At 44.8% G+C, this 144,179-nt stretch overlaps 1 protein-coding gene across 4 annotated transcripts; it reads left to right on the top strand.

Annotated features, from left to right (window-relative positions):
• Positions 1 to 41,217: 41,217 nt before the first annotated feature.
• ZNF608 (zinc finger protein 608) lies at positions 41,218 to 143,176 on the top strand. 4 transcript variants are annotated; one of them, XM_056124223.1, is made up of 10 exons: positions 41,218 to 41,489; positions 42,628 to 43,714; positions 85,770 to 86,025; positions 131,713 to 131,800; positions 132,291 to 134,736; positions 136,423 to 136,840; positions 137,394 to 137,566; positions 139,514 to 139,667; positions 141,531 to 141,612; positions 142,199 to 143,176. In XM_056124223.1, the coding sequence occupies exons 2-10, from the start codon at positions 42,716 to 42,718 to the stop codon at positions 142,203 to 142,205; spliced, it is 4,623 nt and encodes a 1,540-aa protein (XP_055980198.1). In that variant the 5' UTR covers positions 41,218 to 41,489; positions 42,628 to 42,715; the 3' UTR covers positions 142,206 to 143,176. The 4 variants fall into 4 exon arrangements, with proteins under 4 accessions (XP_055980198.1, XP_055980197.1, XP_055980199.1 ...); XM_056124222.1 differs by having other exon boundaries at positions 42,490 to 43,714; XM_056124224.1 differs by lacking the exon at positions 142,199 to 143,176 and having other exon boundaries at positions 42,490 to 43,714; positions 141,531 to 141,616.
• The last annotated feature ends 1,003 nt before the right edge of the window (positions 143,177 to 144,179 follow it).

The raw sequence follows: 144,179 nt of genomic DNA, 5'->3' as shown, positions 1-144,179 counted from the left end.
GACTGATGAGAGATGGATGGAGACTTGGGATGACAAGGTTTGTGTGCTTGCTAGTGTTCAGTTACTTCCCCACCAGACCTTGCCAGGGTGGGTCAGAGGAATAACATTAGATAAAAGGGTAGGGCAATTACTTTGCATGTGGCTGACCCAGGTTCTATCCCAGGCTTCAAATATGCTCCCCACCAAGCCCAGCCAAGGGCGATCCCTGAACATACAGGGTGTGCCTTCCCCTCCCCCAAAAAAATTAAGAGCAAGGAAAGGAATGGACTTCATTTCAATCACATGGATCCCACGGTTATAAATGCCTTTCGGTGCAATAAAAAAATCTTAACCCCAAATGGGAGTAAATTGTCAATTTACATATGCTTTCCACAAATTTTCTGTGTTCAGGGGCCAGGTTCATGCTGTGCCAGGGATGGCATGACCTGGGCAAGGCCCGTGTCCTACTATATGTACCACATCCCCAGCCCAATTCATAGACACTTTTTAAAAATCAAGTCAACCCTCATGGGGTCAGAGAGATAGTATTGGGGTTAAGTCTCTTGCCTTGCCTGCAGTCGACCCTCGTCAATCTGGACACCACCCCACCCTGAATATTTCAAGAGTGATTCCTGTTTACAGAACCAGGAGTTAGCTATGAACACCACCAAATGTGGCCCAACCCCCTTCCCCCCCAAAGCAATCAACCCTTAAAAAGAAGCCCCTGCATAGGAGAGCGTCATTGCCTGAGAAGAAATCAGTCCTGTACCACAGCCAGGTCTAGGACTTTCCTTCGCCCTCACTGGACTTCCAGATTCTTCACAGAAGGACTACATGGAGACCTAGGGGTGCCCTTGGTGTCGCCATAACACCCATCCTGGCAGCTCTCTGTGCCAACCTTGACCTCCCTCTCATAGTCCCCAGCGTCTTTCTCAGTATCCCCCATCAAAGTGATTCCTACATGGATCCCGATCATCTCATTCGAAGTGACCACTGTCACGAAAAGTCCGCCAGGGTTGGCCAAGAGAAATACCACCTCAGCCCTCAGCTGAGCCTTCAGAACCCTCCTTGAGATTCAAATTCCCCTGCCCCACTCTTTTTCCACTTCTGCATTCTGGGATCCAGTTAACCAAGAAGAGGGGGACAGTTCAGCTTTCACAATGAGGTTTTAGTCCATAAACCAGTGTCCCATTTCATAGAGAAAGAAGAGTTTGTTTGCAAAATCGCGCCAGGAATTCCTCCCACTCCTTGACGCATGCTTTCTCCACCTCCCCCCACCCCCTCGGGAGACTTGGCTTTTCTTGCAGCCAAGAAGTAGTATTTGTTTCTCTCCTGCTTAAAATGCGGGCTTGGCTTGCTCTGGCCAAGGGAGACATTGCACATGTGAGCTGAGGTTTGAGAAGTGCTTGCCCCCCAGCGTCTGCTGTTCTTTGGCACGGCTGCTTACCCCAGAGCTCCCTGCACGCGCAAGCCCACGCTGACTTGGGGAGATGGGAGTGGGCTGGGGTGGGAGGGGGGTGTGGTGATGGATTGAGTGGGGAAGAAGAGAAGTGCCCCACACACATTCCAGGGTGATTCTGTCTTAGTGCGGGCTGCCCCTTTCCAACTTCTACGTGAATTTATCTGCATGTCTGAATCCAAGGGAAGCAACTGAAGAACCGCCCAACAGCCTCATCAGTGTGGGCGGAGCCATTAGGAAATGAAATGTTTTGTTTATTTATTCATTGTGGGTGGGGGGTGTGATGCATACCTAGTGGTGCCCCAAGGCTGTTCCTGGCTCCATGCTCGGGGATCACTCCTTACAGTGCTCAGGGAACCATGAGGTGCTGGGTATAAACGAGGGCCTCTTGCATGTAAAGCATGCACTCAGTCTATTGAGTCATCCAGCTGGGATGGGGTGGGGGTTGCGTTGAACCATACCCAGTGATACTCAGAGCTTGCTCAGGGGGTCCCTCCTGGTGGTGCTCATGGACCGAAGGCACGTGCCTAGACCCCCATACTATCTGATTCCTATTTTTTTAATTTTGGGGAGCCCTCTCAAGCAGAAGTCAGAGGGCCTGCGACAGACTTGGCCATTCAGTGCAGACAGTTCAGTGCTGGGACTGAGGGTGCGATACTGCTTGGTACCCCAGGTGCCAGGACCACAAGGGCCACCCCAGTGCGCAGGAGCTTCATCTCACAGTGCTCAGGGAGCCTTACGGTATAGTGCCAGAGTTCAGATTTAAGTCCCTTGCGCCCGTGACAGCTGAGCTATGTTCCTGGCTTGAAATGGTTATCGTTTCAATCCTGCCAGATTTGAAGTTGCTTTGTTACGGGGTGGAAATAAATACTTGCTTGAGGGAAGTCCAGAAACGAGCTCATAATCTCACTGGAAGGCCAGGGCTGGAGCTGGATCCCAACCCAGGGCTGCTACCAGGGCTTCTGTCCTCTTGCCAGCACTCACACTGCTTCCCCCCAAGGGCCCCGCAGAGCCATTGGCAGGATGACACTGTGAGCCAAAGATGCATGATTACACACAGCCATAATCCTGGAACCCTGTTCTCAAAAGAACTGGGGAAGAGGCTGACGGATTTCTTGTGAAACTAAGCAATGGCCCTAACCAAAACAATAGATAGGTCTGTCCTAGATTGGGAAGGGGGGGAAAAAAAACAATAATAATAGAATTCTTACCCATTCATTTCTGCCAGAAATACCTTTGTCAGAAGGCTTTTCCCATAATTGTTTTTTTCCCCTGCTGCTTCCATGGACCCTTGGGGGCAGGATTGGGGGATCCATGGAGAGACAGTGGTTGGTTATGTGGAAGGGCAGGAAAGAACTGGAAGTTTCTAGAGTAATGATATGTTTCCTGAAAATCACAGGAAATTTTGCATCAAGCAAAATGATTTATTTATTTATTTAGTTAGTTAGTTTTTGTAGTGTCCGAGATTGAACTCAGAGCCTTGCTCATACAAGGCAAATGCTCTACCACTGAGCCACATGCATGGGCCCTGCATTTATTTATTAATTAATTGGCTGGAGTAGGAGCACACCTGGTGGTGCTCAGGGATCACTCCTAGCTCTCTGTTTAGGGGATGATATGTGGTACAGGGATTTGAACCAGGGTCAGCTACATGCAAGGCAAATGCTTTAACTAGAGTTGGCTGCATGCCAGGGAAGGGCTTTAACCAGGGTTGGCTGCATGCCAGGCAATTCCTCTCTTTCTGATCCTGAACTATTTGTTCTATCAGCACAAAATAAAACCTAACCAGAAGTCTCTGTTACTCAGGAAACTTTAAAGCCATTTCTAAGCTACAAAGAGGCTTAATCCTCAACCTTTCACTGCTTTAGGATATCTGGGCTATGCAGAGAACATTATTGGGGAAAAGGCAGAAGCATCGGCCAAGTACAGGAGAGTTAAGTCCTGGCTAGGAAGCCACACCCTCCCGTAGCTCTGGGTCTTTGAAAGGAACATAACAGAATTGTATCAAATAATACCACATCCACGAAGGGTTCAGTACATTTGCCTACACCTCTCTGAGTCTTCAAAAAAAAAAGTGTAGCTTCCTGATTATGTTCTAATTAAAAAATAGGTTTGCATGCAGTTTTTGGAATAGTAGAAATTAAACTTAAAGGGAAAAAAAAAGATTTCCTTCTGTTTCCCATTCCCTTGGTTGTTGTGACTGACATTGTAATGACAGGGATTGCGTGCACACCTGATCATGGCACCCAACTGGGCTTGCACACCAGAACACAGTGACTGTATACTTGGATACAGTGCTCACAGAGTTTTGCATTCCTTTAGCTGTGACATTTGCACCCCTGCTCTCCGGGACTGTGCACTTTTTGTTTTTGTTTGGGGGTCATATCTGATGATGCTCAAGACTTATTCCTGGTTCTGTGCTCAGACTTTACTCCTGATGGCGCTCAGGGGGTCACATGGGGTTCCAGAGATCAAACCTGGGTTGACCATGTGCAAGGCAAAAGCGCCTTACCTGCTCCCGCCCCAGGATTTGTGCTAAAAGAAGTAAGACACAAAAGGCCAGATGTGTGGTTTTTCTAAATGTAAAGTATCTAGGTGCATTAATTCATAGACACAAATCTGTCTCGTTTAGTTTGGAGTCATGGTTTTCTATCTTTTTTTAATTTTAGGCACTGTGGTTTACAATACTATTCATGATAAGGTTTCATGCATAACACAAAGCATGACACCCTCCCCTAAAGTATCCCCTTCTCTTTACCACTGTCCCAGTTGCCCCTGCCCTTCTTACCCCTCCCCTGTGCTAAATTGCCTACTGAAAAACCATTTCTGTTGCCTTTGGGCATTTGTTACTTCCTGGCTGTTTCTTTATATCCCACATATGGAAGAGATCATTCTGACTAAATTCAATCAGCACGATATTCTCCAGATCCATCCATCCAGCAACGAATTGAACGATTTCGTCTCTTCTTAGAACTGAGTCATATTCCATTGTGCATATGTGCCATAGCTTCTTTATCTAATCATCTGTTCTTGGACATTGGGGTGTTTCCAGACTTTGACTATTGGAACAGTGCTGCAGTGAACACAGGAGTGCAAATATCTTTTCTGAAGAGAGATTTTGGGTAAGATGCCAAGATGTGGAATTGCTGAGTCATCTAGAGGCTCAATTCCTAGTGTTTTGTGTCGCTCTTGTTTGCCCAAAAGGCTGGACCAGTTGACAATCCCAGCAGCAGCAAATAAGGTCTCTTTTCCCCCACATCCACATCAGTAATGCTTGTTTTTGCTCTTTGTGATACATGCTATTCTCACCGATGTGAGATGATTCCGCATTTTGATTTGATTGTTTTGATTTGCATTTCCCTGTTGATAAGAGCATGTTTCCCCCATATATCTCTTGGCCATCTGTATGTCTTCTTTAAGGAAGTATCTCTTCATCTCTCCCTCCCATTTCATATTTTGATGGGATTGGGATTTTTTTTCTTGTAAAGTTTTGCCAATGCTTTATATATCTTGGATGTTAACCCTTTATCAGATGAGTGGTAGGAAATATACTCTCCCAGTCTGTGGGATGTCTTTTAATTACGGTCCTCATTTCTTTTGTTTTGCAGAAGCTCCTTTGTTTGATGTAGGTTTGTTTATCTTTGCTTCTTTTTGCTTGATCAGTGGTATTGAGTCATTAAAGATACTTCTTGCTTCAATGTCATGGCATATTCTACCTATGTTATCTTCAAAATAATTTATAGATTTAGGTATGATATTGAGATCTTTAATCCATTTTGAGTTGATTTTTTGTTTTGTTTTGGGTCATACCTGGTAGTGTTCAGGGTTTTTCTGGCTCTGCTCTCAGGGATCACTCCTGGTAGGGCTTGGGGGACGATATGGAGTACTGTGTGCAAGGCAAGTGTCTTCTCTACTGTATTATCTCTGCAGCTTCTTTTTTTGTAGGGGTTGGGGAGAAGGTTGGCTCTTGGGCTACACTTAGTGGTGCTCAGAGCTTAATCCTGACTCTGAGCTCAAGAATCTCTCCTGGCAGAGCCTGGGAACCATATGGGGTGCCAGGAATCAAAATCAGGTTGACTATGTGCTAGACAAACATCCTATACACTCTACTATCTCTCCTACCCCTGATTTTACTTTTGTGCATAGTGTTAGATGAGGCCTGCATCTTTCTTAAACTGTGACTGACCAATTTTCCCATCACCGTTTGTCGAAGATTTCCTTGCTCCGCTTCATACTTTTTTTCCCTCCCATACTGAAGATTAATTATCCACATAACTGAGGATCTGTTTCTAGACTTTCAATTCTGTTCATTGATCTGATGGTCTGTCCCTATTCCTGTACCGCTCAGTTTTACCACTGTGGCTTTTTAGTAGTTTGAAGTTGAGGGAAGAGAAGATTCCCATCTTCTTTTTTCCCTAGGATTGCTTTGGCTATTCAGGGGTGGGAGAGGGGTTATTATTCCATATGAATTTTAAGAGTGTTTGATCTATGTCTTTAAGAAATGGCATGGGTGGGGGTATGGTGCCGCCAGCAGGTCAATCTGTACCTGTGAGGCGAGTGCATCAGCAGCCTGACGGCGCCTTCAGACTTCCAGATACCCCAAAATTGCTGCTGTGCCTTTGGCCAGACCCCAAAAACTTGGGGCAAAGTTTACCAAGAAAGTAAACGGCCAAAAGTTACGTATGTGGGAAACACACCCACAAACCACCTCCGGCTCAGCTATATAATTGGAAGCATGGCCTCTCTGGTTTCTGATTGAACTGCTTAATGGCCATGATCCCAGAGACTCAGAAACAAATCTCAAAATCCAGCAGCTTTTGGCAGAAATGCATCTGGTCCCTGCAGTAGGTTATCGGTGCTGGGCCAACCCAGGTGGGAATAGGTTTTGTGCCTTGGCCTGTTCCCCCTGCGGCCCGGTGGACACCATCCTCCAGAGGCCACTGGACAGTCAGGTTTGGGCCCGCAGTGATGAGACACACAGGGCCTCACGCGATGGGGGTGGAGCCAGTCAGGTCTGGGCCCGAACTGACAAAACTTGTTGGGCCTCAGGGGATGGGGGTGGAGCTGGGCCTGTCCTCCCCGTCCCAATGAGACCCCAAGTCATCACCCACGAATGGCCTCTCTGGTTCCTGATCAAGCTTCTCAACGGACATGATCCCAGAGACTCAGGAGAAAATCTCTAAACCCAGTGGCTTTTGGCAGAAATACCTCCAGATTTAAGTTAAAATTTCAGAATTTCAAAATCACATGGCCCTACTGCAGCCACACGACATCATGTTATTCATAACCAGCAATAGAACACAAATTGTCTACTGTTGCCTTTTCAGCAGATCTGAGTATTGAAGTAAAATCTCAAATAATAATGGTGGGTCTGGTGTCGAAATATTGAATGCGATCAAAGTAGAGAGAGAGTAATGTGGAAATCATCTGCCCCACAGGTAGGGGGAGGGTGTGGGATAGGGGTATACTGGGGTTTTGGGTGGTGGAGAATGGGCACTGGTGAAGGTATGGGTGTTTCATTGTATGACCGAGACTTAGACCCGAAAGCTTTGTAACTGCTCTCATGGTGATTCAATAAATAAAATTATAAAAAATGAAAAAAAATGTAAGGTGGAGTTCATGCACAATTAAATCAGCTAATCAGTGGCTGAATAAATAGCAGTACTCCTACATTAAAAAAAAATGCCATGGGTATTTTTTGTAAGGATGCATTGAATCTAATGTGTTGGGTAAAATTGTCATTTTGACAGTGTTGATTTTTTCATCCATGAATAGGGGATAATGTTCTGTTTTCTTGTGTCCTCTTTTAATTCTTTTAGTATGATTTATAGTTTTGAGAAGTCTTATGCCTCTTTTATTTAACTGATTCCCAATTACTTGATTTTTCTGAGGCACAGTTGTGAATGGACTTTTATTAATCTCTTTTTCTTCCATTCATTATTTGCAAATAAAAAATCTTTGGATTTCTTTATTTTGTAGCCTGCCACTTTACCATAAAAATCTGTTATTTCTAGGCATTATTTTTTGTAGCCTTTAGGGTTTCCTAAGTATAGTAACATGTCTTCAGCAAATAGTGAGAGCTTGACTTCATCTTTTCTGATCTAGATGCTCTTAATATCTTTCTTGCCCAAATGCTATGGCAAGGACTTCCAGTACTGTATTGAATAGTAGTGGTGTAGTGGGCCACCTTGTCTTGTGCCTAATCTTAGAGTGAAAACTGTCCTTTTTCCACCATGGAGTACTATATAGCAGTGATTTGCAACCAACTGCTGCCTGTCCACAGGTACTCAGATTGAAAGATCCCTGATCTGCCTCATTGCCCTGCCCAGGTGGAGGGTGGTTACACCTCTCCTCCCCCCAGTGCTTCTCTTTTATTTCTCTTCTAGCCATCCCAATCCAGAGCAGACTCTGACCATTGTACCTGAATCTTTTCATTTCTCTCCCTTGCCTCTGCCAGCGCCTGAGTCTAAGCTGGCAGCATCTCGTACCTGTTATCTTTTACCGCAGAAACCTGCTAAATAGTCAGATTTTCCTCCATGCAGGCCCCCTTTAATGGATCTCCTGAGCCAATGATCACCACTGCTGATCTCCAGCCTTCTAGTCACTTCCCAGCACCATCAGTAACGTCCAGGTTTCTGACCATGACCTGCCAGCCTCTACAACAGGGCTCCTAAGCATCTTACTTGACCCTCTTGCTTCCTTTTCCTTCCTCGACTTATCTCTGTTTCTGCTACATAAAGAAGCCCAGGCCTCCATGCATGTCACTCTGTCCCATATTTGGCCAGGTGTTAAGTCTAGACTCACTTAATATCACCTCTTAGAGAAACTTTCATCAGCCCCTCCAGCTAGGGCACCATATCCTAGCAACTTGATGTGGTGTGTGTGTGTGTGTGTGTGTGTGTGTGTGTGTGTGTCTGTTTGAGTTTGTTTGCCTAGGTCCTTTTCTTCAACTCCACCCCCATACACTCTCTGTCCAGCTACATAGTCCAGCAGGCTCATCCTCACACCCTCACACACTCCCACACTGCCTGATGTGCTCCGTGCTAAATAGATGTTCCTTAGAATCAAGAGGGAAGGAGTGGGTGGGAACACAGTTTTCTCTGTTGAGTTGAGACACATGAAGCAGAGCACTTGCCACCTGAGAGGGACTTCTCTCAGGGGTATCGACTGCATTCACTAACTTCAAAAGCCATTGCCACCCCCTGCTCAATAGGTTGCCACCCTAGAGAACAAACCTCCTGACCTATGAAACACTTACTTTCCAGTCTTCTCCCAGCTCCACCAGTTTGGTTGATATGTCTGTGTGGAGTTCAGGATATTTTTGTATAAATGGGGTCAGACAAAGGAGAAACTGTTTTCTCTAGCCCCTTTCGTTTAACATAATATAGTTGAAGTTCACCCACATTGTGACCTATATACTAGTGCTTCACCTTAGAAGAACTGGGTGTTCCATTGTGTCTGTATAGGGAAATATATGTCTCATGACATCAGAAACTGTTCATTTATCTTTTCACAGACATGTGGGTTATTTCCACTTTCTTTTATTTAGGTTTTTGGGCCAGAGCTGTTGTTGCTCAGGGATAATCCTAGCTCTGCACTCAGGGATTACTCCTGGTGAAGCTTAGGGGGCCATAAGCGGTGCCAGGGTAATCAAACCCAGGTTGACCATATGCAAGGCAAGTGCCCTACCCACAGAAACATCTATCAGGCCTGTTTCCACTTCTTAACTATAGAATAGTGTTCCTCTAAATATCTGTGTATAGGGGCTGGAGCAATAGTACAGAGGGTAGGGCATTTGCCTTGCACGTGGTCGACCTGGTTTGATTCCTAGCAGCCCATATGGTCACCCAAGCACCACCAGGAGTAATTCCTGAGTGCAGAGCCAGGAGTAACCCCTGAGCATTGCTGGGTGTGACCCAAAAAGAAAAAAAATCTGTGTACATTAAAACAAAAAAGTTTTGTCTGTTTTTTTTTTGTTGTTGTTAGTTTTCTTTTGAGGTCACACCTTGTCCTGTACCCCTCGCAGTACTCCTGGGCTTCCTCCAGACTCTGTATTCAGAAATGACTCCTGGCAGTGCTCAGAGGACCGTATAGGGTGCTGAGGGTGGAACCTGGGTCAGCTGCATGCCAGGAAAGTTTCCTACCCGTGTTATACTATGATTCCAGCCCCCACCCATTTGTTTTCAGCGGACCACAGAACCCACTTGGGATTTCAGGGGTCGACGCTTCATTCTGATCTTGCCTCTTTCAGGTTTTCTTCCTATTACACATGCTTCAGGATTTTTCAGAGTCACAGGAGAAGCTTTATGCTCTCTCAGCTTCATCCACATAGAATCCATAATCAAATTGTTCACTCTTTCGAGTCATATAGATGGTCCCAAACTTACGAAGGCTGGAGACAGAGCGAGGCCAGGAGTGACAAGAAAAGATTAAGGAGGAAAGTGGTAGGTGTGGTTCAAAAGATGAGTTTTAAAAACATGCACATCAGAAGCTAATCAGTCTGCTTCTCTGGGGACAAACTTTGTGTTTTTCTCAGAAATGTTAGTAACTGCCAATGGCTTCCGAACTGGCGCCCCAGAATCTCTGGGTGGTACGGTCAGCACCATCGCCAGTGTTAGAAAGTTTTAATCCTCAATTAGATATATATTAAGCTATTAAAAATAATTGCATTTTAATGATTTGAATCTATGAAAATATGTAAATTAGTAATGGCTTATTAAACTTTATAGTTTTGGGTTATTGTACAAAAAAGATCCGTACATAGAAAATGTTCCTGGGGTGGGGGGGGGGGGGAGGAATGGGGATTTGGAAAGACTTTCCTGACTTTCATTACATCATTCCTCAAGGAGGAGGACAACAATGAAAGTGTCTGTACAGTTAATAATTTTCTGAGATAAATCTATTAGCTCTTACGAATAGAATCTTGTCTCCGTGAAAGCTAAAGTACAAACAGCTGCATAGGTCCCGGCACTTCATCTCGCTCCCAGGTACTCCTGTCTGTGCTTTGGAAAGTGCGACTCAGTGCAAAACATAAATTTGGATGAGAGATCCTCCTCCCCGCGCCCTCTGAAAGCCTGTAGTTATGGCAGCTACTTAAATATGATTTCCATAGCTACACTGGCATCTGGCCACAGTTGAAATGCATATCAACAAGCGTGGTGTGAAAATGGGAAAGGAGAGGTGGGAGAAAAGAGAGGAGGCAGAGGACACTAATTTTCCTTCTCAGAGTAGGAGGTATAATGTCTTTATAAAGTAACAATTAGAAGAAAAACAATTACTGGAACCTTATCTGGACCATGCAGCTGTACTTCCTCCTTTCGCATTAGCAGTGTTTCTAAGGTTATGACAAACCATGGAAATTGCAGTCTTTAGAGGAGTTTTATTCCTTTTCCTATGATTTGATTGAAACAGACAGCTACATTTTGTGTATATATAATTAGGCAGTAAAATAGGCTTTGAAGGCAGGTTTCCGTTTAGTATGTGAGTCACACGTACAACCGCGTTTCATTCAGCAGCCAAAGACTGATCTTTTTAATGCCTCAACTCACTCAACATGTTTCCCGAATGCTACAGCTTGCACCGAGAGAGGGGTAAAAGGGGAGTTTTTAAATTTTTTTTTAAATCAGACTTCTAGCCTGTCTTTCTTTTTCATCACCTTCTTTCCAAAGGGAAAAACCATCTGAAAACCCGTTGAGGAAGTCTTTAGTGATCCAATTTAGGACAAACTGATTTTTATCATCATTTTCCAGCTTGTCGCAGGGGGGTTGGGGGGGGTGCCTGTGAATAGTACACCCGCTCTTGGCGTATCTAATCCCTCTCATAAAAGGCCATTGTCGTCCTAAAACTGAGACCAATGGCTTTTTCAGTCTCCACCTCGCAGCTCGCCAAAGGAATGGCACTGGTCTCCTCATCATGTTTTTCTTTTCAGAAGCATAGTGTCCCCCTTTAACAAGGCTTTTAAAAAAGGGGGCTGGGGGGGAGGAGGAAAAGGGGAGAGAGAGTCCAATCCATTTTTGCAGTGCTAGTTCCCCAATATGGCACTGATTTCCCTGCCCACCCCCACTGAACTGAACTTAGGAAAAGCATGTGTGATGCAGTCTGTTTTTACGAAAGAGATTCTCGGCTCTGAGATTTCAATTGCAACGAGAACATCCCTGAGTGTATTATGATGATTTTTTTTAATGTAATAGAAATCAGCCCTATCAACTGTGCCTCCTCATTCCTTATCTGATTAAAAAGCAGTGGCCTCTTTTTCTCTCTCCTTTCATCTTGCTGCACATCCTCTCAGCCTCTCCTGCCTCATTCTGGCAAGCCCAGAGAGGGAGAGAAATAATATCAAGAGACTTGGCTGACTTCTGCAAGTGATAGTTTGTGTTTGGAGAATGCCTTTTGCGCTACAAAGACCTCAAAGGGCTTTAAGAAAATGATCGCAGCAATGGGGTGCAGCTCAAACATAAAGGGCACAGACAGGCCATAGTCATGTAAATCGAAATTTCTAGAGTGATTAGTACCCTGGTAACCGTGAGCAATGAGCTAGGTTCTCTTGTCTGAGATGTGAAATTTGATGTCCATTCAGAAATTTCCATTTTCTATTCAACCCTCTACCCTCTACCCTTTCCATCCCTGCCCCCCCCCCCCCGCCCTCACGAGACACACACACACACAAACACACACACACACACACACACACACACACACACAGGATAAACCACTCAGTATTCAATTTACCTCCTGGGATGATCCCCTGGAGTTTTACTCCCCCACAAATGAAGGGCTGTACATGACAGGCAGGTGTATATATTTCTTCAATTGGCCTAATCTAATAAAGCTGGAATGATTTATATGTGCAAAAATGTTGCCATGTTAAATAATTCAGAATGAAACAGCCTTTTCCATGTGGCGCTGCAAATAGATGTCAATCTGCATTTGATAGGGCCTGTGTTCCTTGGGGACTCGCATTACTACTAGCTCAGAGAGAAGATCGAGGAGGTGGCCAGAGCTGGTCTCCTCATTGAGAGTCTTGATGTTTTTGACCCAAATCCAGCGAAATCTTTCTAAGCAGATCATCCTTATTGGTTTTGTCTTTGTGAGTGGGAAGGATGTTGTGGGGGGAGAGATAGGGAGGCAGAAGAGGGGGCTGGGGGAGGGGGGAGGAAGATGGGCAGCAGAGTGAGTGAGTCCTGGGTCAGATATTTCAGTCACTCCTGCACCTGGACATTCTGTCCTTCCTGTATGATGAGGCGGACGTCTTGTGTCCATGGCTGGGGCCCCATGTGGGAATCATTCTCTTTCTCTCTTTTTCTGTTTTGCTGACTCCCTTATGCCTCCCCTAGTTCCACCTCACAGTCTGGATCCTGACCCCAATTTCCCGTCCTCACACTGGGGACCTGAGAAGATTTTCTTTCCTGAAAATATTATCTTTAGTCAACCGAATTTACACTGTGACTTATCTCAAAGTCATACACTTCATACTCTTCTCTCACCACAGAGCCTTTGTGGGGGCTGTCACTTTGTGGTTTATTTGTTTGGGGGGGACGGTTGCCCCATACCTGGCGATGTTCAGGGCTTACTCCTGGCTCTGTGCCCAGGGATCACTCCTGGTAGTGCTCAGGGGACCATATGGGGTGCCAGGGATCCAACTGTGACAGCCCTGTGACAGCCCTGTGCAAGGCAAGTGACCTCCCTGCTGTTCCCTCGAGCTCCTCTGGTTTCTTATTTTGAAACCAAAGATTATGCTCCCATTAGAAAAGGAAGACTCAGAATTCCTCCTGTCCCCACCACCTTCTCTCCTTGGCCTTTTCTGTGTTCTCCCAAGCAACTCCAACTATCTGAAATTTTCATAATGATTTGCTTGCTTACATGTATACTCTTGACTTCCTGAAACACATGCTCCACAACAATGCCTGTAGCTAGCGCCTGGCACAGGGCGGGCACAATGTGTACATGCAACAGACATTTGCTGAAAGAATGAATCCTGGGAACAGAGTGTATGTTCAGAAATCCCACCTAAACAGATACATTCGCCTTTGGTGGATTTTCGACAATACCGTAGTAAAAATCTGGAAATAACATAGAAATGGCCTATGATAACAATGATTATTTAACTTTAAAAAAATTCTAAAGCCTCCTACCCCTTTTCCTTTCATGATCTCTGTTGTTGCCCTGACAGGCACGCATGCTAGGCGAGGGGTTCACCTTTGACAAACATACTGGGTGGGGGGTGGAGGTGAGAGGTGTCACACCCTTGGCTGCAGTGGCCATGGAGGGTTGCCTGCCCTTTGTGGTGGTATTGGTATGCTGTGCTCTGTGGGATCCCACTCCAGTGTAGTGCCCCTGCGGGTCCTGCTTGCAGAGCTCCCAGGAACTGCCTGGGTGCTCACACCCTGTTCTGCGGATGTCCTGCCTCCTGACCTGCCAGTCATCTTCCCCAGGTGGCTGCAGGACCAATGGAAATTGCTTATGGCAACCTGGATTCCAGCCAGCAGAACCAGCAGCGTTGGACTCGGCATGCATGGCAGCACTAGGGCTCAACCCGGTGGTGACCCCAGGCTTATAAGGCCAATATCCTTAAGCCACTGGGCTGTCCCCGGGCCCTTCCCTGATTATTTTGGCTGTTGTTTGGTGTAAACATTGACTGGATCATAAGCCAGAGTCTAATGACTCTCTTACGCTCACTCACTCTTATTTACCCTAAAATAAGAAGTCATAGGGATCATCCATAATAACCAGAATCATGGCCTTGCCGCATAGCTCTCTGGGAGTTTCATTTAGTCCCTCAAACCAGTCACCTCAGACTTCTCCATCCTGCCCCCGTCTAAAACCTCCAGGTGTGATACAGCCACCACCGTAAGCCAGTCTCCCGCCTGGACTTGCAAAATGGTTTTGTAAATTACAGGACCTTTGTGAAAATGGAGAGGGGAAAAATACTGAAATCTCAGGAACAGAGTAATGATTCCAGAGATAGTTTGCGACATCAGAATTTTAGGGAAAAAAATCTGTCATCCTCTTTAGATGTATTGTTTTAGGTAAAATATGTGCAAAGTGAGTCTCAAGTTTTCAGTGAAAAATTAAGAAAGTTGGATCAGAATATTCTCTAAGGTCTTTTTTAGCTAAAATTATTCACCTCTCATGGCTGGAGCAATAGTATAGTGGATAAGGTACTTGCCTTGCATGTGACTAACCTGGGTTCAACTCCCAGCACCCCATATGTTCCCTCATGCCCACCAGGACTAATTCTTGAGTGTTGAGCCAGGATTAAGCCCTGAGCACAGCTAGGTAGAGATAAAAATTAAACAAATAAAAATATTCATCTCTTGTTATATAATACTTTTTTTTAACTGCCAAACCTGTTTAAATTGCAAAAAAGTTTCTATTCTAGCAAAACATTTCACCTATCAGTTCATAAAATGTTACACTAATGTGCAATATGAAATTGCTATTATGACTTTCTTTCAACATCTCCTAAGCTACATCTTAAACTTCTTCCACCCGCATTCCCTTTCGACATGAGAAATGGCACATGGGCAGCACTGCTAGAAATACCACACAGTCGAGATGTGGTTGATTTTGAATTGATTTTCAGTAATTGTGCATTCAGAAACATTTTTATTGCTTCTAACTTTGTGTTGTTGTTTTTGCAAACCCTGCCTTCAGTTATGTGCCTCTATGTGGGGCTGTGACCTACAGCTTAAGAATTCCGGCACTAGACAACAAAGAAAATAAAAACACATTGCATTAGCTCATGGCTCTCTATTTTAAAAGCACATTCCCACACATTAACTCCTGTGACCCTCACAACATACTAATAATCTAAGTAGAGCAAACCTTATCATCCCAGTTTATAATGAGAAAAAGTAGGCCACAGCAAAAGCCCTGAGTGGTTTTGCCCTCGGCACCACAGCTGATTAGTCACATCTAGGCCAAGAACCCAAGATTCTGATTCTGCATCCGGGACTCTCTCCACGCACTTGCCCCCATTCTTCGCCTGCTAACTTGTCCCCTAAGTGTAAATCACAAAACCTTCCTGGGCAGCAAAAGAGTGATCCTGTCCATGATCCACTAGACATCACTCTGGGCAGAACTGGCCAAGCAATTAAATTACAAATATAGATATATATATGTATATATATTATATAGTGTGTGTATACATAAATATATATACACACATGCACACATGCACACACAAACACATATATTGTTGCAAGTACATATACATGTCAAAAGTTGATTTGGCATTTTCACTTTTTAATTTTAGATATGATATATTGCTAGAAATTATTAAAATCCTGGCTATGGAATTGGGAACGTAGCTCAGTGGTAGAGCATTTGCCCTGCATGTGCGAGACTCTGGGTTTATTTCCCAGAAAAAGAGATGGAGGAAGAGAGGGTGGGAGGGGGAAAAAAGAGAGGAAGGGAGGGAGAGGGAGAGACAGACAGCATGACAGAAAGTCTTTGCTATGCTTGGCTTTATTGCCCTATTTGTACTTCAGTAGAGGTTCTGGTGTGGAAATCCTCCAGTGATCACTTTGAAAACAAAACAAAACAACCCAAGGGGACTGGGAGATAGCCCAAAGGGCCTTGGTTTGATCCCCAGCTCTGCATGGCCCCCTGAGCACCACTGAAAGTGTCCTGAACACAGAGCTGAGAGGAGCCCTAGCACTGGTTGTGCCCAAACCACCCTCACCCCCAAGAATAAATAAAATTGCTCACCGTTTGAACTGTGACGCTCCTTCTGTTTACCACCTGGAATGAACAGTTAGGCCAGGTGTTTACTCTTCTGACTTGCACTCACCTTCTCCATTTTATTACTAATATCAAGGGCATTGATAGGAATCTCTTTCCACTTTCGGAAGCCTCACTCTTTCCAAATGTTGCCCCCTCTCCAATCTTCCCTCGCCCACCTCTTTCACACTTGTGAATCCGTGTGTCCTTACTCGTCCTTCCACTTCCCTTGATTTGCAAACTTTGTAAAATAAGATTTCGTTGGCCTGTTGCTCAATCTTGTGCACGTTCAGTCATGCTTCAGCCCTGTGAAAGAACCCCAGAAGTAGTCTGAAGTACCATCTGCCTTCACTTAAAGTCTTGAAAGACAAGGTACATTGAAAAAAACATTAAAGGGGGAAAAAATGGCAACCTATGGAAATTTAGTTCATGGGATGCACAGTACAAAATACAATGAAGCCAGAGAAGTGAACACTTCCTTGGCTTAAAAGCCCTGGGTGTGTTCCATTTCATTTTTTCTGTTGTTACACTTGATGCCATTGTTGCAGTGTCGATGTTCACATACTTGTTGTAGTGATCACTGTAGATCTCATTGCCCAACTGTGGTCCAAAAGGGGTCACATACTTTTTGGTGGCACCAGCTAGCACAGCAAGCCTCAGTGCCATGATTGCTGTTGGGAACAATGACAGTGGTAAAACTCGCAGACTTGCGTCTATAGGGCCAGTGCTTTACCACTGAGCCATATCCCTGGGGCTCGAGACTGACTTTCAAACCTGGAGATATGTACATGATTCATATTGTGGAAGTCATCCAAAAAGTGGATTGCAAGTTCAGTCCTATGGCACAGATTGTAGAAAGGTAGCATGTGCCATCAATGAGAGAAGACTCATCAGATTCAAACTTGGTCTCTTTCTACCTATGCTAATAGTAGCTATCATTTGAATGTCTATTTTGGGTGAGGTATTTTATACACATTTTTTTTTCAGAACTGGAGATGGACCCCAGGGTCTCAGACATGCAAGGCAATTGGTCTGCCACACAACTGCATTTTCCTGCCCACCACAAAACTTCAATTAGCTCTCCAGACAAACTTACTCTCAAGTGCATGAAAGATTACTAAGAGTTTAAGAACGATTTGACCAATGTTTAAATACTAGAGAATTGTCCCTATTTTGTGTACTGGAAAGTCAAGGCTCTGGGGAGTTATATAAGTTGCACCAGATCACTTGTTCACAAAGAATAAAACTGGGGTTTCAACAGTTCTCACTTTCATGAGACTGGACCTACCTAGCAGGTAGGTCACTTGCTCACACACAGCAGACCAGGTTCTATTCCCTGGCATCCAATTTGGTCTCCTGAGCACCACCAGGAATAATTCCTGAACTGCAGAGCCAGAAGTAACCCCCAAGCATCACCAGGTATGATCCCAAAACCAATATATATATATATATATATATATATATATATATACATATATATATATACATACATACATATATATATAATCATTTTTAGGTGACAATGATATTTCTTTGGATTTGCAGATAGGTTAAGTGAAAATATTCTGGGTCAAGATTTAATGCAATTCCTGGTACTGGTACATAGAGAGTCCTTAAATTTTGGGCCAGAACACTTCTCAGAAGAAAATGGACAGGGCTGAAGGAGGAACAACAAAGAAAGGAGCATCACAACTATTTTTGGGTTTCCAACAGTTTCAGGTAATGCATTCAGAGTTTCTAGAACTTCAAATGAATCACCTAAAGCAAATATTTGGTGAGGTGTTTTCTTTCCTACTCAACCACAACCACTTGGACTTAGCTTTATCTAATAATGTTTATCCTCTCATAAGAGAGACGGTGACTGTTTTCTGGGAAAGATAGTTTTCATTTTTGGAATTTAATAGTTAATGTAATGTTTTGACAGTGATGTAAAATGTTACAGGACCCTCTGGAGTCAGATCATACCATAGTCCCTCCTGGAGGTGAGTCCTACAAGAAGCATCTCTGGATGTTCAGATGCTGTGAACAAAGGATATGCGGGGAGGGGTGGGGCAGCTTCTCAGAGAGCTGGACAGGCACCTAAGGGCAAGGCCAGACCTGAGCCTGACCCTCCTTCCCCTCTGCCGGCCACATCTCCTCACCTTCTTGTCATGACCTCAGGTGAGGCACAGGGCACTCTCATTCTCCCAAGTCTCTCTTTTGTACTTTAATTATATTATTATTGTTATTGAGGCACCACAATTTATTAGTGCTATTGTTTGTGCTTTTGGTATACAAAGTTACAGCAGCACACACCTTCCACCAGAATTCCCCCAAACTCTCCACGGCTGGTCCTGGGTCACTAGTCTGCTCTCTGCCCCCTCCCATTTCAGTTCTATTGTCAGAGTCTCAGGGGTTAATTATTTAATTGTTGGCTTAATTGTCATTGGATATTTCTGTTCCCTGGCTTGTTTTCTTTATGTCTGATATAGGAGTGAGATCATCTGGCCTTTGTCCTTCTCACACTTCAGCTGAGCATGCCACCCTTCAGTCCCAGCAACATTAGGGCAAAATTTCATGCTTCGTGATAGCCAAGTACCATTCCATTGTATATATTGATGCAATGTGTTCATCCCCTCAGCTGTCGTTAAACATTTGGGTTGTTCCCAGATCTTTCTATTGTAAATAAGGCTGCAGTGAGCTTAGGTTTTTGCTTCTGTGTTTCAGAATTCGTGTTTGTGTTCTTGGGGGAATTCCTGAATTATGTGGAAGTTCAAGTCTTAATTTTCTGAGAAGTCTCCACACTGCTGTCCGTAGAGGCTGAACCACATGACATTTCTCACCCTGAATGAATGAGGGTTTCTTTTTACTCACGTTCCCATCAGCCACTTCTGTTTTTTCCAATCTCAGTGTATGCCTTTCTCACAGGTGTGAGATGATATCTCGTTATAATTTTGATTTATATTTCCCGGATAATGATGATGAAACATTGTTTATTTGCTTGTTGGCCATGTGTAAGTCATTGAAGGAATGTCTGCTTAGTGTCCTCCCCTTATTTTTGTCCTAGTTTTGGTGCCAAACCGAGTTGTGCTCAGGGCTTACTCCTGGCTCTGTGCTCAAGGGACCATATGGACTGCTCGGGATCAAGCCCGTGTTGGCCAAGTGCAAAAGAAGCACTCTAGCCCCTGTACCATCTCCCTGTTTCCCACCATCTCTCGGCCCCGCCCCACTTCCCCACTTGGGAGATGGTTTTGTGTCTGTGTGTGTGTGTGTGTGTGTGTGTGTGCGCGCGCGCGCGATGAGTCCTTTATATATCTTAGCATTTTGTTAAATGTATAAAATTTTTCTCTCAGATTCAATAGGGTCTTTTTATTTTGACTATAGTTTCTCAGTACAGTAACATTTTAATTTCATATTTATTTTTGCTTTCATTTTCTTTCCTCTCCTCTCCCATCCCCTCCCTCCCACCTCTCCTCTCTTCTCCACTCCCCTCCTATCTCTCCTTCTCTCCCCTTCCCGTTGCCTCCCCCTTTCTCTCTTTCTCTCTTTCTCTCTCTCTCCCCCTCTCCCCCATCTCTCTCTTTCCTTGCATGTGCCTAACCAGTAGTATGCCACTATTTATTTAACCAGTAGTATGCCACTATTTATTGAAGAGCTGTCTTTCCTCCACTTGAAGCTTCTAGATCCTTTGTTAAAAAGTAAACATTCGACTTTCTCCATCCTTGGAGAAGACTGCGTTCTCTCTTGAGCGCATTACTCTGTCTCTCTTACTCTCCACTCTTCTGATTATCCCTTCCTCTTCCCCTCAAAAAACCCTCCAAATAAAATGTTTTCTTCAAAAAAAAAAAGTAAACACTCTATACATCAAAGGGTTTACTTATGGGCTCTCAGTTATGTACTATTGGTCAAAGAGTACAATTTTATTTCAGTACTACAACTGTACTGATTTCGATAGCTCTTTGATATAGTTCAAAGAATCCCATCTATTTTTTCCTCTTTGTATTGCTGTAGCTATTTATTTAGGGAGTTTTATTTAATTTACATACTAATTCCAGTAGTATTCCTTCTATGTCTTCAAAGGATAACAGTGAATTTTGATAGTGATTGCATTGAATCGATAGAATGCTTTGGATAGGATGGAAATTTTAACAATATGAATTCTTCCAATCCATTAACATGGAATATTTTCCATTTCCTTGTGTTTACAATTTCTTTCAATAGTGATTTATAAGTTGTTGTTTTTGTCTTTGGGTCTCACCTGCTGGTGTTTAGTGAGAGGGAGACGGTATATCTGGCTTAGGGCTTGGTGTGGGATGGGGGTCACTCTTGGCAGTCACAGGGTACCTTGGCAGGAATTGATCCTGAGAATTCCTGCATGCACATCATGTACTGCTGTACATTAAACTATCTTCTGAGTCCATGATATAGATTTTGGTGTATAGTCTTTTACACCCTTTGTTGATTCCTACATATGTCATGTTTTTGATACAATGATGGACGGACTTGTTGGGGCTGGAGAGAATCTTCTTTCTCTTTCAGTTGTTTATTTGAATGTAAAAATGCCACCGTTTTGAGACTGTAAGATAGTACAGCAGGTAGGACACTTGCCTTGCATGCAGCAGACCTGAGTTCAATCCTCGGCATCCTTTTTGGTCACCTCAGCTGCACCAGGAGTAATTCTTGACTGCATAGCCAGGATTAAGCCCTGAGCATTTCCAGGTGTGGCCCCAAAAACAAAAAGAAACAAAAATTTAAATTATTTTTTTCTTATATGATTCTGGGAGGAGAAGAGTGCAGTCTCCTGCCCCCGCGCCTGGCTATTCCTCACCGGGGCCCCTTGGAGGGGAGCGGGTTGAGCTTTCCTCCCCGCCCTGACCAGGGCCCCGGCAGCCGAAGACCTCCAGGACCAGCCACCACCATGTGAGACTACTCTCCGCACACCTGAAGGTACCGGCAGAGGGACAAAGCCACGTGGGTTCCGGGGCCAGAGATCTCCAAGCCTACTCAGATTGGAGTCGAGCATCCTCCACCCAGATCCTCCAAATTCCAGTAGGCGGGGTTCACACCCACCAACTGGCCCCCTGGCGCCGTGTAATCCCATCAGCGGCCAAGGTTCTGAGACTATAAAAACCAGCTTTCAGAACCGTGTTGCGGCCGCGCGACATCTTATTATGACATCTCATTCCTACTTTGACAAACTGGCAGGCTACCGAATGTAGCCTGCCCACACGGCAGAGTCTGGCAAACTCCCTGTGGCGTACCCAATATGCCAAATACCAGTAACAATGATGGGTCTCATTCTCCTAAAGAGCCTTGAATATAACCTCAGGGCCAGGATGAAGGAGACGTTACTGGGGCCTGCTCGAGGCAATCAACGAATAACAGGATGATTTGTGATTTTGTGTGATATGATTCTGGGGACTGCATTCAGGTTTCATGTACGCAAGGCATGTGCTTTACTACAAGCCATATCTCCCACTATCAATGAATCGGTGTTTCTGGATTTTGTAACCTACTACTTACTGTATTCACCATTAAAAAAAAATATTTTGGGAGGTTGGTGTCATAGCTGGCAGCACTGAGGGGCCATTGCTAACTCTGTGCTCTGTGACCTCTGCAGGTGCTCTGGGATCATGTGTTTTATAGAGGATTCGAAGGAATGTGAGGCAAGCACCTTAACCCCTGTACTAACTCTCCAGATCTCTTTCTATAAGCTATTCGGTGGAGTCTTTAGGGCAGAGATTCTCAGAATTAGCTTCCTGCCGTGGTTTACCTTCTTTAAGTGAACAAACAGAAAGAAATTTCCCCTGCCAAATTTGCACCTCTCAAAATTCGGCAAACAGGGCCAGTGAGTCATGTGGGAGTCTGGGGTTCTGTCCCCAGTCCCACATGGTCTCCCCAGCACCAGTGGAGTTGGCCCACCCTGCCCCTCAATCATACAGTTGAATACTGCCACTATTGCTAGTGAGAGCAACCCAGGACAATTCTGTCCCTGGGCCTTTTGGAAGCAGGTGGACTGGGCAAACTGGATGGCACAGGAAAGCCAGTGGAGCCAGCACCACTTACAGCAAAGCTCTGCCAGGGATGCTGGATGGAACACCATGCAGAGAAGTGGCTCAGAAAAGACACTGAGATCCAGTCCTGGCCGGGGGGGTGACAAGGGTCACTGCTGGCCTCTGGGGGTAGACAGTTGCTGTTTCAGCAATGGCAGAAGTGTTTGCTGCAAGAGCCTGTTGGTGGGGAAGTCACCCAGGCCCCAAGAGCCTGCCAAGTAACTCTGTTGCAAGCAGAATGCAAAGCCCTTTCCTTTTGCAATCTCCTGGGTGCCCTTTAATAGCAAAACTTAGCATCAGGAGGGCTGGCAAAGAAAAGCACTTACAGGGCTCAGATTCACTTTGACAGAGCAGGCCAAAAGGGCAAATGAAGAGCTGAGTATGGAAAAAAATGAGAAAGTTGTCGTTATTATGATGAACTGTGTCCATTAGAGATTTCACCTTCTCCTACACTTGAGCTTCTCATATGAAATTCTAGAAGGGACTCCTTGTAGAAACTCATTCACAAGTTGAATGTTTCATTTTTTAATTATGTATTTTTAAATTAATGTTATTTTGTTTGCTTTTGTTGGGAGTCTTCCTGTAGTGTTGGGATCCATGTGGTGCCAGGGATCAAACCCAGGGTCTTGTGCATGGCAGGCATGAATTCAGGCCCTTTGAGCCATCTCCCCAGCCCCCAAAGGTGAATGTTTTAAACAATGGTCCTATGCTTACATATGAAACTCAATATTCTCCAACTATAACATCAAAGTTAAAACCATTTTGTAGAGCACTAAATGACTAAACTTTATAACCAAATGATTATTAAAATTGTAGTAGTGATTGTAGGTAGGCTCAAACTCTCCCTAAGATTTTAGGATTATTGCAAAATGAGATTATGGTGATGGGTACAAATTCTTAACTAAAATTCACTGAATTATATGCTGAAAATGGGTATCATAGGTCTAAACTATGGTACCTAAATTGTATTTCAGTATTTTAAAGGGAAAATCAGACACAATTATACCACAATTTTGGCAGGGGGTGGGAGGGGGCAGGGCAGGGTTGCAAGGGTTTGGACCACAGCTGATGCTGTTTGGGGACCACATCTGGCTCTGTGTTCAGAGTCATTCAGTGCCAGAGATCAATCCCTGGGCTCCTGCATGCAAAGCATGTGCTTAGCTCATTGAGCTCTCTCTCCTGTCCACATTTTACTTTATTTTTATGAATACTTTTTTTGGCGTAGGCTCAGGGTCCTTCCCCAGTGGCGCTCAGCAGTGCCAGCAGGCGTTGAACCAGCGCCTCCCCCATGTGAAGCAGGTGCCCAGCATTTTCAGTTCTTTCCCCTGCCCCCTGTGCCATACTTTTCAAAGGGAAAACTAGGCATATATTTAAAGACCTGACAAATGCTCGGCAACCTATTTTTTCATTATTTATTCACTGAACAGTTTTAATGCAGTTATCACGCATTGTACACGTTCAGCACCTGTAGTCGCTCCTTCATGTAATATTTCCCCAGAGGTTTAATATTTTATGATTTCCATCAATCTCTTCAGATTCTCCGGAGAATGGTGGACTGGTCCCAATTAGTCTTTCCATGTGAATACCACTGAATGTTTTTAAGGATATTTATATATTCATATAGTTTGATTCTTCAAATAGCAAAGTGATATCACCCAAGGAGCTTCGTTCTTCATTCAGTTCTGTTTAAACAAATTTTATGAGGTAGCTGCTAAGTGTATAATTTTTCCCCCTTTTCTTCTGGAAATAGTCTCGCTGTGTTAGTTTTGTTAGGGGGGTCGTTGTCATCTATGATTCTGATAACTCAGGCCCTGGGATTAGAAACCATGAGCCCCATTGTCCTGGATATTGACATTAAACCTCAGCTAAGAGACAGAGAGAGGTGCTGGAGAGATAGCACAGTAGGCAGGGGTGTATGCCTTCTTCATCGCTGACCCAGGTTCGATCCCCGACACTCCATATAATTCCCCTCGTCTGCTAGGAATGAACCCTGAGCATAGAGTCAGAAGGAAGCCCTGAGTACCATTGGGTGTGCTCCCCAACAAACCAAAATGGGGGGAGAGAAAGAGAGTGGGGAAAGGGAGGGGGGAGAGAGAGAGAAAGAGAGAGAGAGAGAGAAGGCCCTGAACACCACCAAATATTACCCCCCCCCACCCAATGAAGGTTAAACAAATTAACCCTTAAATTTCTTTTTTTTAACCGTTTTTATTTAGGCACCAGGATTTACAATATTGTTCCATCATTCAGACATAATCATTTCAACACCATACCCATCAGTGGAGTGGCACTCCCCTACACTGTACACGCTTCCCAAGGAATTCTCTCAGCCACCCTGCCCATCTAAAACTCTTTTGTATTATCAATTCTAGAACTATTTGTAGAATAGCTGGTGCTTAAAAAATATTTGTAAAAAAAAAATGCACTGCACTGTACTGCACTGTCCTCCCGTTGTTCATCGATTTGTTCGAGCGGGCCCAGTAATGTCTCCATTGTGAGACTTGTTGTTACTGTGTTTGGCATATCGAATACATCACGGGTAGCTTGCCAGGCTTTGCTGTGCGGGTGAGATACTCTCGGTAGCTTGCTTGCTGGGATCTCGGAGACGGCCAGAGAAATCGAACCCAGCTCGGCCAGGCTGGCTGCTCGCAAGGCAAACGATCTACCGCTGTACTATGGCTCCAGCCCAAAATAAATCAAACTGGTTTTTTTTTTTTTTTTGGCAGTGGCAAAAATACGTGCGCGCTCACGTGTGTGTGTGTGTGTGTGTGTGTGTGTGTGTGTGGTGATGGGTGGGAGGCGGGGGACACACCAGCAGTGCTCCAGGGCTGTTCCATCCTTGGGGTTTAAGGGTCAATCCTGGTGGTGCTGGGGCGCTGTGCAATTGTCAGAGATGGATCCCAGGGTTCCCACATGCAAAGCCTGTGCTCCAGCCTTTTGAGCCTTTCCCCAGCCCTAAACAGGTTTTCACGTGAGCAGCATATGTTCGAGGCAGAGGCAGGTCCTGCCCACCACTCCATGACCACATTCTCTGTCCTTGACTTTTGCCTTGATCCAGGGAGATGTAAAGTTGGGTCCTAAAGCCCCAGAGTTCCTTATCTTTGTCAAACTAAATCCTTTTAAGGTATGGTTAGGCTGATGTAGAAGATGAGTAGCAGTAGCAGTCAGTTTTAATATCCTAAGTCAAGTTTCTATCTTTGTGTTGCCTGTGTGTGTGTGTGTTAGTTTTGGGTTTTTTCCCCCCGCAGGTGTGGGAGTGGAGGGCTATACCAGCTATGCTCAGGATTTACTCCTGGCTCTCAGGGATCAGTCCTGGTGGGCTTGGAGGACCATACGTCATCCTGGGGATCAACCTGGTCTACTTGCATGTGTCAGGTAAGCAAAACCCCTTTACCTGCTGTACTGTTTTTCTGGCCCATAAGTCAAGTTTCTTTCCTCTTAACTCATCAACTTTCTGGAAATTTACGGAATATATTACTAGGAGCTTTTAAGGGTCAGAGAGATTGGTACAGGGGTTAAGGTGCTTGCCTTATGTATAACCCTCCCCACTTCAATTTTGACACCACATATGGTCACTTGACCACCACCAGGAATGCTCAGGGATCACCAGGAGTAAGCTCTGAGTTATGCCAGGTGTGGCCCAGTATCCCGAACCCCCAAGATCCCTGGTCTCTATTCCATGAGTTGTTTTACATTTTTCACATCGAATTCCAATACTGTTCTGGGATTCATCCACTCTTTATACAGTGGGAGGGGCAGTCACGTTGTCCGTACCCCACCCCACTCTCCACTTCCTCCTTCCACCTTGAGTTTCCTGTGCTGGAATCACACGGTCACAACTGAATGGGTTCTTTCCCTCTTCCTCCTTTCTCAGCTTAGGATCCTTGTTCTTCAACAAACCTCAAATCTCTTCTTCTCTCTACTAAATCTCATCTTTCAACATTTACAAAAATTGGCAGCTATTTCATGTGGAAAAATGCAGTATGATGTTACTGACCATCATGGATAGAAATGGTTGCTCACTCTCTTCTTCTCAGAGGTCCTTCACCCCCATTTTGTTTTCATGTGTCTCTGTTCACTCAAACAATTTTATTTTCTGCTCCAAACTTAGATACTGGTGTTTCCCAAGGATCCATTATTATTATCATCATCATTATTATTATTGCCAGGAGGCTGGGACCCCACCTGACAGTGTTCTGGGGCTACTCCTGGCTTGACAAGTTGCTCCCGGCTATACTTGGGGAAGGGTTATGCAATATCAGGAATCAAATCCATGATTCTTTGCCGACAAAGCCCTTTGAACTCTCCAGCTCAGGGATCCTCCTTTTTTGACCCTATCTTTTAATTGACTAGCTTTTGTCTTGGTTGACATGTTTTCATTCATTAAGACTTATGTTTCAGCCGAAGCCATAGTAGCGAAGGTAATGCATTTGCCTTGCACACAGCTAACTAGAGTTTGATCCCCAATACCCGGTATTATTCCCAAGCCCTATCAAAGGTGATCCCTGAGTAATGAGCCAGGAGTAAACCCTGAGCACTTCAGGTGTGGCCCCAGAACAAACAAAGAGGCTTATCTTTCATAGGTTTTCCTTTATAAAGAACTCTCCTTGCTCTGATTAGTTTATTTAATTTGGCTATAAACTATTCTAGTAGAATTTTACTTTCTAACTTGAGAGTTTCAAAGTTCAGAGGTAGCTAATTACATGTTTATTGTTCCCGTTTGTTCTCTGAGGCTACTTCAGTATATCTCAACATACTTTAAGCTGCTCATCATCCACTGCATTTAGGGGGACTCCTTTCTACTATAATTTACATAGAGGAATTCAATAGAAGCATTAATTTAACAGACATTTTTTTGAGCATTATAATTTCTAAGAACTCAGCCAGGCCTATGCTATTTACTATCTACTGGACCTTTTCCAACTACCTTTTCTTTGAGGCTTTCTCTGTATCAGAGAATGTAGATTAACTTTTAAGAGATACAAGAGTTCTCTCTATAGTCCTACTGGAGCTAGGCCATTCATTGCTTCATGACAAACTCAGATTACCTTTCACAAGGTTTTGATAAAGGCAGTCTCCAGCCTATCGATGTGGGAGGCTTTTTGGATAGAACATGATGCAAGTCTGCCTCAGCAGAGAGCCAGAGCACAAAGCTTGGTGCATGAGCTAAACGTCCATTTCCGGCCTTCCCTCGCCACGTCTTGTTTGGTCTGGAGTCTTGATACCTTGGGTACTCCAAGTATTCACCTTCCTTCCAGCCTGACTCGCAGCCCTGCTTTCCAGAATCTCTGTGACTCAGCTAAACTTCGAGGACCCTGCTGTTTCTCTCTCCTCCACACCTCTGCCTTTTCTTTCTGCCTCTTCTCATAAGTTCATAGAGTCCCCTTTGGCATCACCTTCCCTCCTTTTCCATCCCAATGGTCTCTTTAAATCTCTCAATTTAACCTACTTTTCCTCTAGTACTGTATGGATTCCTCAGATAGAATAGCTTTTCCTCTTTACCAAAGTTAGTACTTTCTTGGACTCATTATCAACAAATCAAAAAATTGTTTGGAACTTGGCAAGCAGCTTATCTCAGTTAGGTAACTCAAAGCCTTTCGGGAGCAAAGATGATTTCTTATTCCTCTTTGTATCTGCTGTGAACCTTGTACAAGAGTCCCCCTTATCTGTGGTTTCCCTGTTTGCAGTTTCAGTTACCCTTGGTTGACTCTTGTCTGAAGACTTGACTTGGAAAATTCCAGAAAACAAACAACTCGTATGTTTTAAGTTGCAAGCCATTCTGAGGAGCATGATGCAATCTTGCGCTGTCCCTCTCCATCTCCCCCAGGATGTGAATCATCCCTTTGTCCTATGAATCCACACTATGTGTTGTAGTCCAACGCTGTGTCACAAAGGCTCTGTCATCCCGCTTGCTTCATCTCACCATGTAACCATGTAGTCCTTGTCTCATCATCACCTCATCATAAGAAGGGGGAGTGCAGGACAGTAAGATATTTGGAGAAAGGCATGTTCACCTAGCATGTATTACATAATGTTGTTGTAATCATTCTATTTTAGTAGTAGTTGTTAATCTCTTATTGTGCTAATACAGACATTACAATTTTCATAGATATGCGTAGGAAAATGCATAAATATGTTTGGGGTTTAGAACTGTTTGCATTTAGGGTTATCTACTGGAGATCTCAGAATGAAGTCCTTAATTTTTTTAGGGGGGGGTACAATTGTGTAATAGAGTTTTGCTGAATGACTGCCTAAAACATAAGCACAGGAAATAACTTAGTATTTGTAAAATGTGTAGTTTAGTGTTAGTTTGTTCAATGAAAGTTTGGTAGGCCATATATTTGGATTTGAGAAGATTAGTGTTATAATTAATGAAAATTGTGCCCATAATTTAATAATAGTCTTAAAGATTCTTTCCTCTTTTATCACTAGACTTTCAGTAATGTGGAAGCGAGGACAGAAGCAGTACTTTCTTTTTATATTTTATTCCTTTTTCTAATTAAATATCATTTCTCTCACAGTGATAGTTAAATCTCATCATATTAAAGATTTATCCATTTTCTGCTGTAACAGTTTTATCAGTGACTTCTTGTGTTATAATCTCATTATTTCACAAATTATATCCTATTTGTTAAGAATAGTAACTGTTACCATGATTTTTATCTTCCTCACTGCTCTTTTAAATCTCAAAGTCATAGCCTTCTTTACGAAGTGATTAAACATTTTTTTCTTCATTTATGTAATTCCATTCAGTATTGCTTATATTACATAATGATTTTCACTGTATGTTGCTATTTTGTTTAAAAATTGCAGTATTGTGTCTGAACTGTTGATTTTGTATCTAGGCCTTTTTTCTGAATAAAAGAAAAAAGGCACTGAAGAAATCTAAATTATCAACTATTTCTTTCTTCTCCCTGTTATGAAGTGCTAAATCTTTATTCCATAATTTCTATCGACTATATTTCTGTGTGATGTTTTTAGCTCCTTCACTGATAGTTTATAAGAAAATTGTTATATGTTCAATGGAGTCTGAAACACAGGTTGAAAATAGAGACATTAATAAAAATAGACTGTAAAAGGGGTAGAGATATGCTCCAGTGGTAGAGCACATGCCTTGGGTTCTATCCCTAGCACCACTGGGTGGGCATCAGCAACAGTAGCAATTAATTCAAGGGATTGGAGCAACAGTTCATCAGGTAAGGTGTTTGCCTTGCATGTGTCCATGCAGGTTTGATCTCTGGCACCCCATGTGGTCAAGCTCCACCCAAGTTCTACCTGGAGTGATCTTTGAGCACAGAATCAGAAATAAGGTTTGAATACCAAATGTGGCTCCAAGACAGACAAATGTCCAAAAAACAATTTAAAGGGAAGCTAAATAAAAAGAATTACTGAATTCTTAGGAATTCCTGAAGTCCGAGGAATCCTTTCCTCCACCCCATTTTCTACAGTAGAAAATTCCAATAATCTCTGTGTTACATAAAGAAGAATATTATTTCCCCAGTTAGTATTCCATCACAGTTCTGAGCAATTGTAAGTTATCTATAACTTCACTCTGCCAACCAGTATGGTAATTATTTTGAATATTAAATTTTTCAATTAAGTAATAACATTATTGCTCAGGCCCCAACAATCCATTTTTTTTTAAAGTAGAATTTATTGGTTGATTATTCTTGATTTTTATATTTAGTTTATTTTTTGGAGCTGTGACTCAAACTCTGGGAAAATTTAGGACAGGATCTTTTTTTACCAAATATGATCAAATAATCCACTGTATATTATATCACCCTGCATGGCAGAGCCGTGCAAGCTCCCCGTAGTGTATTTGATATGCCAAAAACAGTAACAACAAGTCTCACAATGGAGACATTACTGGTGCCCGCTCGAGCCAATCCATGAACAACGGGAGGACAGTGCTACAGTGCTACAGTGCTACGATATTATTGGTGTTACTTCATTCCAAGTCTTAAGTACGACAATTTTTGCTTGAGATAGTATTCATCTCTGGTGGAAAAATTACCACAGTAAATTCCAACTCTGAAAAGCAGTTAACATTCATTCAAAAAGAGAAATCTTCAGTCACCTGCTAAGTTTTTGGCGTTCAACTGAATAAATGGAGTTATCTAAGCATTTTGGGGTGACAGTTTAGTGTTGTGGTTAAGCATTCACACTAGAATTAGACCTCTGTTAGGCTCTGATGCCACCAAGATTTCATTGGGATACTTGAACAAATTACTTCTCCTTTCTGAGACTGAGCTTAGCTGATACAAATAGTGTTTATCTCATGGGGACTGCAATGTTGAGTTCACTGAACTAATTCATTTGACCAATTAAGGAGAATTACTAGACCATGATAAGTCACACATATATATTTCCCATTACTATCTACTTTCTTGAAATACAAATCTTAAGGGAGAGTTTGTATTCTCCAGACACTAATGGATCTTTAGAGTAACAATGTAAAAAATTTTAAAATACTTCTTAAAAAGTCATATATGCAATATCTTAATTATGAAGAAAAGTGTAGTGTTTCCTTTGCACGTTAAAGTGTATTTTTCATTATTAATTGAAATTTGTTTTAGTGTTCTGAATCTCCTAAATCTTGGAGAAAAACAAAGTTGGAATCTGATGTTTAGGTCATAAAATTAAGACATGTTAAAACAATTTATTCATTTACTTTTTGTTGGATTCTTCTAAAATCCAAGCTAATATAAATAGAAAATCTTAACATATGTTTGAAAGAAATGTCCCTGTACATTAAATTATATTCGCAATACCCCCTCTATGTAATTTTCTATCCCAATTATGTTTTTCCAGTTGTTTAAAAACAAAAGCAAAAAAAAAAAACCACAGGATGATTTTAAGAATCTTCAAAAGAAGAAAGAAGAGAAGAGGAAGAGAGGAGGGAAGGAGAGAGAAGGGAGAGAGAAGGGAGAGAGAAGGGAGAAGGGGGAGAGAGAGAGAGAGAGAGAGAGAGAGAGAGAGAGAGAGAGAGAGAGAGAATTAAAATCTTTTGGAAGGAAGGGGTTGACCGAGAGAAGTCTGAAGTCTGGCATGAGGTCCTGTTGTGCTGTAGAACTTCAACATAGAGTCTAGGAATTAGCCAATCAGGAGGCGAACCACATTTCCATCATGATGACAGGCTGATGGACTGAGGCTCAGCTGAGAGAGAAGGAAGGAAGGAAGGAAGGAAGGAAGGAAGGAAGGAAGGAAGGAAGGAAGGAAGGAAGGAAGGAAGGAAGGAAGGAAGGAGAAAGAAAGAAGGAAGGAAGGAAAGAAGGAAAGAAAGAAAGAAAGAAAGAAAGAAAGAGAGAGAGAGAGAGAGAAGGAAGGAAGGAAAGAAAGAAAGAAAGAAAGAAAGAAAGAAAGAAAGAAAGAAAGAAAGAAAGAAAGAAAGAAAGAAAGAAAGAAAGGAAAAGAAAATTACAATCTTTTGGAAGGAAGGGGTTGACTTAGAGCAGTCTGGCGTGAGGTCCTGTTGTGCTGTAGAGCTTTAACACAGAGCCCAGGAATTTGCCAATCAGGAGGCGGAGAACCCCATTTCCATGATGATGATAGGCTGGTGGACTGAGGCTCCAGCTGAGCAGTGAGAAGATGGGGAGGAAATGCTCAGCTGAGAAAATAGCAAAACAACTTTCTGGCTTTCTGTTGTTTATTGCATATTCCCCAAATGATTGTAGTGATTCATCCTTTAGGAAAGCTTGTTTTGAAAACAAAAGAGGCACAGTTGTTCACAACAAAGTGATATTCAGCAACTAAAGGGAGCGGACTATAATGGTCCTCTTACTTTTCTTTAAAATAAACTTTAGTTTCCTGATTTTTCCTAGCCAAATATGTTAAGGTTTCCTTGGAGACTCATAAGTATTTGATTTAAATTACAAATTAGACAGTGGTTACCATCCCTGATAACCATCTTTGCTTTATTAATCTGTTGATTTTGTGAAATATGCACATATACAAGTTGTTTGGAAAGCGTGCTGGAAAATCCTTAACTTCTAGCGCCAAGAGTATATGAAATCCTTTTACATTTAAGGCAGTTCTAGAGCTGTGAAGGTGGTTCAGTGTTAGAACACTTGCCTAAACAAGGTGAGGTTTGATCCTTGGCACAAAAATATTTAAAAGGAAGGAAGATCCTGCTATTCTCCAGGGAGAAATTACATTTGGGCCCCTCCCTCACACTCCCCTACTTCACCCCCCCTCCCCCCCGCCCCACACACTTAGAGTCACAGACATGTGAAAGCTAGTTAGACATTTATTGATGAATTTGCCATTGCTTTCCCACATTTTTGTACTTAGATAAAAGTCCTTTATCATTGATTCATAGGGATTTTTTTCAGTGACAAAAGGGTACCAGAGAAAGGAAGTCTAGGAAGAAAGACAGGAGAATACAAGTGCTGTGCCCTGCTTCCTTTGACCCTTTTCTATCCCACAGAAGTGTGTTCCGTGCTGTATTTCATGTTATTAAACATTCAAATAGAGCAGTGACAACATTGTAACTATACAGTTTAAATTCCAGTTCAGTGGCAGCATTTTACCCATACATTTTAAGTTCTAGTTTGAAAATCATTCTTTCCACAGGCCATCTTTCTGGAAATGAGAATTATTCTATAATGCAGATTAAGCAGAAGTACTTTGCAGTCTCTTCCAGTGACCATTCCTTGGCTAGCTAACAGAGCAGCCATTCAGAAGCAATTTTCTTCAGGCTGAAAGTATGTGCTGACCATAGCAGATCACTTCCCATAATAACCCTTCCCCCACCCCACACTAAACACAATCTGTCTCCTACTCACTGTAATAACGTGCAAATGACTGTAATTTCGCAGACAAGAAACAGCCCAAAGTGAAACGTGTCTAAACAGAGGTCGATTTGAAAAATCAGGGCTATTACCTAAATCTGTAAAATACATATTGTAATAAAACCAGCAACAGCAATCTCCAATAAGTAGTTTTTTTTTCTTTTCTTTCTTTCTTTTTTTTTTTTTAAGTAGCTTGTGTTTTGATCTTCTTTATGCACCCAAATCTCCACTGGCATAAAAGAAAAATCCTTTTCCAGAAATGGTTTCATTACATGCAATATAAATTGCCTTGCTTTGCTAACTGATCTGCAACTCTTCCTTGGGCACCGGTTCAGATAGAGTGGAGCACACCACACCACAAGAACTGGGGCCAAGCAGAGGTAAGATTTCAGACACTTAACACTGACCCACATTGCAATTCTCTCAATGTGAGGACTAGATACACAAATGGAGTTTTGTAGTATTTTGCCCGGTTTTCTAGACTTGCAACGCATACAAGGGAAAAATATACAAGCTGCTTTTTCTAATGAATTTAAGATTAAACAGGGAGAAGGAATGGAAAAATACTTCCAAGCCTAGGGAGAAGCAGCTCCTCCTTTTTCTATTTATTATTAAACTCAGGGTAGTCTTAAGTCAGACCATGAAAATTCTGCTTTTTATCCTTTCCCTGGGTTTAAGGTAACCTAACTGGTGTCACAAACACTTTTTAAGAACGTTCTTCTTCTTCCCTTGGATGTAAGGTCCTCTAGATTTAAGTGGAAGATAAGCTAAGGGGACACAGAAGTGACCTGAAAAGTTAGACGGCGTGTGTCAATGTCCACATTAAAAAAACATGCATTGGAAATGTTCACAAGTCTTCAGTGGTGTGCTTCACACCATTTTTATTTATTTATTTATTTATTTTTGTTTGTTTGTTTCAGGCCACCCCAGTAATGTTGGGGAAGCTACTACCATCTGTTAACTACCACCAGGACCCTGTGGTGCAGGGAACTGAATCAGATTCACTGCATGCAAGGCTGGGGTTTTTATCCCTATAGTATTTCTCTGGCCCAAGTCTTTCTTCCTAAACTCCTTGTATACTATGGGAACTGCATCGTTTCTGTTTGTAAGTGTCCTCTGCCCACTGAATATTTCAGCATATTGCTAAAAAAGGTCAACTGTTTGCTCTGAAACACCACCTCTTTTTGGTGAGTTGTCTAGAGATGCATATTGTTAAAAACAACAACAAAAACAAAAACAGAGAGACTTAGTACGGATGTGTGGAAAGGCAGAGAATTGTCCCTGGAAGGTCGTTAATAGCTAGGAAGTAAGACTCTTAGCCACTGAGAAACAGAAGTGCTGCCCTTTGATGTTTGTATTTAATAAATCACCCATTCTGCAGTCCCTAGAAACCCAGGGCACGTCACCTGCCCGCTACCCAGAGGCAGAAGTGTACATCAGCAATTCCAGGCAGATAAGAATCTTTCTCTTGCTGCTTGAGTAGCCAGAAAGATTTGCATTATGTTTAAATCAAATTCCTTGCCCTCTCCTCACCCCCATACCTTTCAGTCCAGGTCAATTTTTTTATTTTAATTTTTTTTATATAATTTTGCTTTCCACTGCGTCTTCTTCCTCCCCGTCCCCCTTTTTCCACCTCCCTCTCCCCACCTTTTGGTCTGGAGTTGATTTCGGCTCTCACGTTGGCTTAGATGTGGCAACACTAGGACCCAGAATAGACTTCCTCCTAAATAAACAAAAAACCTAGAAATGATTTGTGCTTTTTGTTGCTCCTGACTCTGTGCTCAGGGATCATTCCTGGCAGGGCTCAAGGGACCATAAAGTGCACTTGGGATCAACCAGAGCTGTGTAGAAGGTAAGCACCTTATCCTGCTCTACTGTCTCTTGAAACCCCGATTTGTCATTCTTAGTAATAGGCCACAAATCAGAGGACATAAGTACCTAAGGCCACCTTGGTTTTTTTGTCCATGTTCATAGTCCCTGGAGTCTCCTCAGAACTTATCTTTCTGCTCTTGAAAGGGACCAAAACTCTTGCTAGGATTTTCTAATAATTTTGTAACCTGTAGTATTTGCTGGAGCCATAGCACAGCAGGTAAGGTATTTGCCTCGCAGGCAGCCAGCCTGGGTTTGATTCCTCCATCCCTTTCGGAGAGCCCGACAAGCTACCAAGAGTATCCCACCCGCATGGCAGAGCCTGGCAAGCTCCCTGTGGTGTATTCCGTATGCTGAGAACAGTAACAAGTCTCACAATGGAGACGTTACTGGTGCCTGCTCGAGCAAATCGATGAACAGCGGGAGGACAGTGCTACAGTGCTACAGTAGTATTTGCAAAGGGCAGAGCTGCTATTTGAGGTCTGTTGTAGGATGCCATTTTTGTTTTGGGTTTGGGGCCACACTCAGCTGTGCTCACGTTTCACTCCTGGCTCAGCACTCAGGAATCACTCCTGGAGGGCTCAGATGACAGGGATCCAAGCTGGGTCAGCTACAGATAAGTCAAGTGTCTTACCCATTATACTATCTTTTTGGCCCCTCACTTTTTTCTTTGTATACCATCCTTGTCGTTCTCCCAAACCACCATTCTTCCTGGGCTCATTTCCACATTTCTCTTCCCCCTTACCACATCCAATGAGCCTGAAAATATAAGATTTCAAAGTGGGCACAGTATTTGATATGTATGAGTATTAGTGACCATGTGCATATGGGTATTAGGACAAGGCTAGAGTGTTCCCGTTAGACAGATGAGAAAAAAATTTTCTTCTTCTCTGAAATGTAGGAGCTCCTAGTTTTGTGAGCTGAGCAGCTCTTACTTTTCCATGGTGTAGTTATCAATTACTTGATTTTTAAATTTTTAAAAATAATTTTGAGATGTCCTTTGATCTGTCCTTTTAACAAAACATTTTTTGCAAAGCCAGGATAACAATTCCTGTGTATCCAAGACTGGAAGAACTAGGAACATAGATGATGGGGGTAGGGTATAAATGGAGTATGCAGATGTTGGAATGGCAGGAAAATACTTGATCAAAACATTTGGTTAGGTTTGGGTTACATTTGTCATTGAGTTCAGCATTAGCTTTTATCTTTGACCAGTGGAATTCATCAAAAAAGGTTTAAGATTTAGGATTGGTTGCTGAAGTTAAGCATAGACGACTAGATTATTCAAGTATTAAGAATCTGATCTTTGGTTTTAGTTATGGACTTCATGGCTTAGATCCGGTGACTTGCCTTAACCAAGGGAGACTGGACGAGAGCTTCCATCCTTCTCCAACTTCAGTCAGTCTGATCTCTGATGCCTTTTGAAGTCCCATTTTTAAAGAGGTCATTGCTGGCTTTTCCAAATAGATAGAGATTATGCACTTCAGAAAACCTGAAATGCAGAAACTACTCTGCGGGTATGCGAAGTGCCCAAGAGTGATCTGGTCCTTTGAGGAAGCATTAGAAAAATCACCATATGGTGGTATTTTGTTATGCATGCTAGTAGACTCTGCACATTGAAAAGTAGAAAATAAATGTCAGTGCCAAACTGGAGGGTAAGTGATTCTCATATCTAATTGGCAATAATAATAAAATAATCTATTTCATTTTTTAATGGACAGTTTGATCTGAGTACACGCTGATGTTGGGAGATCGAAGGACTATTGCAGAATGCATTCTGCCAGTTTTTATAGCTCAGGAAAGGGTGGAAATGGCTGCTTTTGTTTGTGGCAGCAAATCCAGTTCTCCTAAGGTAGTGAACTAACTAATTGGCAATTCTTTTAAATGAACGAATATATCGAAAGCTCAAACATTAGTCAATAGTCATTACTTAGAACATGTGACATCAATATTTTTATTGATTCACAAAGGCATCAATGAATATTTAGGTCATAACGTACTTTCTGGTAGCATTCATTCACTTTATATGTCCATTTGACTCAGACACATTAAGTAAGACATATTAAGTTGCAGTTCTGTGGAGATTGCAATCCCAGTAGTATTGGCTCCTTAAAACACACCCTCACCATTTCAATTAAAATTAGAGCAACCTTTTGTCTTGTAAGCTTTCTGTATTATAAATTCCTTTAAGTAATAGGAAAGGATGGTGAAAATTAAAGTTTTCCAAAGATTTAAAAATATGTTTATGTATTTAATACATATATACCTTATGTACACTAGCTTAAGTTTTTTTTTTTTTTGCCTTTTTGGGTCGCACCTGGTGATGCACAGGGGTTACTCCTGGATCATGCACTCAGGAATTACTCGTGGTGGTGCTCAGGGGACCATATGGGATGCTGGGAATCGAACCCCAGTTGGCCACGTGCAAGAAAAACGCCCTACCAGCTGTACTATCACTCCAGCCCCTTAAGTTTATTAGCTATTATAGTACAAAGCTTAACTTCTATTTCATGTTAACCTCTTATCCTGTGACCTCAGAGTCCCATTAACTTTACTTGGTGGTTGGTATTTGTACTACTGTAAATTCTAAAATATTCTGTAGTCTTCAGGGATTGTGAAGTATAAATTTCAAAACACTTTGACAGTCCTACTCCCCAAGAAAGGGTTAAGAATTTCGGGGGGTGGAAATAAAGAATTTGGGGGAAGGTGAAAATTGACAATATGTTAGCTTAAATATGCCAATGGAGATTGTTTATGGGGTTAATCTTTCCAAGTATATTTATCTACCACAAATCGATTTAAAAAGGGGGGAAGGGTTGCTGACCGAAGGTGTTAATCTGGTCGATTGAGACTTTATTTTACTTCTCATTTTCCCCAAAGCTGCCTAGCACCAGGTAGGAAGATTTGTTACTGATTCCAGGAAGGTAGGCACCGGGTCCCCTTAGCGTTTGTTCAGTAGTTTGCCGGCGTTCACACTTCAGTACTCCCTAAATCTGAAGACTGGAAACAAAAGGGTTACTTATTTCCCCACCACCGCCTTTACCCCCAGATCGATTTTTCTTATTTAATCAGCGAGTAAAAAGAGAGAGACATACGGGGAGGGAGGAGGAGAAGGGGTGTGTTTGGGGGGGAGGGGGTTGGAAGTAGGGCAAAGTGGTGGGGGAGGGTTGAGAGCCAGAGGCTGCAATACTGAAAATCAGTCTTGGGAGTTCGCGCTGCCGCGTCCTTGCCACACGGAAAGCGAAGCCAGAAAAAGGCTCCCAGGCATTTCCACCCCGCCAGCCTCCCCTTTTCTCCTCGTGCCGCGCTAGTGCCTCATTTGGCTTCCTCTGCCACCGAGCGATCACATACATTATTTCCCCCAAGATAACACAATCAAACGTGTATTTACCGACATCCTCTCCTCGCAGCTTGTTTGAGATTGGTTTTAATAAATAAGGGTTTTATGTGAATGGTGTCGTAATTGAAACGGGCACGCTTTTTTCCCCCTCCCTTCTCCTCTCCCCAGCTTACTGCAGGAGGTTCCTCACCCCCCCACCCCCCAATCTGGTTGGAAAATAAAACGCTTTGTCTCCACCACCACCCCCCACCGCACCCCCACTCGCTCCCAGTGTGTGTTTTATACGTGTGTATATCTCAACCCCCACAGTAGCCCAGAGAAAGCAGCTAGCCAATCAGAGCGCCGAGTTTCATAAAAGCTGCTCTCTGATTGGCCCGGTGCGAAAGGGCAATGGGAACAAAGAAAAGTCCCTTTCAGGTATAGAGGCTGAGAGCTCCTTTTGCTCCACTCCCCCTGAGTGTGTGTAGTGTTTCAGTCCTGATTTCAGTGTTACAGAACAAGCTTCTTGTGTGTGTGCACCAGGGGGATTTTTCTTTATCTTTTTTTTTCTCCTTAATTTTTTTCTTTTACTAAAAAAAAAAACACACAGGACGGTCTGTGACATTTGAAGGTTCATCTTCTTTAATAATAAATTTGTTGAAGAGCTTGTAATTTCCAAAATAAAGCGGCTGCAACCAAACACATTCAATGCAGTTAGAAGGAAAAGGTCAACTCGATCCAATACAGACCGTAAGTACGGTTGCGTGGTGTGTCTCTCTATAGCACTTAACGGGGACTTCATGCAGGGGAATGTGCGAGTTTGATGCATTGAAATGAGGAACTAGTTACAGGCTTTGCCTTTTGCATTGAGAACAACAACCCAAGAAGGGTGACTTAAGTCAGTGGAGGGTGAAGCATTTCGAACTTCACACAAATTAAGCTTGACTGGGCAGTCGGGGGAACTTAGAGTAAATTACCTTTGGGTCTCTACCCCAAAGAGAATAAAAGTGACACAGTTACATATCCTGGGCTGTAGTGTCCATTCTCTAGCTCACCCCACTCCTTCCCTCTCTCCTTGCTGGGCAGAGACCCGGTTTCCAAACCTAGCTTGGAAAAAAAATATGTGGGGCAAGGACAGAACAAGCCGATTTCTGTCTCCTTGTCACATCCTAGTGCCCAATAATTTAATATTAAATAAGGAAATAGTCACCCATTACATGTAATGGTTATAATTACCATTTTCCATCTCCTTAAAAAAATAGCAAGCAGCAAAACACCATTAAGAGGGGCAGCCCCACCCAACCCAAACAAACCCACAAATACTAACAATGGTGTGTTTATTACAAGACCTGGCTTGGGAGCTAACAAAATGTTTTTCTTTGTTTAAGACATGGGGTGAGGGCCCCCTAAAATCCAAGCAAGCTCTGAGGTGCTCTCCGCGCCCCCCCTCCCCCGCTTTGGCTTCCCTGGCCCCTTGGGAGGGCCGACAAATTGGAGATAAGTTGAGGAAAGGTTTATAAGGTGTTTCTTTAAAACATCTGCTTGGCTCTCGAGCTCATTACATTTCACTCCTTGCGAACTTCCGAGATCCTAGATCCATGAGAAATGTTTCACATTCATAACTTGTAGCTGCGCCCACTGCAGGGGGCGGTGGGAAGGCGGCGGCGGCGGGGTGGGGTGGGGTGGGGGTGGGTGTTGGAGCAGAGTGGGCAGGGGGAGGGAGAGACCTTCAGCTTTTTTTTTTTAAAGACCAGATCAGTATTTTCTTGATACGCTTGTCACCATTTTTGTTCTCACGACAACCAATTGAGCCCTTGATCCTCACGTGACGCGAAAAGCTTGCACTGTAACAAAATCGCTCCTTTTAGATGGTTGGTCCTTGCTAACTCGCCCATCCCCCACCCCACCCCCGGCCCCGACATTTCCAGCAAAGCGACTCTCCACTTCCAATCCATCAACAATTCATTACTGCTTTTAGCTTCCAAACGCCAGCTAATTAAAAATACGAAGCCAAGCTCCCGGGCCATCTGACTAAACACAGGAGGGAGGAGGAGCGGGCGGCGGGGGCGAGGGGGAGGGGGCGTGCAGGAAGGTGGGCGCAAGAGCAGGAGAGAAAAATAAATAAAAGGGCGACGCACCGTTTGCTGCGACTTATAAATGGGGAAAAACTGTCCGAGCGTGGGGGCGGGGGAGGGGAATTCCCCCCCCAACTCTAATGATCGAATTACCGCATGACTGATTGGCTTGAGCGACAGCGGATTTCCCCTACACCCCCCACCCCCACCCCGCCACCTCGGGGACCCTTACGAGGAACTCGGTTCCTTTTTCTTAAAATACAACATAAAACAGGAAAGCAGCACATTCTTCAAGGTTTCGGAGACGGAGCCCGTTTCAAGCGCCGTTATTTTCCCCCAGCCCAGCGCCCCCCGCCCCGAGCGAAGGCTGTTAGAACGGGTCCCCCGGCCCGCTGAATCATCTGCTCCCCTCCCCCTCCGCACCTTTCTTCCTCGGCCGGGGCTCGGCTCCGGGTCCCACCCTTTCTTCCTACCCCGCTCCAGCCCCGGCGCCCCCTCCCCTCCTCCTCCTCCCCTCCCCCACCGCCCTCCTCCTCCCCACCTCCCCTCCCCTCCTCCCCGCTCCTGCCCCCTCCTTTCCTCTTAAGTTAGTTCAAGAAATCAAATCTGTCAGGACGGGCGGAAAAATGCCACTTCCCGACTAACAGGCGGAATCCAGCCCAGATTTTCAGTCCTTTCTTCTTCTTCTTTCTTCCCTTTCACTAATTTATCCCGATGTTAGCACATTCTGTCTTGTTACTAGCGGACGCCTGTAGGTTTGCTACATGGGATCATTACTTACTGATCACACGGTGACTCTGAAGTCTGGGACTGAAGGCGGAATGAGAAGTTGGGAAAACTTTTTTCTCTAGACTCGCTCGCTCTCCTCGCTCTTAATTTTTTTTTTTTTTTACTTTTTGATTTTTTTTTTTTAAAGATTACTCTTCTCGATGCTGGTTCAGAGGAAAAAAACCCTTTGGTGCTTGTGTTGTGAATGTGAAACATTATCTTCCAGCTGTACAGTGACACATTTTTTTAAGGAAAAAGGACTCCTGATCCGTTTGCCAAAAAAGAAGGGTGGGGGTGGGGTGGCGAGGTGGAATAATGTTATCGAGTGATTATTCTGGCTGAGATGTGTTATTTGGTTTCTTCCTTCTTGATCATTTGGTGTTTAAGTAAAATGAGGCACAGGCTTGTTTGCCGAGTGGAGTGGGAAAGGCATTTTGATTTGCTGGCCTAATTTTAAAAAATGATAAAGGATTAAAGGTAAGCAATGTCTGTGTGTGTATGTATATTTATTTATTTTTCTTGACAACTGTTAAAAGGGGCTGATCCCTTTAAAAACCGTTTTAACTGATCTTTGTCAAACACACACTCATTTGCGGTCATTGAGGCCACGTTGGCGCAGATCACTTAAGTGTATGTCTTAATCAGTTTCCCTCCAGTCAGTAGCAGCATAGCAGATTGAGCAAGTCTGACATCGAAATACTGGAGAATTGTTTAGATGTGATTTTTTCCCCTCAAAAGGCAGCTAATTTAACCTTGTATATCACACTGTCTTTTCTATTGAGATAGGCTCTTGAAAGGCATGTGTATGTGTATTTAAAGAAATTGTATACTAACTTGGGAAAGAGAAGAATGAATGTGTGTGGAAGAAGGGGGTGTTGTAGGTTGCTTCCCCCCACCCCTGTTCCTTACTGGGAACAAAAACCAGATTGCCCAGACAATTTGTAAAAAGAAGTAGTAAAATTAGAAATAAGGATAATTTAGCAGCATCATTCTGAAACTAGCTTCAGAGAACTTCCAGGGTCTGACGGTTTAAATTGCAGGAGCTAGGTCGAGATTCCAGCGGCATTTCCTCCCTCCTGAGGGTCAGTCGAGTCTGTTTTCTGGGCTTGACACACATGGATGTGCTGGTGGGGGGTGGGGGGTGGGATCTTAAAACTACTTAAAAAAAAAGACAAAACCTTATTGGGCTGAATTCAGATCCTTAAGATATTTTAATGCCTTTTACAAAGTGTTTGTCCTGGAGGTGTTGATAAAGGGATTTTCTGTTCTAGTGGTTTTAAGATGCTTCCAGTCATGGGTATGTGTTGGGGGCTCGGTTATTGTCCTTTAAACCTGATTCTGAACTGTGGAGACAATACATGAGCACCTCACTCTCCAGTCCTTCCCTGTAACCCCTTTACCGACTCCCCAGTATTAATCGTTTTTTTGTTCTGGCAACACCCAGACAAGAAATATTCGACTTTTCCCTCCTTCACAGGAAAAGGTGGACCTGGACTGAAAGGGTGTAATAACCTCCCTGGACACAAGTGCTGGGGCCGAAAAAAAAAACAAACAAAACAAAACAAAAACCAGAAGAGGAAGATTCGAAGATTTTTTTTTTCTTTTCTTTTCAAAGAGGAAAAACCCAGCGGAGCTAAACGAATGTCCCCTCATCTCCAAAGGAAAGTTCATCGGATTCTTATTCTAGAGTGCTCATCTTCAGGATGTCAGTGAATATTTCCACGGCAGGAAAAGGTGTGGATCCAAATACGGTTGATACTTATGACAGTGGCGATGATTGGGAAATCGGGGTTGGGAATTTAATCATCGATCTGGACGCTGATTTGGAGAAGGACAGACAGAAATTTGAGATGAATAATTCCACCAGCAGCAGCGGCGGCGGCGGCGGCGGCAGCACGGGCAGCGGCGGCGGCGGCGGCGGCGGCGGCGGCGGCAGCAACTCCTCGAAGGATTGTGGCGGGCTGGCCTCCAGCGGGGCCGGGGCCCCCGCCGCCCTGGCCGAGGGCCTCAAATTCGCTCCCGTGCAGCCCTCTGCTCCCCAGGGGAACGCGCACAAAGAGAGCAGCAAATCAAAAGTGAAAAGGAGTAAAACTTCCAAGGATGCTAATAAATCTCTGCCTTCCACCGCCTTGTATGGGATTCCCGAGATCAGCGGCACGGGCAAGAGGCAGGAAGTCCAAGGGCGCCCTGGAGAGGCAACTGGCATGAATTCAGCGCTGGGTCAAAGTGTGAGCGGCGGCGGCGGCGGCGGCGGCGCCCCGAACTGCCACGGCGCCGGCCCGGGCCCCTCCGCCGCCGCCGCTGCCGTGGCCGCGGCGGCGGGGGCGGCCTCCGGGGGGAAAGGCAAGGAGGAGAAGGCAGGGAAAAGCCAGAGCAGCCGCGGCGCCAAGCGGGACAAGGACGCGGGCAAGGCCAGGAAGGACAAGCACGAGCTGCTGCAGGGCCACCAGAACGGCAGCGGCGGCGGCCCGGCGCCCCCCGGGGGCCACCTCTACGGCTTCGGGGCCAAGAGCGGTGGAGGGGCCGCGAGCCCCTTCCACTGCGGGGGCGCGGCGAGCGGCGCGGCGGCGGCGGCGGCGGCGGCCGGGGAAGTTAGCAAAAGTGCCCCCGACGCGGGGCTCCTGGGAAACTCGGTGCTGGGAAAGAAGGAAGAGGAGGAGGAGGAGAGCCACAGGCGAATCAAGAAACTGAAAACCGAGAAGGTAGGATCAAGTCGCCTTCCTCGATCTCCCACTTTTCCTCTGTGTGCACCCCGGGGGAGGGTGTGTGTGTGTGTGTGTGCGGGCGCGTGCGCGCGCGCGTGTGTGTGCGGGCCCGCGTGGGTGTGTGGGTGTGTGTGGGTGTGTTGCCCCGTGTGCCTTCACGCTTCCTCCTCCTGCCTTTCTCTGGTTCTTTGTACGCTCTGTAGCCTGGGTGATTAGTATTTGGTGTGTAGTGGGTGTGTTTGCCGGGGGGGGGGGGGGGTTGTCTCATTCTCGGGGAGCACTGGTGAACTCTTGCTTCGCTGCGGCTGCGACTGCTGCTTTTGTGGGGCTGGTCTTGGAGGGCGGGGGGGGGCGCGGGGGAGGGCGGAGGGGACAGGTGGGAGGGCCAGAGAGCTCCAGGTACCTTGTGCCCTGCCAAGGGCTCCCGTAGACAGCTCTGAGCCGGGCGCCTTTACCTGCAGAGCCTGCCCGTGCACCCTACTTGTCCGGTGGCCTGGATTCCCCCCGCCCCCTCTCCCCCGCCAGGAGAATGTCTCCTGTTTTAATTTACACGTCCTGGTATTTCTGGCAGTGCGTCCTCAGCAGGGCTCACATGCCCTCCCTGGAGAGCTATGTCGAGGATTCTAATTTACACTCCATCCTCAACTCCTCCGCTATTTTTGCTACTTTCTCTAAAATAGTTCTGTCAAAGGCTATCTGCCTTGGCTGGCTTCCTGTTACGGGGCCTGACATCAATACCCGCTCAACCCCTTGGGTTGGTGGTTTCATAACTATTTGGAAAGAGAGCAATGGAATGGCTGGGGGGAGGGGCTGCCCTGCCCCCGCCCCCTCGCTCTCCCCCCCACCTCCCCGCCCCCCCCCCTTTGGAAACTGGAGCTTTAACAGGGTTCTGGCTTGCTTTAGGGGACCTGAAAGGTTAGTAAGAAAAGTGAGATTTGGATCGTGTAGATTGGTGTTCCCGAGAGGAAAACGGGCCCGGACTTAGAATTCGTGTCACCTTTGAGCCAGGAGGGCTGGTTGATGTTGGCGATTTGGACCTTTCCTCCCATCTTGGCCATTGTCTGAGAGTCTTGTTTAACAACATTGCCTTGTGGGGGCTCCGTGTTGGAACCCTGTGACTGATTGGCCTGGGGTGGGGGTGGGGGGTGCATTTGAGTGACGTTCCTGGACTGGAAGGGGCTCTGCCCGCGGGGCAGCTTGGGAGTGGTGGGGGGGTAGAGGGATGATTCTCTGCAGTTAGTCTATAGCTTCATTTTGGGTGTACCTTGCAGAAATGCAGCTTTATATCATGTGGTTTGTGGGGCATAGTTGTTTGTAAATAAAGCTCAGGAGATGTTAGGATTTTTGCTGTTTTCTGTCACATGTTCTTGGGTAACTGTATTGTGTGTGTGTCCCCAAGTATTCATTGCTCACTTTTTTAAACCCTTGTACTTTTTAAACCCTTGGATTTTGATTTTTGTGTGTTCAGTATTGAAGAACAAGTTCAGAAGCAAAGTTTCGATTTTCAAATTTTAGGTGGTATAAAGGTACATTGAAGTGTTTGTCATGCATAAATCTCGAAGTGTTTTTTGTTCATTTCCCCTTGGCCAGGCAGCATTTCACATGGTTGAATTTCAGTGGGCTTTTCCAAAAATCCCAGTTTAAATATGTAGTTCCACCTAATTTCTGCTAAAAGGCATTCTAAAATCTTCTTATTACTGAGTACAGTAGGGCCTTTACTTCTATGCCAATAGTCTTCAAATTGCAGTTCTAATCTGCTCTAACTATCTAGATGAATTGCCCTAATCCGGTGCTCACAATGGCTGTGGTTAAGGAGTCAGAGCCATTTGATTGGATTCACTGCTGCCTGGAATGTGGGAGGTACTGCCCTTTTGCATTCTCCTTAGCCTTTTAATCTTCCAGCCAAATGTTCACATTCAACAATTTTGTTTAGCTGGCAATCGGAACATTTCAGAATCTCAAAGGCTGCTGTCATGGCAACTGAGATTAGAGTGCGGTGTCGTTTCTCCAGTTTTGTGTTCTTTTCACTTTCCAGTCACAGAGGAAACTGGCTGGAGAAGGGAAGAATGAAATGATTCACATACATGCAGTGCAGCTTCAGGCCGAGGGTTCTAAATGTAATCATTGGAATTACATGAATGTAGAGCAAACAGGCCCAGTGGGTGTTGGTGGAGGAGGGGAGGTAGCAAAGCTTTTGGAGGCTTGGAGTCACCCGCCCAATCCTGCCACTCAGGGCCACTGCGGTTGGCTCTGAAGGGCCCGATTGCTGTAAGGTTGGCTCTGTTCTCTAGCTGGGTTGGGGTTCCTCACAGTTACCCCCTAAAGCTTTCCTCTCCACCACCCACCCCACCCCAAAGGTAGTTTTCATCCACCAGCACAGAGGTGGGATCAGTGGACAGAATGTGGCACCTGGGGAGGAAAACTTGAAATCCACAAATTCGTGGTTGTGTGAAATTAAACTTGGATTTGGAAAATACTTAATGACAAGGGGCTCCTTATGGAGAAGCTAAAAGATTCAGTAGTTCGCCTGACAAAATATTTCAACAGAAAGGCATCTTGGAGGAAGGCTTTTTCTTTCCTTTTTCCTTCTCGTACCATGTTTTATTATCTTCTGCTTTGCCTGATTATCTGGGTTTGTGAAGAGTAAGTGCCTTAAAAGTGAAGATGATTAATTTTCAGCCATCAAATGTGGCACAGGAGGGGGCCAACTGTGAAGACCCATGGGGGGGGGGGAGAGAGAGAGAGAGAGAGAGAGAGAGAGAGAGAGAGAGAGAATGTGTATGTGTGTGTGTGCGCGCGAGAGAGTGTGCACTTGTGCACATGGGGGTGCACTTTTTTCTTTTTTGGTTGGAAGGTTCACAGGAGATTCATAAGACTTGCTGTCACCGGTTAATTTTCACAGCATGCCTAAATGTCTATTTTTGGTCTGTTTATTCTGTTTCCTTACTACACAAAGTCATGTAAAACATGATAAATTGGACCCTATGAAACCTAATTAAATCAATGAGTGTTCTACTCCTTTATGTGGAAACCACAAGTATGTTGTAAAAGTCGCCACTCCCTTAATACGTGAACAAAATCAAAACATGCCATAATTCTAAGACGTTTGAGCTATATTTCTATAGCCCATTTTGTGGTTAAGCCACCAGTGACATGTCTGAATAAGTAGGTTTGATGGGTTGGCTTTTGGTTGGGAAAACCTGCTCTCCCACCTTCCCCCTCCTTTCTTTGGAAGCACATAGCAGCCTGCACTGGAGGCTCTTCATGTGTCCTGTTTAGCTTTCACAGTTGGAAGGAACTTCACAGACAACAGGCGTTTGGTTGTCTATATAGAGGATGTGGACTGATTTGATCCCCGGAAAATTAAAAAATACACAGAAAATTCTTTAAAGTGGCCGAAACTTAAATAAACATGAAAGGCACGGGGGTAGGGGAGGGGGAGGGGGGCACGGCAGCAGGCGTTGATGATTGAGTCTTAGGCTCCTGGGTATTCAGCACTAATTCAGCTGAAAGGTGGTGTCTTCAGACCTCTCTGAGAAGGATATCATTCGTTTCATTTGATTCTCTCGTAGATGCCTTTTTACTCTTCACTAGGGAATTCTGGCTTATCTAAGTGTGTGAGCTATTTCAGAACATATTTTGTTTGATGAATGAGTCTCGTGGACCATGTGCCCCCTACAAATTCTGCTTAGAGAGTGCAGTTTATCTGCTGTGAAATAAAAGGGCAGAGAGGTCAGTGGCTATAATTAAAGGACAAAGTCCATTGTTGTTCGACAGCAAACTGTTTTTGAAAGCTACATAAGGGATTTAGCTGTTGAAAACCTTAGTAGCTAAAGGCACCTCGCAATGCGCATGGACCAGGCCTCTCCTTTTCTGTTGCCTCTCTCCATAGGTGCCAGGGGTTTTTCGAGGTGACTGCGAGGAGCAGCTATCCTTTCCCTCACAAGTTTCCTGTGAGAGGCACTGAGCTTGGAGCACTTTGTTTGAGCATGCACATCCCCGAGTATTTAAAGCCTGGATTTGATGGAGAGATGACTAAACACCCACAACCAATTAAGATTGTGTTTAAGGAGATAAATGTTTTGCAACTTTTAATAACTTTGCAGATAGTCTGTAAAAAAAAAAAAAGAGTGGAGGAAAAGGAATTGATAGTCCAAATGTCATGAGGTTAAGAATGCTCTTCAAGTGAAATTACTTGGCTGCAAGATGGTTTTAATTAGAGTGTTATAAAGACTTATTTTTCCTAAGCAGCATTTTATAGTTCGTAAATGAAATGTATGCGGAAAGTGCTAAGCAGAAATCTCCCTAACCACAGAGGTGTTCAATAACCAGACTCAAACAACATGGAAAGTACCATCTGTTCTTCGTTTTCAGCATGAAAAACAAGGATTGAATGGCTGAGATTTGCTCCAATTTCAGACTGTGTCTGTGTGCGTTTTTTTTAAATTTAAAAAAAGTTCACCTGGTACTTCATAGAAACTCGAAATTGCAGTAATATGAGCAACACTGTGAAAACACATGTTCCGACATTTATTTTAACCAGTTCCACTTTCATTTAAAAGATTTCCAGAAGCCCAGCCATTGAACACTCTATAATGGTTATTCAGTTCCTGCAGGCGATCACAATGAGGGGTCAGTTCTTCAAAGATCTAACTATTTAGTCAGTACCTGAATTATTCTGTCAATTTCCCCCCTGGAGGCGAGGGGGCAAAGGCTCTCTCTGGTCAGCCTTTATCGGTTAATCTAATTGTATGTGATAGCGTTCTGGACTGGTGTTGACTCTACAGAGACCTTGCTTTCCTTCACAGCCCAGGCCTGTCCCAGATTGTTGCTCTGGAGGAAAATGTCTTTGAAGGATGCTAACTTTTTGAGTCCTTGACTTTCAGACAACTGGGATTTTTCTGGTTCTGGTTTTAGTAAGAGCCTTGGGTAAAACATTATCCTGCCTTTGTTTGAGGTCTTTTATTGAAGCTAATGACTGGGCTTGTGCCTCCCTGAGATAAATGACATTATCTCTGAGTGGGCTGACAGGAAACAGACATGTTAATGGCGAAGCTGCGGGGAGGATCTGCTCGGGTTTTGACAAAAGAGTTGGGAAGGGACCCCTGGTCGTGGTCATTAACACATAATGCATTCTTGCTCTTCCTAAGAGGCCCTTGATAATTGGAATGCTATTTTATCCACTAGCTCTTAAATCATAAATCTGCCCTTACTTCCTTTTGAATTCTAAAAGGAGCAAAGCAGTCGTGATTTTTGTTGTTGTTTTGGCTAACAAGTGCTTGATCTGCTTTTATTTATTTGTTTAGTTAAAATTTGAACACTGGCAATTTGGGGCTGCATGGAAATAACTTCTGGGAATGCTGGGAAGTGGAGCAATTTTTGTCCGATGGGATCTTGGCTTGGGTCTTTCATCATTGCTCAGTCACCCTCTGCTTTAATAAGATGAAACAAGTGGGTCCAAATGTAAAAAGCAATCGTTTTTACACTAGAGGGTGTCTTGTGGGAGAGGGATAACATCTATATTTTATAAAGTGGGATAAAGATTTTGTTGAGTGATTTGAATGTGATGAAACCTGCCTTTTGAAGTGTATGTTTAAAAAGTCATGGATGTAATTGAGTCTCAATGCAGTTTCAACTCTGTGCTTCTTGAACGGAGATAATTGCCACGTTGAACACACTCTAAAGGTGTAGAAGAGGTGGAAGGATCGTGTTATTCTATTCTTTAATATTAAGCACTGGAAGCTTTTCAGAGTAATTACTGTAGCACAACATAGTTTTGATTGCCAGTGCTCTGAACTTGCCAGGGATCTGAACATCAAGGGTTTTGCTTGAATACTCAACAGTTTACTGCTAAATCACTTTGCAGAGCATTCTTGTCTAACCTGAAACTCAGAACTGAAGGAAATACTGGGTTCTTCTCACAGTATGTAGTGGATATTATCTTTCTTCACTAGGATTTTGGTCAATAAGTAATAATAGCTCCTTAATGATAACATTTCAGGTTATAGTGAAGGAGAAGCGAAGATCTCCCTTAAGCCCTGATCTGAATTATGTAGGGGCCAGACTATTGCCCTATTGCTGGTATTCAGAGACTCTGTGTGTGTGTGTGTGTGTGTGTGTGTGTGTGTGTGTGAGAGAGAGAGAGAGAGAGAGAGAGAGAGAGAGAGAGAGAGAGAGAGAGAGAGAGAGAGAGAAGGCTGTAGTTGGGCATGAATTGGGAGCATTTAGTTAGTACTTTATTCTTTCTTAAAAACAGAGTCATGGTTGATTTTAAGTTCCACTGTGCTGTAGAGTAAATGGGTTCCTCTGTGTCCAATTTTCTCTCCCAGCTGAAGTTTCACTAGTGCCGGCTTGCTCTCAGTTGCGAGTTCTTTTTAATCTGAGCTAAAGGTTTTGGCAATTGGAACAAAGCCTTTGCCTCTGAATGAAAGGTTGTTAAACTATTCATAGTAGGTGGACCAGCAGTTGGGCTGTTTTGTAATGTTATTTTGAAGGCTCAAAGGATATTCAAGAGAGTGAGTGGCACTTTGTCCCTGCAGCTGAATTTTGCATAGCTGCTAAATTTGGGGTAGAAATACCTGTGAAAAAAATGAATGAAAAGAGGTGTTTTGTTTTGCTTTGTTTTTGGACCACACCTGGTGGTGTTCAGGGCCGACTCCTGGCAGACTCAGGAAACATAAAGGGATAAGGGGATCGAACCTCTGTTGGTCAAATGCGAGGAAAACTCCTTATCTACCTACTCTACTCTCTATTTGGCCCCTGAGGTGATGTTTTTTTCTTCTTCTTTTATTGCCAGAAAAATGGAAGCAAATACTTAGGCGATTTCATGGTTCTTGGACCTTGACATTTGCAGCCATCTCTGATGCTCCTCCCCTACAATACGTGCATTTCAGGAGAAGTTAAATTAGAAAGAAAAGAAAAAAATTTAAATAGATCTGATCTGTAAGAGCATCCAATGCGAAGGTGTTTGAGTTAGAACCAATGAATTTGAAGTGATGAGTAGGTGCTGCTGGGTTTTAAGAGCTACCCTCTCCTCCCTACCTCCTTGTTATTCATTGTGACTATTGGCCAACCATTGAGCTTCTGGCCTCTTGGCAAATCCCTCATTGTCAGCAAGCACCTTAAAGAAAAAAGTGCCTTCAGGGAATTTAAAGCTTATTCCAGTAATGCCACATGACTGCTGTGTTTAGTTTAAAAATATATTGATTATATTTTGTGTTGTACATAATGATTTTCGAAAGCAGATATTTAGGTTGTGGAATTGGCTTATTATGTTAACCAGAGAGCAGATGGCATGGTGCCACAGACGTATAATTTTACTTAAAGGGACTTTTAAGGTTTTGATGTGTTTTCTTTTCCTCTTATTTCCCTGATGGCTTCTTTTTATTGAAGGGTAACTTAAGGAGACCTGGTAGCAATTTTACTGCCTTCCCCTGACAGTTTGAAATAATAGCTTGGTCTTTGGTTGCACTGATCTACCAGTCAGCTTGATTCTGGTTTTTGTCATGTGGCAGTGAATTAAAAAAAAAAGTATGTTTTAAGAAGTGGACTCTTATATGCTTCAATTAGTTATAGACAACAAAGTTCCAATTGGTCACACTTTCGTCAACTCCTCGAAGTCACTGTTCCTCCTTTTGATTAAAGAAGAGTCAGGGTTTGGTTGGGGCTTGTCTGACCCTCTGGCTGTTTTGAAACATCCCCTTTTGTATTTCAAATTAGTCACAATAGGTCTCCTCGACCCAGGCTAAATTGTTCCCACTGAAGTGATTAGCAAACTTTACCTGGTGTTTGGTTGCTCACTCTGCATGGAAGTTTTTGTGTTTAGATTTTACAGCTCTACCCCTTCACTCAACATCATCAGGATGAGTCGGAAGGCATCTATCTCCCTTTTCTTTTCTTTTCTTTCCTTTCCTTTCCTTTCCTTTCCTTTCCTTTCCTTTCCTTTCCTTTCCTTTTCTTTTCTTTTCTTTTTTCTTTTCTTTTCTCTTCTCTTCTCCGTTTTGTGTTGCAAAGCGTGCTGGGCCAGAACTGAATGCTCTTGGATTCTTTCCCCTCCTTGGCTGATTTTCTGGATGGCTCCTGTTAAAAGCAACAGTAATAATGTTTGAATTGGAAGGGTTGAAGCCTTGGGTTTTCATTCTTCATGGAAAACTGTTTATTTGTGTGTGGTTCACCACAGTACATGGATAATGCTATCAGATCGGTGCTTTATTATGGGCTCGGGACCGGGGCCCTGATCAGCCTTGGTGTGGTGTGTTTCATTTCTTTTCCTTCTTGACCATTTTTTCGGGGGCGGCGGTGATAGAAATGAAGTATTGAAATTAGAAGTGAATCTTTGTAGCCAATAGGAAAACGGGAACAACAATTATTCCAACTGGTCCTTTGAGTCTGTTCAGAAGCACTTGTGATTTAAGAACCTCCCCCCAAAGTGAAATATACAAGAACCCCCCAGCCGCCCACCTTTCCAGAGGAGCTCGGTGGAAGATGAGCCCCAATGCCGGCTGGGCCAGGTGTATTGTTTCCCATCTTAAGTAACTGATTGAAAAGCGATTCACATTCCCAAACCTTGAAACTGCTTTGAAGGTGGAATTTGAGTTAAGTAACATTGTTTGCTGCTGCTCCCCAAAGGGAACAACCTGATTTTAAAGCCGAGCAATTGAGCTTTTCCGCATCAAACTCCATTTGGCCAATTGTCTACATTTACATTCCTCGCCCAAATCCTTCACCAGCCTTTCCCATGATGCCGCAGCAGCAGATGCCAGACACCGAACGAGAAATGGAGCAGCTGTTCCCATTACCCCATTGCTCCGTAATCCTCCACAATCTGCTGTTTTTTTCTTTTCCCTCCCCCACCCCCACTTTAAAAATAAAGCCACCTTTTCTCCCTCTGACTTTTGCATGCCCTAGTTTATCAGTCTGCAGGGTTTTTATCTTATCTGGGCCCGGGGTTTGTGGTGAAGGGCGGCTTATTGTTCCTGGCGGGAGCAGATGGAGGGCCCAGGGTCCTGGGGGCGAGGTGCGGAGCCGCGCGCTCCTGGAGGGGCTGCAGGGGCGCGCACAGCAGCCGCGGGGACGCGCCCTTCTCCCAGCCCTCCCCCCCCGCCCCCCGCCCCCCACACCCGTTTATAGCCCTGAGCGCTGTAAATCTGTCAGCCCTTCACAACGCCTTCACCTCTTTCTTCATTTGCTCCAGCTCCTAGTTTGACAACGTTCCCCTGAGGCGGAATTCTAATCTGCTTCCAATTAGTTGCAAAATGTGACTGAAATTTCCACATTATGACTGCTGTTTTACTTGCACGCACACATCTAGAAACAAATTAATGCTCTTGAATATTTATTTTTTGAGCCCTTGGATTTACTTTAAGAGGAAGAGTTTCCAACTGTTGGGAATGACTTCCAGGATTCCCATCCCCCGCCTCCCTCTTCAAAGTCTCCAACTATTTGTTTTTTAGAGCTTACAAGAATGAAGGGGGAGGGTTCCCCTTTCGCTCCCATCTAGTAAATTGAAGCCCTTTCCATCTTTTGGGAATAAATCAGTTTTTCCCATCTTTTCAAGATTTCTTGTAATGCATTGCATACGTTTAACACAATTATGTTTTGTGACATTTCTGCAAAAGAAGCTTATTGAGGGTGTTTACCCAACTTTCAAAAAAGGGGTCCCCGCGAAGTGTTTAAATAGAACATAAGTGCACACAAAGCTCTTCTGAGATCTAGCTCACCCCAACAGAGAAAGACTTGTTACACCCTTTAAATTCTATTCATTTGTTCTTCAAAAGGGGGGAAGGGGGACTGAGTGATTGTAACAACCGGGGTTAGGGTTGCATTCAAGATGTCACTTGTGCGCATTAATGTTGCACCTGCAGTTGGTGTCTGGGCCCCAGCAGACCCTCTGGGGCTGTTACTATGTGGGGTTGCAGTGGGCCTGGTCTGTGGTCTTGTGGCCTTTCTAACCGGCAGTTGGAAGAATGGCTTTGGGAGGGGGGGGGGGGCTCTACTTGAAAGGAACACCATTACCTCTGCACCACTTCCTCCTTTTCAGCATTGTTTTCACTAAGGTATTGATCCACCCTGCTATATGTAAATACCAGACTTGTGTCCCTGTCTGTTGAGAAGGGCAATTTGAGCTTCGTTTTATCTCTTGCTGCAAACTAATTTCTCACGTATTGTAATATTTTAGTACCTACATGGTGGATCTCTACTTGCAAAAAAAGAAGCCGTCCCTCTTGAGTTAAGGAATATAAACAGCCAAATTTACTGGTGCATTTTATGGTAGAGTTCAGTTCTTAGTATCTTGGCAGATTGATATCAACAGTAATAATGGGCTTTAAAGAGGTGTGAAGAATTTTATTGATGGTAAAATGGTTATGTTGATCACATTACTTTGTATTAGTTTCTGTTTCTGAATAACACCTTCACACATAAATGTGAAACATCAATTGTTTTTTCTCCTAACATTATGGTTACATATAAATCATAGAAGACATTGATTTTCCAGTGCCCTTTTCTTTTATAAAAGTGTTTTCTGTCCCTGTAACCTGAAGGAACAGCATTTCACCTTCTTTAAAACAAGATTGATTTTACATGAATATTTATTTATAGAATTTAAGCTAACGAATCTCATTGAACTTTTAACCATGCCAGAATTCCACAAAAGTAGAATGCTTTTTTTGAATTGTATCCTTTCTTTTCACTACATGACTTGTAGCCGAAAAGGGAGCTGGACTGAAACCTTGAACATTTGAAAAGAGGGCTGTGGGTGGAGGTAGGGGGGTAGGACATTGGGGGATGGGGGGGTGGGGGGGGTCTTTCAAATTGCAAAGGTTTTTTTTTTTTAAGGAAGAAATAGTGGCCTCAGAGTGAAAGCTCACAATAGCCGTGATTGTGTGAGCCCCTCAAGTCCTGGGGCTCACTAATTACCCTTTAATGAGGTCAGCCCCCCTACTTTTTCCCTGTCTGGGGAGGAAAAGCCCCCAAGACTGCTGGAGTTCAAGTGGATCTCGCTCTATTTGCAACTTCACAGAACTGCTCTGAGGGCCTCCAGGGTGCTTAATTGGGGCTGGGCATTTTTGTTTGGGGGGGGGGGGGGAAGACTACACACAGCTCCCTTTGTGCTCGGAGAAGCCCCTGTGCATCTTGGAAGCATTACATGCTTTTGTTGATGGTGCATAGTTTTATAAACTCCAAATGAGCTTATTGCCTTTTAACCATTGGGAGCACTAAATAATGGAAGAACCTAGAAGTCTTTGGGTTGGGTAGCCGCCAGGCTTTAACTAAAGTGGGGGAGCATTTGGGTGGGTGGGTGGGGGAATGAATGAATGGTTTAATTGTCTGCACAAACCATTTGTTTACAGATTCAGATTGATTTGGTCACCAAATCCTATGGACCAGGAGGAGAAAGAGTAAGTCTGTAAGGTATCAGGAATTGAATGCCCAGTATTATGTTTTGTGATGTGCTCAGCTGTTCCTCCCCCTCCTCCCCCTTCCCCTCCCTGCCTCCAGGAGGTGAAAGAAGAATTGTTTAATGGTGAGAATTGCCTGTGACCAAATCTGCTTTCTTGAAGCTGTAAAGAGGGGGGAGAAAACTGGGAGGCAACTCCCCCCACCCCAGTTTTTTTTTTTTTTTGGCATCTAGTCTGGAAATGAAAATCATCAGGTTCTTTTTAACTGAGAAAGAGACAATAGTGGTGGCTACATTTTCCTGTTTGTGCAGGAATATTGGGGGGCGGGGGAGACGACGGACTGGGGGGGTGGGAGTGGGAGGGGGGTTAGTGGAGGTGAAAGGAGAGTGATCAATAGCAAGGTGTGTGGAAACGGGGTGGTTGGAAGAACGTTTGTAAAAAGGACCCCCAGCCGGTGCATTCTATGAATAACACGGACCATTTACCACCCCCACCCCCCCAATTCATTAGCCAGTGGCCACAGTATTGAATGGAGAGGAACTCTTAAGCAGAGTGAAGCCTGATAGCGATTTGGGAAGTTGGAGGGAATTGGAGCTGTTGGTTGACAGCCAAAATTGCAGGGTGGATGTCATCGTCATTGTCTTTTTCTGGTCTTTGATTATATTTAACAATCAAAGACCAGAAATCATGGCATTTGTTTGCTTTGCAGTTGTAGTTTGTCCTTAGAATCTTTTCTTTCCAAATAAATAGGCTTAAAGAAATCTCTGGTGAAAGTGTTTTCTCCAAGCATCATACCTAATGCTCCCCAACTCCTGATTCTATTTTTACCGTAATTTAGGGAGTGAACACCCTTATCTGAAAGTACTTTCTTGTGTATAAACTATCATCCTGATGATAACTTAGAATACTTTTAAATATTGTTTCTACTTGCCTTTGTATTGTTTGGTCAGGCCTTTTGCTGGTAACACTGAAATAATTAGTTATTTGATATTTAGTAACTCAGAACTAGGTTTTAATTTTAGTTTTTGGGTCACACCCAACTGCGCTCAGGGCTCATAGCTGACTGTGCTCAGGGAGCGCTTCTGGTTGGGCTGGGGGGACCATATTCTGGTGCTGGGGGTCGAATCCTGGTCAACCTTGTGCAAGGCATTCACCCGAGCCATTGTACTGTCTCCTCCGCCCCATTCTAACCTATGCTAACTTGAGGACAGACCTTGTTTTGTGGGCGTCATATTTAACATGACTATTTTGGTATTTTGATGCTTTCGGGGTGGCTTTATTTTTCCGAGCTCAAGTCATGACGCTTCATTTTGCAGATTTGAGAGATGTGAGCAATGGGAGGTTTAGAACAGTCTTGTAAGGAGGGAGAGCTTCTTAGCTCAAGGTCTAACCACTTTCACTTTTGTTAAATTTAGGGTTTATTTTTGGTTTTTGTTTTTAAACCTTTTGGGCCATACCCAGCTATGCTTAGAATTTATTCCTGGCTTTGTGCTCAGGAATCACTCCTGGTCGGCTGGAGGTGTGGAGGGAACCATGTGGGTGTGGGAGATTGAACCCAGGTAGGCCAGGTGTAAGGCCAGGTGCAGCCTTAACTGCTGCACTTTTGCTCCACCCCAAACATAGTATTTTTTTTTTTAATGTCCTGTTGGTTCAGTTCAGTCCATGATCATGTGAACATAAAGACTGGGGATTCTAGCTCTCTTCCAGGACCTCATGCAGTATCATCAGGGATCCCCAGCCTGGTTTCCTGTCTCCCACCGACCCTGGATCTCTTTTCTTTGGTATACTGCTTAAGTGAATGCTTTTGGGGTCCCATAAATACTGTGAAAGAAAAGATGCTAACCTGCTCACAGCACAGTCTAATGCTCTTATCTTACTTCATATTCCAGTCTTATCCGTGACCATTTTCTTTGAAAGGCCAGCACTAGGAATCCAGGGGCCTGCTGCTAGCGTAGGTACATTATTTCCTTGTGAAAACCAGTAATTCCTTCTTCCCCGGAGTTAGTCGTGGAATAGATAATTCTGTCCAGTTGTAAATTGATAGAAGTTCTGTAGTAACAGCAGCTATTTGCTGGTGATTGGACCACCACATAATCACTTGTGCTTGATGGAATCCCTGTCCGCTAAGTACATTGAATCTTAGACATCTTAAATCTGCCCAGCATCCCCCCTTTTCCCCCGGCACTCGTCTTGTGAAATCTGAAGTGATTTGAAAGCCTTTTCCTACTAGAAAAACTCTAGAAAATGCCTAGTGTATCCAAATCTCATTGTTTTACTGGTGTACACAGATTTCTTCAAATTATCTTCAGTGAGCTGCTTGTGGGAACTGACAATAGCTGAAAGTTGAATGATGGGGAAAAGATAGGTGCCGGTTTATTTTTTGCGAGATAAATTATACGTTCTGAAAGTTACTATTTTTAAATATCCGGGGTTTGCGGGGCGGGGGGGGGGGGGGTGCAGCCTGAAAGGCTTTTGAAGAATTTTGTCTTGGACTTTTTGTAACTTTGGAATCTCCAAAGTCATACAGACCGCCCTTGTGTCTGTTCTGTGCAGTGAGGTCTAGCTGCTTCGCATTATTGAGCCTGAATGTGCGTGCATAATTGGAGAGATTATTGGAGAGAGTGTGTTTGACTGTGGTAGATGTGGTTTAAATCCTAGCACTGAGCATAGCATTTACTTTCTCAGCTTACCCACAAAATCTGTGACTAATTTAGTGAATGTGAAGATTTTTAGCCCAGATGGTTAGGTTTAATTGTAAAAACTGGAAAGATTTCAAAGTACCCTTTGGGGGGCAGAGATGGTGGGGGAGTGCCGGAAACAAGAAGACAGAATAAAAAGTAACTTTAAATTGCCAAATATAGCAGGCATGTATACTCTGTATTTATAAACACATCCATAAAGCAGGGAAAAACAAAGACTTTCCTCCTGCCGGGCAGTGAGACCAGGTGAATCACCCAGAGAAGGGTTTTGTTTCTTATGATTTCATCAGTTTGGTTTCAAGTCCTTCCTAATTGTGTGTGCTTGGTCTCTCCTGGGCGCAAAGTAGGTTTCCTGCTGAGTGCTTTTCCGGGGACACTGTTTTCCTGTCACCTGTTTTCTCTTTCTGGGTCCAGGATGTTGGCAGTTACCTCTCAGACCATAGGGAGATGCCCCCTGCTCAGGCCTTAGCAGGTACCCCACCCCAACCAGTAAAGTTTTGTCCCCTCATTTTGAGGCCTGGACCAAGTTTCTCTTCAGAAATGAAAGTTTTAGAAAAATACCCTCCCCCCTCTTCCCCCCTCAGCATACATCTGATGCACTCCCAGCTCTAAGCCTAGTTTTAGTTCCTCTTCCTCCTTCCCTCCTTCTCCTCCTCCCCCTCCTCCTCTTTCCCTTCCTCCTTTTCACCAAACCTCCTATCCTGGGAAGATAAAGGGATGAAGGGGGAAGGTTGAGTTTGGGTCCGATCCCAGGCTGGTGCTTGGGTCAGGGGTGACCCCTGACTCTTGGGAGATCACTGAGTGCTTGGGAGCTGATATGTAGTGCTGAGGATTTGAACCAGAGTTGATGGGATGCAAGGCAATCATTTAACCCGTGAACCATTTCTCTGACTTCCAAATTGGGGTACCACTGAGCTATATCTTGGTCCATGCAATGGCCTAGATAGAGGTTGGTTGGTTGGCCAGTAAGCTCTCTGGTGAATGCCTGTTCTTTGAAGCTGTATGTGTGGGCAGAAAGATGAAAGAGGAGGATAATGTATCCAGGATGGGTGCTCAGACCACATAGCCACTGATAAGGTCTCTTTTCTCTTTCAGGAAGTGGAAAAATGACTAGGGTTTATGGTGTGACGGTCCCTCAAGCAGATGGTGTGTGTATTTCTTAGGAGTAGAGAAATGCCCAGAGGCTTAGACAAGTAAATGTTTTAGCATATTTCTTAGTATTAATTTAGTATTAAGTGTATTATTTAGCAAATACACATTGTTTGGATATTTGATTTCTGAGCCCTCAAGCATTTGAAAATGGTTTGGGGGTTGGGGTGATAGTTCAGAGGGGTGGAATATGTGACTTATGTGTACAAGGTATCTGATTTCTGGCACCATCTGGTCCAGAGCACTACTGGGGAGGCCCCTATAACAATAAATAAAATGGCACAAGGAACAAACTTGGTTGCCCTTTTTTTTGGGAGGGGGTCACACCTTGGCGATGCACAGGGGTTACTCCTGGCTCTGCACTCAGGAATTACTCTTGGTAGTGCTCAGGGATGCTGGGACTCAGACCCGGGTTGGTCGTGTGCAAGGCTGTTACCCACTGTACTATTTCTCCAGCCCTGAAACTTGGTTGTCTTTCACACTAAGGAAGATAAGCACTAGCTTGTTAGAAGTGTAATATTTCCAGTTACGAAAAACCTGTGCCCTCTGGGCAGAACCAAGGAGAGGTGCTTTCTGAGCAGGAGTCAGTGTAGATCTTTGAGGCTCATTGGTAGTGTTGGAAGGAGAACAGAATAAAAAGTCAGATACCCCAAAGTCAAAGGTCATCTCTGCTTTGATTGATCCCTTTGGCTAAATTGTTTCATTCTTTTTGGGGTGGGGTAAGGTGGGGGGATGGTTTGTGCCACACCTGGTGGTGTTCAGGGTGTACTCCTAGTTCTGCACTCAGGGGTCACTCCTGGTGGGCTGGAGGACCATATGTGGTGTCAGGAATCTAACCCAGGCGGACCCTGTGCAGGGCAAGCACCCTACCCTTTGTACTGTCACTCTGTTCCCTGTTTTATTATTTTCTGATAGGGCATGTAGCTTGGAAGTAGAGCACTTGTATTGCATGAGTGAGACCCCAGCTTCTACTAGGGTCACCTTCCGTACTCTCCCAAAATAGAAAGAAAAAAGTCTTTTCTAAAATCTCTAATAGGTCCTTTTCCAAGTAGGATCTTAATTTTTCCCCACTTTTCAAAAGCTTTGCTCTCCAATAACAATGCAGTGAATGGTTGAGGTGATTTTAGGCTGGGGCCACTGCCTCATGGGGAGTAGATTAGACTTGCAGTGGTCCCAGGGATAGAGGTTCAGCTGGAGGGCATTCCTGGTGATGTAATCCATGTATAGGGGCTGCCCTCTTTTCATTCCTCATAGTTAATGTTTATAAAACTGGTTTGGGGAATCATATAGGGCTTAAGGCATTGGCCTTCCTTCTATGCTGTTGACCCTAGTTTTGATGCCTGGGCATCGCTAGGTATGACCCCCAGCCACAAAAAAAAAAAAAAAAACCCAGCCTCCCACCTCAAGGTGTATATTTGGGACCAGAGGATTAGTGTGTAGATTAAGGCTCTTTTCTTGCATCCCACTGACCTCAGCACCACATACAATCTTCTAAGAACTGCCAGGGGTCACGTCTGAGCAGAGCTGGGAATAGTCCCTAACACCCCCATATGGTCACGAAACTTAACCCTCCTACTTTTCTACTCTCCCCAGAATAGACTGGTTTTAGAGAGAATCTCTTTTGTAGATTATTAAGATATTTGAAACTGGACTGGAGAGAGTGTTTAGGAGGGAAGGCAAGTTGCCCAGCTTGCATTCTACCCTGGGTTTGTCCCCTAAGCACCACTGAGTGTGACCCCCATCCTGCCACCAAAAATAGTTATTTTAAGCCGGCAGTAAATGTGTAGATGAGATTAAAGCAGTTTGTGTGCTTTTCAAAAATTTTGGTTTTATTCTGATTTTACAGTGAGCTTTTTTGGGGGCGGGATGGGGTAGGGGCTTTCTGCCAACCAGGCCTGTGGTCCATCGTGAAGGACTGAGGGTGTGGGGCTACTCAGGCCCTGCAGTGCTTTGGGGACCCTGTGGTGCTGGGAAATCAAATCTGGGCCTTTACTAAGTCCATCCTAAATCTCTGACCCGAAAGTGGGATTTTCCTGTATTTGGCTCTGGGAATGAGTTCCCATGTGAATCTGATAGGCAGTTGGGATCATGAAGATTGACATTGCTGCAAATGACACTGTTACTGTTAGACTTCAGAGTGGTATGGTATGCATTTCTTTTTTTCATATTAGCTAATATGCATGTCTATGTATTTGTGTGTGTGTATGTGTATGTGTTGTGTTGTCCACTCCTAATGTAGCATTGTAGCACTATAGCACTGTTCTCCCATTGTTCATCGATTTGCTCGAGCGGGCACCAGTAATGTCTCACAACAAATTGTGAGATTTGTTGTTACTGCTTTTGGCATATTGAATATGTCACAGATAGCTTGCCAGGCTTTGCTGTGCGGGTGAGATATTCTTGTCAGGCTCTCCGAGAGGGGCAGAAGAATCAAACCCGGGTTGGCTGCGTGCAAGGCAAACACCCAAAAAGAAAAAAAAAAAACCACCCCAAAAAAACCCCAAAGATTCTTCCTCCAGGATGCCTTCCCAGATAACCAGTCCCAGCGCTGGTCTCTCTGCACCCCGGCCTCCAATAAGTGCTTCCCCTCTGAGGATTTCCTCATGATTATTATTAAACACTGAAAGGTCAGGGGTGTGGTCACTCACCAATCTTCTCATTCTACCACTGCCACTTCCCTACACCCACACAGGTTCAGGTCATGGTTCCTATTATTTCCTCTGAAGTCTTGACTCTAGGAAAGAGGAGAGGGTTTTATCTAGCTTCTCAGCTCACCAGAGAGTGTTCCTTCTGGAAATCCTGACATTGTAGAGAAGAGATTTTGTGAAAATAAATGACTTAAAAAATTTGCTTACTGGTTAAGAACCTCTTCTGCAGACATGTCTTTATAATCTGTTGTGAAGAACTGGGCAGAAAGGACTGGAGCCTGAGCACAAGGCTTAGAGAGCGGTATCTAGTGTAAACTTGAGGCAGGGGAGAGAGGATGGATTCAGTGATAGATGCTCACTTGAAGGGGCACCACAGTCTGGGCTCCTGGGCTGGTTGCGTGGGTGCTTGTTCTTTCTGGATACGCTGCTTTGTCTCTTGTGGCTGACTACCTGCTTCTCAGTACACCCAGAACTTGCATGGAATGCATTCGAGGGAGTATTGTGCTCTGTCGGTAGAGTTACTGCAGAGGGGGACTTGTCTGGATGGGTCTCAGGACTCATTCATTCCTTGACCCATTCCTTCACTCAGCAAATCGGCTTTGAATGCCCCTCATCTTCCCAGCATCGCCGAAGGCCAGTACTTAGTCTTTGCGTGCATAAAGCTTATATTCTAATTTATTTTCTGAGCAAATGTATTTCAGATGATTTTAGTGCTTTAAGTGAGAATCAGCTGGAAGAGGTCATGAGGGAGGAGATCCTCATCAATAGCAAGGGAGGAGTCCTATTTAACCCTAGAGGAGAGAAATTTCTAGATCTCAGCAACAGCCTGTGTACAAGTTCTGGAGAAGGGATTGTGTTGTGTTTGAGGAGATAGACGGGCAGCACTCAATGACGGGGAAAGGCCTAGGGAATGAAGGAGAGCACGAGGAAGCTCCTTGGAGGCCATGGAGAATCCAGGAACACTCAGAGATAGGGGGACATTATTGGGGGTGGGGAGGGGAGTGTGGGGTGTGGGGGGCTGAGCAGAGGAGGGGCAGGTAGCTAGCTATCTGTGTGGGAAATTATCCAAAGCTGAACTTCAAAGCTGAACTTCTGGCTCCCTTTAAGTCTTTCAATTCATTCTAGTTTCTCAGTGTGTGGAAGTTGTTTTCTTCAACTGACTGATTTAGGTATAAGATCTTGAATATTAATGTTTTATTTGACCAAGGTGTTTTTTTTTTTAATCTTGAATGCCTCTTCGCTTTGGAGAGCTTTGAGAAACTACATTTGTTTGTTGGAGGGGGTGTGCATTGCCGGATGGAACCCCAGGACTCACACATGCAGGATAAATGTACTGTTGAGCTACATCCTTGGCCTTGGTGCAGTTATTAAAATGCTTTGCTTTGGGGCCACCCCTGGTGGTGCTCAGGGGTCACCGCTGGCAGTGTGCAGGGACCAGGTATGGTGCTAGGGATTGAGCTGGGGTTGGTCATGTTCAAGTCAAGCACCTTAACCCTCTCCTACCTCTCTGCTCCCTACAGTACTTTTTCATGGACTTAACTTTTCAATTCAAAAAGCATTTCGTGAGTCTAGAATCAAGCCGCACCAAACTATTACCTAATTGAAACTAGGTTTTACTTCCCCTTAGCCTGGCTCCCACTGTGCCCAGCTACATGTGAACAGTTCTGTGTCTTTGTTGAAATAGTCTCCATATGTTCAAGCATATATATTTATGTTTCTTGTCTCCTTATACTGATCAGAGCAGATTACAGAAACACATCTGCATCTTGTTCTTTCTCTATAATTATATATCTTGTATGCATTTTTTGTTTGATTTATTTTAGGTTCACACCCAGAGGTGCTTAGGGGTTACACCTGACTTGGTGCTTGGGATCGAACTTGGGCCTCCTGTATGCAGAGACCATTCTCCTGCTCTTGAGCCATCTCTCAGGCCTTGGTGTTGGGTTATTCCCCACCACCCCAGTTCCAAAATGCTCTAGTGAACATCATCAGTTCAGAATTCATTGTCTTCCACTTAATTGCTTTAATTTGCATTCCCTTCAACAATGGAAGGTGAAATGCTTCTATTTCTGTCATTTTTGTAGTGCCATAATATGTATTTTTTACTTTGATCTGGTGTGGCATTATTTTACCTTTTCATGTTTCCAAACCATTGCATCATTTAATTTCCCTTCATATTTATAACCTCATTCTCTGAATTGTTGGTCATTTCTTATTTTTAAGTGTGCTTCAGTGTATAACAACTTTTTTTTAATGTTTTGCAAATGATTTTTCCTGTTCTTAGAAGTTCTCATCCTCTCTATCCCCACTTATCTTCATTTGTCTCTCTGTTATGTTTTTTTTTATTTCCTGTGCAAATATTTTAAATGATGTGGTCAGGTTTCTGATTTATTTCCTTTTATGGCATCTGGGTTTTGCATTGGTGTTGAGGATATTTTTCTCAAAGATTATCTGTTTTTGGGCCACCCGAGGCAGTGCTCAGATCTTGCTACTGGCTCTGTGCTCTCAGGAATCACTACTGGTGGGACTTGGGGGACCATACGGGGTGCTGTGAATGGAACCTGGTTTAGCTGCAGGCAAAGCAGATGCCCTAACTGTATTATCTGGCCCCTTCAAGATTAAAAAAAAATTTTTTTTTTCACTTTTTGATGGTAGTTTGCTGTCTTATCGCTGGAAGAAATGATTTTCATCTTACTGGCTTTTGGGGGCTTATGTCTTCAATATAATTTTGGATCCATTATCCAAAATACTCAAGTCTTTAAAATATTGTTTCTTAAATTATAGCTGTCTGAATCACTGATGTGTACTGATTTTATTCTTTTCTTCAAATAACCAGTATCAAATCCACTCTCCCAGGTTTGACTCAAATTTTTTTTTTTTGGGTTATGCTCGGCAATGCACCGGGGTTACTTCTGGCTCATGCACTCAGGAATTACTTCTGGTGGTGCTCAGGGGACCCTATGGGATGCTGGGAATCGAACCCGTGTTGCCCTCGTGCAAGACAAATGCCCTACCCACTGTGCTATCCCTCCAGGCCCTCTTGATGTAGGTTTACTGTTGGTGTTTTTTTTTTCTTTTTTTCTTTTGGCTTTTTGGGTTTTGGGGTCACACCCAGTCATACTCAAGGGTTACTTCTGACTCTGTGCTCAGGAATTACTCCTGGCAGTGCTTGGGGGACCACGTGGGATGGATCAAACTTGGGTCTGCGCTGTGCAAGGCAATCGCCCTATGTGCTGTACCATCGCTCCAGCCCGTATGTTGAATTTGGTGGGGTGGGTTGTGGGGTTTGAAAGGGGGCTACACCCAGAGCTGCTCAGAGATCACTCTGGCAGTGTTCCCAGGATTGGCAAAGCAAGTGCCCTCCTGCCTGTACTGTCTCTCCCCGCTGCCTCTCCAGGTGTTCTGTTTATTTTTGGAGCAGGATAGTAAGTAATCCTCGGAGTGCATGTAGAGAAAGCTTCAGAGAGTTTATTTGAAGTTACCTTTTTGTTTTTTTTCCTCTCCATGGCAGATGTTAGGAATGATGATGATTATCCTGCTGTTTCATTTTGAAGGTTCTTACGGAAAACTCACCCTGGCATTGTTTTAAATGTGGGCTGTATTTTTACAGTGGTTAATTATGGAGTGTACTTGGTCAAATGGGAGGTAGAGCCGGAAAGACTAATGATTTGCAGTTGGGCCGTAGGAATGTTTGCAGCCAGGTAAATACCCCTAGAGTCCTGATGCTGAACCACCTCTGCTTAGCGAGCTGCGTGCATGGCAGTGCTGAGACCTGGCTTTGCTTCGTTTGCCATTTTGGTTTAATTGCCTTGGAGGCCAGAGGAGGTGTTCGGGGAGGGTCTGAAGCCAGCAAGTGTGAATGTTACTGCTGTGGGTCTGATCTATGGAAGTCATCTCTCTGGTCAGCTGGGTTTCTGAAAATTGCTGTCATGCCCTCTTGGTCAGCAGAGTGTGGCCAATACATTCTGTTGATGTTGGCCACGTGCAGCTGAAGGTGTTCGCTCCCTAGTTCCTGCCTGGGTCCTGATTGTGCAGCAGGCGTTTTGGATCTGGGAATGTTATGGCAGGATATGTTTTGGCATATGACCCTTAGCAGAAAAAGGCTTCCAGGCCTTTGTTTCTTTTTGGACTGAGTTTGAGGAAAGAATGGGATTCCTACTTACTGCACTGGAGACAAGTATATTGGCCCTGTCCCCCGTACGCGATTCCACCTTTCCCCACGGTCTATCTTATTTCTGTCACCCAGCACTGGCCCTGTGCTTGGCTTGGGGAGATGCTGAGTAAATATTTGCTCAGAAAATACTGTTTTGTTTTTTTCTTTCTTTTCCCAGTCGGGTTGTAGAGAGGACAGGCTCTTGAGGCTGGTGTCTGCCAGAACCCATCACATATTTTATTATATGTAGAGATTACAGGGTGAAGAACAATTATTGGGAATTACGTGGATTTTCATAGTGCTTGCATTGAGCAACTTTTAAAAGTCATCTGTTTAACTGGTTATATTGTACCTGCTTTTCTGTGTCTGATAAGGTATATGTGTTGAATTTTGAAGACTGGAGATAAAGCTGCTTTACCTAGAAGGGAAATGCTCTGTCAGAATACCAGACTGCATAGCTTCCTGTTTACTGGTGATTTTGTCTGATGATTTTTTTTTTTTGGTCAGAAAACTGCTCTAAAATGTAAGGCTACTCTTTGTTTTGTTTTGGGGCCAGGCCCAATGGTGCTGGGATTCGAACTGAGTGAGCAGAATTCAGGGCAAGCACCTTAACTTCTGTACTGTCTCTCCAGCCCCAAATGGAAGTCTTAAAAAAATAAGTCATTATTCAAGTTAAGAGAGAAATGTCAAGTTCTATCCGGGGTGATCATGAAATGATTGGAACCAAGTTAACACACTGATTTCTCAAAAAGTAAATGGGAAGGAGGGTGGGTGGGAAATGCTCATTTAAGGAGTTTAGAATATAACAATATCTAAGGAATATAGGGATGATTCAGGCCTCTTTTACTTGGGTGAAATTTGTGTAAGAAGTCGGAGTACAGCTTATTCTGACAACTTGTGTGTATAGTAATGACTTACATTCATAATTTAATTTACAGCAATGAACTGTGTGGTTTGATTTCTACCTTGAAGTTGCCCATTAAATTCAACATGTTATTAAAATACATTTTTTCAAGAAAGTATACTTGGTAATGCACATTTACTAGTTTGAAACTGTGTTTATGGTGGAAGGCTTTCTTCCCTTGAATGAGTTGTTGTGGTTTTGAATGGCTAGGGCATAGCATGGGTGCAATTCTTCTAGTGTCTCTGCTAAATGGGTGTACATTTCTGTCATTATTTATTTGTTTTTTTGCTGGAAACAAATCCCATCATTTGTAATTTTAAGAAGGTGCAGCTAGAGCAAAACTTATAAAAACATTTTCAATGTAAGTTTCCAAGATGAATGATTTACTCAGAAGGCTTTTAGGGCTGTTTCCTTTATAATAGCAAACTACAATCAAGAATTACTCACTGTGTACAGTGCCTGAGCATCTAGCTGATTGAGTTGTTGTTTGTTGAAGCCAGTGACACCTTCAGTCAGCTGTCACCAGTGTCTGGACTGGCAGTTAGAAAACCACTGCCTTAAGTATGTCTATTTCTAAAGCCATATCCCATAGAGTTTTCTTTTAGCCTGGGTCAGCAGAGACCATGTATTGCTCCCACTTTTGTGTGGTAGAGGTTGAGAGCTCGCTAATGCCTTCCTTTTAGCCAATGAGTGTGCCCTGTAATGAAAAAGTTGAGCTTGTGCCTTTGACTTTCCCACCAAGTCTATTTTAGTTTATAATTTTATTGAGCATCTATGCACTTTGCAGTGTGTGTAGAAAGAGAACCAGTAACCTATGCACAAGCACATAAACCTTTGCTTCTACAAATACAGCATTTTTCAGACTCCACACATTCTGTGGACCCAGGTAAAGACGCTTTGATTTAACAATTGCTTGTCAGCAAGCTCTTGAATTAAGTGGCTTGACTTTGGGACCAAACAGCTTGACTACTGAGAAGCGGCAGGAACCCCAGGAACCCTGTGCTTCATTTTCCTCCCCTAGTGTTTTTGTCACTGTCTCCTGCTGCTTTTGAAATGATGAATAGCAAATGAAATATTAGGAATTACGCTGTGTAAGTAGAGTGTGCTACAAATTAAAATGTAAACAGATCTCTAAGGGGCAAGGGAAGCCCAGGCCGTGCATTCTGCAGAGCAGCGTATGTTCATATCTGAGGGAGCTCGTTGGCACCCCTCTTTTTGTTCCCAGCTGTTTGCTTTAATCTGATCGATTACAAAAATACAGCAATCCTCACTGGTGTGTCTCTTGAACACTGATGCAGCTGAATAAATGCTGTGCCTGTGGCATATAGTTTGCAAATGCTTTCTATATGTGCTTTTGAGAGCTGGTTTAATTCTAACGGAAGAAATATCAGTGGGATTTATATCTGTCTTCTTGAGATAGCTGGAAGAGTGAATTTAAATACTTCAAGTTAGAGGCGTGCACTGTGACTTTTGTGCTCCATTGGAAGGAACCATTAAAAAAACATGGTTTTAGGAACACATTTGGTGATGCTTGGGCTATTCCTCATCCAGGAGTCACTCCAGTGGTTTTTGGGGGGCCAGATGTGTGTGGTGCTGGTCTCCCCGCTTCCCCCCCACCAACCAGGATTGGTTGCGTGCAAAGCTCTCAGCCAGTACTGGCTGGGAAAGAACCATTTGATTTGAAGAAGCTCATTAAAGTGCAGGTTGTTACTAGGAGTTTCACTTAATTAAATTTTGTAGATGGTAGAAGTAGAAGAAATGTGGGTTTTTATTTTTCTCTAACTTGAGGGTAATTTGAAAAGCCAATGGGTATTTTTACCATGCATATGAATTAAAAAATAATTCAGTCGTGACTGCATTTGTTTTATTCCGGCATTAAAGGGGGACAGGAAGGCAGTTTGCCGTGCTTCACCACATAGCAGTTTTGTAGACCCTTACAAGTTCCCATATGTTAGTGAAAAACATTTTCCAAGAAATTGGCAGCATTGCACTTTGTAGCTGATGCCAGCTTCTTCCTTGGGCCAATTCAGCAGAGAGGAGAGGGGGAAATGCCTTGTTTTAGTGGCTGAATTACTCTGACAAGCTTTCACATTGCCCCTCCTCTTATTAATATTCTTTTTGATGTGAGCTTGTAAAACAGAGGATTGGCTGTTAATCTCCCAGATCTCAAGGGCTTTTGGCAGTGGCCCATAATTGATGTGTTCACATGGCTGTTGTCTGAGTACTAATGATTAGACAGCAGTGTTATCTACCAGCTACATCAGTGTTGCTTATAAATCACACTTGATAAACTGTAGTTTCATTTCTTCAAAGAGTCCGTACAAGGCTGCCTCCATACTTTGATAGAACTGCCAGAGGCATTTTAGGATTCTGTGACAGCTCAGATGAGGTTTATTTTTCACTGCTGTTCGACAAAATATTAGACTTTCGAATGTATGTGAGGGGAATTTTCTCTTCTAACACTGGGAGAGCCAGAGATAGAGACAGATGACCAGCGTTCAGTGGCAGGATACACTGGTTGGCTTGGCAGGTTCTATTTTTGCCTTGGCTTGTCACGCAAGAGTGACTGGTGTGCAAGGAGGCAGGCATTTGTGGAGTTGGGGTGCAGGGGGTGGTCACAGATTGTGAGCCTGGGCAGGTTGGCAGCCCTAAGTGTAGAACTACATGTCAAGGTATGGTGATGGACTTCTAGAAGTGGAAGAGAAAACATAAGGTTTTATGAAAGGAAGAGAGGTAATAAATGCAGAAATCCCCTTAGTCTTCCTCCTCACTGCCCTTGTTTGGGTACACATCAGGTCGCAGGGCGTCTGCCCAGAACGCTCCTGAGATGGATGACATGTTGTCCCTAAGGGGAAACTCTGGTGAGGACTCTCTGTACTGAGTTTTGAGCCTTTTGTCTACTCTAAACCCCTATATTTTTGACTTTCCTCTTCTATGAAACCAAGACTCAAACCTGATCACCTTCTGTAGTTTATGCTTGCCCTAGGGCCTTGTTATGCCAATCTCTCTCACAGCCTTTGTGCTCACTTTTATTTACAATCTTCCTCTGATTGTTGATATCAAAAATTGGACTTTAGGTAGTTTTAAGCAAACTATTAATGATGTTCAGGAGAATCTTTTTAGGCTGTTTCAAAACTATATTGCTTTTAAGAGTATTAGATTTTTTTGTTTTGGGGCTCTGTTCTCAGAGATCCACTCCTGGCGGGGCTCAGGGGACCATATAAGTGCTGGGGATTGAATTTATCTCCTTACCTGCTGTACCACCTCCTCCACGCCCCCCCCCCTTTTTTGTTTTTTTTGGGGGGGGCCACACCCAGCTCTGCTCAAGGATCACTCCTAACTGGTGCCTGTAGGAACCATATACACACTTTTCATTCAGAATAAAGCTCTGTGGCAAACATTGCAGTTGGATTTTGTAAACATTTTATAGCTTCAAGAGCTGTTAGTGCTCAGGTTGGAATATAAAGGGTGGAGTGAAGGATATGCATAGGGGATCCTGGATTCTATCCCTTCCACTTCCTGAGCAGGTCAGTGAACACCAGTGGTTGTGGCCCCCAAACCAAAAAAAACCCACCAAAGTTGCCTGAAGCAATTTTCCCACCACCACACTAGCCCCCTCCAAAACCGTAATTCACTTAAGAATTTGCTACTGAGAGTACCTCGCCCGCAGGGCAAAGCCTGGCAAGCTACCCATGACGTATTCGATATGCCAAACAGTAACAATTGTCACAATGGAGACGTTACTGGGCCCGCTCGAGCAAATCAATGAACAACGGGAGGACAGTGACTGTGACTTAGTAAAGATACTGAAAACAAATGCTCAATAGAAGTGCTTTGAACAACTGCATACTCCAATTTGGTTTCTTTCTTGCATCTTCAACCCACTTATTTTAGGGTTTTAATTAAAAGAAGCACTATATTCAAGGACTGATTTAAAGAGTTAAGTGTTATGAGTTTATTGATAAGTATCAGCATTGCAGAACAAAGGTACCTCTTTTGGGTTCACTTTTGCGTGTCAGGCAAAAGTGTATATTAAGAAGTGCTCATGGTTTACTCCTGGCTTTTTTTCCCCCCATGGGCTACACCTGATGATGCTTAGGGGTGACTTCTGTCTACGCATTCCAGAATTACTCCTGGTGATCAAACCCAGTCAATTCCTTGAAAACCAGGTGTCCACTGTACTATCACTCCAGCTTCTTTCCTGGCTCTTCTAAGATGTTTTGTAGCTTTCTAGCTTAATTATCATTTGTGGTTTAAGGAAATAGTTTTTATTTTCTATTAACCAATTTAAATGAGTTGTTTTGATTATAGGAATTTTGGTGCAGTTTGGGAAAATATTTATGATTAACTTAGAGAATAGCCCTTTAGTGATCTAATGGTTACCTTGTTTAGTTTTGATGCCCAAGCTACTTTATGAGTTTCTGGTGTAGTCATAAAATGTGAAAAAAAAACCAAACATAGTTATTGATTATGGGTGCATAGAGGATGCTTGCCTTGCATGTGGCCTTGCTTTGTTTGTGGCTGGCCCTACTTCAATCCCTGGTACCACATATTGTCCCCAGAACAGAGAGTCAAGAATAGCCCAAGTACAGCGAGGTGTGGCCCCCCCAAAGCTTTTGTCTCCTTGTTCCCCTAAATATGTTAGATGGAATACTATAATAAAATATTTTGAGGCCTTTTAAATGTCTTAAAAATTGAATTATTATAGGTTAGGTCACTTGTTTCCTTTTAAATTAAAAAAATAGTGTAGGCATATCAGAGTTTTGTGAAGTGTATTATTATGGCAAACGTTATGCATTCTTTATTAAGATGTTAGTTCTTGACTAATGATTAAGCACTATTCAGATGAACTATATTTAAATTAATGCCAACGCTTTTGGCAGGTGAGAAACAGAATGAAAAGTTCTGTGATACAAAGGGCAATCGCAATAGAAGCATAATAGAAAAAGATTTGCTTTTGCAATGTAGTTTTGTGGGGGCCTCCTTGTTTTGAAGCATGTGTTGTTCCATGGGGTAACTTCCCTGGACCTGAGAAAGACATTTCAATCAAAATATGACATGTTCCATTTTCCACAGGGTTCCTGGTGCTTCATATTGTTAAGGCCTTCTATCACTTTTGGGGTCCACCTATGCAAAATTTATTTACTGGATAAGAAGAGATCTTAAATTATGGTAGTGGCTGCTTTGTAAGTTGTAAGCATCTGTTTTCGTTAGAGTTTTTTCAGGGTTTAAGATCCAAAGCAAGGTGTTATTAGACTTGATATGGGGTAAATTGCCTCTAAAATTGGTCCTAATGTTTAGCAATTTGAAATCTAAAGTCTTTTTAGATAAAATGGGACACATAATAAAATTATTCTGAAAATAATAGGTGCTAAGTGTGTTCCTATATTCCATCCCCCACCATTGCTGATTCTAGAGAGTAAATGCCTAAAATACATCAGTAGCTCGGCTAGTATTGCTAATCACTCTGAAGTTTATTAATGTTTGTGCACTTTTGAGACCATTTTCATAGAGTTTAAGTCTTCCAGTTTTTTTTTTCCTTTTTTTTTTTTTTTTTTTGCTTTTTGGGTCACACCTGGCTATGCACAGGGGTTACTCCTGGCTCTGCACTCAGGAATTACTCCTGGCGGTGCTCAGGGGAACATATGGGATGCTGGGAATTGAACCCGGGTCGACTGCATGCAAGGCAAACGCCCTACCCGCTGTGCTATCACTCCAGCCCCAAGTCTTCCAGTTTTTTTTCCCCCTCTTTTTCAACAGCTGGAGAACTTGATTTTATTTTCCCAGTTTTATATTGGCAAGTCAGCATTTAAGAATCCATTGTTTAGGGCAAGAGCACAGCGGGCAAGGTACTTCCTTGCCTTGCCAGCACCCTATATGATTGCCAACCCCCACCAGGAGTGTTTTCTGAGTACAGAAGCAGAAGTAAGCAGAGTGTGGCCTTTATACAAAATGAAATGATTGTTCACTAATGGTGAAGACACTGTAGGGTTGATAGTTTCTCAGGCTGAGCACCTGCTTTGCATGGAGGCCAAGGTTCAACCCTCTGTCCCCAACTCTTTAAGTGTACAGGGAATGACCAAGCATGGTGTGACAAAGTCTAGGGTTTCTTGCCTGTGCATCACATATGGTTTACCAAACAATCCCAGGACTGGCCACTGAGCATTACGAATTAAAAAAAGAAAATTTTAATAAAATGTTACCAAATTTCAAATAGACATTATATATATATAGTCTTTTTTTCATAATATATATATTTTTTATGGCTCTTTTTTTCTCAACCACCTTTGCAAAACTGATTGTGAATTGCAGATAACTTTATGTAGGCTTTTTCTTTAAAGTTTTGCTAATCCCGGAAGATCCAAATTTTGTTCTTAGGCTAGAACCCTCCCAGGACCTAGCTTCTGGAAGAGGTGGCTTTCTCCTGCCAGTCTACTCTGATTATATACCTGCTACTCAAGAACTACAAATGGGGGCCCAAGCAGTACCGAAGCCTCAGGCCTTTGCATTGAGCCAATGAGCCTCGTTGGCTGCATTATGAGGCCACTAGGCCTGGCTGAGCACTGCTTGGGAACCCTCCCCCCCTCCTTAGAGAAATTTACAAATGTTCCATTGTAGGTTCACCCAATATTTTGAAATTTTTCATTTCATTTCACAGCCATCTGTTGGTTTTCAGAGGGCATAGTAGCATGTTTTTAATGTCTTGGTTTAGCTTCATGACACATTACACCAGGCCTGTGAACAGGTGCCCTGGAGGGCAGTGGAGTGCATGCTGGGAGCGGAGTGATGGCTGCACTTGCAGAACACTTACGAGGTGGGGGATAGTAATCAGGGCTTGGTATGAGGAAAGTCCCCGCTTCTAGGTCAAGAAAGGCGCGATTGCATGGTCCCGTAGGTAGCAAGTGATCTGGGATTCATTTCATTCCTCCATGATTTCCTCGTCTAGTGTATGAGTGGGTCCCTTGCTGTCATTGTCTGTCAGCGTGAATTCTAGACTGACCCCAAGCTGTTGTCCCATGCCTAAGGAGATTTCTGGATGTGGAGGACTCTGGGATTGTTTGGTTCATTTCTAGTCCCCAAGAAAATGAGTTTGAGGATTCTTTAAGTGGTTTATCTAATTTATTCACTTAGGTAGGAACTAAGATGAAAATATTCTGTTTTTCAAGAAGATAAAAGGTTACAAAAAACAAATTGTAGCTGCACCAGTTGCTTTGGTTTCTTCGATTGAGAGGTGTAAAGAGTCAGCAAGAGTTTTTCTTTTCTTTTTTTTTTTTTGGGAGGCTACACCCAGTGGTGCTCAGGGTTTTACTACTGGTAGACTTGGGGTAATTGGGTTGAGCCCAGGTCAGCCATGTGCAAGGCAAACACCCTACCTGCTGTACTATCTGCTGCTGATGCTGCTGGCCACCAGCATCATCTTTTTCATTAAAAGAGTGCCTTGAGAGAAACACAAATTGTAAGCTCTGCAGATAGGGGTCTTCCTGTCTGCCTTGGTTAGTACAGAAGTGCCAAGCGCAATGGCAGGCGTACTAAAGAGATTCAGTATCTATTAAAATGTTTTAAGTTATGACTGCTTCAGTTATAACTGAAACATGCCTCCTATCTCATTTCTTATCTGGATTAAGATTCCTGGATTTTATTGATGTATTTTTTCCCTTTCTTATTATGAAATGGTTCCATATGCTAATTCCTTCTGCTCCCCCCCCCACTCTTTTTCCCTTTCTTCCTGCTCTCTCTCAACCCTCCTACCCCTGTTCTCTCCCCCTTCCTTTTAATCAGTCTCAGTACTTGTTGAAATAGGGGCATTACCCAGTGGCAGCTTGAGGGTACTTCTTTAGTGCTCTCAGTGTTTTGGGGGACCTGGCCTGATGGAGGCCTGACTTTCTCCCTGGCATCCAGGGACCCAAAGATGGCAGGCAACTGGCATTGGGGTGGGGAGGTGGTGGTACCTTGGTTCTCAAAAGCGAGTCATGACATGGAGGAGATGGTGGCATCATTATGACTTCATCTGGGTGGGGACAGGGTTCCTGGGAGAATGGGAGCTTACAATAGGTGCCAGCCAGCTGGCCAGGTAAAAGGAATCACTAGCCCATAGACACGCAAGCTCTGGCTCTGATGCCAGAGAGGGAGGAGAGGAAAAGGTGCTGCTTCCCCCTTCTTCCTTTTCTCCGAGGCCAGAGGACTGGAGACTCCCTTGGAATCTGGCATTAGGGTCTGCTCTACCCTAAACTACTACTATCCTCCACCTCCTCCTGAATCCCTGTGGGGACACAGAGCATATCCTCCCTATTCCCTTTCCCCTCCTTCCAGCTTTCTTTGAAACACTTCATCCACTCCCCAAGCTCCTTCTCTTTTGGGGGGTTCCAGATGATTTCGCAGAGCTCTGTCCTAGAGGCCCAACAGTCATGGCCTTGCAGCTGCCCTCAGCCCCTAATGCGTCCCAACCTTTTCTTTCCCAGGTGAACTCCACCAACTGGAAACCCATCCTTCTACCCCGCCCCTTTTCCTGCGCTCTCCTCTGCTTCCCATTCCCACCAGGGCCCCCATCGCTGTTGCTGAAGGCAGTAATCCACACCCAGTCCATCCCTAAATATGTCCCTTCTCCCCGTGGCTTCCAGCTCTGGACCCAACAGAATAATTCCTATCCTTCAGTACCGCTCCTGTTTAAACTCTCGCAAAGTCTGTTCGTGTGAGCCTTTCCTGATTCCTTCCTGATTCCTGTTTTGATTCCTCCAGCACCTGGATTCGGTGTCTTCCGCCCACGCACTGCCCGTCCTCACCCCCCTCATCCCCTCCGAGACCCCTAAGAGACTCCCCTAAACCGACCAACTACTCTGCTGGGTGCCAGCATCTTGCGGACCCTGCTGCTGGACCAGCTCTGGCTGGCGGCCTCCGAGGCCACGCCCTTCCCCGCCCTGGCCACGCCCAGGCCGCCCCGCCCCGCCCCTGGGCACTCCCACAATGCCCCGGGCCTAACCGACTCTAGGCCACAGTTTCCCCGGACCCCCGGGCCCCTGCGCCAGTGCTGGGCACTAGCGAAAATTTGTCGGGGAGGGAATGAATGGCAGTGCCAACCGTGAGGCGGCCGTCATAAGCGGGCCATGGGGGCGATGCTTGGTCCCCTGGCATCTCTAGGCCCCGGGCTTGCCCTGTGGACCGCTCGTGAGGCGTGCAGTTAATGGTCCCAACCATGCATCTTCCCCCGCTGCAGTTCGCCTTGGCTTTGAAATCAGAGAGGCATGACGTAGCTTCGTTTTTCTTAAAAAATGCTGTTTTGTAAAGCAGAAAAGTAGTGCATATTGGCATTAAAAAGTCCCTGCGGCCAGACTGCTGTCCAATGAGAAGCAGCCCCGCTCTTCAGCTGTTTTCTATGGCTGAAGTTTCTGGAAAAATGCATACGGAGTGGCTGGAAGAGAGGGTCTCCTTGAAAAGTGACCCGTGGGCTCTGGACTCTGCGGCTCTTTGGCTCGGGGTCCTGTGAGGTGGGACAGGGGTGGGGGTGGGGGGTCTGGGTGATGGTGCAGCGTCCAGGCCTGGAGGGGACAGGACCGCCTTCGCTCCTAACCTCAGTCTTAAAAACTCCCTCCTCACGGCTTTACCAAAACCCCATGAGAAGACCCGCCCTTGCTCTGCCGTTGGGTGGAGCTGTAATAAGAATGAAAGTGAGTGTCTCTGTCTCCGAAGTGGCTTTTGGCAGTTGGTATGAAAGTAGAACTATGGGAAGCTAAAAAAAAAAAAACCTTAACAGGCCTTCTTCGCTGATGGAGGTTGATTCCTGCTTGGAAGCATCTGGAGAGGTTGGGGGCAGGGGTTGGTCAGAGGGACAGGACTTGGGGCAGAACCGTTTCCACGTGCACTGTGTTTGGGTGAAGGCGTAGTTGGACTTTACTGGAAGAGAATGAAGAGCAGGTGGGGTGTTCCCGTCTCTGGCCGACCCAGCTTTGGAAAGGTGTGGTTTGACCCTTTCCAGGCACTTTCTGGCGATTTTCTTAGTTCTGCCTGGCATGCTTTGTGTTCCTAATTCAAAGGTCTAAATTTTCTCTCAAAATATATCTTTTAGGGGGTTGTAAGAGTCCCTTCATAAGGTAGGGAAATCTAAACTGCTATCAACTGAGGACTAGGAAGAAGGTGCTTTATTCCCACTCAGAGCCTCCACACCTCTGCCTTGTCACCCTTTTTAAAATCCTGCTGGAGTCCAGTAGGGTGAGGAGTAAGAAGCTCCCCAAAAGGGCCCCAATTTCTGCCCATTATCGAGGAGGAATTATGGTTATGCGAAGACCGTGTTTTGATAGCCACAGATAATTCATTGTCAGGTGTTGTAAAATCGATTTGTTTTAGGTGCACATTCAGAGTCCCGAGTTTAAAATTCAAAGTTTTATCACTAAGCTGCTCTCTCTCTCTCTCTCTCTCTCTCTATATATATATATATATATGTGTATATATATACATATATTTGAAGTTTCACCTTTAAGGTATTGGTAATCAGAATCTAATGAATAGGAATGGGATTTGTGTGAAACTTTTCAGGGAATTCAACTTTGTACTGAATGAAAGAATTTATAAGAATGGTTTGATCTAAGGAGACGGACTCTAGTACCTTAAGACTTGCTTGCTGGCTTCTTTACTTTCTGTAGAGCTGGTGACTGAACCAGGCCCTCGCACAGGCAGGACATGTGGTTTACCACAGGGCCACATCCCTGAGTCTAGTTTTTGGTTCAGTTTGAAGCAGGCAGGGTTTGAAAAAATGAGACTACAGAAAGCCTGATAATTTTCAGTTCCTATAAAAGCTCCTCAGAAGAGTGGAAGATAACACTGATACTTTTTAAACTATGACTCTGTGTGTGTGTGTGTGTGTGTGTGTGTGTGTGTGTGTGTGTAAATTCTGGGGCCACCCTGACAGTGCTCAGGTTTTATTGTGTTCAGGAATCACTCCTGGTGGTGCTGAGGATTGAACCTGGGCCAGCATGTGCAAAGAAAGTTCCTCAACTCTGTACTCTCTCCATCCCTATGAAATAGTTTTAGAGCTAAGCACACAGAACCCAGAATAAGCCCAGAGCATAGTCTAGTGTGGGCCCCCAAATCAACCCCCACCAAAAAAAAAAACCCAAACCAAAATCATAGGACAAATCTTTTTTTTCCCAAAAACATGAATGAGTTTCAACTATCTGATATTCCATGAAATGTGGCATCATAAGAGTCCTGCAGGGAGTCCTTTTGTCCCTTCAGTTACCATCTGTGTCTTCCTTGGCTGTGGGAATGTGACCATAGTCAAGGGTCTTCTATGGGAGATTGGAATTTGGTTTTAAAGCAAAACTTAAGTTTTTGAGTGCAGAATATTTAATTGTTACAGATGCAGCACTTTCTCTTCTTTGGCTTTAGAAAACTGGTCTGAATGAAGTTAAAAAAAAAAAAGTCACTGTTGGGTTTGGGAATGTAATTCAGCTATTAGAGGACTTACCTTGGCATGTGTGAGGCCCTGGGCCTGAATCCCAGTACTGCAGGAAGAAATAAAAAGTCATCGTGCTATAGGACCAGGGATGTGATTCAGTAATGAAGCACTTGTCTTGTATGAAATCTGGGCTTGATTGCTGGTAGAGCAAATAAAAATCCAAACCAAACAAAATGTTCCTGTTGTAGGCTGGTCCCTGCATGTCTTGCTTTGTGGCTGTCTATGGAGCCACTTTGGAACTGACCCACAAGCATTCAGGGACTTCTTTTATAGAGTCCCTGGATTGATATTTGGGGGTCTGGCGTGGCTGGAATTCTGGCTGGGGATGGACATAGTCATATCTTGGCTCTGTCAGCCTTGGGTCCCTGGTCGCTCTCTGCCTGGCACTTCCCTTCCCACCCCTATCACCCCATCAGTAGCTCTCATAGCAATCCTGTGGGCTTTTTTATTTTGGGGTTACCTCTGATCTTCACACTTGGGAAGGAGAAAGTAAAAAAAAAAAAAAGATACAGTTCCTTATCCAGGACTGGTGCTTATTGTGATTGGGTGATTTCAAGTAATAACAAAACAAACTTTGAGCTTTGGTTTCCGGGAGGGAGGTTGGTTGGATTGAGGTTTCTTGAAGGGATAGAGGATTTGCTTTGCGTGTTTGGAGCCTGTGTTCAGAAGAATGAGTTCAGGAGTGTGGCCTGAAGCTGAGAGAAGGGTCAGAGGAAAGACCTTGGGAAGAGGTTTCTTTCCATCTTATGTTCAACATTACATTTCTATTAGAACAACACGGAGTTCAAATTCTGTCTCTGACCCTAAATAACCTTTTTTTTTTTTAAACATACTCGTTTTCTCCTTCCTAAAGTACTCTCTTTCTCACTCCTGGTGTGAAAGTGGAGGGAAGGAAAGGCCTGTGTCATCCTAGCTCACTTGCACATTTTAAGCAGTGGCTGCTGCTGAGGTTGCTATTTTTATAAGAAAGCCCCTTGGGTTTTGAAATTGGAGAGGTTCGGCCTTAAATTTCCACATCAGGATAAGTTGCCCGTCCTCTGAGATCTTCCATTTCCCGGAGCCTTGATAAAATTGGGATTGGTTGTGGGGGGTCCCTAGAGAAAGCACTTTGGGAAATTTGCCCACATTGTCTGCAGCAGCGGTGGAGAATATGAATGTCTCATGGTGGTTCCAGAAGGAAAAGGCTCCACCATGTTCCCAAAGACGGACTCAGACACAACCAAAACAGGGGTTTAGAAACACCCTTGGCCCTTCTCTTTGAAGGGGTGTTCAAGGCAGCCTTGTTTTGAGCTTCCCTTGGCCTGGTAAAGCAGCTTTGTGGGGCCGAGAGGGTGGTTTAAATGCAGAGCAAGAAACTGCGGGCCGGTGGTCACCTTTGGAGCGTAGCGATTTCCCCTACACGGAGTGCAGTCTGCCTAATGCTTTTTAAATTAAAGAGGTGACTGTGGGCAATCTCATAAAACAGCCAAATGCTGGTATATGGAGAAAACGTGAGCATTAAATAATCGTGCCCCAGCACGCACTCAGAATGTAAAAATATTGACTCTGAGCAAAATAAAACAGCATTCCCACTCAGGTTGTCAGCGGTCAGAGGATCCCAGGGATTGGGGGTTGTGTGTATATGTGGGGGGTGGGGTTGGGGGAATGGCATGGGATGGGGTGGCTAATAGCAGGATGAGCAGGGATTTGTGGCAACCGCTGACAGAAACCTAGGGTGTAGTTCAAGGGTTCAGACAAGCTATGGGGTAGCCTGGGAGGGAGTCTTCCCCCGAGACTGGTTTGTTCTGGGCTCCCCCTTGTCCTCTGCCTGCCAGCATTAGCCCTGGGCCCAGCACTTGGTTGGGTGCCTGCTGGACTTCCCGGCCCTGCCCTGGTGCCCTGTCCCCCTTGGCTGTCAGTATCCTGGCTCTGGCTCCTGGCCTTGGCGAACAGTCCTGCGCAGAGAGGCAGGACGCCGCCACCCACACTCCAGCCTCAAGCCTGCCTTGCTCATCAGCACGCAGGAAGCCCTGGAAAGAAGGTGAAAGGAGAAAATATTGCCAGAATCTCTGCAGATTTCACCCCCGCCCTGCAGCCCTCTGATTACACACACTAAGTGCGGCTCTCTGTGTAAATAACCTTTTCTTCCCTGCCTCCCTCCTCCCTCCCTGCTCCCCCACTCTCCTGCTCTTAGGCTCTCGCCAGTGATAAATAGCCAGGCTACCGCTCAGCATGCACCAGCACCTGGGAATAATCATGCAAAAATAACAGTGAGAGACTGCCGCGCGTCTGTTCTTGACATTAACTTTCCTCCGTTTGACAGGCTGCCACCACCAGCTGTTAGACTTATGGGTCTTTTTTCCCCCCTTCCCTCCACTGGAGATGGCCGCTTTCCTGCTTTGCTCTTTGGGGCTCTAATAGGTTGCATCAGTGTCCCATCAAGCTGACAGAAAAGAGCCTTGACAAAGGACCCAGCCAGTCTCTGTTCTGATCTTTCATCCCACTTGTTAGTAGTAGTGGTAGACTGATAATGTTCTACTGATTTTTTAAAAATGGGATATCTAATGAGTACAATTTTAGGGCACTGTCCCTCCAGAAAGAGATTAATTGCCTCTCTTTGCCTTCACATATAGCAAAGCCTAGCATTGGGCCTGGTCCAACCAAATCACCTATTATTATTATTATTATTTATTTTTTTTTTAAGTTTGGGCCTCCGGTATGTCTGTATTAAAGACAATAATGACAAAAAAAAAAAGAGATGATATTGACAATCACCGTAGCTGTGTTGGGCAGGAGGGGTGCTGTATATGATCTCATGTAAGTCACATTAGCCAGATGTTATATCCATCTCACAGATGAAGCCACTGAGTTCAGAGAAATCAGGTGACACGTTTTATTTGGGAGCTACATTCCAGCAAGAAAGGAAACCCATGGGTCACTCCTGGCCACTCCCTGTGCGGGCTCCAGGCCTGTGATCTCCTTCTCTCTCCACCCCAGATTACTCAATAAGGTTATGCAGCTAAAAGGTAGAGTTGAGATTGTGGCTCTGGGGACAGGTCCCTGTACCACACCATCTCCCCCCACGTGCCTTGTGTCTCACATTTTGGCAGAATGCATGGACAGCAGTTTGGCTGTGGTTTTACAGGTCCAGTTGTAATGTTGTGTGTGTCTGATTTTTTTGATTTTGAGCCCCTATGTTGCCAAGTAAGCAGTAATCCAAGGCGCCTAGGGACCCCACTGGCCCTTGTTTTGCTAGCAGGCTGCACCACGCCTGGTACACAGCTGGTGTGTGGAAATTATTGGCTGCATAGGTGAGCCAGTGTAGGTCACTGAAAGGAGACTGGGAGTGGGAGGCCATGGGAGACAGTGGGAAGAAATTCAGGGAAAGTGAAGAATTTCTCAGGGCCTACTCAGCAATGGAGGGTGGATTAAGTTGGCCGACGGCTGCCAGATGCCAGTGCGTGAAAGAGCAGCATTTCCCCGGGCTGAGCCGCTCAGGGTTAAGCCCTCTTTCTTATACTTTGAACACACTTTAACCACACTTAACCATGCATTTGGAGGGGATTATAGATTTATGTTAAATATAGTAGGATATAAAAAGGAGCTTTGTATCGTAGCATGCAGGGCTAGAGAATGGTTATATCAGGCCAGGGACTTTTCCCTTGATTTCAGAGTCAGTGGTTACTGAGCTGGGCACTCAAGCAGTCATATTGCTGAACATCTCATTGAGTCTTTCACTGATGGAGGGGTGTGTGTGTGTGTGTGTGTGTGTGTGTGGTGTGTGGGGGTGGACTTGCGCATGCTCGTGTGTATGTGTGTGTGTGTGTGTGTGTGTGTGTGTGTGTGTGTGTGTTTCCCATGTTTTATTGATCCAGAGCCTGAGCAAAGTACCCAGGTAAATCAATCAGCTTACAACAGAGCAAATAACAGCACAGGATTTGAACTCAGCACAACCCTCAGCACAAGTGCAGGCTGTTTCCCCCACAGAGGCAGCGTTGGTGGCCACTGTTGCTATCCACTGTCTCCACCAGCTGCAGTGGTTGAAAAATTACAGTTCAATATATGGCTCAGTGAGCTGAGATTTCAGGGTACAGTGGAGTTGATCTTTTTCATATGGCAAAAAAATGATGGCTTAAAAAGACTTTAAAATCCTATTTTGCATATGTTGCCCCGGGCTTTTGTGAGAGCGTCACAATGCACACACAGGAGAACTGAAACCTTTTGGTGGTGAACAGTTCCTAATGGGAGTATTAGTTTGCAGATGGTATTGGACCCACCGAATTATTTCCCCCTAAACGCTTTGTCTTCTAGCGTGTTGAGCTCCTCATGTCAATTTTCCCTTGTAGGATGTAGCTCGTCCCTGTAGGTTTAGCTCCACTGGGTTGTCACACCAGATAGCTTATTGCCCTGGCACAAATAAGGGGACATTTTTTTCTGCACAAGGAGTTGGTTGGGCTAGATGACCTTGACCCAACAAAAACATTCTGTGATTGTCCCTGAGGGTAGAACTGGAAATGCAGACTCAGCTGCTTGTGCCCAGAATAGCATAGCCTCCAACTGTTATTCTAAGAGATAGTGGAATTCAGACTTTTCCTTGAGTTTCTTTGCTGGCTGAAGACGGAAATATTTGAAGACGGAAATATTTGTAAAGGTTTTAGATCTGCCAAATACAACACCTCTGGGAGTGCCTGTCACTCCCCATTCTGTTTTCTGTGGTACCCCTCCCCCCACAAGGAAGAGAAAATACCAGTTGACTATGTGGGTGGTCTTCATTCTTCCTTCCAAAGCCCAAAATCCTCAGAGCCCAAGAATGGAGAAATGTATTCTCTCACTGTTAATGGTCATCCTCAACTTCTGCAGGAGGCAGTTTTGAGCTAACCTCAGGAAGCCTGCAGAATAAGAACAGAAATTTCCCTGTGTAAAGCAGAGAACCACTAAGCAAGATGACCTATCTGTTTCATGGAATGTACCTGTCAAGGTTTCAGACCTTGCCTCACTTGGGACTGTTTGTCATGTTCATATTTCTCACCCAACCCTCTGAATTGGTCTCATTTTAAAACGTGTGCAAGGAGGACAGAGTTTCAAGGACCCTCTTTATAAATGTCACTGAAGCCAGCTGCCTTGCTTGGAGTCTGGGAATGGAAATAGACCCAACTTGGTGGTAGGACATGGTGGTTTTTCCCTTAGCCCCTACATTTCCCATGATGGAAATCCTTTAGGAATCTGCCCTTTGAAATTAATAGACATTTCAAATAGTATATGAGTGTGTGTAGATATGTGGATATTGATCTGTCTATAGATATACAGCAAATAAACAGTTTGACATTGAAATAGACACAGTTTAGAAATTCTTTTGTGATAGGACATAACATCCACCCTAGAGGGCCTAAGAATACATTTTTGTTGCAGAAATGGGTCTCTGCAAGGCTTACAAGGTCCAGGGTCACAGACCAAATTAACTGTCAAGAGTTGGGGCCCAACAGGCTTTGCCCATGTAACTTCTGCTCATTTGCAAAATCAGAGAATCAATATCCTCTCAGATTTCTCTTTTATGCAATTCCATTGTCTTGTTTATCCAATTGAAGCTATATTTGTTCTCTTGGAACTAATAGAGGCTGTTAATTAACTGATTTAAAGGAGATTTTGAGAATATTGTTTCATTTTATATGTGTAGCTCCAAATTACTGCCAATTTACAACTAACTATACAAATTAAGAGGTTGTTGGGAAACAGGAAAAAAAGTGCAGTTAGTGGTTTATACTTCTGTGGTTTTTTTTTTTTTTTAATTCTGGAACGTGATTCTAATCTCACACAATCTTTTAGTTGTAATAAAGACTACCATGGAGCTTTTAATCTCTACCCATCCCTTAAATTTTCTTCCTTAGAACTCTTTTTTTTCATTTGTCAGCTTCGTTTTTAAAATAGGAACTATCAGCATGAACTTTGATCCACATTAAGCTGCATTTACATGAAAGCATAAATCACCAGTCATGGGGTTTGGGGGCTGTGAAATGCTTTTCTTCTTGGGCTCTGGGATCAAGAATGCAGAACAATGAAAGGCATGGAGCAAAGTTTTATGGGAGCTTTGAGAGCAGGAAATTAAGTTTCTCTAACATGCAGATGGATAAAGGGCTGTTCTAGTGCATCTTGGATCACTCAGGCAAGTGAACGTCAGTTTATCATCACAGCGAAATGAAAACTGTAGAAATCGTTGCTCCAGTCATATGAACAAGGAGCCCACACAGATGACGGCTTCAGCTGCTTAACTGGGAGCGCACTTCCTCATGTGACTTATTTTGAGATGCACTCTTTTTAGATAGATGCATTTTTCAAACCACAAAGGCTCTATAACATTATGGCTCCCTCCCGCCCCCTCCCCCCCCAAGGGTTCATTTGTAGATTCAGGGAAAATACATGAACAGACCAAGATAGTGTTTTACCACAGAAGCCTCTTCCTGCAGCAATTTGGTTAGCAGCTGCTAGAACATTCAGGCTGTTGTTCTGATGGTAGGCAGTGGTGTCTTTTTGTGACCTAAGGACACAGGGAACCTGCAGTCCTGGGTGTAGATGTGCTTTACATTGTGTTCTCACAGCTGCTATTCCCTAACAGTCCTAATAGTTGTTAACATGAACTGAGTGAACGAACGTATGAAGAAGGAAATGAGTGAAGGAGTGAGTGATGATTTAACTAGTTAATGCCTGTGTGCCTTTTGGTTTCTTGATAGCTGAACTCTTACACTTTTCATGGTGAAATATTCCTTTGTTACAATCCCTCTAAATAGGGATTGTAAAAGGAGTAACTGTCCTCTGGGACTAATATTAGCTTCCATTTCTCTTTCCTGAATTTAACACAAGATGGTGGAGTCTTGTTTGACTCAGCAGTTGAACCCTGTAGAGGACTCATGCATTGGAGAAACTCAGCTGTCAGTTTGGAGTGGTTAGAGCTGTGGGTCAGTGGTTGGGCTGCCTGTCTTGCATGTGTGATCCTGGGTTTGATCGCTGGCACAGCAAAATAAAATAAGCTGTTATTGGGGGGCACGCAGTTACATAAATTCCGTGAAAGTTTGCAGTAAAATTAATTAGGACTTGATACTGAATACCTGCTAATAATATCCAGTTTTTGTGTTTTTTTCAGTGTGTATAATTAAATTTATGTAACTTATAGCTTCGGTAGAGTAAGTTAATATATTTTAGTAGTGACTTAATTCATTACCGTTTCTAAAGTACTTTGCAAACAAATTTTCACCCATCTCCTGTGCTTAAAATGCCTAACGATGTGTATGTGCAGTATATTGGCATTTCTCCTTGGGAAAATGTTGGCATTTTGAAAATAAGATTTCGGTCCAAGTGGGAAATCTTCTTAATTTAAAAAAATCTCATTGACACCTTTTGAGGCTAAAAGATTGTCTGTTGGTGAGTTTAGGAGGACACTGAAGGTCTGTCCTGTAGTTCTGGAAGCTGGAGATGCAATGTTTTCCTTATTTAACAGGAAAGAAAGCAAATGCTCATTTCTGTTCTCTTGTATGTTTTGGCACCCTTACAACTCTGAGTGCGTGTTAGAATCACAAATGGGATTTGGAAGAGTGATGTATTTAGAAGTGATGTAAACAGATTGCATTGAAAAGCCGTCCCCAAATGCAGCGCCTCTGCAGTAAGTTTGTCTGTCTTTCAGGTTGACCCCCTGTTTACAGTGCCAGCACCGCCACCACCGATTTCCAGCAGTCTCGCACCTCAGATTCTACCCTCCTACTTTTCCCCATCTTCATCCAATATTGCAGCACCGGTCGAACAGCTTTTGGTTCGGACTCGTTCTGTGGGTGTCAATACGTGTGAAGTTGGAGTAGTCACAGAGCCGGAGTGTCTCGGGCCCTGTGAACCGGGGACCAGTGTGAATTTGGAAGGGATCGTGTGGCATGAAACAGAAGAAGGTAAATACGATTTATTTATTTTTCCTCTCCCCCCACCCCACCCCTGTGCTCCTCTCCCCTGTTTTGTGTTTGTGTCTGCCTGTCAGGGGAATATTTAGTGTCTTCTGCACAATAAATGGGTTTCCTGTTTGGAATGTTGTTGACAGAACAACCATGTTATGGTTTGGTGAATCGCGCATCCAGGATGAACCAAGTTTCAAAGTAGTATTCTGCTATAGGCACTCACATGGAAGGAAGTACTGGAGAGTAGGCTGAGCATTTCCCCTGGCTCCCAAGAGGCATTGGGAAATGAGTCAAGTTCACTTTTTTAGCACATTTACGGATCTGTCTTGACATGGTGGTTTGTGTTGCTGAGATCTCTTGTGTTGAGCCAGGTTCTTTGCTGTGTCCTGACTGTGACTGCTTGATGCAAAGGAGCTAAAGAAGCCCGGCTTACACCTTTGAGCTCAGTTGAGCTGCTCAAGTTCTCTTTGGGGCTGGAGACAGAGCCATCTCCCTGCCTCTTCCAGTACAATTGGTGATCTGGCAAGGGCATATTGTAAAATCAATCTGGCAAGGCCCCAGAGAAATTAATCAGGCTTTATTGTCTCTCATTGAGATTGGAAGTGAAAAGCAGAGCCAAGGTAACAGAGGGTCCACTCTGGTTGCTCACTTCTCCTGGCATGGGATGGTTGGGTACCAGTGCCCTTTATGGAGACTGCGTATTTACACACCAAGAGTAGAGAAGGAATTCCTTGGGGAAACAAAGGAAAGTGAAGATTATAGAGGGGCCTGGAGAGCCCTCCTGGACAAACTCCATCAACAGACTTGATGGTTCTTTGCTGACACCTGAGGCTGCAGTGGTGCTGGTCACCACCAGGGCTACCCAGGCATCTCTCAGGTGGCCCCTGTGATACAGGGCACTGAACTGGAGTCATTGCAGCAGCCGCACATGCACTCCTGACGCCTGAGCTATCTCTGGACACACAACATTCTTGTGATCAGAGCTAGATTATTGGTAGGAATAAAGATTCCTGTGTCAATGTCAAAGATTACTTTGCCAATAAGGATTCCCTTGTCATTAGCATGGTCTTTTGGGAGAGGATGAAAGGTAAAGATGAGAGGTACTAAGAGTCTGAGATGCAAAATCATGGTTTAGGTTCCCTGTGGAGGTGAAGAACAGAGGACTGAAACCCTTAGAGGAGAAACTGAAATACATGGCAAGGCATGCTGAGTAGATGGGAGAGTGGAATGCTGGGAAAGAAGTGATTGAAAGAAGAGTTGAGGGTAGTGAAGCTGGGGAATGGTAGGCAAGAAACACAAAGAGTGGACATTGGGTGGCAGGTGTGAGCATAACTGTTGGAAGGCAGAACACAGCCCAAGGTAGAAAAATAGAACTTCTTAGAAAACTCCCTGAATTCTCCATGTTGCATCAATATACTTACAGCATATGTATACAGACACACACACACACACACACACACACACACACACACACACACACAATGCAAGGGGGAAATTTTGCAGATTGTGTCAGTAAGGAAAAACAATTCTGATATTGGGGCTGGGGAGTTGGCCCCATGGCCTGGAGCATGTGCTTTTCATGCAGGACACCAGGGTCCCATCCTAGGTCTGGTGTGGTGCCCCTGCACAGCCAAACGGAATAATTGTGTAAGAGGGAACTGGAAATAGGGAATGAAAACACTGGATGTGGAGAGTGCTTGTTTGTGGAAATGGAAGCCTTGGTTGGAGGTTATTTTTGGTGTCAAACCTGAGGCTTAAGACTTAGAGAACCCCCATCTGCCCTGTGTGAGGCCTGGGTTTGATCCAGAGTATTGCCTGCAGTGATTCCTCCCAACAGTAACAAAATTTACTTTTGGCTTCAGAAATTTGGGGGTTTTAGGGACCCCTTCCCTATTTGGCCTTCAAACTAGGAAGCTGTTCAAAATCATAACTTTATTCCACCTAGGGAGGGAGACAGGTGGGCAGAGCTGGGTCTCATCTGGCTTGATGGGACACCCTTGGGGGCAAGTGTTGCCCCTGGGGAGAACAGGCTTTTCCTAGGGAGTAACTGTACAGCAGGCTTCTTACACAGCTCACCCTCCCCTCCCTTCCCTAGAGAGGAAGCGGAGAATGAGAATTTCACACTGGCACCTTGCATGGAAAGTATCGATTATCAATCAAGTCACAGCCAGACTAGCTTAGGTACCAGCTTTGGGAGTACAACAAGGTTTGAAAAGCACAACGCATTCACAAAGTGTTCCTGGATAATTTTACGTAGTCACTCAGCTGAAGCTGCATCTTTAATTTCCTAGGAATGACTTAGCGCCCAGGCCTTTATCACCTCTCCCGATGTCCTTGGTCTTGACCAGGGCAGCACAGAGCTCCCGTAGAGAGGGCTCCCTGGGTGGGTGATGTCAAATTAGCCCCAGCATCGCTGCAACAGCTGTAGGGTCTGGGTTATTTTTCACTTTACTTAGAAGGCTGCTTGCTTGTGACTTTTAACCTTCGCTTCTAGTAAAAGACGTGCTTGTTTAGAAGAGAAATCTGTGTGTGGGAAGCGGAGCAGTGAGGGAGCGGATGGGCTCACTAATACTCTGCGCCTACGCTCACAGAGCTTTGTGTTCCTGTCATTGGTATCATTTGCTTGTGACATACGAATTGTCACCATTTTCACCCTAACCTCTGAAAAGTCAGTCTCCCTGCTTTCATGTGTCGCGATCTGCCCATTCCTGGAAATGTCTCTGGCCGCTTATTGGGGGGCAGGCCGGTCAGCCTCGCTGCTGGCGCCCGCAGCAGCCCTGGCCTTTTACTGCCGCACATTTTCCAGCATTTGGAATGTGTAGATGTTTACTGTGGTGACGCGAAGGAGTTAGAGCTGTTAATAGAGTTATTCTTGCTGAATAAACTAAACTTCTGACCTCCATAGAATTTAAGAACTGTCTGAGCAAAGGCCTGGACCCTGTGATGTGTGTTTAATGGGCATCTAGTCTCAAGAACATTCCATTTGCGTTTCCCCCACCCCACCTAATACAGTGTGTTTAGAGCTCTTGGGCCAATTAAAAAATTAAACCCACTTGACCATTAATTTTTTCCCTTTTGAGAAAAACAAAGAGAAACAGAGCACATTTGGAACTGGTTATTTGACCAGAGCCAGAAGAGATGGATTTGGGGAAGAGGGGCAAAGAAAGCCACAATAAATAGCTGTTTTCTGGTATGAGGTTACATTAACAAAGAGCTTCAAATTGGGCTCTTAGAGAACCATCAGTTAGTTACCTTTGACTAATGTTTGAATTTGAGCGAATAAAATCTCTTCCTTGATATTTTCATTTGAAGGGTTTTGTATAACTGTGAGTGTTTTTTTACTAATTCTGTAGGGTGTTTTGTGTGTGTGTGTGTGTGTGTATGTGTGTGTGTGTGTGTGTGTGTGTGTGTGTGTGTGTTTGCTTTAAAATACTAGACGATTTAAGAGCTTATATCTGATAGTCTTCAGGGAATATTGGCTAGCTTGTGATTAGTTTGGATGGGACTGGGAAAGCAGTAAGGCTGAATTATGAAATTCCCACCAAAAACTTCATTGTTTTTTTGTGCTTGGAATTCATCACTGGGGGTGGCTGGGGGGTGGGGGATGTCTTTTAGTCACAGACTTTTCCTCCAGTGTTACTGCCAGTACATGTAGTTCTGGTTGCCTAAGAACTAAATTGTGCTCAGGAATAGTGTTACAAGAGAAGTTTCTTCTGGAAATAATTAGTGAGGTTTCAGATCATGCTTAATAGGAGAGGAAAAACTATTACTGCGTTTGGATGTTTCATTTTTCCACTCTGCTCTTTCTTCTTTAAGGTGATGCATAGGCGCAGCCATGTAGTATCCACAATCATTCGCAGATGGGGCGGAATTGCCTTAGCATCTTGTTCCTGACATTTGGAACCCACGTGCCTATGTACAGCTATTTGCTTGAAAATTTGTTCTTCGGAGGGGAGGAGGACAGGAAAAATGTGTCTCCAGTGTGTGTGAGTGCATATGTGTGGCTTTTGACTCTTTCAGCTCTTAAGAATATATTTTCCTTTTGATTTTTTTTAAGTCCTATTTCTTATAAAGCCTTCCTCTCCCCTCCCCCCACCCTCCCTAACCAAAAATGTATGTGGTTTGACTGGGTCCATCGTCATGGCTGCCATTTTCCAAGTCTCTGCACTCTGTCTTTCTCTGTCCCTTCCACATTCTCAAAACCAGAAGAAAAGGAAGTGAGATCATAAATGGCTTTTGCCAGCCCTTTAGACATTTTCTTGTAGGATAGTGGTTCTCAGCTCTACCGGCAGATCATCTGGAGATCAACAGGGTAAGATCAACAGGGCAGAACATCTGGCAGATCAACAGGGTAAGGACCTGGCACCACTTCCCAACTTCTTACTTGGCTTGGATTGGCTGCCTGACTTGAGTTCCCTCTTCTGCCCAAGGCTCTCCAGGGGTTCTGATGTTCAGATGGGGGTGAGTACTACAGAGGCCAAACTCTGTGTGAGTGGCTCCACCTTTTCTGTCTCCCAGCGGCCTTACTTCTCAGGTGTAGCGTGAACGATGTCCCCTGCTGCCTAGGTTCTCTGGTGTGAGCACGGTGGTTGAGTCTCCGTGCTCCTGAGCAGAAAGGGCCAGCTTTCATCCTGAATGGACACTCCAGAGAGGTTTCCTTAGAGGTTTTGGGTGCTGAGTGGGGAAGAGGGAAGGGAAGGAGCCTTTACCAAAAATTGGTAGCGTGTGCCCTAATTTATCAGCATGTTGACTTTCACTTCTCTTGTGGGCCAGCCAGCAGGGTAGCCTCCTCCCTGTGTGGTCTCTGCTGAATTGTTTTTGATAAAACTCAGAAACCTAGTGCGTTGAAGTTAATAGAGGGATAGGATTGTACTCAGTCATTGGGAGCTAAATAAAACATAGACTTTTATTGAGAAATTTAACAATTGGTTTAGGGGAAGAAGGTGTGTGTTTAGATAAAGTCCTTCACCTAATGTTTCCCAAGGAAAGAAAAGTGACCTTAGGAATGAATGTCATAAAGTTTATTTAATTTAAAAAGCAAGTGATTCTCTCTCTCTCTCTCTCTCTCTCTCTCTCTCTCTCTCTCTCTCTCTCTCTTTCTCTCCCTCCCTCCCCCCTCCCTCAATTTTGGGGCCCATACCCGATGGTCCTCAGAGCTTACTCCTGGATCTGTTCTGTGCTGACAGATTGCTCCTGATGGGGCTCTTGAGACCATATGCAGTGTTGGGGATCTAACTTCAGTTTGCTGCATGCAAGGCATAGTGCCCTACCCACTGCACTCTCTCCAGCCATATGATTCTCTTTTAAACCTTCAAAGATGGTTCTTTTTTTTTTTTTCCTTTTTCGGTCATACCCGGCAATGCACAGGGGTTACTCTTGGCTCTGCACTCAGGAATTACGCCTGGGGGTGCTCAGGGGACCATATGGGATGCTGGGAATCAAACCCGGGTCAGTCGCGTGCAAGGCAAACACCCTACCCGCTGTGCTATCATTCCAGTCCCAAAGATGGTTCTTAAATGTATGTGCTTTTGCATCCCTAAAGTCCTGACAAGGACAGTGCTTAAATGTGCAATGCAGTAGGTTTCAACCTGATTCATGGAAAGGCAAATGAGCTACATAATTGGTGGTAAGATCTCACATTTGGCATGTTATTCCTCTTCTGCAGTATTTACCTACCAGTCTTTTGACTGAAAATAGAACATTTCTTGTTAAGTTTTGATTTGAGAAGAAATTTTAATATGAATCCAGCTTTGTACTTGCGGGATCTGAGCATGGGGTCGATACAGTACTGAGTGATCTATTCCTGTTGATGTAGTTTCTAGTGATTTTTGTCATTCAGCTTTAATTCACAAAAGGAGTTCGATGCCCCCTTTCTTGTCCACATTTTATTACCCGCCATACCCGTGATGATTATAACAAGGCCATAATGGGGCGCTCTGAGCCATCTAATGGGACACGGTTCCTATCAGCACTGTGCCAAATGGAGACAAATGACCCCTGGCATCTGAACTTGGCAGGTGAGCACAGTTGTCTAATCAGTGCTAATCGAGCATAGGCTTTAGCCTGGAACCTCAGTCTGAACGCTGCAGAGGTTTTGAGGGGTTGCCTCTCACAATGGCTGTAATGTCCCCTTCCCCTTATTGTGCCACTGTGAAGTATAGTGGTTACCAGCGGGAGTGTGGGTGGTGGTTGGTTCCTTGCGTTTCATTATAGTTGATGGTGGAGTTGCATCTCCCCAGAGTCACCTGTTCTTCCTACTGTCACGCAGAAGGAACCCTCCCCCACAACATCTCCTCTCCCATTTGCCAGCGTTTAACCTTGTAGTTACCTCTGATCTGAGTACAGCAGCAAAATAAGCAGTGTTGCTTGAAGATTATGTATTATGATGACTGCTGTGTGCATCAAGATTTTGATGTTGATGGTGTGGTTGGATCATCACCAAGCAATGCTCACGACCAACTCCTAGCTCTACTTGGGGAGAAGGGGTTCCCTCCTGGTGGTACTCAGGGAAGCAAACCTTGCTGCAGATCAAAACAAGGGCCCCAGCAGAATGGGTGCTCAGCCCTTTGAGCTATCTCTTTCAAGACTAATGAAGCTCACATTAGCATGTCAGGAAGGAGGGTCTTTGGGGGCCTGACCTAAAGATTTGCCTACTGGAAGACAGTGAAGGCATCAGGGGAAGGTTTGATCTTGCCACTTTCCTGGGTTTGTTGTCCTATTGGACTATCCTATTTTGTGTGTGTGCCTGGTGAGGTAATATAGCCCCAGTTGGAGGATTGATGAGTGACTGTGTTTTGCTGGAAAGTGGCATGGTTGACGGTCTGTCTCTTTACTGCTTGTCAGCGTGAAAAATAAGCTGCTTTTAGGTAGAATTCAGCTTAACGTTTTTAAACCAAACATTTGTTCTTTTGTGTCATTTATGTATTTCAGTGGTGACATTTGGTGCTAAGTCAGAAAGCAGTAAGTTTTAAATATATTGTAAAGGACTTTGATTGCGTACGTTGGTTGGTAATGTTGCTAAATGTGTTCTGATATGTGAATACAGAATGGAAAGACATTAAAATGAAAACTCTTTTAGGATCTGGATAAACGAAGAGATTGAAGAAGTTGGCTTATAAGAGTGCTATGTGTGGCATGGTCCTGTCTGCTTGTTCATCTGCTTGTAATGTAGTTGGTAAGAAAAGCTTGCATCTTTGGGTTGGTGGCTGAGCAGTAGAGCACTTAAAATGCATGCGCACAGCCCTGGCACTACAGAGCAAACAAAAGAGAAAATTTAAAGATTTCTTATTATAGTAACAACCGTTGACTCGTCTGGGCATATTGATTAAGGCACATTGCTCACTTTTAAAAAATAATGATTTTTTAATAGCAGCTTTATTGAATTGCAGTTCACATGATATAATAAAATACATCCATTTAAAGTTTACAGCTCAAGGTACACAGTTCATTGTTGTTGTTTGGTTTTGAAGTCAGCGGTGCTCAGGGGCAACTCCTGACCATGTTTGGTGTTTGTTCCCAGTGATGTTCCAGGAACTGTGTAGTGTTAGAACTTGGGTCTGGCCATCCACATGCAAACCATATGCTCAGCCTGTTGAGCCTCAGTCACTCCGGCCCCTTAGTGTGTGTGGTTTTTGTTGTTGTTTTGGTTTTGGTTTTGGTATCACACCCAGCAGTGCTCAAGATGGCTTCTGTCTCAGTGCTCAAGGATCACATCTGGTGGGTCTCAGGGGGCCATAAAGAGTACCAGGGATGTACCTGGGTTGGCCTGTGCAAAGCCTGTCCTATCTCTCTTGCCCCATTAGAGTGTATTGTTGTTGTTCTTGTTGTTTGTTTTTAAGTGTAACATTTAAACACTATTAGAATTTTCACTCTCATGGCTTGTGACCATCGGCAGTCACCATAACTTGGTCCATTTTTTCCTACGTTCAATTGACTTTACATCTTTTGTTCTCTCTTGATTCTCTGTTGTTTTCCTGTGTGTTAGCATATCTAGTTTCGGGGTATGCATTGTCTTTGTGCCACACAATGTGCTGGGAATACTTGCCTAGTATTGGAATTTTCCTTAACCCTTAGAACAAAACTCCAAGCAAGTATTCCCTCACCATCTTTGCTGCATTAGAGGAGCCTGAAATGAGACAGATTGTGCACAGGGAAGATACCTAGTGAGCAAGAGGAGGATGCTGTGGGCACTCAGAGCTTACTCTTGACACTAGAGCCTGTATCTTGTGGATTTTTCTTGCCTGCCACAGAGGTTCTCATTCGTTTCAAAGAGTGCTCTTTGAAAAGAGGGACTTATGAGATGTAAGAACTGGAGTTTTAATTTTCAAACTCAAGTGGTAGAAAATTCTTGGTAGTTCTAGCATCTCTCTGACTTAGGACAGGGGTTGAATCGCTTCAGCTGGGTTGTTGATGATAAACTCCCACATTTATTCCCATTTCAACCCCTATGTGCTATGAGCTGCTGCTTCTTTATTTTGGCTCACGTCTGACAATCCTCAGGACTTACTCCTGGCTTTGCTCAGGGATCACTTCTAGCAGGCCTCAGAGGACCATATATGGTGCTGGGACTAGATCCCAGGTCAGCGGATGCAAGGCAGATTCCCTGCCTACTGGACTAGCTCTGCAGTCCCACTGAAAGTTAAGAGCACCGAGCACCTGTGTCATGCATACTTGAATCAGTGTGTGCCACAGGTGATATATCTTGATTCTTGTTTAAGTGTGAGTGGTGCTGTCTGGTTAGGAATCTGCTGCTTTTAAATTACATTTGGCCAAAGCAATCTGGAAAATAGATCCCAGAAATGTGCTTTGTTACTGACTATTTTTCTATGTCACTACAAAATCTAATTATATTTTATTATAATTTAGCTTCCAACTCTATCATCAGACTAAGCATCATAAAAAAAATAAGTGGAAACAAAATATGTTCTATGCTTCCTGCCCTCCCTTCAGTTTTTTGTATCTTCCATTTTCTTATCATAGAAGGAAAACATGACTAATTTGGAGGAGGAAGAAAGCTCACAAAGCAGAAGATTAAAAATCATTTATAATCTTACTGTCTCACCGTTCATATGCTGTCATAATTTTTAAAGTTTTTTTCTTTTGTTTTGGTTTTTATTTTAGCTTTAATTTTTGTTTGGGTCTATGTGCAAGACAAGTGCTGTGCCACTGAACTGTGTCTCAGACATATATATGTATATATTTAAAATATGCATTTTAAAGGGCATTGGTCAAGCAGTGGATAATAGTTTTGAGTATCATTTTTCTTGTTTAAGTACTACGCTTTCAAGTATAAGTTTTGTCTGATATAATTAAAGCATATTCTAAGACACAGTTCCTCTTGGTTTATTTTTCTATGGAGTGGATAACACAATTTCATTTAATACAACACAATTTCATTTAATACAGATTTTTTTCAGCCAGAGATAGTACAGTGGGCGGGTACTTGATTTGCACATGGCTGACCTGGGTTTGATTCCTGACACCCATATGGTCCCCTGAGCCTGCCAGGAGTAATCCCTGAGCATAGAATCAGGAGTAAGCCCTGAGCACCACAGGGTATAACCCCAAAACAGAAACTACAAAGTTCTCTAGTGTTGAACATTTATATTGCTATTGACTTTTCATTTAAAGTATTTTGTGCATAAAATCTTCTGTATGAATTTGCAATGATAGGATCAGTTTTCAAGAGACAGAATTGCTGAGCCAAAGGCCACACTTATAATTCATTCAGCACATATTGTTTCAACCCTTTCTCCAAATGTGGGCATTTGTATTTCACTCTTCTGGTTACCTACTTCACACAGTCTCATGGCACAATCAGCAGAATTTCTAGTAAAGCCTGATGTAACCAGTTCAATCAGGAGACACAAAGGAGGGAAGAGATGAAAAGTGGTCTTAGATAATCAAGACCTTGTTGGTGAGTGTGATGGTTGCTTATAGCTAAAGGACAAATAGTGCAATTGGGGACTCCCCACAACTGTGAATTTTGTTTCATAACTAAGCCTTTTGACAGAACATGTGTTTGAGACATTTGCGTGCTTTTTGGAACTAGGGTGTTCCAAATGTAGCTCTTCCCTGGGGATATGAGACACAACACATTTCATGGCTCTCACCAAGAAAACGTGTGTGCCTGCACAACCTTATATCATTGTTGAATAAGTATCTCCTCTTTCTTGCAGGAGGCTCTTGTTATCATTATTTTTGTGGAGACACTGAAACCCTCTAAGGAAAACAACTATGCATCCTTTCTGGATTTCTACCTAAAAGGATTCCCTTCACCTCGTCCACCTTCTGAGTTTTGTTTGTGTGTGTATGAACATAACCAGTTACTTTTGAAAACTATGCAAAAAGGCAAACATTTGCTCAGAGGTTTCGACTGAAATGTGGGAGCTTGATTCCACGTTGAGAGTGAAATGTTTTTTTAAATGTAATATTCAGCAAATATTTTTACAAAAATACCCCCAGATGTCAGGTTGGATGGTATTTCATAGCAAGCGAAAAATGTACTCCCACCCCCTTCCCCTCCTGCACCCCAGGTCTGCTGGCTCAGGGGGTAGCATGGCCCTGCTGGCCCCAGGGGCTTGCCTGGACATCTGCATATTTGTGTGTTGTCATGTAGATGTCTCCTCGGTATCCAGGCTGACCAACGACTTTTGAAGTCAGTCAAGTTGAAAGGGCTGACTGAGAACATTTACTGTGTCGTATTTCCCTCAGGGAGGCCAAGTGCGTAAAGTGAGCCCACAAAGGCTGCTTTCTCCTGCTTCCCTCAGCTGCCTGCGAAGGCCCGGCAGCTTCCCAGAACAGGAACCACCAGCCAAACAGTGCTGACATGGAGCGCTTCTCACCATAGAAAGTTCTTTCTTGTGCAAACCCAGTGCTGGGAGGCTGTCCCTGAAAGCACAGAAGAGCCCCGGCTTGGAATGAGGGCGGTTGGCTTGGCCTTTGATGAACTCCTAAGCGAGCAGGCCAGGCTGTGGGGGCCTGAGGGCAGTCCAGTCAGAAGATGCAGACTGCAACTGGCCGGCACTCTTGTTAGCATGCCCCAGTGCTGGACCTAGCTTGTCTCTTCTACTGCAGTTGGGTGGGGGTGAGAGGCATAAGCACATCTCCAGAGAGTTTTCCAAGAGGGTCTAGGAGGCTCATGGGACAGGTCACCCAATGGGGGGCGGGGGGGGGGGGGGAGGAAGGAAGTGGTTTTGCAAAGAAGCTGTGCGCCAGGCGCTACTTGGAGTTATATTGGTAGCATGTTGATCTTGTGACTCAGAAAAAGAGGGCCACTTCAAAATCCCTGTCCCAGCATCTCATGTCAGACCTGGTGTTTGGGAGCCTCACCTGGTAGCACTCATGAACTACCAGCTCTGTGCTCAGTGACCCGTACAGGGTGGTGCAGATAGAACCAGGGTCGGCTGCATGCTAAGGCAGCAAATACTCTCTCTCTGTCTTAGCCCTGTACTGCCTCCCTAGCCCCCACTTCTACTTATTCGGTGTCATCTTTTTTGTTTGTTCAGGAGTCAAACCCGGCAGGCTTATTCCTGGCTCCATGCTCAGGGGTTGTACTCAGGGGACCATATGTATGCTGGGGATCCAGCCTGGGTCAGCCACATGCAAGGCAAGTGCATTAGCTCCTGTACTACCTCTCCATCCCCTCAACAATACCTTTGTAGTAACATTAGGCACAGCAGTCTGAGCTGTTAGTTTCTTGCAGTGGCACGTTTCCAGGTAAGAAGTTCACCAAGTGTGTGCGTGCTGAGTGTGACTGTAAAGAATTTGAGGTCAAGGGGTCTCACTGCCACCTCTCTTTCTCATGGGCAGGAATGTGGGCTATGTTGAAACTTAGGATCTGGGTGAAATGGATCAAGGTTGCTAGGGTGCCAGAGCCACTAGATCTGGGAGTTTGGGGGATGGGCCCGGAGGTTCTTGGGAGTGTTTTCTGCATGTGCCTCTGCCACCGCAGTTTTCTGGGGCGGGCTGCCCCTCTGCGGGGCCTTCAGGGGGGCTTAGCCACATAGACGTCGGGTTCCAGATCAGTGCTGAGTTTCTCTTTACAGGGTTAATACTGATCTGTATCAAGTCTGGCAGACTTGGCCCAGCACTTAAAAGTCAGGGAGCAGCTGCCCTCAGCCCCAAGTCAGAGCAGCCGGCGTCTCTCAGTGCACGTTTACTCTGTGGAGTCATTTGAGAGAGGAGTGGGGGTGTTTAGAGGCATGTTAGGGACTGCTCAAGAAACCCAGATGTGTGTGGTGCTTCCCCCTTGTAACTTCTGGCAGCTTTGGTTTGTTTGAGTTCCAAGTATGGTGTCATTGCCCCTTGATTTCATACTCATCAGTAACAGAGGGTGACGCGGGGGAAGCAGGTGGGATAGGCTGGTCAGGAAAGCCGGCTAAAACAGATTAGAAACTGAAATGAAAGCATTAAAATTGCCCGATGGTAGCAGAAGCCTTCGTTTTGTGGCACACAAACTTAGTTTTTGGCTACTTGAACAGTAAACGTCCCCACGAGACAGTACTTGAGACCCCTCTGGAAGAGCACATGAGAAGCTGTGCAGCTGTGTACTCCTGTTGTAACTAAGCAACGGGAGCTTTCTGTTGCATGCAAAATGTGATGTTTATTAAGTTTCAGAAAGGCAGAATCACCTACATCAAGAAGTGCCATTAGTATTTTTATTAAAGGTTCTTTATCCTTTTGACAGCAGTGGTCTACTGGTTATCTCTCTGCCAGGTCTTTATCTGTCGATTTTGGGGAGTGACTCTCTGTGGCCCTTGGGGACCATGTGTTGCTGGGGAATAGTACCTGGAGCTCCAGCAGCCAAAGCCTCAGTTCCAGCTTTCGTCTCAAAACGATTGGTTGTTTAAGACTTTTAAGAGTCCTGGTATTATTATACTTGCCACTGCTCATAGACCGTTTTCTGAGTGGAGACTGTGACTCAACCATGTGCAAAGTATAGAGCCAGATAAAAATGAAACAAAGCAATTGCTCTAACTGCATCCATTATCAAGAGAAAAGGGAACGGGAGGTACATCACCACTAACATTGAAAACTCCACACCCCACCTGTTCTTCCCCACCCCTGTTGTTTGAGACAGGTTTGTAAAGCAGGACCTACCCAAGCTCTTGAAGAATATTCTGTGCCTTTGATGATGTGCTCTGTTCATTGTCAAAGCTTAATGCACTTTGCACAGGTGGGATTGTGTGTTGTTCAGAGATGCCTTTGGAACTTTGGGAGACTGGATTAAGGGGCAAGGGAAAAACAACCTTGCCAAAAGCAGTTTGAATGTCGAGAAGTCAAGTTGGCTCTTCTCTCGCCACTGGGCTGTGTTTCTTGATTGTGAGCCTCACTTTCCTCCTGGGGAGGTGTTTGGAGAACATGTTCCACTGAAAGTCTCTGAAGTTTGGGTTGAGAAGGAGTGTGGGGATCTTAAGGTGCTTTTGTCAATATCATATCAGACTTCACGGACTATGAATAAAAATCTTAGCAAATAGCCAGCCCAGTGGCATTATCCAAAACCCATCCTCTGAGCTAGCCTCCAAAAGTTGGGTGTTTGCTGAGAGACATGCATATGTGTGCAAGGAAAATCCTGAGTTATATCCTGAACATGCCCCTCTAATCCACTTCCTATTAAGAAAAGGGGTTGGGGGGAGGGGATCTGTTTCCAGAATGCATTATTTTCTCAGACCACTTACTGAACTGTTACTAGGTGTGCAGGAACCTGGTTTAAGGAGACTAATATTCTCCTCTGATACCCTTTGAGCTAGAACTAGCACAATGTACACCTTATGAGGGAAGATTCCTATGAGGTAGAATTATAACAGTTTTAGTAGTGGGGTTCTGAACCCCTGGTCAATAGGCCTATTTTTTTGTCCACGCCTTTTACTGAAACTCCTTGAAACATCCAGTTGGCCACTGTGAATAGATAATTTTGATTACATAAGAGCTAAGACACTAAGGTAGTTCAATTTTTTTTTTCTTTTTTGGTCATACCCGGCGAGGCCTAGCGGTTACTCCTGGCTCTGTACTCAGGAATTACTCCTGACAGTGCTTGGGGGACCATATGGGATGATGGGGATGGAACTTGGGTCAGCCACATACAAGGCAAACGCCCTATCCACTGTGCTACTGCTCCAGCCTCAGTTTAATTTTTTTAAGCTTTCAGGTTATACATGATATCCGCAGGGTATCTGTAGAATAAAACAGTTCTATTCCCTTCATCATTGCCTCCTGCCCACTCAAGACAGTCACCCTACTATTTCTTTGCTGGTGTTTTCTCAGTGTTTTATAAGCGAATTTGAATGTCTTTTACTTGATTTTATATATATATATAATTTTTTTTACTTTCAGATTTTTTTTAATGTTACTTTTTTCAAAAAAAAATTTATTAGTGAAACACCATGAGGTACAGTTGTAGACGTACACATTTTTGTGCTTGGGTTTCAGTTATATAATAATTGAGTACCCGTCCCTCCACCAGTGCCCATTCTCCACCTCCAATGTCCCAGTATCCCTCCCACCCTCAATCCCCCCATTCCACCCCACCCCTGTGACAGGGCATTCCCTTTTGTTTTCTCTCTCCTTTTGGGTGCTGTGGTTTGCAAAAGAGGCATTGAGTGGCAATCATGTTTGGTCTATAGTCTACTTTCAGCATGCATCTCTCATCCTGGGAGGATCCTCCCAACACCCTTTATTTGGTGCTCCCTTCTCTATCTGAGCTGCCTTTCCCCCTAGCATGTGCGGCTGGCCTCCAAGCCATGGAGTGAACCTCCTGGTACTTATCTTGGCTATTCTTGGGAGTTAGTCTCCTATTTTGTTACTTTATATTCCCCAGATGAATGTTAATGCTACTTTTTATGGAAGATGATGCTTTAGTCCTCTTTCTCTCCTTCCGTAACACAAATATATTTCACCGCATCCTATTCTTCTTATGTAGTCATGAGCTAGTAATTTTTGTCTGTTTGTTTCTGGGCCATACCTGCTGTGCTCAGGGTTTACTCCTGACTCTTAGTTTAGGGATCACTCCTGGTAGTGTTCAGGGAACCATATGGGGTTCCAGGTCAGCCACATGCAAGGCAAGTGTCCTACCCACAACACTGCCTTTCTAGCCCTAGCCAGAGTGAGCTTTACACAGATGTGTGTTGTCACCTCGATTCTAGAGACTGGGATTGGGGATGGGGGTGGGATGTGAGCTCAAGCTCCAGACTCAGTTTGTTGTTCTAGGAGAGATTGCAGGTCACGTGTGTCTGGTGCTCCAGCCACCGTGGAGATAGGCTGGCAGCAGGGGCTTTCTCTGCTCATCCTTGGGGTTCCTGACTGGGTTTCATCCTTCACAGGCCATTGGCTCTGCCACCCCAGCCACTTCACAGGGCAGTGTCAACCCCAAGGAGCTTGAGGTGGACTCTGGGGTCAGACTCACTGGGACTCCTGTTGGGAACAGAATAACTAGCTGTTAGAACGACTTGCTCCTCATAGAACGCTCCTTTACTCTGCTTGTTTGCTCTTTCCTGGTTTCCTGTGAGTCTGATCCAGACTTGGATGAGGAGAACTTCCAGCAGAGGGTGAATGTGGGGAGCAGAGGGCGGCAGGGGCAGCCCAGAGACTGTCCACTCCGGTCATGTTTGGGTCAGTGCCAACTCAGCACTCTTTCCTTGTCATCCAGCTTCTTCCCTGCAGTTATTTTAGTCTTTTGTTTGTTTAGTATTCTGTGTACCCATTACTAATTGACCAGGAGCTAGTAGTCCAGAATTAGAAGTTGAACTTTTGGCTTGTTGAACTGTTTCATGAATTCTGTGCATTGTAGCCTTCAAACTTTTTACAGATAGCTAATGTATTTGTATTATAGGGCTGTGCCCAGTAGTGCTCGGGGTACCCTCTAATTGCTCCCAGTAACTTGTGACCAGCAGTATTGACCTCATCATGCTGGGGGAACTTACAGTGCTGGGAACTAAACCCAGGGGTCTCACACACACATGCCAGACTTGTGCTCTGCTGCTTGAGCTATGTACTTGCCATGTGTTTCAGCTGTGGTGAGCGAGATCCCTACAGAGCCTTCTGATCTGCCACAAGCCATGCTGAAAGCTCAGGCCTTCCACAGAGCTATACAAACCCAGCTGTATACAGTCCCAAATCCATGCCTAGGTTTTTGGTTTTTGGGGGAGGGGGGCTGGAGGGGTGAGGTAATGGTTGATTTCCTGGTTCTGCTTAGGCTCTCAGCTTCTGTCTCTTAATTGGAGTCAAGCATATCTTCTGAGAAAGGGAAGTAAAACTTGGGAAGTCAAAGTTTAAAATCTTGGTTGAACACATTTTCTCTTCTCTCACATTTGATGGATAAAGTAGCTCTAGAGAACATTGGTCATAAGCACCTTCTTGAAGATTCTGAGGGTATTATTCCACTGCTTTGTATTGCTTAGAGAAACCCAGTACCACTCTGTCTGGAAATCTCCTACTTCCTTTCCTATGATGTGAGAGATCTTTGTGGAGTGATGGTTCTGATGGTGCTTGAGGAGTAGTTTACCTGTATTGGGGATTGAATCCAGGGTTCCCACATACAAAGTAAGTGCTCCAGCCCTTTGGACCAGGTCCTCTCTGGCACTGACCTTCAAGTTCTGACAGAATTTGTCCATCTGTTTGAGGGTTTTTTTTTGTTTGCTTGTTTTGTTTTGTTTTTTAAATTTCAATCTCTGGGTCTGAGCTGGTCCTTTCATTAAAAGCTCTGTCCCTATAGTGTTAGAAATTTTATACATAGAAATTTTATACATAAAATTTCTTTAATTCTCTCTTCTGGTGCTCATTAAATTTATTTCTTTAGATTTGGGGGCCACATCAAGTGGTACTCAGGGTTTACTCCTGCTCTGTATTCAGAGATCACTCCTAGCAGTGCTTAAGAGACCATATATGGTGCCAGGGATCAAACCCTGGTCAGCCACATGCAAGGCAAACACCTTACTTTCCATACTGTCTTTTTGACCCCTCTGGAGCTCATTTTATTTAGAAGTTGAACAACTCCTATCAGTCTTCTACCTTTTCTATCTTTTCTATCATTTTTCAAATTTATGGTTTGTTGATTCTCATAGCTTTTTTAATTTGGGGAAGATTCTCTACATTTGTTTTTTTTTTCCACTAAGAATATGCATTAAAAAAATAAAAATGGAAGAATGCATTGATAGGTTGTTTTTGTTATTTTAGAAAACCCTTTTTTTAAAAAGAAATACATTTAAAAGCTTCCTTTCCCAAATTAAGACTGCAGTATGTCATTTCTCTAATAAGACATCACCCCACCTACACACACACACACACACACACACACACACACACACACACACACCCTCTGTTCTTTTACTCATGTGCAGTTCCCAATTCCTCTGATTTCCTGTTTTGTTAGTGTGTTTTGGCATCTGTCTTCCCTTTTGGGGACTTTCCTCAAGTTCCTGGTATTCTTGGATGTCTACAGTTTTTCTGAAGTTCCACTTGCTTGGTCGTGTCTTTTGATGACTAAGGAGACGGGCAGATCACTTCTTTAGGGGATCCCCCAACTGTGGGTCTCCATGTGTTTTTTTCCTTTGCTTCCATCTGTCTCCTAAGGAAAATCTCACCAAGACTTAATGCCAGATTTGGGGGGGGGGGGGAGAATGAAGGTTTCACTCTCTATTATATAAACTTAATCTAACTGTAACGACTACTACTATCACCATTATACAGATGAGAAAACATTTTGAAAGTGCAAGTTCCTTGTTTTTTCTTGGTCACTACCATTTATTTCATTGTCTGAAACAGATCATTTCCTTCAATTTGGAGCATGCCACCATCACAACCGTTTTGAATCTATATAGAGAGGAAAGCCATTCCGTTTGTTACTGTCAAGACTTACTTGGCCCAATTTTCCCCAAATGTGGCTTTAGTTATGCTGGGTTTCAGAACGACTATAATTTGTAGCCTGGAACTTGAAACAGTGGCATATAAGTGAAGCAGCAGACTGCCTTTTTGGCCCGACTGTTCACTGACTATCCAAACAAAAGACATTTAATAGATTTAGAAAGGACCCTGTCCCCTCACCGTCGCCCTCCTCCTTTCTCATGGGGCCCGGCCAGATGAATATTTGAGGTTTTGAGCTCTATTCTCTTCGTCATTATTTACTGCCCTGAGTTGATCACCAAGCTGTTTGTCCAGAAACCCCTTTCAGTGTTGGTGCGCAATTTTTGCTTTCACTGCTGCCCAGCTCTTTTGCACCAGCTCCTCCAAGCTGAGCCCCTGAATCAGATGGGTCTCGTACAACTTTTCTTTTAGGAAGAATAGAAGCTCTGAAGACACTTCCCCACAACCAAGGCCTCTGCTCCCCACCCCCGTGGCTGTCTGAGGTAGCACCAACCTCCACCAGAGAGATCCCCCCTATACTTATTAACCAGAACACTTGCAGTTACTTGTATTTCAAGTGTTCCTTCTCAACCTATGAAAGAAGCTTCTGTAGTTCACCTCCTTTAGAATACAGAAGGCGTATTTGCTGTCCACGCATTCTTTCTTGAGTATAAGGAAAGTAAAAAAGAATTGTAACTTCCACACTGGTATTTCATTCTGGTGAACAGAGTTTGGTTTACTCATGAATGCCCAGTGCTAAGACATGAGGAGTTAGTTATGAGTTAGTCTGGGTGGAGGGATGGATGGAAAGATGGAAGGGGGGAGGAGTAGAGGGAGGGAGTAGGGGTGAGTGGATAGATGGATGGTGAAGGGAAAAGCGGGCAGTTCAGTTAAGACATGACTTTGAACATGGCACCCTCTTGCCTAGCTCTGGCACTCAGAAACAGTGTGGCATGTGTGTTTCTTTGTTCTGTCAACCAAGCCAATAAGGTGCCAGGCATAAGCTGAAGGAAAGGTTTTTCATATCTTTCAGAGTGTTATCTTGGAGGAACATGGTGTCTCAGGCCGGGGTGAGGAGAGGTCTCCTTTCAGAGGGCTGGCTGGGTGCAGGCAAAACTGCTCATTTGTTTCCTGCTTTGGGGAGGTTTTGAGCTGTGGCCTCACAGCAGCTCACTTGATTATTTTTCTTGCACATTCACCTCAGTCTTCTGTTCAGCAGTGGGAAACACTGGCCGTCAAGAGAAGGTCAGCCCCGGATTCTTCCGCGTACAGATCTGGACATGGGCTGCCGGGGACTTTCCTGGCTTGGTAGGTAGCCTGGGAAAGTGCAGCCATTCCTTTTCACATCAGGGGTTGACCCCAGAGCCTCCCGTGGGAAGGCAGCCTCAGTCACCTGCCTTCCAGGAAAGGATGCCTCAGAGCCTTTCCCTGCTCTTGGAAAGGCCACCACGGTGCCACCCCGAGGAGCCTCACCCTCAGGCTGAGCTTTTGGCTCCTGTTCAGTCCAGACAAGAGCCTGTGAGCTGTGTGCCACCTGCAGTGGCCAGGACGGTGGTTCCAACCAAGCCAGGCCTGTTGAGGCCACGTTTATAGGAATCCCTCAGGGGCACCTCCAAGGGAAATTGAGCTCCCAAACCTCCAGAAGGTCGTTGTGCTTCCATATTCCTGTTCAGCTGTTTCCATATTCCTGTTCAGAACTTTTCAGTTATTAATTCAGTTTCCATGAGTTCATGAAATGATGCCAGTTTTGACAATTCACTGAGTTTTTTTTTTTTTTTCCTGTCCCAGTGCACCGGTGTCTGGGTGCTCTGAGTTGAAACTTTCAAATTTCTCAGTGAGGCCTGTATTGGCATTCTAGGAATTGCTTCAGTGCCAGCTTTTCTCTTTTGGCAATGGAAAAAGCACAAATAATGCCTCCTTTGAAGCTTGAAGGCACACAGTGCGCTCAGGACTCTCTAATTGAACTTTACAAGCTGAAGGGTCTGACTGATGGGCAGTATTTGGACAAACTTCTAGTCACCATAATTTAGTCAAGGTTAGCTGCCAAAAGCCATGGAAGGCTTTATTTGATCCATTTATGAATAAGAGCCTCCAGTAAATTAATTATCCTATATTGGGAGTAATAAAGTCTAGTGGGATGAGAGTGCCTTTGGGTTGGGCTTGTCTGCAAGCGGGGCATTGGGACAGAGCAGTTTCCTGGTGGCTGAGCCGTTCCTGCCTTTGGCCATGGGGGCAAGGACATAGCTGGCTCTCCAGGCCCTCGGAGGAAGTGCTGGAGCCAGCTTTGGGCTCAGCAACTGCTGGAAGGCCTGACTTTATTGATCATAATAAGCTGTTCTGTCTTATTAAAGTTGCATCGTGGAGTCTGGTTTTCCGAAGCCCTATGGAGAATTAGTTGCAGAAGAAGTGATTTGCTTGTATTTTCCGACAGTTAACAGGCCAGGCAGATGGGCGAGCAGACCCGAAATAGTGGGGTTGGCTGCCTGCCACTGTTCTGTGAATTTTGATTTGCATGGATATGTAATTGTTTTATTTCCCCCTTTCTGGAAGTTCTTGCTTATGTATCTTGGGAAATGGAAGCTTTGGGTTTTCTTCAGAGCTCACCCGCGTGAGCGGCTGTGAATGTACAGCCCTTTCTGGTGGTAGGCCTGAGCCGGGGGACCCCGATATCCAGTGTCAGAGGGTACAGTGCCCACCCAGTGCCCACAGCCTGTCCTGTGGTTTTTCATTTACACAGTAACAATTTGCCTCTTGTTTCAAGGTGATTTCCTTTTTTTGTAGGTACTATTCACCAGCATTTTGAATAAATGGAAGGAAGAATAGTAAACTTTAAAAAAGGCATTTTATACAGCTGTGAATTCAGCCAGAGCAGTGGTTAAGTGAAGATCTGAATTCTTCCTAAATGGATTTTCAAAACTTGTGTTATTGATTATTAAATAGGTGCAGAATAGATTGAAACGTGTCAGATATAAACGGAAAACATGAGAGCAAACACTCATTTCCCACTACCTAGACAAAAAACAAAAACCAGATCACAGTTACAGGGCCTTTGAGAACCTCATGAGACTGAGCCTTTCTTTAACATAGTTACTCGAAAACCTCTCCAGAATTTCGGGTTGAGTTCCAGGTTTTGTTGAATTCCTTGGACTCCCTAAATAATGCATGACTTGGTTTTACTAAACTTCATGTCAGTCTAATGATAACCTGCATATTTTTTCATTTTGCTTCTTTGGGGGCGGTTGTCTGTTTCTGTGCTGTGGATGCCATTGCTGGTGGTGATTGGGAACCCCTAGGGCCCATAACAGGGGGTTGGCGGGGGGGCATGCAATGTTGGGGTTGAACCCAGGGCCACACAGCAAAACATGTGCTCCTGAACTTGCTGTGTAGTTGGTAGTTTTGTTTTTAACTCACCAAGTCTAATTCATTTTCACTGCCCTATCAGATGGTTTGAACACACCTTACCTATCTGTCCATTGTTATGTCCGGGGGCTTTGGGACTATGACCCCTTCTTTACTGTTTCAAATGTCATTCCTCTGAACATTCTTGTCTATGACTCTTGTTATCTAAGCCAGTTTTTAAAACAAACCAATCTACTTTAAACAGTATGCTAGTACTTTAAGACTTGTTTTGCTAACTGGATATGCCACCAACTATTCCAGGGGTTATAGATGATTAAATGGCCACTTATGACACACTTCAAAGAAGGGGCCATATTTACACAACAGTATAAAGGAATAGTAGCCGCTCTTAGTCTTGTTCCAGATAAATGTCACTGCTGCAGCAAAATGCAGTTTTGAGTGTTTGTTGAAACTACACCTTGAAGAGTTGGATGGAATTTTAAAATCAAAAAGACAAATATTAGGGAGAGAACAGCTCCAGCACCCCCCGCCGCCCCATTTACTGTTCTGTGCTGTGTTCCCCCCTGCACAGAGTTCAGAGGCGCCGGCTGTTTGCCTTGGCCTCTCCCAGGCCTTCATTAATGGCCTTGGCTGGCATCTCTTTGGTTTCATGTGAAGTGAGGAAACACCAAGTCTCTGTGAGTTGGCCGGCACTCTCTAGAGTTGCCTTATGGAAGGAAAGGGAAGGATTGAAGTCTGCACAATCTCCCCATAGCCTTAGCCTGCTGTTCCCTGTCAAAGCTACAACCTGCCCTCCCCTCTCTCAGGCCCTGACTCCATCCTCTCTCTTCGGGAAGCCATTTTTCTGCACCCATCCCAAACTAGCTTCTCTCTCATCAGTTCCTACACCCTCACTCAGCTGCATTTTCTCCAAAACTCTTGTCCCTAAAAACAGAGTTGATTGCTGGGTTGTCCTCTGTCAGGTCTCAGGTTGTTGTGGCATGGAGTCCTCATGCCTAGCAGCGGGATCCAGATGATGGTTTTGTGGGGAAGGCCCCCACCATGGACCCAAGCAGATTACCTGAGTGAGTGACTATTCCTCGAGTAACAGAGATGAGGGATATTCCCAGGAAAAGGATGACCCCAGTTGAGTCTATCCTAGGAAAGTTCAGAGAGTTTTATACCAGTCTTCAAAGCCCTCTGTAAAATGAGTATTCACACAACAGTATAAAGAAATAGTAGCTGCTCTTAAATGTGATACAGATACATGTCGTTACTGCAGCAAAATGCAGTTTTAAGTGTTAAAACTGCACCTTGAAGAGTCGGACAGAGATTATGTGGTATGGATTCTATGCATAGTCTAAAAACATTCATAGATGTAAAATTACTGTTTTGAAAATGGGAAGGATGTAAAGCCCTATATGTTTCTGCCATTAGAGAGACTTCCATGGAAAATACTAGCCTTGAAGGTTTTTGAAGGGAGCCTAAATGGAAGGTGTTTTGGAATGTTCTGGTAGTAAGTAACTCTTGAAATAAAAAGCCTATTGAGAGACAAATATTTAATCCCAGGAGGCTGATAAATGCTCAGCTGCTTATTACCACCAGCAGAGATGGCATGGGTAGTTCAAAGGCAAAAACAAAGACGAGGTTTTATATTCTATGTCAGAGGCTTCTCTGCCCTAGTCGTTTTTTAACTAGGTGATTGTCTGGTTTGTGTCTCGCTCCATTTGCTCTATATGATTTTGATTTTGATCTATAGGAGAGAAGCAAATAGAGGAGGATGTGAGAAAGAGACAAGAGAGAAAAAGCAAGAGTATTTTATGAAAAGAGGCAATGTGTAAGACCATCTATTGTGATCCTCCAAAGTTGAATGTTCTGTATTTGTAATCATCATCCTTCCGTTTAAATGGTCAACCAGTTCATCAGTGAGAGTAGGATGTTTACAGTATCACTACATCACATGAACTTGTATTTCCAGCTGTTTGTGAAGGAGTGTCCAGCCATTTGTTGGAGAAAGATACCATCCCTCATTCCTCTCTTTCCAGTGGGTTTAGAGGCAGAGTTTAATAATTAAGTAGTGTTCCCAGTGTGGTGCTGGGGATGAACGCACTCATTCTGCTGCCAGCGATGGTGCTGGGATGTGTCAGGATTTATAGACCCTCAGTCAGATTCCCTTCATCACAATGCAGGGGGATGGGGGTGGGGCAGCAACTAAAAAGGATAAATTGCAGCTTCCTTGTCTATCTCTCAAGAATCCCTTTTCCTGTCATTTCAGAAGCCTGCCCATTGCTGTTCCCTTCCTAACTTTCTTTGGAAAGTCACCTTAATTTCAGAGGGTCTTCCTGTGGTCCTCATGGCTCATTTAAGAGAATCTTGAGTTCATGCTTATTTTTGTTGAAAGAATTTGCCAGAATTTGTAGGCATTTATTTTCTCAAGGTGTCCTCTGAATAATGCTAAGATCTGAGGTGGGTTTGGTTTTATTTTGTCTTTTTCTTTTTCTTTTTCTTTTTTTGCCTTTTAGCATTGGAGATGCTAACATCAAACGCCCGGCCCGTTTCTTCAAAGAACTTCATGTTGCTATTTAAATGGTAATTACTTTTCTCCTAGTCTTGCTCTGGGCTTGGTAAATTTAACAGGCTTCATATTTTTTATTTTATATCGTTAGTGCTATGAGGTGAGAGTCGGAATCGAAAACACTAAATTCTGGTCAGGAAAACAGATGCATACCTTGGCTGAGGTGCTGTTCCCATGTTACCTGGGAAATGCCTTATATGATGGTCTGGTGTAAAAAAGCAAGTCAGCTATCTTACTGCTTTTTGCAACTTTCCCATTTTTCACGTTTTTCCTTTAGTAGCTGGAGATAGTTTTCCCATTTTCCCAGTCACTATAGTACAGGTGCAATTGGGGGCAGAATTAGATGTATTCTTTAGGTTGTGGTTGTTCTTCTTCTTCTTATTTATTATTATTATTATTATTATTATTATTATTGTTTTTGCTTTTGGACCACACCTGACAATACTCAGAGCATACTCAGTAATCCCTGGCTATATGCTCAGGGATTATTCTTGGCAGGACTTGGGGTGCCATATGTGGTGCTGGGGATCAAACCCAGTTGACCACGTGCAAGGCAAACGCTCTATCCACTGTACTGTCACTCCGGCCCAGTACTCATTATTTCTGGGCAGAAAGAGTATTAGCATTATGTTTTGGCTTGTTTCTGAATCTTGGCCTGGATCCCAGATCAACTGAATCACAGCAGGTATGCAGGGGGTGAATGGGTCAGTGCTTGCCCTGATTCTTTGAAGAAGTCTCTTTCCTCATCTTTGTAATTTGCTGACCTAGATCAGTGCCACATTGTAGTTAGGTAAGGGAGAATTAAATCAAGTTTTTTGGATGAGATGCCTATTAATATTTAATGTTGTGTTCCTCAGTTTCTGCTTTTGGGCCACACCCAGCAGTTATGGGGCTGACTCCTAGCAGGGATCAGGGGGCTGATCAGATATACTGGGGATGGAGCCTGGGTTGGCAGTGTTTAGAGCAAATGCTTTAGCCCCTAGAATATCTCTTTGTTCCTCCCCAGAGTCTTTTGGCTTTTTGATAATTTGGGGGTTGATTTCTTGATTTATCATGTGAACCTTTCTCTGCCAAACTGGTTTTTTTGTTTGTTTGTTTTAAAGAACTGTTGTCTTTGTGCCATGTGCTCCATGTTCAGAGATGCCTAGGGACAATGTGATGAGTCACTTTCTTGGCCCCACCAACAAAACCCAATTTCTGTTGCCTCAGGGAAATACTTTTGGTTCAGGGAAAAGAGAAAAATGCCTCTCTTGAGGTGTGCGGTGTGGGAGGATGGCTTTAGAAGAGAAGGTTGGAAATGGGCTCTGTTGTTCTCACTGTGTGTTGAAGTCATTCTTAGAAACCTAATGTGGAAGGGGATGTGTTTTTGTGGTTTCAAATGACCTTTTGGTTATGGCAAGTTATTTAAAACCCCAGGTGGCAAGGTGAGCCCTGGTACAGCCCCAGTGGAGGAATTGGGCAGCAGACTCAGGCTGAAAAAGACTTTTGTGTATCTCTATTTCCTGGCCATTGAGTTGGAGCTTCCTTTGAATATTTTATTATCTACTTGGTTTATAATCAAGACCACCCACCCGATTTTAGCCTGCTGACATTTTTTCCCTGCTTTTTTATTCCCTCCAGCTCACAGTGCATGTGTATTCATGTTTTTGCTTTCCATTCACGGAGATCTCCAGCTGGGAAAATATAGTGTGTACAATACTCTCTGCCTTCAACTGACATTGCTCATAAATTGCAACAGAAACACTGCTATCAGCAGCTTAATAGCAGGTAGAATACAGCTCTACATATCAAGTCTCAGCAGGATACAGAAACTATGGTTACCAAATTTCCAAAGGAGAAGGGGAGGGGGTAGAAAGTTTTCTATCTAAGAATAACGGAAACAACATTGAAAATTGATTCACTGGAAGCAGCTTTTTGAAAGGACTTATAAGGGCTGACTCAGTGGTTGCTCTGCCATCGCATTTTGCTGAATTCTTACTTTTAAGAACCTCACAAGAGGTATTTGTGTGTAGTAGAGAAAAGGCAACCTTCCTTCCCTCCCTCCTCCCTCCCTCCCTCCCTCCCTCCCTCCCTCCCTTCCCTCTCCCCTCCCCTCCCTCCTCTTCTCCCCTTATCCCCTCCCCTCCTCTCCTCTCCTCCATTTTGAAAGACCTTTGATGAATTTGTGACCCACAGGAATGTTAAGGCAGGGGGTTGGTATCCAGGAGGTTGTCCTTAGCAGCCCACTCCAAGGCAGGCAGGGCCCTTGACTGAGGACTCCCATATGCAGCATTTGAAACCCCACCTTACTGGTGTCTTGTCTCAGCTGCAGTTTTTCTTACCCTTATAGGGTGACTCCAGTTACTCTGCCCTGTAAAAGGTAACAGGTCACTAGTATTGTAGGCTCTGATGTGTAAAATGGACGCCTTTATTTATTGATCCTTTCCATTTGAAGAAATAGATGGGTGATGCAGTGTGGGTGCTGTAATGCATTAGTCCATCATTTTATCTTACTAAGTGAGATTTTATTAGTAGTCTTTTGAAAAGCCCCAAATTCCCCTGTATGGAGAAAGGATTTCTGGGCCCCATTATCTTTTGTGAGTAGCCCTAGCTGAATTCTGCCTTTTGCCAGAAGAGATTAGTTTGGATGGTGAAATAATTCTTTCTTTAAACCAAGTTAAGCTGTTGTATTAATACTGCTGTCAGAGGGCTCAGGCAGATAAAAGTTCTCAGGCTCAGTCAGGGCTCCTGGGTGACTTTCTGGAGGAATTAGTGCGAATTAGTGCAGTGGCCCCACCTGTGGTCCCTCCCCATATGTTGGAAAGTGATGAATCCAAATCAGTGTTCCTCATTTCTTTCTTGGAAAAACTGTCTGGTTTACATATATATCTGATTTCCTATGACGTGTGTGTTTCTTTAAAGCCTGCCACCCTGATTGCTGTGATAAGAATTGCCATCAGTGCTTTGAGCTGAGCTAAGAATCGGTATTTTTAATAAGCACTCAAGGGGATTTTTTATCATCCTGCAAGGTTGGAAGAACATTAGTGTCTGATGGGCTTGGGTTTGAAATCCATCTGTACCATCTTCGAGATGTGTGTGTGTGGAGCGGGGAGGAGGGGCAGACTCATTCATAGTCTAAGCAGGAACCTTGCTCAGAGGATTGCCCTAGATTTCCTTTAAAATGCAAGCCTTGATTCTTTGCCTTTTTGGGCAGTGGTGGGTGGTGGTGGTGGTGGTGGTGGTGGTGGTGGTAGTGTGTGTGTGTGTGTTTGTGTGTGTGTGTGTGTGTGTGTGTGTGTTATTTTTGGTTTTTTTTTTTTTTTGTGCTCAGGGATTACTCCTGGTGCTGTGATCAAGGATCACTTGTGCAGTACTGGGAATAGGGGTGGGACACTGTACATAGTGCCAGGGTTTGAGCCAGAGTTAGCCGTGTGGCAGGCTAGTAAGTAGTGTCTTAACACCTCTACTGTCTCTGTGGCCCTGATTCTTCACATTTGGAAAAGTCTGCGTCTTGAGGAGCATGTTGTTAGTGATCAGCATCTGGCGTGGGGGTAGCAAGCCATACCCACCTGTTCCTCCCAAGCCTCTTGACCACATGCCAACTCCTTCAGGTCTGGAAGATGTAATGACTGGCACCGAGGGGAACCCCCTCTCTAAGGCAAGGGCAGCCGATGCCTCTGCAGTCCCCGTCGCCCTGTTGTAGCCCTGTTCTTTCCGGGGACCTTTCTTGGCCTGGTAACACTATGGTGGACGGAGAAAAAAAGACACAGGGTGCAAGTTCACATGAACTCTCCTTGATAATATGACTGCTGACAGCACACAATGGCACATCAGTCAGTCTGCAGGGTGTGTGTGTGTGTGTGTGTGTGTGTGTGTGTGTGTGTGTGTGTGTATGCATCCATATCCGTGTCCTTTTATACATCCCTGGTGATAGGGATGAAAAAGCCTCTTTTTCTCCTCTTTCCTCCTCTTTCTTCGATGAAGTGGCTTTTCCTCACATATGTGTGTGTGAGCCAGGCATGTGGGGCAAATTTCTGCCCTGGGGGCAGACTCTCAGCTGAAGGCAGAGCTTTAGAGATGCCTCATACTTCTTTGAGAAGCATAGGAGCCATTGATGAGCATCCTCATTGCATGCTCCACGTCACAACTGTTGTGTAGACCCCAAGTGTCATCCAGGAAAGGATGTGAGGGACCCAGATGTGGTTCAGGCTATGTTGTGTCTAGTTCTGGGACCCACCATTTAACCTTTCTCTGGACCCGAGTCATTATAAAGTGCAGATCACATACTGATCACCCCTCCCACACCACATACACACACACACACACACACACACACACACACACACACACACACCTCACCACCACCACCACCACCACCACCACCACCATCATCATTACCTTTGGGTTGATAGGATGATTAAATGAGTCAAGTTTGCCAGAGAGTTTGAATAGTGCCTGACATAGTCAGAGCTGAATGCCAGGACTAGTAACAGACGAAAGTATAAATCCTGATTTTCTATTATTGGTGGGAGTGGAACCCAGGAGCTATGAGTTTGATGAGCTTGCGTGCAGTTCTCTGATTTGAGATCTTAGACTAGGAAGTGTGGATTTCTTGACCTTGTAGATATTCTGTGGCCTCTGTGGTAGAAAGGACCCTGTGGAAAGTAAAGGATCAAAAGATCTTGTGTGTGAATGAAGGCTTTGTAAACGTTATAGCTCCCAGGCCCGGCTTCCAGCCCCAGACCAGTAAACTTCTGTCATTTCTTTTATGGAATGACTGGGCTTGTGAATGAATGCATTTTAAGTTGATGTTAACTTGCAAGATTGATCCCACATCCCTCACCTCATGTACTCAGGGATCTGGGAAGGTCATTTTCACTTTCTGTCAAATTGCTAATTCATATTAAGTAAATACGGGATCTGCTCCTAAGAAACCTTCACAACTGGCTACTGTTGGACTGATTGTGGTATTGACATGGTTACTATCCTGACCAGGCTTTTTCTCAAACAGCAATTTTGTTACATTTTAAAGTGCTGGTTGGTTCTACTTTGTATAATATATGCATAGTTTGACTTACACTATGGGTCCCCAATTTCTGTTTAAAATTATGCTTGGAGGTCACAGTGGACCATTTAAATTTACAATGGTGGGTCATTTAAGGTAATATCAATTTTACTGAAAAAAATTAAAATTGTTCCTGGACATAAAATTGAGGTAGCCCTATTACCTAGAATCGAACATTACATGCCATCCTTTGTTGAAGAGATTATATAGCTGCCTACCTGCACAATATGTGCTTAGCAAACCCTGTGTGTAAGTTGTCTAGGTGACATTACGATCTTGTATTAGGATCCAGGTACATGCTTCGTGATAGCCTAAGGATGTGACATATAAAAATAACCTGATTTTGGGGATTGAGCGATAGCACAGCGGGTAGGGCATTTGCCTTACATGCGGCCAACCCGGGTTTGATTCCCAGCATCCCATATGGTCCCCCGAGCACCCCCAGGAATGATTCCTGAGTGCAGAGCCAGGAGTAACCCCTGAGCATCGCCAGGTGTGACCCAAAAAAGTAAAAAGGAAAAAAAAACCCCTGATTTCTTCGTGTTAGTGAATGAGTATGAGATATCCATAAACAAACATGAGAGGGTCAGGGAGGGGGAATCATCTTTCTGCCTCCCACCTGGAACCCAGGAAGGCCCTGTTAGAAGCTGTGGTGATAGGGATGGACTGCTTGTTGTGTGTCCCTCCATGGGCATCCTTCCAGTTGCTCTCCCGCCAACCTGTCTCCATCTCTAGCACGCGAGCCAAGAGGCAGGTGTAACGATTTGCGCCAGGAAGGCTCACAACAGGAGAACAGCGACTGGGTTTTCCCGTTAGTAATAATCATGAATATGCAACCTGGGATTTGCATAGCTGAACAATAAGTGAAATAATTTCCTATGTCCTTGACATCAATTTCTGGTGATCACACATGCAGATGGAAAACCAGGGCTGTAAGATTTACATTCCGTAAATAAAATTTACGTTCCCTGCAAGGCAGAGAAGGCTGTCATTTCATGCTGCCTAACCTTCATTGTCTATTTCCCTTCGGTACACACACACAAGCCGCATAGAACGCGCAGACGCACGTCTCATTAGGGAGAGAGAGAGAGAGCTCTCTGCTCTGTCAACTTTGTTTTATAAAAGCCCTGTTTTCTTTATTGCCTTTATCTATTACATCTGTAAAATTTATTTAAGCAATGACAAATCTCTCTTTGGGGCCCAGAGCCTGGGAGAGTGAGCACTGGCAGGCGATTGGGAGGAGATTTGTTGGGTGAGACTGTTCATAAAATTGCACAGAGCAGTGGGAGAGGCCAGTGGTCTGCATCGGCCGTGGCTGGGCAGGTTATGGGCTGTGTTTAGAGCTTCTCCATCAGGTGAGCGACAAATGGACCTCATCAATTGCTTTTGTAATGCTTCACTAAAAGTGGATGGCTTTTGAAATCCCAGAGGAGGATTCCTCTGGTTTCTCTAACTTGTGACATTACCTATTTGACAGAAGTTTCAAACAACAACAAAAAAATCAGGATGCAAATGCAACTGGGTTATTTACCTGTATATTTTCAGACTATGTTGTTTCAAGACACAAGTCTCCTCTGTAGTGGGCATCAGAATCAGGAATAATCCTCAGCTTTTAGTTTTCACAGTTACATTTTGATTTGTGTGCATAATATGTTAGTATTTTATTGGCTTAAAATTTCTTTTAAATACCATCTCTTTTCCAATACTTTGAAATATGTTATGTTTACTAGAAGTGAAAATTGGGATGTAGGTGTGGGGAGGGATTCAGGACGTTGTGCATGGTGGTGATTCAGGATCATGTCATGCCAGGGATAAAACTGGGGGCTCCTGTGAGTGACGCATGTGCTTCATTCATTTGGTCCTTGGAACCATCTCCCAGCCCCATATCTGCTCTCTCAAGTGTCAGGTTCTGGCCTGTTAAAATATGTGAATCAGGGAGGTTCAGGAATTCATCAGAACTTGGGCAGCAAAGATGAACACAGGCCCCAGGGTTCGTGAGGCAACAGGTGGGAGAAAAACAGGAACCCCCGACCGAGGTGTTGGGGTGGTGAGGTCTGAGGAGGTCTTGAAGGAGACCAGGCCTGACTCTGCACTGTGTTGCATGGACTCGGGAATCCGTCAGTAGTCCAAATAGACATCACTTGCTAACTGCAGAGATGTGGGACCCCAAACAGTGGATAATTCTGATGACTCTTTTGAAACCAGCGTTGAATTCAGAACATTCTGTTTTTCTTTGTTAATGCCGTCTAAGCAGTAGTTAAATTGGGAAGTGACGGGTTTCCAAGCACTGTTCTTTTGCATGCCTCCGTTTACTGGGTACAAATGAACTTGAAGCAAGTGTAGTGTATGGTGAGGCACTTGGAATGATGTGCTGCAAGCAGCGAGGAGCAGAGGGGATGCAGACCATGATAAGCCGTTTGTGCGTTTTCCAGGCTGTGTCTTCTGGAGCAGAGGGGATGCAGACCATGATAAGCCGTTTGTGCATTTTCCAGGCTGTGTCTTCTGTATCTCCTCTCCGCAGTCCATTTCAGACCTCCAGTGAGTGCCAGGGGGGAGATGCGCATGCCTTGAGCCCACCCACCACTGCATCCTCACGCCCTGGTTCCCTGTCATCGTGCTGTGTGGTTCATTTGCCTGAGGAGTGAGGAGGCCAGGACTTGGCTGCCTATGTTCGGTCTCTGACTTTTCCACTCCAAGTGGACAGTTGAAGTGGTGCTTCAGGTTCATTTGTACCCATTGAGTGAGGGGTAATGAAAGGATGGCAGCTTAGAGTGAGAAGACCATCAGAAGAACGGTCTCACTTAGCCAGGTGACCTCAATATGGTTTAAGCGCAGGCTAATATATTTCTTACATCTATTTTGCTTCTCTACCCCTTGGAAGTAGCGACACAAATGCTAACTACAGATGTTAACTAATGTTCTGTAAAATAATTCCTATTGTATTGGTTTTGAATTGTCCTCTTTGAAGCTTCAGGAGTGACCCCAAATTCAAAGGTGCTCCCTCCCCCCCCCATATCTAAGAAATTGGATTTTGCAACAGTCAGCATGTGATTGATGCTTGAAAGCATTCAGATGCTAGCCTGTTGTTCATGCTTTTACAAAAATTCGGGCTGGGGGAGCCCTTGTATGTCTGGCTGGGCCATAGGCCATGGGCCCTGGGCTGCCCCCTGCCTTCGCACTTCAGCCCTCACTCCCAGTTCTCTCCCCCAAAGGCTAGTTGTGAGCAGGCCTTTTGCTTTCCTTTTTTTTTTTTTTTTTGTGCTTTCAAAGCAAATCCCTAAACCTTCACTTCAGACCCATACTTCTGCAACCCTTTTAGAGTTCTGAATTCTTCCCAGGAAATCTGAGTGGCCTTTTGTTTTGGTGTTTGTTTTGACCCTTCTGCTGTCCCCCAGGGCCAGCCAGCCCTTGCCTCCTGCTCTCTAACACAGCTACTAGTTTCAGCTGGAAATGACCTTTAGTTCGAACAAAGGGCACCGGAAAGAAGTAATAGTTTTCTGTTCTGTTGCTCTATCTCCTGTCCCCTGTACCGGTCCTTACAGAGATTTGCCATGACAAAAATATTTATTTCATCCTCCATCTGCTGTGTGTTAGCCTTAGCCAGTCAAACATACACAGGTTGTGTTCGTATTCAATCCAGTGATTTAGGGAATGGGGGGGGGGGGGGGGGGGTACAAACCACAGTTGTGTCCAGAATGGGGAGTAAGTGAATGTGGGGTGGTGGGGGTGGGGGGTAGGGAGGGGAAGGGAGAAAGGAGGAGAGAGATTTCTTGGTAGAATTACAAAGCAGCCTAGAAAGATGAAATGTTTCAGGTCCTCTGTTGGTGAGAAGAGGTGTATAAAAGACAGCAGTCTGATGATGAGCAGCAATTAACAGTGCATTACTTTCTGGAAAAGACTGCAAGCGGACTGCCCCCGCAGGTCAGAGTCAATAAAGACTGAGTTACTAACAATAGCCTTTCTCTCCTGCTGAAGCCTTGGACTTAACCCTAACTTCATCAGGCTGGAGCGCCAGAGAATAATGCGAACAATAGGCATCTTGGAGGTTGACTTGGGCCTTGCGCTGGGAGGCCGTGAAAGCTGTCAGAGCTCGTGATTGATCAGCTCTCACGCCTCCCCCCACACCCGCAAAGCAAAGCACTAATGTCCCCAGCCTATTTGGAGCGGGCTGATGTGCCACCTGGGGTCAGAACTTATCAGCCTATGGGGCTAATGCTTCAGATGAGGCCAGAGTGCAGGCAATAATTTATACAGAAATTTGTGCTTTGAGTCCCAGGGAAAGCAAGTTGAGCAGGAATTCCTACCTGTCCAGAAACAAAGTTGGGAGCCACACTGATCTCCCAGAGAACAGACTCAATGAGTGTATGACTAACACTTAAGGCAAATGTGAATTGTGAGTTGAAGAAGTTGTCGTGAGGGAAAAATGTGTTTAGCGGCCATCACGGGGAGCCACACTTTAGGGATCAACAGGTGAAATGGTGCCATGAAACCTGAGCCGTTTGGAGTTCATTTGAAAACCAGGAAAACGAGGGTGGAAGGACACTGCCACCACCATAGATGGATGTGGGGTGGTGACAAGGTGTTCCCAAAACGTGGCTATGAAGTCTCAAGAATCACAGTCCCTAAATCAATGTGTTTTTGTAAATAAAACAAAAGGCAAAAGTCAGGCTGTTCAAGAGTGTACTACGCAGGTCAGCTCAGCCAGAACAACCTGGGAGAGTGACGTGGCTGTGGGGAATGTGGAGGTCAGAGGCTCTGAAATTGGGGTTCATGGGACAGAGAATGTAAAGAAAGATGTGGGTAGAGCAAGGCCTAGAATAGTGTCGAAGAATTTGATTTCAGTGAGATGCCCTGAATATGCTTCTTGTGGTTTCAGAAAAATAAATGCACTCAAACGTCGTGACACACATACTCTCCCTCCCTCCCTTCCTCTCTTTCTCTCTCACTCTGTGTGTGTATGTATGTGCGTGTGTCTACATAAACACATGTATTTATACACACAGTAGATAGAAATAGACAGTAAAGCAGTGACATGGAGCTAGGCTGGTCAATCAATAACCAGCTCAGTTTTGTTCTGCCCTGGTGAAAGGCAGACTTGCTCCAATAAGCGCTGACAAAGGCCCCTTTCCCTTGCCCTGCTCTCGGAGCCGCTATTAGTCACGCTTCATTAGGCTTGTTTACAGAAAAGAGCTGGTCTCTAAGCACGTTATTGAAATACTTGTAACTCTTGGGCTTTTTTCTACTCTGAAAGATAAGAACTGTGGAATGTGGGCTGGGGGAGGGTGGGAATGCAGCCTCTGACCTTCAGGCCTGTCGGGATGGGAGAGCTGAGCCCCAGTTTCCCCCAGTCTGTACTCCAGGGCTGGCTGCCTATAGGCACCAGGGTTGATTTTACCCCCCCTCACTTGAACTGGGGTCAGATGTCCAATCCTGTTTCTGAAATAAAAGAGGAAGTATCCCAAGTATACCCCAAGCAAGTCCACTTCTAGGCTCTAGAATTTCTTTTTTTTTTGGGGGGGGGGGAGTCACACCTGATGATGCACAGGGGTTACTCCTGGCTCTGCACTCAGGAATTACTCCTGGAGGTGCTTGGGGAACCATATGGGATGCTGGGAAGTGAACCCAGGTCGGCCGCATGCAAGGCAAATGCCCTACCCACTGTGCTATGGCTCCAGCCTCCTAGAACTTCTCTCCTTAACTGGCTTAACTGTCGGGTCGTAGACAAAGCCCCCTTTGCTTAGAGAACTTTCTTTTGGTGTGAATTAGTGGTGGATCCAGATAATGATTTTTAAAAACCCGGTTGTGGCGATTTTTAACCTTTCAGATTGTAATAGAAACACACTCACACAACACACACACACACACAAGCATGTGCGTACAACATACTCAGTAACCTGGTGACCAGGATGCTAGAGAATTGGTGTGGATGCCCCTCCCTCCCTCCAGGAGAGCCCGCAGTAGGGCTGGTGGCTGTCTGCATTCTTTTGTTGTTGTTGTTTGTTGGGGGTGGAGGCACACCCACCTGTGCTCAGGGCTTACTCCTGGCTCTGCGCTCAGGAATCACTCTTGGCGGTCTTAGGAGACCATATGGAATGAGAGGGGTAGAACCCTGGTTGGCTGCATGCAAAACAAGTTCCCGACCCTTTGTACTATGGCTCTAGTGTGGCTGGCAGCATTTCCAAACACAGCGTTGGTGGTTTTCTTAGTGCCTTCATTCTTGGGACCTGCGAACATTCCCCCCCCACCATTTGTTGGTGGGCGGGGGACCTTCCAAAGGGGCATTTATTTGCTGGGTGACTGTGCCTGTGCCCATATTCAGTGCTTGACAGAAAGTGCACCTCATCACTAACAGCCCTCTTTGATTGACAAGAAACTGAGACCCCTTGTGTGAGGGGGTTCCGAGATGCAGCAGTGGGGAAGCAGACTTAAGGCCCAGTGATTCTGTCTCCAGAGCCTGATGCAGGTAGGAGCTGAAGCCAGGGCCTCTGTTGCGCCTCACCTGCCTTCCTGCTCCTCCCTCATGCTCACAGCACATTGCCTGTAGACTTGCTCGGTGCCTTTCTGGCTGAAGCAGGGATGCTAGCACAACCCCCTGTGCCCCGTTCCCTGTTATGGTGAGGAACGTGATCTAGGTTTCCTGACATCTGTGTACCTTATTTTTAATATAAATAAACATGGTGATGTTCTAGTTCTTGCAAATGGAATCCCTTTGGGAGCCAGGGAGATCGTCTCAATGGGCTGCAGCAAACACTTTGCATGTAGGAGATCGAGATTCATCCCCCAGTACCGCAGGGAGCCACCCACAAGCACAGAGCTGGGGTTAGCACCTGAGCCACCACCAGGTGTGGCCCCCAACGCCCCCGGCCCAAAGTACCCTATCGTGTGAACCTTATACATACTGAGACCACACATTGAAAAGAGGAAGTTTCTCATTTTTCAGCTGTTGTTGTAGATTGTGAGTTTAAGATAACATTTCAGTCAGTGGAATGGTTGCCTGGTGATCAACTCCAGTAAATGCTGCTGGCCCTTGTGAAGGACAGCCTACTCTGTCCGAGGTTAGGTGATTTATGGGGACACAGCTGGTGGCCAACAGAGTTGTAGGGATGTGTGTATTCTCCTGGGTCTGCTAGCACTGAACCCCGAGTGGGCACAAAGGCAAGTAAGCGCTCTGCCTTTAAATTAAGCATTATAATTGATGTGGAACCTGGTGCTCGGGGCCCAGCGAGCTCCATGCCTCAGTAGCAGTCTCTGATGTGGGGCATCATTGTCGATTGGTTCCCACTGTCTCCCTGTATCTCAAAGCCGAGAGTGGCAGGAAGTCACTTTAGAGCACAGTCCTGTCGCCTGTTGTCTTATTACGCACATTTTGACAAGCAGACCATGAGCATTTCAACCTGAACACTGCTCATTGTCTGCGTTGATCTGCAAAAGGTTGGTGAGGACAAGCATGCCTCCCCGCACCCTTTACCTCTCCCCAGAGCATCTGAGGTCTAGCATTCCCCAGCACGTCTCATCCATCGCCGTGGTTTCCTTACCGCCTGCTCAGCTTCGGCCAGGGGGTACGCACTGGTTAGGAAACACTGTTCTCTGCACCAGAAAGTAAGAAGGTGACAGTTAAATGACTACATTCATACACGTCCCCACCCCCTTCTTCCCTTTAACCCGAGAATATTCTTTCAGGTGGAGCAGCATACAGAGGGAATGTTGGCCGCAGAGATGGTTGGTTTGGGTCTGAGGATTGGCTGTCCCTGTAGTTGTTTGTGGAGTTAGAGGTGTCGAGGAGAGCCTGGCTGTTAGCCAGGAAGATTCTGTACTTTGTAAGTGCAGGAAACAACTGGCCTGGCGATTGGACGGGCCGCCATGCTTTCAGTTGCTTATCTTGAGTGGCATGAAAGTGGGAGTGAAGAGAGGCTATTTCCGTCTCCTCCTGGGGGATCCTGGCCATCTGCTGCCAGCCAGGGTCCCTTACATAGAGCGTCAGGCCCCAAATAACACTCTGAGAAATGATGTGTGTTAAGAGGTAAACAAGTGTGGGGGATGAGGGGGGTGGGAGGGATACTGGGATTAGTGGAGGGGGAGAATGGGCACTGGTGGAGGGATGGGCACTCGATCATTGTACAACAGAAACCCAGGCACAAAAATGTGTAAGTCTACAATTGTATCTCATGGTGTTTCACTAATTTAAAAAAATTAATTAAAAAAATCAAAATGCACAGCAAACAAGGATAAGGCAAAAATATGTTTTAAAGATGAACTTTTAAAAATTAAAACAGATTTACTAAAAAAAAAAAAAAGAAAGTGCAGGGTGGGATCCAGGAAACTGGGGACATTAGTGGTGGGAAATTTACACTGGTGGAGGATGGGTGATGGAACATTTCATGATTAACTGAAACCCAATTGTGAACAACTTTATAACTGTGTATCTCACCATGGTTCAATAAAAAATTTGTTTAAAAAAAAAGAGGTAAACAAGAAGTATAAGAGCCATATATTCTCCTGGCTCATAGCAGCCCCCATTCAGTAAGCCTTTATCAAATACCTTTCTCCAACTTTTGAATGGTTCCATGTAAAGAACGAGAAAGTATCTCATGTCATTCTTTTACAGTCAGCACGCCCCTCTCCCCCTCCTTTTCCCATAAAGGAAAGGAGGTGAGGGAGGGATGATTCTGATTCCCTAATGAAGAAACTAGGTCTTGAGAAAGGGAGCACACTTGAGGAACTGCCGGCACCTCGAAACCATGCCTGATTTGAATGATCGAAACTCATTCTGATTTCAGATAAATCAATGGGTGCTGGTTAAGGGAAAGCACACTCAAACCTTGGCACCAGAAATCAGAGTGGCACTGTTGCTTGTCCCTGCCACCAAGCCTCCAAGAAGGCACTTCCTGGAAAGTTTAACTGAGGACACGATACAGGGCCTCTTTACATGCTCTGTGCCAGTCAGGGGAAAAGGTTCTCACTGTTTAACACAGTGCCTGCAGCTTCTGTCACAGCCCCGAGGGCGAGCATGCATTTCAGTTGCCAAATATGGGTCTGACTTTGTGTTCTTCTGAGGGTTACCTCCTGCTGGTTGGCTGACTCATGATGGGCCACAGCCTGGAAAGCCCTCCCGATCCTGAGCTTTGGGACCTGACAGTCTGAGGCTTTTGATGCAGCCTGGCTCAGAGGCTCCCTGAAACATGTCCCAAGAGCTGGTCCCCTCTCCCCACCATCCTCCTGCCCCTTGCCAAGTAGAACCTCTGGGCCCCTTCTCAGAAACGTAGGGGAATGACCTCAGCAGTAGGGCCTACCTTTTGTGGGGTGTATTGTGCAGTGTTTGGGTTTTTCAAAACTAGCCTCAGTGGATGAGTCCTCCTAACTGAAGAGCTAATAGTTGTTTTTCTGTTGTCAGAGATTGTATTTCCGGCTCCTGCTGCAGGCCTGTTTTGTCACTGGTTTTTGTTTCCTAACCTAGAACGTCCTTAATGACACTTCTGACACTTCGTAACTGGGAAACTTGCTAAAACATAGGAACTGATTATTTCAAGAAGTCAAGTATTTCTGCAGCAAGCGTTCTTTGGGTTCTGGTGATGTTTTCTCAGATTGTTTCTCAGTTATCTATCTTTGGGGCCCTGGGTACTCTCATCAGTGGCTGGACTTATCTTCTACTCTGTCAGTGGAAATCCTGGCAGCACCCACATGTGCGGGGCAGACCCCCATGCAAATGCAAGGGACAGCTCCCAAGTTCCCAGAGGTGCCGTACAAAGGCCTTATTTCTGTTTCCTCTTCTTACCCACAAGGCTTCTTAACCGGCCATTGTGTTTTCCAAAAGTGGGGAAGGATAATGTTACGAGGGAGGCAAGAGAAGAAAAGCAGTCAGAGCTGCTTTTAGCTGACCAGTCAACTGGATATTGACCACCTGTCTTCATGGGAAAGAAATAGATGGCAGTGAATAAGCGAGAGTCTAGTTTTCCAAGAAGCTCAATGATTTTCCCAAATCAATACAGCTCATCAGGCCTCAGAACAAAGGCTGCGGGGAGGCGACAGTGATGGAAGTGGCTCTGTGTTCTTTTGTGTATTAAACCATAAGGCCCAGGGGGGAAACAAGGTTTCTTTAGCCAAGGTTTGGGGGAAGGGAGGTGGGAGGGGGTAATTCAGTAATTCAGTGTATTTAGGGTAGGAGGGATCCTTTCAGAATTGAAAAAGATTTCTATGGATTGTTTCCTGATGATCAAATATACTTTGAAAGAGGTAGCACAGTCAAGAAAGAATAACGGCTTTTCAAATGTAGATGAGAACAGCATTTTTGCTTCTGCTTTTTTGCCTTTCGGTATTGGTTTAGCATATTTATTTGGAATAAGACCTTATTTTTTTTCCTTGTTATTTATGGACAGGGTTTTTAGATGGCCCCAGAAGAAAAGATTCCCTGTTCAGATTAACCTCTGCCGAATAAAGGATCTTAACTCTTCTCCTGTGAATGAGCCTTGATCCCAGTGTCCTGAAAAATAACCCCAAACCCTAATAGGAATGCGGAAACTGTCATCTGAGAGGTTATAATTAACGTGGAGAGCACAGAGCCCACAATATTCCAGCCACCAGCAGAGAAGATCCATCCAAACCAGCAATTTTTTTGCCCTCCAGTCCTTTCATCTCTGAGCTCACTGTGCTTTCATAAAGTAGTACATTAACACCAGAGCTGCATGTCTCTGGGGTTTATGGCTCGGGTGGGGGCACACTAGGGCATAAAGTATTTCATTACACTTCCCTTTGTTAGCACTGCCCTATCTCCTGAGCTCCATTGCCGAACACTATTTGTTCAGATAAAGCCCAATGTTCAGGGTGACTAATCGCAGCACTGTGTTCCAGATGGTTTGATTACAGGATGTGGTTAAAGTGACTCTTCAAACATTCAGCCCAGCAGTAGGGCTCTTTAAAAAAAAAGAAAAGAAAAGAAAAGAAAAAAGAAAAAAAAGTGAGAGCCTGCATTTTCAGGTCATGTGATAACACTTGCCTCTCTGGGCCTCATGTTCTGCATAGACTTGGATAGGTGACAGGGAGTCCCTCTGCCTTTTCACCAGCAGATATTTCATTGGTAACCACAGTTGTAAATGTAAAACTTCCCTGACTAATTATAAACTCAGCTTTGTCCTTTGAAGAGAGGCCTTTGTGAAGGTTACTGGCTCTGAAAGTCAGAATGGTGAACAAATGTGCAATTCATACTTGGCTTTTTTCAATTAGAAGAAAAAAAAAAGTAGTTTCCCAACCACAGTAAATTAGGAGAAGGGAGTTAAGTTCACAGGAATGGGGATACATTATACCTTGTATAATCAGCACTTTGTATTAAAAATAGAAGGTAACATGATATCTGATAATACGGCTTTATCCTGTACTCATGAAATGGGCATATTGTAGCATTTTTGTTGTCACTAATGTTTCTTCTGAAAAAACATATAAAAGGAAGAAATGTGTAAGTTTAAAAAAATGATGGCACAGATGGGTCACATTTCAGTGCTGTTAGCCGAGGTCTGTTTTCTGCATGAGCGCACACCAAGTTTATCCAGATGTGGTAGTCTGAATGAGCATTCCCCCACCAAAAAAAAGAAAAAAAGAAAAATACTGCCTGATTCCAAACTCGGTATTTGCAATGTTTGGCAAAGACTTCTGTCCCAGGGATGAAGTGCTTTAAAGACTCTGAAACAGTCTTTCAACTATAATACAAACAGTTCTGCAGATCCACTGGGAAATCAGACATTTGCCCAGTTCTTGGGGAAACATCTTTACAAATACCAGAAACAGTCATTCATAAGCCATATTTATAACATCTTTGGAGCAAAAAAATCTCTCCATGGAGAATTTCTGTCATCCACAAATGAGTGGGAGATTAGGCCTATTGAAAGCTTATGGCAGGAGCACAAGGAAATCACTGAGTAGGATTTGAAGCTCAGACCATGGTGACCCCATCTTGGGGTGCCTGGGTGCATTTGCATGGGGGTCTGCCCCGCACATGTGGGTGCATTCGAGCTCGGCACCCACAGGTTTGGGTCAGACCACGCATGGCTGCTTGTCTACTTGGAAGGATCAGGCCTGCTGCAAGTATGAGGACAGTGTTCAAGGGGCTGTGCACAGGGGCCAGGCACAGTTTGTTGCTCACTTACTGGTGTGGCCTTCCTGTTAGAGGGTGGGAGGGAAAAAATCGTCACGGTATTTCGGGCCCGAGGAAGGGGGTTGAGCTCTCAGTTTCCCAGCCAGCGTTAAAGGAGGAGAGTTTGGGATGCTGTACACAGAAGACTCCAGGCCTAGGGACCATGCCTGGAAACACGATCATCAATTACCTTAATTTGTCATGCACAGACCTTGGGCAAGGGACCATGTTTAAGGGGCAGGGTGGGGACGTTGTGAGAATGGACTCAAGTGGAAAATAGGAATTTCTTTAGGAACTTGGACTAAGGCAGGCCTTACAGTTCTAGGGGCTTTAAAAGTGTGACATGGGAGCTGGAGTAATGTGGAGCTGGAGCTGGAGCACCGCAGGCAGGGTGTGTTTGCCTTGCACGCAGACAACCCAGGTTCAATTCCTAGCATCCTGTATGGTCTCCCGAGCACTGCCAGGAGTAATTCCTGAGTGCAGAGCCAGGAGTAACCTCTGTACATGGCCGGATGTGACCCACCCCTCCCCACCCCCCAAAATAAAAGGTGTGACATGAAGAAAACCCTGGTTGGCGGAAGAATGAGTGAACTGGCTGTGAGGGGAATGTGGGTGTAGGCAATGTCCTTGCCTGGGTGCACTGTCACCTGCTGATTGTCAGGTGGACAGTCTTTGCAGTGTTTCCTAGAAGGCCCAGCACAATCTGGGACAATCCTGGGAGCTGGTGAAAACCCCCGTGAGCACTGGAGGAGGAGAGGGGGCCTCTTGGCCAAGCACACTAGGCTGGAGCTTCTCACACCTTACAGATGCCCTCCTTCTCAGACTCTGCATGGAGCTCTGGGCTTTGGTCTCAGGCTTTGGCCCCTTCCTTTCAGATCTCTGCTCTTTAGACCAACTTGCCCGTACACACTTCCTCATTCCCATTATTAGCTGCAGTGGCCCTCACTGAAGCTGGCGAATAGGGCCAGAAGGTATAAGTAATTCTTGATGGGCCTGAGCAGTTTAGTGGGATACTTAGCTTCTAAGTCCCTACCTAATGGAACTCAGTGACTGTTGAATCCTTAGGAGATCATTCGGCTCTTTTGATTTGGAGAGTGTGGCAGGCGTGGGGGGTGGCTCAGGTTATAGACTATTGACTATTCATAGTCAGTGTCCTACAGGTCATATGCTTTTGGGGGTGGAGTCCAGTTTGGTATTTAAAACAAAGCCTCAATACACAGAGGAAACCCCTGCACAGTGAGTGTGCTCATACCATTCCTTGCCTGGTTCACCCTATTCCTTCAGTTTCTTGTCACGGAGAAAGCCTTACAGAACAGGGCGGGGTGGGGTGGGGATTGGAAAGAGATAGTGCAAAGGGCAGGGGTTCATGCTTTGCATGTAGGAGGTCTGAATTTGATACCCAACATGGTCTCCTCCCCCAAATACCTCTGGGAGCAACCTTGAGGAGCTGGATATAGCCTGTGAGCAATGCCAGGTGTGGCCCGGACAAAGTAATCCCCTCCCATCCCTTGTGCCCCCCCCCCCCCCCCCCCACACACACACTCGAAATTATAGGCCAGGCACCAGCTCTTTGAGAAAATCCAGACCACAAGTGATGCTGAGCTGGTGGAATACTTGAGAGCACAAAGATGAGGAAGACTTGAATAAGCCCCCCAGCTCCTAGTTCACAGGCTGCACTTGGAAAGAATTAATGTGTATCAAAAAGAAATTGATCTTTTTAGAATAAATGGAGATTTTCATTTCTCACTTGGGTCCCATAATGTCTTTTAAAAGTTCAGGCTATTTTCTATGGTTCTGGGGTACGAAGTGGTCGAAAATGGTGAGACTTGGGTAGAAAGCTTGCATCTTTTACAACTATCAGCCCACCTTTATCCTCCTTATTGGCCCTCCTCAGAGGGGCATAGACTTCTTCCCGGAGTAGCTATGCACTGACCTTTTATAGGAGAAGCATTCCTTTAAACCTTCATTCTGGTGTAAAGTTGCTCATGTGGCCACAGAAAGAAAACTTGTGTGTTTGCAAGCGAATTCTAGACAGACAGCAATACTCCTTGGCATTGTGGAGCGACTTGTACATCTGAAGAAAAACAGACACCAGCACACGTATTTAATTAGCACTACTTGATGGAGACCATTCAAGATCTTGCTGGGAGCAGAGCATTTATTTTGAGCACTTTAAATATGGAAGGCTTCTAGAAACATACGGCTAACTTGAGTGCTGCCTTTTGAAGTTGAAAATGGACGACTTTTCCTTCGCTGGGTTTTGTTCCTGCCCTTGTGAGTGCTAATAATAATGATACATATCCTCTGGGCCGAGATAAGAGATCCAGGTCTGATGGTGTGGCTTCTATAAATAGTATCAGGCCATGTGCACAGAGTACAGTGTGGAGGTTTAACCTTTGCAACGGCTTGCTCCTAACAGTAGCCCCGCTCTGCCTCTGATGAATTGCTTGTTTGACAAGGCTTCCTTTGCTCTGCCCGCCCCTCGCCCCCACCCCCTCCAGTGTCCCTTTGTCCTGTTTGAGACCACCATTTCGGGACGCAGTAGGCCGGAGTCACCGCCCCATCGACAGGCACCTCCAACCCTGGACCCGGCCTGCATTAGTAGAAGGGGTCTAGGCCGGGCCACCACCCCCTTCCCAGCGCAGAGCCCCATTATTCCAGCCCTGCTCTCCGCTCCCGAGGCTGCCCTGGGCCCAGCCAATCAGACGCGAGCGTTTCCCGCGGGCGCGGGCCAATGGGCAGCCAGCATTCGCTGGAAATGCGAAACCCTTAGGGGAAAAGCAATAACAAAAGCCTTTCACTGCAGACAAATGTTAAGTGTCTGTGCAGACTTTTCCTGTTTTTAATTTTATTACTGCAAGAATGGAAGGCTTGTTGTTTCTTTCATGTTTCCTTTCAAGCAATTTTAATTATACATTTGTGCTACATCGGGGACTCTGGAACGCAGTGATTCAGCCTATTGCGTCTAAAGCTAAAATGCACTCACCTTCTGGCAATACAGATATATTCTTGCACTGTAAATATAGCTGACATGCTGAAGAATTTTAAGCAGCTGCAAAGGTCTTTGACACCACACGCAGTGCCCCAGAGAGCAGATGATGAGAAAACCAGCTCAATCCTTCCTCTGGCTCCCAGCCCCTCCTTTTCCCGGAAGGGATGTGCTCATAAAGAATGCTGCCCTCCAATTGTTCTGTCTTGTGCAAATTTGGACCAAATGCCTAATTATCATTGATTCTCATCTCAGTATGGATTTTTATACTCAGTGCTTTGAAAAAATATTTTGTTGTTGTTGTTTCCTGGGGGAATTACAGTGGAATCAACTGTGATTTGAAAGATGCCTTTTTAGCTCTCCTCTCCCTCCCTGAGACTGTTCTGGGGGGCGAATTCAGTTGTCACTTAAGTAATAGTAACACACACTGTCTGGAAAACAACTTAAAAATCTCATATTAAGTCTTCAGATACAGTTCTTCCTTCTCCACTGCTTGAGTCCCAACCGTGGAAATATTTAACCCACTGTTTGAATGTTCTCTGGGAAATAAGTCTTACGTTGTGAGGTATGTCCCTGGCCATAAAGGAGCTCAATGCGGGCTCTCTGTCATTCAAAATGGCAGGAGCAAGTGAGCAAGCCAGCTAGACTTAGACTTGGAGTAATGTTCTTTGAATTTTCCAAGATTGAATAGGGGGCAGGTATAGACAAGAAAACACTTTCCTAAATATTTCATTTCTTTACATGGTCTCCAAATCTCGGTCTTTTTAAAATGTGCTTTAAAAGAGTAGTTAAAAAAAATGCATGGCACTTGTCCTGTAGAGAAATAAGAGGAGGTTATATTTTGTTTCCCTATGACATTTGGTGTACCCTGTGCACTGAAGTTTAGTAATTCACAGATGCAGTGCTAAATTAAATTGCCTGTCTGCAAAGCAGTTGGGAAAAGCAGAATGATTCGCAGGAAGCAAGTGTTGGTTTTGAGATTTTTTTTTTCTAATCCTCTGTGGCAAATGCTTACTAAAGTTGATTCTAAAGATAACCCCAAGAGCAAACCTATTGTGCACATTTATTTTCTTAAGAGGGCTATTTCAGGAGTCCTTAATATGAAACAAGACCAGACAGTGAAATAGATACTTGTAGCAAGACTGATAGGTGTCTCACAAAGTCAGAGAGGGCAGGATTAGTTGATTGTCTGCTATCTGTATTCTAAATCCCATTCGTTGCCTGCTTTCTTCTATATTTTTGTGCATATATATGTATGTATGTGTATATATATATATATACTGCTTTATTTTGTATTGTTGAATTAGAAACAAAACTGATTCTTTTCAGTCACCTTATGGTTTAAGCACTGGTAGCAGTGCTTCCTTGATGTTGGCTGCTTGCCAAACGAAAGCAATTATGTGTAATAATAGAAAAATTAAGAGGTGAGTGTTGCTGTTTTACAGCAGGACATGGCAAAAACCATTTCCTTCTGTCAGCAGTATCTTGATTACACTCTCACATATAGTCTGACTCTTTTATACCACACATACATGCACTTGGGTCTGTGTATGTACACACACACACACACACACACACACACACACACACTTCCTGTGGGTTTTCACTTGAGGTCACTGAAACCAGAAAGAGGAAGAATGCAAACCACAACTTTTAGAAGCAAAGGAGAGTAGAATTCTACTGGTTAAAAAACACAGTGATGATGGTAAATGGTGGGGAGAGGGAGTGATGAGCTCTGATCTATAATGGTGGCCCTCCTGCATTCCCTACCTCTGCAGGTGTCCTGGTGGTGAATGTCACGTGGAGGAACAAGACTTATGTGGGCACTCTGCTGGACTGCACCAAGCATGACTGGGCACCTCCCAGGTACACACGGGCCTTTCTCCTCTGCTCCTTCCTCCTCTCCTCCCCCCTCACTCTGCATCCTCTTTCTGCAAACAGACTGGAGAGATTAATAATACATAGAAGTCGGCATGTAATTGTAGCCAGCAAAGAGAAACCAACAGTTGTGGGCTGAACCCAGCAAAATGCAGGGGCTGGATTTCTTTCCCACCGGGAGCTTTCTCCCCTTTGTTTTTCATTTTCTTTTTTTTTTTTTTCCTCAGAATGGGACTGGGAACTGGGTTAAAGCCAGCTCCTGGCGTTGTGTGCTTTGGTTTTCTGGGGAGCACTATAAGTCAGTGACTGCCTGCTCTTGGCCAGGTGCAGTAGTAGAGCAATGTCTCTTGCTTTGCCGGGGTGGCCGTCCTGTTCTGCATGGGGTGCTGACTCTCCTGGACTGCTTTGATGTTGTGTGTGCCTTAGCTGCTTGGTTCCGGGTCACGCTTAAACTGACCTCTCGTCTTTGCTTTCCTAGGTTCTGTGAGTCTCCCACGAGTGACCTGGACATGCGAGGGGGCCGAGGCCGAGGGAAGAGAGCGCGCTCGGCAGCGGTGGCCCCAGGCTCAGAGGCCAGCTTCACTGAGTCCCGAGGGCTGCAGAACAAGAACCGAGGGGGTGCCAACGGGAAGGGGAGGCGGGGCAGCCTCAACGCCAGCGGGCGAAGGACACCCCCAAACTGTGCTGCTGAGGACATCAAGGCCAGCCCCTCCTCCACCAACAAAAGGAAAAACAAGCCACCTCTGGAGCTCGACCTGAACTCCAGCTCGGAGGACAACAAGCCCGGGAAACGGGTCCGCACGAATTCGAGAAGCACCCCCACCACGCCCCAGGGGAAGCCAGAGGCGGCTTTTTTGGACCAGGGCTGCTCTTCCCCGGTGCTGATAGACTGTCCCCACCCAAACTGCAACAAAAAGTACAAGCACATTAATGGCCTGCGGTACCACCAGGCCCATGCACACCTGGACCCCGAGAACAAGCTGGAGTTTGAGCCTGATAGCGAGGACAAGATCTCAGACTGCGAGGAGACGTTGAGTAACGTGGCCCTGGAGTGCGGCGAGCCCAGCACAAGTGGCTCCTATGACACTGTGAAGGCGCCCACATCCCCTGGCCCAGGGAACCCCCCGGGAACCCCCAAAGGAAAGCGAGAGCTGATGAGCAATGGCCCGGGTTCTGTGATGGGTTCCAAAGCGGGGAAGAACTCCGGCAAAAAGAAGGGCCTGAACCATGAACTGAATAACCTTCCGGTGATCTCCAACATGACGACTGCAATGGACAGTTGCTCAGCCGCAGATGGTAGTTTGGCCACCGAAATGCCCAAACTGGAAGCCGAGGGCTTGATCGATAAGAAAAATTTGGGAGAGAAGGAAAAGGGTAAGAAAGCCAACAATTGCAAAATGGACAAGAACCTCTCGAAACTTAAAACTGCCCGGCCCATCGCCCCCGCCCCCGCCCCCACGCCGCCCCAGCTGATTGCCATACCCACTGCAGCCTTCACCAGCACCACCACAGGGACCATCCCGGGCCTGCCCGCCCTCACCACCACCGTGGTGCAGGCCACACCAAAGAGTCCTCCGCTCAAACCCATTCAACCAAAGCCCACGATAATGGGGGAGCCTGTCACCGTGAACCCAGCCCTGGTGTCACTCAAAGACAAAAAGAAGAAGGAGAAGCGAAAGCTCAAGGACAAAGAAGGGAAGGAGACAGGAAGTCCGAAAGTGGAGGCGAAGCTGGGTAAACTGGAGGATGCCAAGGGGGTGGGGAAAGACTTGTCTGGGCATTTTTTAAAGGACCATCTCAGCAAAAGTGAGGGGCTGGCCAACGGGCTGTCTGAGTCGCAGGAGAGCCGCATGGCCAGTATCAAGGCCGAGGCTGATAAGGTGTACACGTTCACTGACAACGCACCCAGCCCTTCCATCGGCAGCGCCTCAAGAATGGAGTGCAGTGCCGTGGTGAATGGGCAGGTGCCCATGGCCCCCCTGCATGTGCTGGCCCAGAACGGCCCTGATGGCTCAGCGGCCAAGACCAGCAGCCCCGCATACTCCGACATCTCGGATGCCGCGGATGATGGCGGCTCCGACAGCAGGTCGGAGGGGCTGAGGTCCAAAGCCAGCTCCCCCGCCGATGTCCTTGCTGGGAAGGATGGGGTACTCAAAGGGCATCCGGCAGCCACCGCACCATCCTCACAGGTGAAAGAGTCCCATTCCCCCTACTACCACGGCTACGATCCTTACTACTCCCCAAGCTATATGCACCCGGGCCAGGTGGGCGCCCCTGCGGCTGGCAACGGTGGGAGCAGCCAGGGAATGAAGATCAAGAAGGAGTCTGAGGAAGAGGCGGAGAAGAAGGACCGGGCGGAGCAGCTCGAGGCCAAGAAGGTGGAGCACAACCCGGCGCCGCTGCAGCACCAGTCGGTGATCACGCAGCGGCACCCCGCCCTGGCCCAGTCGCTCTACTATGGCCAGTACGCCTATGGGCTGTACATGGACCAGAAGTCCCTGATGGCCACCAGCCCGGCCTACAGACAGCAGTACGAGAAGTACTACGAGGACCAGAGGCTGGCCGAGCAGAAAATGGCCCAGGCGGGGCGCGCAGAGAGTGAGAGGAAAAACGAGCTCCCCCTGAAAGAACTGGGCAAGGAGGACAGTAAGCAGAAAAACGTGCCGTCGGCCACAATCTCAAAAGCTCCCTCTACTCCGGAGCCTAACAAACCCCATTCTAAACTAGGGCCGTCAGTGCCTAATAAAACTGAGGAGACAGGTAAATCGCAGCTTCTCTCCAATCACCAGCAGCAGCTTCAGGCCGACAGCTTCAAAGCTAAGCAGATGGAAAACCACCAGCTTATTAAGGAGGCTGTAGAAATGAAATCTGTCATGGACTCTATGAAGCAGACAGGTGTAGACCCAACCTCGAGATTTAAACAAGTAAGACTGTGTGGCCTGGCCCCGCCCGCAGGGAGAGAGCAGGGTGAGACCGTCCATGTCGCGGCGGCGCTTAGGCTGCCCTAGGGTGGCGTCCTCTTGTCGCGGAGCTCAGTGCAGAGACTGTCGCAGGAGTTTACGGGCCCTCTGGAATGTGCGTTGCCCACTCTTGCCTTGCCTGGGTGTGTAGTTAAAGGAGCCCCGAGCCAGCGCTTTGCGCACTGTTGCTCCCCTCCAGCTGCTCCCATGCCTTCCTATCTCATCCAGACTATGGCAGCTGTAGCCCAGAGTCACTGAGCTCCCACCTCATGCTGAGAGTTTGAGCTCAAAATAGTAGTTCTTACACATTTCCACATCTTCCAGGGATGAGAACACATGGGGGCCCCAAGACTGACCTTTTCCCACACCTTTTTAAAAATTCTTCTTATTCTTTGGTTTTGGGGACATGCCCGGTGGTGCTCAGGGGTTCCTCCTGGCGTTGCACTCAGGAATTAACTCCTAGTGGCGCTCAGGGGGACCATATGGGATGCCAGGGATAGAACCCAGGTCAGCCCCATGCAAGGCAAGCACCCTACTCGCTGCTCTGGTCCTGCCCTACGCCTCTCGAGTAAAACTCAGGTCCCCATTTTTATTCTTGCATTTCGGTTGTGCCCTGTCTGTTGTTCTCCAGCCCAGTGCAGCGCTGATCAGCACCCTGGCAAAGGAACACCACGAAACTCACTGGTGCTCACATTTCTTTTCACGCTGTAGACTTGTGCCTAGCCCATGTCAGTGAGGACTCATTCAGAGCCCTCGGTGTTTATTTTAGGATTTCCTACCTCTACCCTCTGTGAATTTTAGCAGCAGAATTGTCCTTTATATTCATGTCTTTCTAACAGTTAGAGCTAGAACCCCACTTTGAATGTTTTCTTGGCACCTGTAATGCCCATGGGATTTCTCTCCTTTTGGGGGGTGGGTGCCGAAAAGGTCATTCTAGATCCACCACCCACTTCTGGAAGCCTAAACCCCAGACTGTGACTTCATAGGACCCTAGTTTATAGCTGTGCTATTGGGGAGCTTATCAGCGGATTTGTTTTTAATAGAAAAACTTCATGTATGTGATTTATTTGAATTTTTGTTTTGATAAAATGTTAGCACATTGAGACATGAACCATCCAGTAAGCCTCAACTGCAGTGGTAAATAGTATTAGGAAACTGATGCTCCCCTTCCCTCCACGCCCCCCCCCCCCCCACACACACATACATATATTAAGTGATGTTTCTTAGATTTATTAATGGTCAGCTTAAGTTGGAGCCTAAAAAAAATTTTTTTTAATCTGTGTAAGGTAATAAAGAGAAATGAGGATTAGGTTAGATGTGCCTGCAGCTGTTATTTAATGTTGAGAAATTTCATTAAGGGCCCCGCTCTGAATCCCAGCAGACTTGTGTCTGCAACCCATATCCGCTCAGGTCCTGACCTTATATGACCTTTGAAAGCTTTGGTTTTTATCTTCTGTAAAATGGAACTTAGAGTGCCTAGCTCGGACATTACTCTAAGAGAAGGGGCTAAGCACGTGTTAGCACATGCATTCATGTTAACACAGTATTAGACGTAATAGTGTAATCATGATGATGAACAGGTTTTTCTGAAAAGTTAAAAATTTTCACCTCTTCCCCCATACCTCCTCCCCCCCCCCCCCCAAAACTCAGGATCCAGATTCAAGGACGTGGCATCATTACATGTACCAGCCCAAGTACCTGGATCCGCAGAAGTCAGAAGAACTTGACAGAGACAAGAAATTGAAAGAGGATAGTCCCCGGAAAACACCCAATAAAGAGAGCGGGGTGTCCACCCTTCCCGTCTCATTAACGAGCATTAAGGAGGAACCCAAAGAGGCCAAGCGTCCTGATTCTCAATCCATGGAGGAGAACAAGCTGAAAAATGATGATCGGAAGACACCCGTGAACTGGAAGGACTCTCGGGGGACCCGGGTGGCTGTGTCCTCACCCATGAGTCAGCACCAGTCCTACATACAGTACTTGCATGCGTATCCTTACCCACAGATGTATGACGCCAGCCACCCTGCCTACCGCGCTGTCTCGCCTGTCCTCATGCACAGCTACCCGGGTACGTGCCTCGGGCTCTCACCCTGCTGGGGCAGGGACTGTGCCGAGTATGAGCTGTTCAGGATAAATTAGGCATTTCAAGGGGTGACACTGGCTTTTTACTGCTTAAAAGTCCCACAGATGAAACTGATCCAGTGTGACGCTTCTTTTCTTTCAGTTGAAATGTCAGGAGTTCTCAGCTGTAGTTTCCACGGGCTCTGCTGTTCCTGCTGTGGCTGTTAGACTGACAGCTACTTTATTGCCTATGAAAATATTCTAAGCACTTACTGTCATAATCATGATAGTTACTATTTCTTTCACTTAAGCGGACACATAACTGTATGAAATGGCTTTAAGCTCAATTCTGTTTATAACCTCCATTCATTGGGACAAATTAACTGGGAGGAAAAAACCAGGAGAAACCTCCTTGCAGTTTAACACTGATATAGCCCATTCTTAATGCAATCCCCTATTTCAAGATCTCTGGCTCCTACCCCAAATTCATGTAATCCAAATGATTTTTTTTTTTAAGATGGAGCCTGTAACTTGATGTGGCATTTGTTGTTTATCTGCAGGAGCCTATCTCTCTCCAGGATTTCATTATCCTGTTTATGGGAAGATGTCAGGGAGAGAAGAGGCAGAGAAAGTCAATACCAGCCCTAGCATCAACACGAAAACAACCACTGAATCGAAAGCACTGGATCTGCTCCAGCAGCATGCCAACCAATACCGCAGCAAGTCTCCTGCTGTACGCCTCCTTTTGTCCTTATTGAAAAGTACTATGTTTTGGGGTGGGAAATGGGAGAGGAGAACAAGCAAGAGAATGGTTTTGAAATAGAAATGGTTTGGGAACCCAGCTGTGACTTCAGGGTGCTGTTTTATCCTAATAACCTCAAGAAGGGAGTGTTCAAAGTCAGATGCTTTGACGGATGACGGGAGGTTGTGTATGGTGGTAGCAGGTTTTTCTGTTGTCGAATCTTGCATACCTTGTCAACCGATTGGGATGCTCATTAGCATCCTCCAAATTCCTAGAAACCAAGTTCTGGTGCAAAATATTTTGGGGGGCAGGATGTGTGAGGCACTCATGTGTGCCAGGGCAAGTCGCTTGGCCAAGACACAGCCACATCTGCTCCTTTTTGACTTGTTGTCATTTGCCTGTAACTCTGCAGATGCCATGCGTACGTGTGTTTGTGAAAGATTCCACACCCTCCAATCCTCACAAGCAGACTGCAGCTAGCCCTGGTGACTGTTGTGAAGAGATACAAAAGAATGGGTGTGGTAGTGCTTACGAGAAAAAAACTGGAGTGCTTGCTTTGGCAGCACATATACTAAGCAAAAAACTGGAATCGGGGCATAGGATCCGAGTCCATCAAGAAACTCAATGCAGACAGTAGGAAAGATGATTTATGAATATTTCCTCTCAGAACCCAAATGCAAATATTTCTTTTGAGTGAAAAAGAACTTTAAGATTCCTTTTCAAGTGCAAAGAGAATACACAATCCTTAAATAGTGAGTTGTGGGGGCAGGGGTCTCTCTGTGAGCGTACAGATGCTGAGAGACCTTGGAGTGGTTCAGCACGCATCAATGACCTAAACTTGACATTGGCATCTAATATTACTGAAATTATGAGAGAGAATCTTCCCCACAGATGTCCTTAATAAGGTACTGGAGGATGGAGCGATGGTATGGGAGTAGGATATTTGTCTTCCATGCATCCAACCAGGTTCAATTCCCAGCACCAAGTACAGTCCCCCAAGCATTGCCAGGAGTGATAGGTAAATGCAGAGCCAAGAGTAAGCCCTCAGCACTGCTGGGTGCCATGTCTCCCCCTCCACCCCAACTTACCACACGCCCCCCAAAGGATGTTGACCTGGGGTTGACTGGATTGGCTGGAGTATAGTTTCTGAGACCAAGTTAAATTCCTGGCAGCACACACCCCTAAATCCCCAACAATTAGACAGTTAGATCTGAGTTACCAAGTATAATTCCTATTTTAAAAAGTAATAAGGACAGGAGCGATAGTACAGGGGTAAGGTACTGGCTTTGCACATGGCTATATTGCGTCAATACCCAGCACTCCATATGTCCCCCCAAGTACTGCAAAAAAGTATCCCAAGGATAGAGCCTGGAGTAAGCCCTGAGCTCTGCTAAGAGTGGCCTCCAAACCAGATTAAGAATAATAATGATAAAGGGGTAATTAAAAACTAACTTTTCCTTTGATCTGTATATAAAAGTTGTTTCCCCAAAGAAATGGAGTAGATTATAAACCTGCATTGAGAGTGTATAGAAAGTTCTCTTTTTATCCATTTGATTTTTGGGGATACTTGGGGGCTCCTCCTAGCTCTGTGCACAGGAGTGATCCCTGGCAGTGCTTAGGGCAGCCATGTGTGGTGATGGATTAGAAACCAGGTCAGTTATATGCAAAGCAAACACCTTATCCCGTGTTCTATTTCCTCTGCCCTTTATCTGAGGAAAAACCCATGTGCCAGCTGGTTTTCTTTGGGCAGAGTGATTCAGTATTGGCTGAATTTCCAAGGGAACCTTATACTTGTCTTTTGAAATGATGGCCCATTAATAGAGAACTTGAAGGAAGTGTCTGCTTTTTAACCATTAGTGCATAGTAGCAGTGGGACAAAGGTGGTTTGCTCATTGTTTTGCAGAAGATGACAGGGGAACTCTCTCTTTTATGTTGCAGCCTGTGGAAAAGGCTACAGCTGAGCGGGAGCGGGAAGCAGAGAGGGAACGGGACCGCCACTCCCCCTTTGGCCAGCGGCACCTGCACACGCACCACCACACCCACGTCGGCATGGGCTACCCTCTCATTCCTGGGCAGTACGACCCTTTCCAAGGTCAGCAGCTCTTCAGTGTGCCTGTCTTCATTCTGCTCTGGAAAACGATCGCCAAAACTGCCTGGCATGTCTGAGAATCACGTCTTATTAGCTCTGGAAGATTTTCTAAGCTTTATTTTCTCCTATTTCTTAGTGACCTAACAGAAGCTGTTTCTACAACTCTGTATTCTACTGAGACACGAAATGGCCACCACTTAATAATTGTCACTGGTTGATGTTATCAGGGGTGGCTTACTGTTATCTCAGACCGAGGGCTGCGGCCTGTGTCTGGGGCCAGGATATAACAATCAGGAGATCAGATAGCCACTTCAGGGAAATCGGGACACACAGCAGTGCGAGGGTGGGAGGTGCTGCTGAATTGTGACGCGAGCTGGTTTCCGCAGGCTCTTAGGGTTGCTCTTCTCCTGGGGAAGGAATAAGATGAGCTCTCGCACTTGTCATAACGTAAATCAGGACCTCTTCACGGCCCTCACTGCTGTGTGTCATTCTCTGAAGATGGAGAGGTGATTCTTAAAAGCAGGGGATGGACCTGAGGGATGAGTTCTTGGTGCTGTGATTAGCAGGCGCCAGCTGTCCCAGCTCAGCCACCTTCAAGAAACACTTGCCAAGGGACACAGCAGCGTTAGGCAGCCAGATACCAGGGACTGCTGTACAACTCTGAACCAGGGAACAGCGTTAGTGAGACTGAGAGCTGAGATGAGGGGACCAGAGGGGGTCATCCTGGTGTGCAGGTGACCACTATTGGCACATGCTTATGTGACGTCTGTGCATAGAGGGTCTTGGAGGGAGAGGGTTCTGTCTGGTGTGTCATTCTGAGAAGGATACTTCTTTATTGGACCAGTGACCCAGACTTATGAACTTACTACTTCCACGTAGATCATAGTGATTTTCAGTGCAGAGCTTTCACCTAGGAACTCACTTGCCAGGTTCCCTCTCTTTGATGTGTAAATATATGACAAAAATGTATAAAGAGGTCAGAGCAATTATATAGCAGGTGGGCACTTGCTTTGCATACAGACTGACCTGGGTTTCATCCCTGGCACTCCTCCTAGTCTCCCAGCACTTCCAGAGTGGCCCAAGAAACAAAAGCCCAAGAAACAAACAAACAAAATGTGTAAAGATAATCTCTCAAAGTGGGAAGTGTTCGATATGAAACTGTCACTCTCATGTATTCAGCTCATGCCACTTGGTGAAAACCAGCAGAATTAAGAAAATAGAGCTGGGGTGAGGGCTCAAATGGCTGAGCCCATATTTTTGCATGCTAGAGGCTCACTTATTCTACCCAGCACCTGCTGATCCCCTGAGAGCCACTGGGATTAAAATTAATGTTCAGCTTAGCCATTATTTGGAGCTATTCTCTGACTGCCATCTTTTCCTTAGAGGCTAAAAGTTAAGGCTCTTTCAGAGTTTGATTCACTAATTCCTTATACCGTTCGGCTGCATTGTTCAGTCAGTCACAGGGGAAAACATCAAAGTGATAAAATGCATTATGAAAGTCTTGTATGCTAAGCAAATAGCATGGCGCCTCTATAATTCACTGTGACTTTTGATTCCTGTCTTACCTGGTACCTATTATTTCTCCTGGGCTTCCTATTCAGAAATGCATGCAAACCATTTAGTGCTATTCAGAGCTAGAGAGATGGAAAGCTACCCTCTCTTGGAATTGCTGTTCAAGAGAATGGCAGAATATGTGTGTGATATTGGTTAGACCTGACGCTTTGTGCTCTGTCTTTGCTGCCCGGAACATATCCTGTGGGTGTGAGGGACAGATTGCTGCCTTAGGGCTTGCAGCCCTCTACCACAGGGATCTGGAGCTGCTCTGCTTTTGCTGTGTGTCATGGAACCTTGTTCTTTCCCCACCAGGCCTGACCTCCGCTGCCCTAGTTGCCTCCCAGCAGGTGGCCGCCCAAGCCTCTGCATCAGGAATGTTTCCTGCACAAAGAAGGTAAATAGCTTCTGCTTTGGGAACTGTTTTTCTAAACAGAGACAGATGAAGTGGATGGGCAGAAGAAATACTGGCTTTTAGACCCAGAGCTTAGCTCCGTGGGTTTTATGGTTTTTTACCAAACTTGATTTTATTTGTTATTTAAGAAGCTCTTGTGGTGCCACTCTTCTTCACATGTAAGGTAGATTCCGTGGGCCTTACTCTGAGCTCTATTGAAGTCACAGTGAAAAAGTCATTATTTCAAACAGTTGCAAGTTTCCTAGATTAGCTTCATGGCTTTGTTAGACTCACTTGCCTTGATACCCCTCGTTTCCTCATGTTCCACAGTGGTCACAACAGAGCAATGAATGTTATGTTCATAATACTAAAGGTGATATTTGCTCCTTAATGATTTGAGTTGTCCCATAAACTGTCTTCAGAGGGAACTGGTTTCCCACAGTTTATGTCACTGTGGCAAAGCCCTTGATTTTCTATGTAATCGACTTCCCGGAGTTGAATGAAAAGAAGCTGAACAGCCTTAGGTTTGAAAAATTTTATTACTCCATGCGTTAACACCCTTATGCTAAGAGTCTCTTTTCTTTTGCAGAGAATAACAAGATTGGAAATGTACGTTGTCATGTGACTGGATCACATGGGGAAGCGCTTTATACAGACATCAGTTCCATGGTGTTAATTTGAAATGCCTTAATGGCAGGCAAAAACCAGTCATTTCATTTTTGTAAATTACAGATTTTATCACAGAGTAACAAATGTTGCTGTAATTAAACTTCTGTTTTATATATATATACGTATACATATATGTGTATATACATATATATATATATATATTCTTTACTTTTTGTATCAGTAACCAGGCTCGCACACACAGGGTCTGCTGCCAAGTCGCAAACCACTCAGTAAAAGGAAATAAAAAATGTATTTGTCATGTTGAAAAGTGTTAGCCACAAAAGGCTGCTTACTTTCTTTGCCTTTTCCTTTTCACTTGTAAATAAATAATGTTATGTATCAGTGTGCCTGAACCTTTGCATATCCTCCATATACTTCCCGTCAGCTCCTCAGAAAGGCTGACTGTGATGACACTTGGGTACAATTTAGATGTCCACGTAGGTGGCTCCCGTTAAAGACGCATCAGTGTGAAATGTTCTGTAGTCACTGTTTGTACTGTGTATTGTGGGAAAGAAATACTTTGTGAAGGCATGGGGTTGCCAGTACCACAGAAACTGTGTTGTATATAATGTAAAGATTAAAATGGGGAAATAATGAGCATCTGTGAATAATGAAGTGTCATTTTTTGATAATCTTGAATGGCAAATAACCCAATAGCCTGCATACCAGAGACACCTGTGATTGTTCTATTACTTGAATAGTCCTGCAGTCCTTTTTTTTTCCCCCCACTGTTTACAATTATCCAGTTTTAGAAGAGAGAGACTTTAATGCCATTGCCTGGTTACTTGTTTTATGCTGTAATCTAGTTTATTTTATGTAAAATGTATATTGAATGCTTTCCTTTTTTATACCTGCCTTAAATAATTTGGCAATCAGAATTAAAAAGGTTTTTTTTTTTATAATGGCTTCTTGTCTGACTCGTGTTATTTCTAGCTGGTGGGTAGTGTTTCTCATGCTCAGAGAAAGGTTTCTTAATATCATGCCTGTCTAATGCATTGAGATACAGAACACAGATACTGACTTTTCTCATACACACAGCTGTAACAACCAACTAGTACGTTTCATTCACTGGGTCTATGCATATATACTGGCTATTTACTCCAGGCATGGAGCATAATGTCACTGCAAATTGGTAGCTACAGGTCTCCTGTAATACAGAGTGGGATCCCGAAGGTGCTAGACTTGTGACAAATGAACGGTAGAGAAAAATGTGCAAAAAGCCAGTCAGCTAGCCATTTATTTGACTTGCATCAACTATGTTTTAGTAGCATATTTTATGCCAAATGTGCAGAACTAACTGCTCTCTCACTTCTTCCTTTCCGCCCAACTGGCACTCACTCAGGGCCGATTTTATCCCAGGCATTATAAAACGCTGGGATATAGTAGCACACAAAGCGAAATCTCCTTTCCAAGTTTGCGTTCTCCAGTAAAGTGGGGTAAACATCATAAAACCTACAAGCAACGAGAGGAATATGTTAGACAACTGGTAATAAGTCAGTGCTATACAGAGAAGGTAATAAAAATCAGCTGTTGGTGAGTGGTGTGGAGAGAAGTGAAGGAGGGAAGTGGGAGGGAACAGTGTGTGTGGAGGTTGCAAGGGTCACGAACTATGGAGAGGTCTTGGTACGGAGAAGGAAGACACCTCCAAGGCACTGCTGTACCCCATCCCCGTTGCAGTGAGCCCTGCCAGCTATCATGGTTCTATCGTTTTTTAAATTGGGAGTGGGAGGGGAGTGGGGGTAGGGCTTCTAAGTAGTACACAGGGGCCCCAGGGGCCCTCCCTGCAATTCTTGGCCAGTCTGGTGAAGATGCAATGCTGCTCAGGGCAAGGCACCACCTGAGTGCCAGGGACCATCCTGTTGGGCATGCGGGGCTGGGGATGGCCCAGGGTCAGCTGCGTG

This window comes from Sorex fumeus, unplaced genomic scaffold (genome assembly GCF_029834395.1).
Source record: "Sorex fumeus unplaced genomic scaffold, SorFum_2.1 ptg000051l, whole genome shotgun sequence".
Taxonomy (NCBI): Eukaryota; Metazoa; Chordata; class Mammalia; order Eulipotyphla; family Soricidae; genus Sorex; species Sorex fumeus.
Note: the sequence above shows the minus strand (reverse complement) of the source record. Positions and strands in the feature narration are given on the sequence as shown.

Bases quoted from the DNA above. Each gene is read 5' to 3' on its own strand.
- ZNF608 (XM_056124223.1), top strand. From the start codon at position 42,716: ATGTCAGTGAATATTTCCACGGCAGGAAAAGGTGTGGATCCAAATACG. The intron at 134,737-136,422 runs GTAAGACTGTGT...CCCAAAACTCAG, and splicing joins CAACCTCGAGATTTAAACAA to GATCCAGATTCAAGGACGTG. The intron at 139,668-141,530 runs GTCAGCAGCTCT...TTTCCCCACCAG, and splicing joins GCAGTACGACCCTTTCCAAG to GCCTGACCTCCGCTGCCCTA.